Source organism: Phalacrocorax carbo, chromosome Z, assembly GCF_963921805.1.
Source record: "Phalacrocorax carbo chromosome Z, bPhaCar2.1, whole genome shotgun sequence".
Classification (NCBI taxonomy): Eukaryota; Metazoa; Chordata; class Aves; order Suliformes; family Phalacrocoracidae; genus Phalacrocorax; species Phalacrocorax carbo.
The window spans coordinates 69,395,012-69,506,474 of NC_087548.1; the positions used below are offsets into that span (position 1 = coordinate 69,395,012).

Below are 111,463 nucleotides of genomic sequence, written 5' to 3' on the forward strand. Positions count from 1 at the left end.
CAAGAGGGGCCGAGTATGATAGATTTCACATCCCGTGTGCTGGCAGCCTAGCACTGCTATCAGGCACTTACTGGGGGCCGGCGGGAAGTGCCCCATGCCTGGGGAGGCATAAGGAGCGAGATCTAGGGATCAAGGGTGCCCTTCCCATAGAGGCGAGGGAGCTGCATGCAGCCAGGAGGGACAGTCCACTTGACTCATCTCCTAGCTTCAAGAATTTTGGCCTCAGAGTCCAAGCAGCACGAACGGACTGCCCTTTGGGTGTTTAAAGGATGGTTGTCTCTCATGACCGCCCTCGCCACCAGACAGCTCTGCCTGCTACAGCAGCATTTTTCCAATTCTTAGTCTATAATTAGGGAAATTAATAGAGAGTCTTGGCTGCTTTAATTATAACATATATATTTGCCTTAATATATATTAATATAATAATATATACTATTACGGTTTAATAATAATAAAGTAGTACTGCTTTATGCCAAGTGTCATTCTTGCACACACGACTATGTTCTTGAAACGAGGAGTCAGCTGCTGACTCCAGGCCTGCAAGCAGTGAGCAAGATCCCGGGTCTGCATCTGCAAACCCGTGCATGCAAAGCAGCAGGTGTCGAGGGAGCGGCTACACACCACACCGGGCCTGACGTGCAGCCCGGCGCGCCGGTGCCACCGCAGGGATTCCTCTGAAATCTGCACGAGCGAAGGGCAGCGGGTGGGCTGCAGCTGTGCGGGTAAACAGCTGGTAAACCTGGAACCACCGTTGCCCTCCTCCCGGACCCCGCTCGCTCCCGCGGCGACGGTCCGCCTCCGCCAGGGGGCGCGGTCCCCGCCCCGCCGCCATATCAGTGCGCATGCGCGGCACCTCCTCCCCGCCCATCCCGGTTCCGTGAAGGAGGGCCCGGGTCAGGCGGAAGGGGTGGTGCCGCGCGGCGCGCGCGGGCCGGAAGCGGAGGAGCGCGAGGCCGGAAGCGGAGGAGCGCGAGGCCGGAAGCGGTGGTGGAGGTGGCGGAGCGGTTTTCGTGAGCGGGGACGGCGGCGCCAAGATGTCGATCGAAATCGAGTCCTCCGAGTGCGTGTGGCGGCGGGTGGGAGGGCGGAGGGCGGGGCCGAGGCGGGAGCCGTTGTGGGGCGGTGTGGCCGTGGGGGAGGGGCTGTCCCTGAGGCGATCGGGGGTGTAAGGGCGGTCGCAGGGGGGGACCGGGGGCGGCGGCAGTGGTGATGGCAGTGCAGTGCCAGCGGCAGTGGCTGTGGTGGTGGTGGCCGTGTCCCCTCCGCCACGGCCTGGCAGGCGGGCGGGTGCGGCTACTGCAGCCCGCGGGGAAGGTTCGCCCGTGGGGCCGGTGTGGTGAGCGCGCCCTGTTCCCCTGCAGCGTGATCCGGCTGATTATGCAGTACCTGAAGGAGAACAGCCTCCACCGAGCCCTCGCCACCCTCCAGGAGGAAACTACTGTGTCCCTCAACACTGTGGACAGCATTGAGAGCTTCGTGGCCGACATCAACAGCGGGCATTGGGACACGGTGCTGCAAGCCATACAGTCGCTGAAGCTGCCCGACAAGACCCTCATTGACCTCTACGAGCAGGTCAGCGACTGTGGGCTGTGTATGGACTTTTATAGTCCATGTGGAAGCTCCTCTCTGGAGTTTTGTGCTTACCCTTTGCTGATGCAGGTGTTTGTCTCTTGATGCAGGTCGTGCTGGAGTTGATTGAGCTCCGGGAACTAGGTGCTGCCAGGTCTCTCCTGAGACAAACGGATCCCATGATCATGCTAAAACAAACTCAGCCAGAGCGGTACATCCACCTCGAAAACCTTTTGGCCAGATCTTACTTTGATCCTCGTGAGGTACGTTACGTTCTTCCTAGAGACATCTTGGTGCTGTCTTGTGTGTCCCCTAGCATTGGTCCAAGTTGCTAATGGCTCATGGCATCCTGGCTTGCCCATTTGGGGAGTGGGAGTGTGCAGCCTCACAATTTGATGATTTTACACGTTTTGTGAAGTGTTTAGGAAGTGATGTGTAACACTTGATCATGAGGCAGCAGAGCAGTGGTTTTGAAATATACTGTAGGGGGGAGTTTGGAGGTTTATACCTGTATCCTGCTGCAGGATGACATCTGAGCCTTGCTTTCCTGTCTTATGTATGCCAAAGAGAATGTACATTTTGTAAATAAAATTGTTGTTGTATAGTAACAATAACAATGAGGTATTATTTCTGACTGGTTATGCCAGTCTGACGTTTTTTTGTGAAAGCATGTTCCAAATGTGTAACGTGTTGATGTTAAAGAGAAGGGCTGTTTTGAAGGTCTAACAGAATATTAGTCTGGAAGGGGCCTCACTTCAGAGCAGTGAATATTTTTACAGAAAGAGTTTGGAAGAATTGTGCCATAAAAATAACTTTTCTCTAGGCATACCCAGATGGAAGCAGCAAGGAGAAGCGGAGAGCTGCTATTGCACAAGCTTTAGCTGGAGAAGTTAGCGTGGTACCTCCATCTCGTCTTATGGCACTGTTGGGGCAGGTAAGCCTTGAAAAATACTTTAGTAGTGATGTTGGTTTCTGTAGATCTTTGCCACATAAAACTAACTATGATATAGCTGATTCTCCAACTTTGTAAAGCTAAAGCTTAAATACTGCACATTTACATGTGGCGTAGTTAAAAATATTTTCTCCATGTGGCAAGGATTTAGTGTTTGTAGGAAAAGTCAGCGCTCCAGTGGTAGATGTCTTGCTGTAGAATAAATAATCAGTGCATAGAGAAGATTATTTTCAAAGTACATAGTAACACACACTGTTTCTATTGTTGTACTTATAGTTCTTTTCTGATTCTCAGGCTGTATTAGTTGATACTTTGTGCAGACAGTATTTAATGTATTTTGCTGTTTTATGGCTGAGGTCTTACTTTGTAAGCATAACAGGTGTTGAAGGCAGGTCTCTGCTGAAGGGGTTGTATAAGGTTCTGTCTTATGAAGTTCACTTGTGCCTTCCAAGAAAGCTTATGTGTCATTTTTAATTCTAATGTATGCAGCTGTAGGCAAACAGACAACAGGTCTTGACTGAAATCAACACAATATTGAACTCACACTGTGTACTCCACACTGTGTACTGCATACTGACGGTAGAATGAGAAGGGTGGGCCCGAGTACTTCTGAGTTGCAAAAATTGTTTGGGGATAATGTTCTATTCTTTTTGTGGCCATGAGATAGGAAGCATAACCTGGTAGTTGTTGCCTGAAGTAATTATTTGCAGTGTATTGGTCTCAAACTGTACCAGTGTACAATTTGTAAAGGTAAAAGAAACTTGTGCTGTGTTGTACTAATTAGAAGCAAGTTTTGATGGGGAGGATGTATGTTAACTGATACCTAACTGTATGGCTTTCACCTCCTCAAAAGGCACTGAAATGGCAACAGCATCAGGGCCTGCTTCCCCCTGGTATGACAATTGACTTGTTCAGAGGCAAAGCAGCTGTGAAGGATGTAGAAGAAGAGAAGTTCCCCACACAGCTGAGCAGACATATTAAGGTGATGTTGTGTTTGCTTCTGTGTGCGTTACTGCTGCTTATTCCTTCCCGTGCTTTGTGTTGGGAGATCAGAGTAAACCTTCTGAATTCTTCTGTTCTCTCTTTTGCAAGTCACACACACCCACACACCCGCACACACCTACCCATGTTTTTTTAACTTCTCCATGCTTTATTTCATCAGGAAACTTTTCATGAGAGTCTGAAATGATGTCTCTTAAGAAGAATGGGTTCTTATGGTATTTGTGGATTTGATAAACATATAGTTTCTTTCACAGTTCAGAATAATTCAGTTTTCAGAAGCGGTTTGCTTAGCCCGCTTCTTTATTTGTGCAAGGAAATATTAATGTCTTAAACTTCTGTACATGCCTATTAGCTTCTGTGAACCACCTAAGTTGTGATCATGAGCTGCTTCATACCAGGTCAACTAGTATGATTGGTATCTCCTTTTTAAGCATTTTATTATATAGATTTCAAAAGAGAAAGAAAGCTGTGCTGTAATGACATTGTTGTCCTGCAGCACTCATGACATGGAGTAGGCAGTTTCCTCCTGTGAAGGCTTTTCTACTTCACGCAGCAGTTCTGTACAGTGAGAAGTGTTAGTTCACTGTAGTAGCTCTTCCAGTTTTCACAATGAACAGGAGATAATGTTTTTCAGGAGTCATGAATTGGAACTTGTGAAATCAATTTGTTATGTTCAGTAGCAGCTTGGTAAAAATGCTTTATTTGAAGTTGTTTTGATTGCCAGTACTGGTCTTGGATTTTTGTATTGAGTGGTGAAAACTTTTTTCTATACTCGGTTGTCATGGTCACTTGTATTTAAAATTTAAAAATTTTATATAAAAAAATACCAAACATAATCTGTGAAAATTTCACTGGAGAAACGTCACTCCAAGTGAAGCAACTTGCACTACTTCAGAAATTCCTGAAGTCTGCTAGCAATACATGTTGGGTACTAGAAGGGTGTTTGTTAATGTACACAATTCACTGCAAAACCAAAAATATTAAGACAACCAACCCAACTGCTGCTGTAAATGTGGAGTGTTTGATGTAAGTTTCACTAATATTACCAGATCAAAAGGAGGTTTTTTTCTTTGTTTTTGAAGTGCTGGTATTTAGGTGTTGAGAGGTTTTTTTGTACCTTAAGATTAAATCTGTGAATGCATGCCTCTAGAAAATACTGTATTTTTGCCACCAAAATCAGACTACAGTTTTGTTTTAATGAGTTGCTTCTTTTAAATTGCTTATTAGACTTAATTTATATTCTCCTATAAAACAGTTTGGGCAGAAGTCGCATGTGGAGTGTGCTCGTTTTTCCCCGGATGGACAGTATCTTGTTACTGGCTCTGTTGATGGTTTCATTGAAGTATGGAACTTCACCACTGGAAAGATTAGGAAGGTAAATTGTGCCGTATTTCCCATGGATGGTTGACTGGCCAGAGCACCTGGTTGTATTCTTTGAGATTATACTTTTATGTTAATTTTAATTTCTGAGGGGCTGTGAATCTGAAAGGGTTGTCTGCCTGGGAAATTAAAATATTGGTCTGGGATCTTTACATGGGTTTAATTGTCTGGTTTGTCATAAACTTACCTCTGCGATAACATGTTTTACCTTTCTGGATCATTGTGGTTGCCTTTAAAACGGTGGCAATAGCACTTCCCTGTTGTTATAAGGCTGTGAGGTCTGCTTGATGACAGGTCATAAAATATAACTGAAATTAAAACTGCTAGCACTCTGCACTTTGGTGAATTCAGTGAAATCTATTCCAAGGCATTCTTCTGCTTTCATTTAGGATCTGAAATACCAGGCACAAGATAATTTTATGATGATGGATGATGCAGTGCTGTGCATGTGCTTCAGCAGAGATACGGAAATGCTGGCAACTGGAGCACAAGATGGAAAGATCAAGGTACGAATCTTTCTGTACGGAATGTTGGTAGAGGTGGTGACCAGAAAGATTAATTTGCAATTGCAGTAATGTTGCAGTTATTAAGTTCAGCATGACTCAGAAACAAATATCTGTTGGCTCTGATGTTTAAGCTGCTGTGATCTCATAACAAAGTAACTACTATTTCATTTGCTGTTTCTTCTCCAGGTGTGGAAAATCCAGAGTGGTCAGTGTCTGAGAAGATTTGAACGAGCACACAGTAAAGGTGTTACATGCCTCAGTTTCTCTAAAGACAGCAGCCAAATTCTTAGTGCTTCTTTTGATCAGACAATCAGGTACATAAACTGAGAATGTGTAAGCTACAGTACAGGAGAAGCAAAGAGAGTTTTCACATTGAGCAGTTAAGCTTTTGAATACAGATTCCTTTGACCTGGGATTTGATCCTTTTGCATTGAGTTTTAGCACTAATACGAGAGCATGACTGCTGAGGGTTGGAGAGGAACAGTTTGAAAGTTTGACTTTTCACTCTGCTTAACTTGCATTATTTCAGGGCTAGGGGCCAAGTACTTCTGCTCTATTATCATTTATGTTGACCTTGTGTGTTTTCTTTCTGGCAGACTTGTAGCTTAGGAAACAGTTTAGTCAACCTTCAAAAATAACGTTTTTTAATAATGAGCTTGGGTAAAAAAGAGCTGAGGATAACAGGATGATGACATTTTTTGAAATAGCCTAATCGTACTCACTAGCTTTAATAGCCAACATGGCAGTAGTTGGTCCCATCCAGTTTATTTTCCTTGTAAAGCAGAATCATGAGCTCTTCTTTTTCTACTATCTAAAGAAATCCTCTGAGAGCAGCTTTAAGTATTTTTATGTATCTTCTCTGCTTCCTCCTGGTAGTTGCCAGATAGAGCAAAATTTCCAGGAGTGCTTGGGAATCTCAGTGAGCAATAGTCATGGCTCTCCTGGGCTTGAATAAGGGTCTGTGTGTCCCTGTGAGTTGTGTGTGGGTGAGAGAAGATAAGGTGCATCCCTACACATCCAGGGACAATAACTTTGTTTCGTCTTGCTGCTCCTTAAGTCATGCATTGCCAGCCCTTATTGTAAAAACGTTCTTGTCCCAGCTCACACTCTGAATCCATCTCTAATCCCAGCCCCCAGATCCACCCCTCTATTTCTCTTGGACCCAGGGAACTCCTGTTAGAGTGGGAACAAGATGAAGAAGGCCCCAAAGAAAATGCTTTCTGGGCATTTGTTCTTCCCAGCAGCCAGACATGGAATACTGGAGATCCAACCCTGGAAGACAGCCAGGCTGATGGACCCCGAGAGCTTCAAGAGCAATTTGTATTGGAAATGGCAGCGCAGCCTTGCCTCTGCTTTAGGGTGCTGGTTTTAGATCTGAGCATCTCTTCAGATGCACGTGGTGTATATGGTGTAAGCTCGGCCTTATCAGCCTGGAAGAAGAAGGCTGAGAAGGAACCGAGTTGCCTCATGTAGAGGTAGCCATAGTTAAGGTGATGCCAGACTCTTCTCAAGTGCACGGTTCCTACAAGGGACAACCTCCAGGAAGTGAAATTCTGATTGTATAAAGGGAAAAAACTTCTTTTTCCCTTGAGAAAGAAGCAGTGCTTGGACAGTGCTGAGAGAGTTGGGTCAGGTGAGGGAGGGATCTCAACCCTTGGAGACTTTGAAAGCTGAATTGAATAAGACCACGACTGACTTACTTGGAAGCTGCTGTTGTTTTGAGGAGAGCAGTGGAGTAGAGGTCTTCTGAGGTCTCTTCCAGCCTAAGTTATTCTGTGACATGTACCAATGATTTGGAATCTCTGTTAGAGAAAGATCATGTGGCTGGATGGCTTATATGTATATGCTGGCAAGAGGAAAGAGAAAACTTTCAGAGATGGAAAAGAGCCATAGGGACAAGATCATTTTTCTCTTCACTCAAAAAGATAATTCCCATTTCTCCAGGTTCTCTCTGCAGTTCCGCTTTTGGGCATTGGAATTTTTGCTGTTTGTCATGCAAACCACCCTTTACTGTGTAGCACTGTCACTGTGTTGCGATATGAGCTGTGGGCTTTTTTAACCAATCTGTATAGTTCAATTTCCCAATGTCTGCGGCATTCCTTTTGGGCAGTGAAACTTATCATGATGTTGAAGGCCCACAAGCTCAGATCCTGGGAACCCAGGAATGGGAGTTGAGTCTTTCTGCAAGCTTTGGAGTTGCTATGGTACACAATCCAGTTAGCGTAGTTAGCAAGTTGATAGTGTGTCAGCTCAGTTACAGTGGTTGGATGCGAGGTCTGTCTGCAGAATATCCAAGGAAGTACATCCCTCTTAATGTGGTTGGGCTAAACTGAACTAACTTGGTGCTATCTGACATTTTCTGTGTGCTGAGACTTACATGCATACAGTTACTGCAGCTTACCTGGTGTGCAGATAATCTGTTACGGAGCAACGATAAAGCAGTGGGTTGTTGTGGGACAGGTATGAAGGTGTTTAGGCTTGCATCTGTGCTCTAAAAAAGCTTGAGTGTCTGTGCAACCTGTGTAAAGCAGACTAAATTATAAAACAGTTTAATTTAGAAAGTACCTCTAGAGGTTTCTAGTCCAATATGCTTCTCAAAGGACAGCCAACCTTTCACTTAGGACAGCTTTCTCAGGGCCTTGTCCATTTCAGTTCTTAGTAACAACATGGGTGGAGACCACACTGCTTCTCTTGGCATCTGTCCTAGGGCTATACAGTCCTCTCAGAGATTTGGACATAAGTATAAAGACCTTTTGTTTTCCTTTGTAACTTGTGCCTTTTGCCTCTTGTCCTTTAGCTGTGTACCTCTCTGAAGGATCTGACTTCATTAGGTAGTGACTTGTTAGGTAGTGATGTTAACCAAGTAGTTTGGTGAGGACTTAAATATCTTCTTTTTTTTTCTTTTTTTTTCTTAAGGATCATTGCAGAGTGCATAAAAGCAAGAACGAAAGTTAGTTGTAACTTCTAATACTAGCAAATAGTCACAAAAATACTCAAACTCTGTTCTGATCTAAGTTACCAGATGAGCAGCAACCTCATCAAACCCTTGTTCCTGCAGCATGTAATGTCTGGAAAGTGTTGCCTAACATTTGCATGGTGCAGTAACTCTGATCCTGCACCTATCTGGTGTCTTGTTACTGAGTGGAATTTGCTCACTGCTGGGTACATTTGGTTTGCAGCAAAGCTCGTTTGTTGCTGTGCAGACACTTTGCTGCAGTTGAAAGCAGCTTAGATCAGTTTTGTCTAGTTCAGTTATTTTTCTCCTTTGGAGTTATTCTTACTTACTTAATTTGATTAACTTCTTTGTCTACAAGGAAGACAACAGTTAGATGCTACTGAACTTTCACTTCTCTGGGGTGAACACACCCAGTCTTCTCAGCCTCTCGTCACACATCATGTGGTCCAGCCCTCTGGCCATCTTAGTGGCCTCTTAGTGGGGGCCCGAAGCTGGACACAGTCCTCCACTCCAGAGGTGGCTACACCTCTGCCACCTAGTGGGGAGCCTTGATCTGTAGACTGTGTGTCTCCTGATGCAGCTGCTGTGCAGCTGGGTTTCCTCACTGCCACAGCATACTGCTTACTTTGGCTTTGTTCTCCCGAAGGCCTGCCAGGCTCCTTGCTGCAGACCTCCTCTGCAGCCGGTCAGCCCCCAGTTGATCCTGATGCTTCTGAAAGTTCTGCAAAGATCTGTGCTGAAAGTCATGAGGTTTCTCTCAGGCCATCTGTCTGGTTTGTCAAGGTTTCCAACTTCCTCACCTGTCTTTTTCAAAATGGAGTTGCAGGACATGGGACTTAAATTGTGAATCAGATTGATCCAGTGCTTGATGATGGTATACGTTTTATGTTTAACTGAGTGGGATTATGTTATATGTTTAATAGTTTTAGGCTCTTGCCTGTACCATAAAACCCAATGGTACCAGTGGTGCTGCTTTAGATGAAAATGAAGAAATGTGTGGATCTGGAGGCAACTGCACAGTGAACAGGCGTTAAAGAACATCTTAATGAGAGATGTTAGGCCATTTAAATCCTCATATTTATGAAATACAGCATAAGCATTTTAATTGAAATTATGTAAGGTTGGATGTTGAATCAAGGACAGCAACCTTCCAATGGAATAAAGAATTCAATTTTAAGGCTTCACGCTTCTGCTTGAAAAACATATTTCTGTAGCCAGTAGGTACTACAATTTAAAGCTGATACAGATTAGCAAAATAATTTCCTCTTAGATGACTGAGCAAACTCTTTGCAGAGTTGCACAATAAGGGACAGCCTTCAAAAGAGAAAAATTCTGGCTGTGTGTAAAGAAAGAATTCTTAACTCAACTGGATAAGGCCTTGGTTAAGACCCTGACCAAGCTGCTGTCATGTAAAGTTGAGTCTGTTGGTCTGGATACTTCCAAACTCAATTCTGTAATTTTTGTGTCGTCAGCTTCATGGTTTGCCCTTTCATAGTCCTGTCTTCTAATATGTACATTGTATGTTACACACAGGTCCTTGAGGATGAAGTTTGACAGTATTTCCCTAAGCTTTTCACAGGAACACATAATGCTTTTGATGAAAAGGGCTTGTGAAAAAGACCTATGGCTTGCAGATTTTTAGCATTTTTTTATGGTCGCCTAATAAAGGTATCTAGATTCAGTGAAGCCAGAGAGTGGTTCAGACTACCTCAGTTACTCACTCAGTTGTAATCTCTGGTGTGTGGCAGGATTCACGGTTTAAAATCTGGGAAAACTTTAAAGGAATTCCGTGGTCATTCTTCCTTTGTCAATGAAGCTACTTTTACCCAGGACGGCCACTATATCATCAGTGCGTCCTCTGATGGCACAGTGAAGGTAAGACAGCATTTACCCTTTGTAAATAACACGTTCAGACTCTTTGCATGTTGTAGCTGGAACTACTCAATGTTTATGTAGTACTTAAGAGGAGTAAGGCATTATTGTGTACAGGGCATTACTGATTAATAATAAATAAATAAATATAGAAGCAGCTACATTAAGTCAGGCATCAATGCCATGCACAGGGGGTGGGTAAACAGATACGGTTTATGGATGTAGCCTAGGATAGCATGACAGATTTTGCTCATATTAAATGGGGCATTACTGCAAACTTGAACTCATTACTAGACTGCCCAAATCATGGGAATAGTATGAGAAGGTGGTATCTTTAATTTTGATTATAGTAGTATGTAAACAGCAAAAATATTCTACACATGTTGAGTTATATTTTATTTTAAATATTAAACAAGCAGTTCCACTTCTTCTTTCTGAACAGCTAGAACAGTCTGGTGTTGAGCCTGAAGCAGCTCTAAGCTGGGACATCTCTCCCACCAGTATCAGTGAGGCTTTGCTTTTTCAGCAGTTTTTTGTGTCTGTCTTGTGTAAGGAAAACCGCATGTGCAGAGGCTGCACATATGTTCACAGATACCAGCTAAAACCAGAAAGCAAGTCTGGACTCACCCCTCAGGGAATATGCTTAATGAAAGTGAGCCAGGCTGAATTTGGATAATGGAAATTCACTTTCAGTTCAGTTGCAGTGAAATTGTTCATGGTGTCCCCAAAACAGAAGTGATATCTTTTTTTTTTTTTTTTAAATCTGCTTTAAACTACAGTTTTTAGAATTCATATTTCCCTTCAGGAGCCTTAAAAATATGAATCCTGTATCCTGAATCAGCTCCTTGTTTAATTTTTTTAAAGCTAATTGTTTTTACATTTATTTCTCATACTAGGTTTGGAACGTGAAGACAACAGAGTGCTCAAACACCTTCAAATCTCTTGGCAGCACTGCTGGGACAGACATTACTGTGAACAGTGTCATTCTGCTGCCTAAAAACCCAGAACACTTCGTTGTTTGCAACAGATCGAATACAGTCGTCATTATGAATATGCAAGGACAGGTATGTGATCCTTTCAAGTCTCTCTTGCTCTCCTTCTGTCTCTCTGTCATTTTAAGAATGCCAGAAGCCTAGCTGATTGCCTAGCCTTGGGTTAAACCTGATTTCTCCAGCTTGCTCTTGTGACAAACTATTCTGTACTGTGGTTGTAGAAGAGCTTGACTTGCTGAAAGTGATTGCAGCTATGGAGAGACCTGTGGTCTGAACAGATGTAGTGGTGCGTGAATATTTTTGCCCTGAACACAATAATGATGTGCTTCAGTTTAATCCTGTGAAATACTTTTGGGGGGATGTCTTTACAGATTGTAAGAAGTTTTAGCTCTGGTAAGAGAGAAGGTGGTGACTTTGTCTGCTGTGCACTTTCACCTCGCGGTGAATGGATCTACTGTGTTGGTGAAGATTTTGTGCTCTATTGCTTTAGCACAGTGACCGGCAAGCTGGAGAGAACCCTGACTGTAAGTTTGCGGACAGTAAGCTTTGAGCTTTTGCACAGTTCTAAACACAAGGATAATCTAAGTGTTCATTATTTATGAAGTCCATAAGAAAAAGTCTGTAAGGAGAAGTCTCATGCCAAGGAACCTTTCACCTCTAGCAGCCATGATTTGTAACAAACACATTCCAGAACACTTGGCTGTACAATGTCTTTAGGTTTTTTTAGAACCATTTTAATTTTAGAAGTATGAGAGTGTTTACCCACTGAGCCAGGAGTGAATTGGTTCAAACTTACCTGAAGCAGAGCATGCCTTGACCTGGGCTCCAGGTGATGGGAGAATCTGACCAAGCTGTCAGATTTAAAGCTGTCAGGCTTAAATTTGCCTTCGAATAAACTAAAGAGGAATACCAGCTTGAATGTCTAAATTCAATGGGGAACACTCAGATGTCGTGAATTTCGGTGGATGTAAACCTTCGCTGAACCTTCCCTCACCCAGCAAAAAGTAACTGCTATGTCACAAAAACTGTTTGCAGCTGGAACTTAATATCGGGGGGGTATTCCTCCGCTTTTGCTGTATGCACAAAGCGTGTTAAGCCTCAGTCCAGCTTTCCTCTAGTTCTTGTTTGAAGAGACTATTTGGCTTGAATCTGCTGAAGGAAGAATCTCCTGATCCATCTTTCTGCTTACTCTCTAGGTTCATGAAAAAGATGTGATTGGCATTGCTCACCACCCCCACCAGAACCTGATTGCCACTTACAGCGAAGATGGCCTCCTCAAGCTCTGGAAGCCGTAGCTTGATTTTACAATGAGCTATGAAGTGTGCCTGTTAGCTGCAGGATATTGATGTTTGTGCTTTAACAAGGTCCAAATCCCGAGAGTGTGATATTGGCTCAATTTTCAGTTCAGGTTTCCAGTAAAAATGGCATTTCTACTTCTTGGTCTGAAGTTAGGTAGATTGATGCTTAAATATAGCATCAGCTAATTTTAAATACTTTTATTTTTACCAGAATAGCTGAACCAACTTCAGTGAGAGGGTTTTTTCCCATCTCCTGAAATCTGTATCTTCCTACAGTGTTTTATTATGAAAGCTGAATGAACTAGAAACCGTACACGCTTAGAAGTGGTTGCTGGCTTCCTAGAATACAGTAAGATTCTTTTTTTTTTTTTTTTTAATAAGTGAATTATGTGGAATGGGAAAGCTGTCTCTTTTCCACTGCTGACACAAAGGCACAGTTTTCCTGGAATGCAGATGAAATTACTCTCCTCAGCTTGAAGGCAGAGGCTTTTTTAGTCCAGTGAGTTTTGCTGTGTTCAATTTTCACTTTAATTTTTCCAGTTACACTTATTAAGTAGTGTCACACAGCTTCCTTGGAATGAAACTATTCTTCCCCATCTCCCAGCACTTCCGGCTATGAGCCTGCCTAACAAGGCAGTGAGATGTAGTTGGGTTTTTTTTGTACATTGGTTAGTTGGTCGATTTGTTGTTTTTTTAATGGGCTCTTTGGGGGGGTGGAGGGGTGTTTTTTTCTTTGTTGGGTTTTCTTTGGTTGGTTTTGGGTTTTTTACACATGAGTTCCAGGCTGAAAGGAATTATTACCTGGGCCTTCTTCCTATAAGTGCATATTGTCTTCAGACCACCATTAACTGAAGCAGGCCTCAGGGGATCAATATTTTGAAACATGCAAAAAGCTGATTTACACAGGCCAAGTTCCTAATGCTGTGATGCTGCACATGCTGCATTTGTTTGGGTTTTTTTCCAGTTTACTCTGTTCAGCTTCCTCTTCTCCCAAAAGGGCATGGCATACTTAAGCTTCAAGTGATCATTTGTAAGATTTCTTTTTAATTTCATATACCTGTGGACCTAGTTAAGGTGATCCTTAGGTCCCACACTATGATAAAAAAGAAGCTTTCAGGCTCTTCAGTTTGGAGCAGATGATGATTCCATCTGAGATCCTGACTAATGCACACTTTTGTGAATGTACACCAGAATCTGGCCATAGTATTTTCTAGGATGCAGCAAAAAAATGATATTTTGTTTGTAACGATTAGACAAATGCGTGTAGGTTTGAATCTGCCGCACTGTTTCCTGTCCTCATCCCTTGTAGAATACTTTCGTGCCACAGTAATCTGTTTGAACAGTAGTAACTTCTCTTTGACTTAATAAATTAGTTCCAATTTAAACAACCTCACAATTTTATTTCAGCTGGAGGGCTTGCTCCTAATGCAGGTATTGGTTGTCAGCTGGTGGCTGACCTACAGCTCTGACCTGTGCACTTGATTGGTGGTGTTCATATTGGTCTAAGGAACTGCAGAAAAATTTCAGCTTAACCTCTCACATAGCATTGCTTGTTTACTACAACTGTAATGTTTAGTTCTGTGTTTAGCTGTAGTGTCTTGGTTCCCAAGTTGTTTTTTACTTCTTCAATATGGCAATAAAGTTATTTCTTAGATAGCAGGAAGTGATAATTTTTCCTGCCTGAAAAGACAGTGGCGTGTCAGAAACGTATGAGAAGAATACATCTGACAAGCTCCGTTGGCAGTTAGTACTTTTGATACAGGAGAATATCTTGACAAAATACTTTCAATATTATTTAACTTGTGATTCATTTTGCTTTCAGATTACACACAGCTGCTAATTCTCAATGTAAACGATATCTTACATTGTTCTTTAAGTAGTTGTAGCAAATAAACCTGTCAGAATCCTGAATGTTTAAAGATCGAAATACATACAAAAGTAAGAAAATCTGGCATTTCTTATGCTTTTCAAGGGTTTCAGAGTTTATTGCATCAAATATTCCAGACAAAATAAAAATGTACTCATACTTAAGAAAGGGCAAGGGTAAAACTTACCTCCTACCTTCAGCTGTAATTTGTAAAATAGCTGGCAGTTGGCGTAAAAGTACAATGATAATCTTGAAAATGTTAATTTTTTAAATGAAAATGGTAACTTTTTTTTAATGTATATGTTAATTTTTAAAATGTAATGTAGGGAGGCATTTTCTCCCTGGAGGATCAGCCAGGTGTTAGGCTACTTACTTGTATGTAAAACTTGAACAAGGCAACATCTAGTGCTCTGAACTAATATTAAAGAAAGCATTGTTCACCCATGGCCCTTGCTTTATTCTTGAATTATTTTGCTTAGAGCTGGCGAGTTCTGTCACACATAAAGGAGTGCAAAATGCTTTGCAGGGGAGTGCTGTGTAATGAAAGTCTCACAGTCCAGTTCATCCTCCCATTTCTGAACTGGAGGTCAATGGATTTCAGCCTTGCTTGGGTGGAATCAGCTGCCTGTCTGTATGTGCTTGCAGAATGCATGTGGAAGAGCTACTGCCATCTCAGCAAAAAGTAAGCAAGCTTAGGTTCTCCAGGATACAGTCTCAGCTCTCTTGGCCTTTCCTCATAGGAGAGATGCTCCAGTCCCCCCGTCATCTTGGTGGCCCTTTGCAGGACTCTCTCCAGTATGTCCATGTCTCTCTTGTGCTGGAGTGCTGAAAACCTGGCACGGTATTCTAGGTGTGACCCCTCACCAGTGCTGAGTGTGGGGGGGAATCACCTCTGTCAGCCTTCTTTCCAAAAATGGCACATTGCTGGCTCATGTTCAACTTGGTGTCCACCAGGACCCCAGGTTCCTTCTTTCTCCAGCTGCTTTCCACCTGGGTGTCCCCCAGCATGTGCTACTACCTAGAGCTGCTCCTCCCCGGGTGCAGGACTTTGCACTTCCCCTTGTTGAACTTCATGATATCCCTGTCATCCCATTTCTCCAGCCTGTCGAGATCCCACTGGTTGGCGGCACAACTCTCTTTATCAGCTACTTATCCCAGTTTTGTGTCATCTACAAAATGACTATATAGACAGCTGAGGCTATGTGCTGTCCCACTATCCAGGCCGTTACTGGTGAGGTTTAACGGGGCTGGAGGCAGTATTGATCCCTGAGGTACACTGCTAGTCACTGGCCTCCAACTAGACCTTGTTCCGCTGATCACCGCAATCTGAGTCTGCCCATTAATCCAGTTTCCAATGCACCTCACTGCTTTTCCATCCCAAAAATCAACAGCTCTGTGGGGATCTCAAGGGTAACAGTGCCAAGGGCCTTACTGAAGTCCAAGCAGCCAATATACACTGCTCTCCCCTCATCTATGAGGCCAGTCAGTTCATCATAAAAGCTGGTCAAGCATGTGTTGTGGTTCAGTCCCAGTCGGCAACTAAACACCACACAGCCGCTCACTCACTCCCCCACTTCTCTGGGACAGGGGAGAGAAACAGAAGAACAAAAGCAAAAAAAAAAACTTGTGGGTTGAGATAAGAACAGTTTAATCAGTAAAATAAAATGATAATAATGACGATTATTATAGTAATTACAACAATAACAATAATATAATAAAAAGGAAAAACAGGAAAAAAAACAGAAACACAAACGATAAAACCACTCACCACCTGCCAACTGACGGTGCCCATCCCCGAGCTGCAATTGCTGCCCCCCTCCCCCAGCCAGCCCCTCCCAGGTAACGTACCGGGCATGACAGTACACGATATGGAATATCCCCTTTGGCCAGTCTGAATCCGCTCTCTTGGCTGTGCCCCCTCCCCTCTCGCCTTCTTGCGCGCCCGGCAGAGCATGGGAAGCTAGAAGAGTCCTCGGCTAGTACAAGCACTGCCCAGCAACAACCAAAACATCTGTGTGTTATCTCAACATTGTTTTCATACCAAGTCCAAAGCACAGCACTGTGCCAGCTGCAGTGAAGAAAGTTAACTCTATCCCTGCTAAAACCATGACAGCATGACTTCCCCTCGGTGAAGCCACGCTGACTGCTACTGATGATTTTCTTGGTTTTGATGTGCCTGTAAATGGTTTCCAGGTTTAGCTACTCCATCACTTTCCCAGGTATTGAGGTGAGGCTGACAGGCCTTTAGTTCCCTGGATCCTCCTTCTTGGAAACAAGTGACTTTTGCTTTCCACCAGTTTTTGGGCACTTCCCCCAGTTGCCACGATTGAGCAAAGATTATTGAGTGTGGCCTTGCAATGACATCTGCCAGGTCTCACAGAACTTGTGGGTGCAGCCCATCAGGGCCCATGGACTTATGTATGCCCCGTTTGCTTAAGTCTTCCCTGACCTCTTCCACCAGGGGTACATCTTCCTTGCTCCAGACTTTCCCCTTGGTCTCCAGAACTTGGGATTCCTGAAGGTCAGTGTTGCCATTAAGACTGAGGGAAAGAAGGCATTAGGTACCTCAACCTTTTCCATGTCCTGTGTAACCAGATGCTCCATTTCATTTGACAATGGCCCCACATTTTCCTTAGCCCTTACAGAAGTTCTTGTTGTCTTTCTTTGACAATCAGATTCAACTCCAGTTGAGCTTTAGCTTTTACAACTTCATCCCCAGATGGTCAGACAATGTCTCTGTGTTCTTCCCAATTTACCTGTCCTTGGTTACACTGGATGCTTGCTTTTTGAGTTTGGCCAGGAGTTCCTTGTGCATCTACACAGACCTCCTGGCACTTCTGACTTCCTGTTCACTGGGATGTACTGCTCTTGAGCCTGGAGGTGGTGAGCCTTGAATATTAACTAGCTTTCTTGGGCCCCTCTTCACACCAGGGCCTTATCCCATGGTTTGTTTCCAAGCAGAACTTTGAAAAGACAGAATTGGCTCTCCTGAAGTTCAGGGTTGAGATCCTGCCTTTTACCCTCCCCTTCCTGTCAGGATCCTGAGCTCCACTATCTCATGGTCACTGCAGCCACAGCTGCCTTTGACCTGCATGGTCCCAACAAGCCCCTTGTTGGTGAGTACGAGGTCCAGCAGATCACCTCTCCTTGTTGGCTCCTCTATCGCTTGGGTCAGGAGGTTCTCACTGATGCTCTCCAGGAACCTGCTGGATTGGTTGTGTCCTGCTGTGTTGTCCTGCCAGCAGACACCAGGGTGGCTGAAGTCCCCCATTCTTTGGGCACTGCAATAGTGCTCATCTTACCTCCTAAGGATACATGGCATTTCTTTGTCTGTGGTTTTGGAAAAGGATGGCTTAAATCAAACCTTCCTTCCCTTCCTGTGCCTTACTAATGCTTTGAGCACCAATCAATCGCAAATGGAAGCAGTAACACATCTTCCCAGGCGAACTTGCTAATGAAAAGGTCATAGGACAAGCTGTTCACTTGTCTGACCTTGCATCACACTGCAAATTCAAAGCAGATTTGGAATCATTGAGTTTACACCTCTGGGCTGAGCAAGCTTCTTGCACTGCTGCTGGGCAGCAGGTAGACAAAGCACAGGGAGGAGAGGACAGTTAGGGCCCTGAAGCCTTACAGGCAGAAGCAAAAATGAGAGCAGGCTCTTAAATAAGCCTGCAGTGGGCGTTTTCAATTTCACAGCAAACCGGTGGCATTCTGGGGGAAAAACAAGTCCCACATGCCCTGCGCACAGTAGAAACAATCACTGTAATAGACTAGACTATAAGCCTGATAATATGAATTCGGTGGTGTTGAAACTGAAACACTGGAAGTAATTGCAAACATCCACTCAGGTTATGATAGATTGGATTACTGTGCTGGTAGTTACAGAAGCAGCTATTTTGTGCTACTGCATCCTCAATTTCTACAGCTGTCCATTCAGTTCATTCCCCAAAATGGGAAACTGTATCCCACATAGGGGAACAAGAAGTCAGGAAAAATAGTCTTATTTTTCAGTGGCACAGAACACGTTTTGCTGCTTGCTGTAGCTGTACGATACCCAGAATATTATGGGAGAACTAAGAAGCTTGGAAGAGCCACACATTGGACTCAATATTCCACCTGATGGTTTAAGGGCTGGGTCCTCCTTGCTAGCTCTTGCCTTCGCTTGCTAGTGCTTTTTGCTGAAGGGTTACTCTACTGCTGCCAGCTGTTCTTCAGGATGTAGTTTTTACATCAGTCACTAGCTCATTTCAAAGCCAAATGCTAAACTGGTGGTGTCTCTGCTTCCCTTTCTGCACTAGTAGCAGCATCTTTCCACGGGCTGCTCTGCCGAGGCTTGTCAGCCACCCTCCTGGAAGGTAGAGCTGGCCCATCCTCTAGACTAGCTGTGGTGTCATCAAGCTTGAGGCAGAATTGGCAACCGTGGTCTTGAGAGGAAATCAAGAACAGGAACATTACCTCAACTGTGCTGATGCAATTATGGGTGTGGTGAAAGGAGAACTGAAGTGTCCCTGGGGGGGAAAAAAAGGCTACGGAATGGTTTTTCATGTAATACAGTCATCTGGAGCAAACAATGTCCTGCCCTCATCCTCAAGGCACTGCACCAACTTGTTTGCCCTAGCTGTTTTGACCCAGTGGTTAAGGGAAAAAAAAACAACAACGGTGCTTACTGAACTGAAAATAAGTTGTGTATTTTAGTGCTGTTTAGTCTCAAGACAGTTGTGCAGGAGTCCTGGCCCTAGCTAGCAACAGGGTTATCCTCTGTTCCTCCCGACTCAGCCAAACTGTCCCACTGATAGAGCAAAGGCTCCTGCTGCTCACATTTGTACAGCTCACTGACAAACTCATTCAGGTAGAATTTGGAAAGACATTTTGCCTCCAGAATTTTATTCCTGCTGTGACAAAGAAAGAAAAAAAATGTAGGTGAAGCACGCAGGGAACCACTACTCTGTAAGTACCTAAAAGGTAACTACATTTGAAGGGCAAAACCCATGGTACTAGCTGTCTTTATACAATGAAACCCATAACACAAGAACTAGAGACATTTTCTAAGACTAACATCTTCCAGATACTCAATTTACAACACACATACTGTCATGTTGCAGCTATTTGTGGGAAGAAAAACCAAGTTCTCTTCGTGACACTTTGGCTTCACAGCAGTATGAAAAGCATAAGCTCTGTCCCAAGCCAGATGGTAGAACAAGACTAAACTAGAGGTTAAATCTGGACCTGTCTTCTCAGCATATTTTCTGAAAGAAGATTTTGGCTAAGATTGTCTGTGAATAGCTGTCTAAAAAGAAGGGGGTGGTGTCTTTAAACCAACATCTGGTCTAAGAAAAGAGGCAATGAACAATTTTGCAATTATATTGGAAATGCTTCATCTACAATAATTAGAACATTCATACAGAATTTTCAAGATTCAGCTTGAAATAATGCACACAATACATTTCAGAACATCCTAGATGCATCAGTCGGCTGTATTCACTGAGGGTATGTTTCTCTCCTCTGCAGGTTCACATAAGCCCACTAACAGGGCTGATACTGCTTTCCACGACAGACTACTGAGGGGTATCTGATTTCAGCGATCAAGGTGGAAGTCAAGCTTCACATGCCAGCAGGCTGACAGATTCCAAACTATGTGTGTGCTGATAAAGCCTGGAGCTTTTTACTCATGCGCAGCAGCAGAGGAAGCTCCTGCAGCAGCCAAGCAACCACTGGCTGCATGTGCAGTGTGGTGCAGGACAGCAGCCAAACAGTAGTCTGATGAACCAAAGCAAGCTTCACATCTAGCTCCAGGGTCAGGACCACAGCTGGCAGAGGAAGGGACTATTTGACCTTAAGTGCAGCAGCTTCAGAGAGCTTGTGCATGGCATGACTTTAAGGGGCCTGTGAAGATCGACCACATCCTTGTCAGCTCCACAAATCACACGGTTGCACGGGAGCCAGTTCCCATTTAACAAACACCAGTACAAGCCCAAAACATTAACATGTTATCCTAACTGGTACAAAATGTAACTATATCTTACCATGAATTATAAGTACTTCTGCATACTTCAGTAACAAGAGTATAGGATCTAGAATACCTATAAAGAACACCACAGCGTCTTAGTCTAAGCCTGGGCAATTGCACACGTACAGGAGTTACAAGGCTTGGAGGAAAAGACAAGCAAGTAAGGGAGTTTTTTGACCAAGAGGCAGGGGTGAAGTGCAATCAACTTCATTTGAGCTTGCATCCTGGAGCTTTATACAAATTGCAAAGTCAGTTTAATTACTTAGTTTATTTCTTTATGCTTTTAGAAACAACTATGGCTGGATTGAACAACAAATAGCAGGAAGTGAGGGTGAACTGCTTGTAGTCCTTCACTCATCCACTAATGCATACAAAACAAGCATCACAAGTTATTCACTGGCCCGTTTATGATGTCTGACATTGAACACCACCTCTAGGGTGATGCTCATCATCTTCATAGACTTCTCCATTATAGTGGTGTTTTCTTTTCTGAGACGGATCAAAGTCTACTAAATCCACTTGTTCCATTTCCTCAGTTTCTTCTATTTCCTGCCTTGTAGGAAGCAGTTTTTCAAGTAAAGACAGCTTATCTAAGGAGAGGAAGCCACTCTCTGGGAAGTTCACCTGAAATCATCAAGAACTGCGGTTACTCAAGTCTACCTGAATTGGCCATTTCCATCCCACTACAGGCTACATATCTGCCAAAGTCAGCTTTATCATCACAGATGACCTAAACCCAGTGCTTTAGGAAACAAAAAATTATCCAACATTTCTTCTGCCTCAGCCTACCCTCTGGAATAACCCTAGAAGCAAAGTACAGAATATATCAACCTTAGAGATATGGTCGAATCTCCTGTAAACCCAGAGCAGACAGAGCACGCTGCTACAGCTCCCACCCCACATTAGCTTCTCTCCAGAGAAGACATCAGCATTTTCCAGCCTACTCCTTTGCTCCAGCACAGGAAAACTTAATAATCCATCCTTCCAAATGATGATAGAAACTAAAGAAGGTGCCAAGCAAATAGAAATTCACAAGGTATCTGAAGAAATTCTTCTGGTACTTAACATACTTTGAGTGTTCTTAACTATATCTTACCATGAGCTGTAAGTACTTTTGCTTACTTCAGTAACAGAGTATAAGATCTAGAATTCCTATGAAGAACATCACAGCATCTTAGTCTACGCCTGGGCAATTGCACCCTATAGTTATAGTTCAGAAATTCTTCTGGTACTTAACATACTTTCAGCACAGAGTGTTCCAGAAGCTCTCTTTGTTCTGAACTGTAATTCTGTTTGATGGATTACATGTTCTCACCATTGTCAAAAACAAATACCAGACCAGGACATCTCATAACTGGTATCTCTTCTAGAGTGAAGTAATGCTTAGAGGTAAAATTTTCAATGGATATTTGGTGCTGAACTATGCTATGGAAGTAAGTTGATCCACTTACCCTGAATTCTATTATCAGACGTCCTTTTTCATATGGTCTGCGATAAATTGGCATACCTTCATTCAACACACACTTAATAGCCCCATGCTTCACAACCTGGCCTAAAAAACAGAACAACAAAAAACACAAAAACCACCAAAAAACCAACCAAACAAAACCAAACCCCAATCAAAAAAAGGAAGGCATCTGTGAAGGCAACAGAAGCAGCTTGAACTCCCTTCAATATTAAAGGAACCTTCTACATTGTGGTTAGACAGCTACACCAATATAAAGTAGTCTAACAGCGACTTACTGCCTGGTAACTTCTGAGCAGGAGAGCAGGCTGATGTCTACATTACATTCTTGTAACCTTGTTATGCTTCCCACAGGAAGCATACTTATAAATTTATTAAGTGCTCCATCAGTTCCAAAACTGAAAAAGTGGTTTTCAAAGACCCACAGCCTTCAGTTCTCATGAGGTATCCTCAGGGTACAAGTATGTCCATGAGCTATGGTCAGTTACTATATCATGCAAAGAGAAAGTTACTGCTGACTGCTATCCAAAAATCCATTTTTGTTTAAAGATTTGTACTGCAAAGACTAGGAGAAGAAGCTTGATGCCAGCACACATCCCTTGTACATCAAGATGGGATGCTTCTGTTCGTTTAAACTGCCAGCTTACATTCACTGTATACTTTGAATTTGAGCAGGAAGTAAACCAACACTTACCAGGATGGGAGGTAATAATAATAGTTCTATTATCCAGCGTTGTAATAGGCTTTTGAAAGCCACATAGCGCTTCAACCAGTTGAATGTCCATAGGCATAAGAAGGTCTTCATCTCGTCTACAGTAGAACCAATCAAAAACAGTTACAGAAAGGGAGAGGCAGTAAAAGGATCATACCCAACTTCAAGACTTAACTTGGCAAGGACAATAGAGCTGTGATTTTAATAGAAGCCCGGACAATTAAATGAAGAATACTGAATATTGATGCAGCACTCCAAGCCAGCAATTACAGGAATGATACCCATGCTGAAAGCCATTACTGATCAAGCCTAGCTATCCAAAATGTAGAAGCACTTACTGAAAAATACATACATACAGCAAGGCTCAACTGCATTCAGTATCACTTCACTGCTCCTTCCTAATTCTACGAAGAATTATCTCTCAGCCTCCTAAACACTGCAACTGGGGCAATTAATCCCTTCCTTTAGGTAGATTAATACTTCCTTAAGTGCATCAGCTAGCTCTACGTTATCTGTTACACTTGCTTTCTGAAGATCTGGTACTAGGGAAGTTTGAACAGGTGATGGCCACTCTGGCTTATGACGAAAGTACCTTCTAGAAAGCACCAACGAGTATCTGGAAGAGATAATGTAATTGTTTTAATTGCCTATTCACTAGCACTGCCATACTCAAGTCAGAAGTCTGCATACACTGCAGGTTCAGGGGCTATGACATCCTCCAGCCTATTTGAAGAACTGAGTTATACTTCACTCATCCTGTTTTGAAGGTCTCTGAAAGGAGCCTTGCCCAAAGAGTTATTTTTAGACTCTGATGGGAGAAGGGGAACATTGCACTTCTCCCAGAAGCAGCATGACCTCAGCATAACCTCACAAGACCAGTAATATCAAGGGTTATCTAAGGACACCAGAACTGAATGCAGTGACGAGAAAGATGGACAAAAATAATCCAGCAGCGTTGTGACTTCAACGCTGGTTAGTTCAGGTAACCATACAAACAGCTTGGCCCAGACTGTCCCTTTGGCATACCCGATTCAGTATCTGTTTTCACTGGAAGATAAGAAAAATCAGCTGAGTAAGCTTATCCAAAGCAATCAGAACTGATTCTTAACCTGTAAGCTCAGTGTTCTCTGGCACAGAGTTCTGGCACCACCTTCCAGAGCTCAGCACCACACAGGACAGTCGGCAGACCAGCTGCAAGTTTCCCAATAATCTCTGACTCACCGTTCCTATTTACAAGTACAATGTCAGTGGCTGGTGTTAAGACAAATGTTTTCTCTAAATCCATTGACTCTGTTGTTACTTCTCCGAACAGAAGCAGCAAGACACCAAGTGCAACACATTTCTGCTAGATGACTGGCATTGCTTCTAATCAGACCAAAATGTACTTGGATCAAGTGGACAGACTCATTTCACAAACATTAACTTGAAACAATGAGGCTTCAACACCAATCAGTACTGTCCAGTACACGAAATACTCGAGATGTGGTCAGTGCTGCTTGAGCCACTTTTGTTTTTGCAAGAGAGAACAGACAGGACTGACTACCCTGCCCAGCACACTCAGGCAGGAAACAAAGTATGGGAAACCACCTCTGGTCAGAAGGGTGAGTGTTATAGTCAGCAAGTTTGTCATAAATAGGATGCCTGAGGAAAAGTGAACACATTAAGTTTTCTGCACCTTGAAGCCAACTGGGCAGTGAACAGCTGCCCACACTAAATGGTAATTTTCTGAGGTAAGTGATGAAATGTTACCCTAGAAAGAGCAAGTAATCGTCACAAATATTCACATCTATGAAACAACATCTCAATATTTTACAAATTCTTAAAATTCAAGATTTGTAAACTCTTAATGACTGTAACTGGTTTTCTTTACCTTCCAACCCCTCCCAATGCCAACACTCATGTAAGAATACCTCATGCTACCAGAACACAAGTGGACACAACTAGTTTCAACAGGATTCCTGCACACCTGTGCGACTCTGGCCACTCAAACAAATTCACAGGTGAGTTCCAGGCATATGATCATATCTTCTGGTACTTCCAGTGGATAAAAGGCAAGTGGTAACCAAGGAAGCATGTGGACAAGCAACTCGGGGGTTAACATGAAGGAATTCCACAGTTTTTACCTTGTAAATACAGAATGGTCTTTCTGATCCAAGACAATAATAATGTCCCCTGGCTCTAATCCTGGCTCTTGGTCCCCTTCACCATGGAATGTTATTTTCTGACCATCCTTCATTCCTATTGTAGAAAACAAGCAAACATTTGTCATCTTTTTAAGTGAAAAGCAGCAGTAAGAAATGTTTTTATAGGCTGATAACTCTATCAAGGCACAAGCTGGTACCAGGAGATCTCTGGATCTTTAAATTAGAACATCACAACCTTCCCTTGAAGCATTCATGTTTTTTTTAATCCACTCACACTTCCAACAGATTTTAGCAGTGTCAACCTGAAATACGTCTCAAGATCAGTATGCTTAATTGTAGTGCAAAACAGCCACCTGCCAAGATAAAGTCCTTAAGCGAAACATTATCAAAACAGACTTCATTACATGCACAATCACTAAAAAGAAAACAAACACTGTGTACGAATTACATTTTGAGAGCAAATGACCAATCAGCTTTTTCAGTTTTATAAATATATACGGCAGAGCTACTTATGATCTCAGTGCCTGCTGAGTGAAGAATGCTCCCTAGGGCTGTAACTGTCATGTAAGAAACCCATTTCATCCCCCTTAAAAGTCTCTTCAACACAAGTCCTAGCTGCCTCATACAAGCTCACAGTGTTTTTTTGTATAAAGGGATAAAAAAGCGCCCTCTTCTCAGCAATTTCCCTGTTTAGAATGTCAGTAATATATCCCTACTAGTGCTCATATTTAATGTAACTGTAGGATTTTCCCCATAAAAACCAAATGGAGGCATTGCATAAGGTGCACTCATACATAAAACAGTTGCAGGTGATAATAAGGCGCAAGTATGTAGAAGCCATGTGCTTGTCACCTTGCTCCATCTTACAAGCTGCACTATGCCAGAGATTTCTCCCACCAGCTTCTGCGCAGTCTCATCAACAGAGGTGTATGTCACTCAACTCTGTCACTTTCTCCCGTCACTGTGAGGGTTCATGTATCAAGTTGCATTTTGCCAGGCAAAGCATACCTGCACCTAGCAGCACTGTCAGGGTTGCACAGTGAATAGAGCTCTAAGCATGAGAGGCTTAGTGCTGTTTCTGCACCCTGTTACTATAGCAGACCTGGTTCCCCTTCACACTGTAACACAGTAGAAGTGATCGGAGTCTGCAGGGTTTCCCTACAGGCAGGGAAAACTCATTAAGCAAGCCAAGCCAACAAGTGGTGAGTTTTACTTTAAACCACCCAGCCACCTGATGAAGACTCACTCCTATGAGGTTGCTCAAAAATAGTTCACTACTTACAATACTGCAGGTTTCAGAATTCATTCTTAGCTATGTGCACAGGTGTTAGATGCAAACATAGAGGTGATCAACCTTCCCTAGAAACAATGGCCAATTTTACTGCAAATGTATTCAGCAGCGTTGATCACCATATCAACAGCATGCATTTGCTAAAGCTTCTGTTTTAGTGCTGCAAAGTCAGTCAGAACATCAGAGTTTATTACTTCATCTTAGTAAGACACCTCACCTTTGTCAATGTGAACTTCTAGTATCTTCTTCTCTCTAACAATTTTTCTGCCAGTGCAGCTCTTACACCGGTCCTTGGGGCTGATACGCTCCCCATGCCCCTGACACTCCATACACACAGACTGGATTTGTTGCACCATTCCTGGCCCAATCTGGTGAATTCTGATCTGCATGCCTGTTCCTCTGCAATTAGGACAGCATTCTACTGCACCTTTCTTACCACCACGACCTGAGGAGAATGAAAATTCGGGACAGATGGTTATCCACTGCCATAAAAAAAACCCTGAAAACTTTAGAAGCAACTTGTGCCTGGTTTCAGTTTCACTGTTACCTTCACATTTGTCACAGATAACATTCTTCTGCAGTGCAAGTTTCCTCGTTGCACCATTGTACATATCTTCTAAACTTACTGATAACTGATGGACCACATTTTTGCCTGTAAAAGAAAACAGGTATCTACTCAAGTTTCAAACCTTCGTCTCCAAGTAACAGTAAACTTCCTATTTCATTGTGCTCAAGTGCCCATAAACCAAGCCTATGAGCTTTACACCCTGTTCTAGCTTTATCTTGTTTTGCTGCTATTAGTCAATTACCCATTCCTATCTGATATCAAATTAGGTAACAATTCTCATGGCTTTATCTGTAATGCTTCTCTCTTAGAATAAGCCAAAAGCTACTCTGTGAAAGCACTAACAGTAACAGAAACAAAGTATGTAGAACCTTAGACAAATGTCTAAGTTTTATAATGCAGGACTTCAGTTTTAACAAAGTGACTGAACATGTCTCCTCCAAAGAAGTGGGAGATACTGTCTTGAGTCAGCAGAGTACTTTCTTCCTCCCACCAGGGGACTTCCTGGAAGCTGAATTGAGTAATTTAATTTTTAGACTCACAAATTAGTTACAACTTTAGCTACAACAGGCTTAATTTTGTGAAGGACAGCAAGTTCTGGTTTACTAAGAATACTTCAATAAAACACTAACATTTTGATACAAACCCTTTTTCCTTTTTCTCCCTTTGTCATCAGCTCTACACTAAGAAGTGGTGGCTTCTTCGGCACTACTCTGATCCGGTTTAATTAACACCACAGTCTTTCCCAGCGTGATTAATCTGGACTTTAACTTCTGAGCAGCATTTTACTGCAGCTTCAACTGAATTCCAAAGAACAGCACAAGAAAACAGAAAGGGTTCACAGACTGAATTGGATTTGGCTATCTTACTTAGATATAGTTACATAGAACTAAAGAGCAAACTCACATTTAGACATCACATTTACAGTAGCTCAGTTAAAAAAATAATTTTAAGCTATATTAATGATTCTGTTTCCTCTTCAGTGTATTAGCATCCAGGCTTACGCTCAGCTAAAGGCTTTCCAAACACAGAATCTGGTTAGCTATTAACGTGAGACAAGGCACAAGAGACCAAACTACCACTGGATGAAACTAATGCCCTCCCCTGCTCGTTGAGAGTATTGAGGGCGAGGATCAATGTTTTCTCTGGTTTTAAGATCGAGCTATGACTTAATTTTAACACTATCTAAAGTCTTAAGCTGGCAGCATTCTCCTCGGCGACTTTGATCTTGCCTACCACGGGACCACGCCATAAAGTCTGGGGAAGTGTGGGAAGATAGCAGGTTACCTCGCCTTTCTCTCTGCATCCTCCCGCCGCCACCGAAGAACATATCGAATATGTCCATGGGCGACCCGAAGCCACCGCCAGAGCCGCCCTCTTTGATGGCCTGCTCGCCTCCTTTGTCATACAGGTCCCTCTTCTTCGGGTCTGACAGCACTTCGTAAGCTTGGGAAATCTGCTTGAACTGCGGGAGACACACACGTGCGCGCCGCGCCTCAGACACCCCTGAAACCCTTTGGGGCGCTGAAACCCCAAAAGGCGGCCGGGGCGGGGGGGGCTCCCAACCCCCGGGATCACCCTCCCGACCCCCCCCCCCCCCCCCATCAGCCGCTCCCCACGCCCTCCGGGCAGCGCCCCCAGCCCAGCAGCCCCCTCCCGCCACCGACCTTCTCCCCCTCATTGGGGTTCTTGTCAGGGTGGTACTTGAGCGCAAGCTTTCGGTAGGCCTTCTTCAGCTCCTCGGCGGAGGCGTTGGGCTTCACGCCCAGCACATCGTAGTAAGTAGTCTCCTTCACCATGGCGGAGGGCGGCCCCTGGGCGGAGGGCGGCCCCTGAGCGCCGGGCGGTCCCGCACCCCGCGGCGGATCCTCGCCCAGACCAGATCCCGACTTTTCTGGAAAGTTCCGAGCCGGTCCCGCATCCGGGCGCTTTTGAGCCGGCGACGCCCCGCCCCGGAAGTCCCGCCCCGCCGGCCGCCAGGCCGTGGAGGAGGTCGCGCAACCAATAAGAGTGGGAGGCGGAAGGCGGCTGGCCAATCACTGCCGTCCCACCACAGCACAGCTCGCCCGCCGCCGCTGCTCCCGGCGTGCACCGCACTGCGCATGCTCTGGCGGGCAGCCTGAGGGTAGCTGCCGCCATCGTCTACCTCTGGCGTTACGCGTGTGCACTGAGCAGGCCCCACCCCCGGCATCTCCGGTGCTCGGAGGTACCGAGCTGTAGGCGGGTACGCAGCGGCACCCTCGTCCGCCGCCTTTCCGGCCCCGTGGGGCTGGGTTACCGCCGGGCCTCAGGCTGCTTGCGCCGGGCCGCGCGCCGCGCCTGCCCCTGGTCACGCGGTCGCCGCGCCGCAGCAACTGATTGGCTGAGGCTGCTGGCGCGCGCGGTGAGGGCCGGGGACCCCAAGTTGCCATGGGGACGGGGCCCGGGGTTGCTATGGGGATGGGGCCCAGAGACCCCCGGCACCCCCAGGGCCGGTAGCCACCGCCGTGAGCGATCCGGCGGGGCCGGGGCGCTGCCGGCCGCCCGGGGGGCTAGTGGAGGTAGCCGGTGCCGGGCCCCCGCCCGGGCACGGCGGAGTGTGCGGTGAGCGGTGGCGGGGGCCTGTCGTGACCGAGGGGTTGCGGCTGGGCGGGCCTGACCGCAGGCCACACGTTTGTGAGTGAGCGGCAGCGCCGGTGTCGTGCTGGGGTCGGAGGGCTGTTTCCACCGGGATAAGCTGGCGGCAGAGCCGGGAGGAGTGCCTAGGGTGGGGGGCGCGGGGTCTTGGCTGTCCGGGGTCAGTTCGGTGTAAGCGTGAGCGTCCGGTCTTGTAGCATGGTCCATCTGCAGACTGCTGCTGGAGGAAGCTGTCCCTCTCTCTCGCCCTTTCTGTCTTCTGCCGCCTTCTTTGTTTTGGTGGGTAAGTTAATTTCTCAGATCGACTTTGATTCAGTGGGAAACAAATCACTTCCTGTGTGAGTAGGGTTTTCTGTCAGACGGAACTGTTGATCCAATTGATTATTCCTGTATACGATCCACGGATGTGAGAATGTGCGGTGATGTAGAAAGAAGGAAAATAGGATTGCCCTCCCAACAGCAATTTGCTCCTAGATTATGCTAACACTTTGCCTTGAGTTTCAGAAACGTAGACCCAGTCAGCAGAAACGAATCAGATAATGAATGGGAACCTCCAGGACCCTGTCCCCAGGAAGGTGACCCCTCGGGAAGCCGCGTGTTAATAATGTACCGTTTGTTCTGCTCTGTAGCACAGTGATGCGTGTGTGCTGGCTTGTGGGGAAAGAGAAATGCAGTCAGCGAATGAAACTGCCACACTTGGAAGCAGTTGTAATTGGGCGTGGCCCAGAGACTGGGATAACTGATAAGAAGTGTTCACGGCAGCAAGGTAAGGCTTAGCTCAAATCCCACTTTCTACAAGCAGCAGCAACCAAGCTTGTGAAGAGTGTGACATACAAGTATGGCACTTGTGTTTATCAATAAACATCATTCTTCTGTTTGGATAAATTACAGTGAAGCTAATGGACTGATGTTTTGCCCTAATTTGTAAACCTGCTTTGAGCAAGGTCTAAATGGGATATTACAGGTTTGCCTTGAAATCTAAGCAGGCTTTCCATAGGCTTGCTTCTGCAGTCACTGGCTTATGGTCTCTTTTCTCTGCATGGTCCATAGTGTTGCCTCATTCTTGAAGTAATAAAAGTTTTTTTGTAAGTGCTTATGGAGATCTCTGGCTCCTGAAAAATCAGAGGAGACACCTAATAACATGAAGTTCACCTTCGTAATCTAAGGCATTGAACCTTTACATGACTCCCCAAGCCCGCAGTCATGTTTCATTGCCTGTGCTCTTGTTCTGTGCGTGGGACTTCATCTCCCTAGTCTTCCACCAACTGATTTTTAGTATGACCTGCTATTTTATAGGTGCACCGGGAGAACATATTAAAAAATCTGTGACCTATAAAATACTGCCCTTCACATCTTCCCTGCCTTGTCTTTCTTCAGTCTGGACAAGTCCCACTCCATGCCTTGTTGTCTTAGAGGGCTGGTGAGAATAGCAAGAACGTGTAGAAGACTCCCACAGATTTCACCTTTATTCTGCAGTAACTTTGCTGATTCATGGTGTGAAATGCTCAGGTGTGACTCAGTGTATGGGTTGGTTCCATTTTACCTGTGGTCCTGGGAACAGGGGATGAGGCAGAAGTATTCTGTGCGTACATTCACAGAGATAGCAGATATTAAAATACAGGAATGTTTTATGCATGGGGTAGTTCAGTGGAGTTCTGGCCATTCTATTTACACTGTTTTGTGACACTTTGTTCTTTCTTTCCAGTTCAATTAAAAGCAGACTGTAACAAGGGGTATGTCACAGTTAAGCAGGTATGTTTTTAAATAGGTGTACAATACTTCTGATACTTACTGGGTCAGCTGTTGTACTTAAACTCCACAAATGCTGCAAGTGATTGTTCTGATCACCGGGTCTGAATGGCCTGAAGCTGTTTTATGACCGAGGAGAGCACAGCAAGTGGTCCTCAGAAGGGATGTCTTTTTTTGTGTGTGTGTGTGTGTGTGTACCTCAATGGGAAGACTGCACTATTCCTCCCAGATATGCTCTAGTCTTAGCCAGACATGCAGCATCAGGGGATGCTGCTGTGAATCTTCAACCTGTTCTTCCAGGTGCTACTTTTGGGAGGTTTTGGAGTTCCTTCCCTAAACTTGCCGCTCTGCCTCCAGCACCTTAAACTTCTAAAGCTGAGGCACCCCTTCATTTAAGGTCAAATTTGTTCTTGTGTTAATGGGACTGCGCAGTCCTGGGAGGCTTTTGTTTTGATAACTGATAGACCGAAGGTGTGGTCGCCTCTGGGAAGGGATGGGATGTGAGGCAGCCCTGACGGCATTCTCATGTTACTACTAACTGGATGGATGTAGGCCTATTCTCTCATACTTATGAGGACCGGTATACCTGAGGTAATATGAAGGGAATATTCTCTAGCTTCACGTGCTGGGGCGTGCATGTGCACCCGCAGCATCAGCATGTGTGGGCAGCACATCAGTGTGTTCTGCCTACTGAGGACTATTTTCTTCTGTCAAAACGCCTCCAGAGCTCAGTAAGCACAGGGACTCCACCAGTATCAGGTGAGTCCAGCAAAGATCTCTCGGACAGTTTTCCAAAGTCAGCCTTAGCTACAGTTTGAATACCGTGTTACTGGAATCTCAGGGCTGGGAATACTTGCTGGTGGTGGGTGCTGGCATGTTCTCACTGCCTGCTCTAGATTTGCTTCCCAGGTGATTTATGTGCAGCACAGGGTTCTGGTGATCAGTTGTTTGATAGCGTATTGGCCCAGGGGATGTGAATTGTACTTGACTTGAGTGAAACTGCGGAACTGTAGGCTAAAGAGATCCTGGCTGCAATCAGGCAGGTGTTTCAACACAGTGAATACCAAGTGATGAGAGGCACAGTACCATCTTGTGAAGCAGGCAGGTATCACCGTGACAAAGCTAAAGAAACATTCTGTGACAGAGTTTATCATTCACAGGGAAGAGCTGGCTTCCTGAAGCTGGTTTCATGCATAAACATTAACCAAAAGCATTTTGGTGAAGTTGGAGACTCCTAATTTCCCTTGGGTCACCCTCATTATCAGGCAAAATCTGTCTGTCAAGCAGTCACTTATGTTGCCCATGCCACTTTGTCTTATCAGTTATGCCTGAGATGGAGGAAAATGTGTTACTTTGCAATTATTAGCTACACTTCAGGTAACTTCTCTGTCTTTAAAACACTGTTTTGAGGGGAAAATTATTTTAGAGTTGCATAGAGCTGTAAACTTGTGCAGTGAGAGAGGCAGGTAAAAATTTGACCTTGCTATCCTCATTTTCTGCTAGAATAGAATAGATAACAGAGTTGGTTTTCTGAAAGTGTAAGATGCAAAATGAAAATAAAAACATTAAAATACAGATAGGCTGGTATATATGTTGCACAAGGTGAGGTGGGCAGAGAGGTTTAGCCTCTCTTGAAGGAGCAGGTAAGTGTTGTCACTGTGGTTGAACATAGTCTTCTGTGGGCTGGATAAGAGTTACCATATTTGGCTTGGGAAATGAAAAAGAAAAACCAGGAGCAAAGCGATGGTCTCTGTGTAGTGAATTCTTCCGGGGGCCCAGAGAGGCTTTTTTCCTGATTCCCCCCCTCGGAGGGAGTGTGTCGCAGGTGTTGGCAGCGGGCTGTGCTTGGTGAGCCAGCTGTTGTGAGCCTGAACTCCGTTCTCTCTTGGAATGAGCCAGAAGAGCATGCTTGTGTATTATGAATGCAAATGTGTTCATGGAACGGCATTCAGTAGAAACACAAAACAAGATGTAGTAAAGAGGAGAAGAAAGACAAAGTAAAATAATTTGAAAACAGGAAACTGTGGGGATGATTAGGCTGAGATAATCTGTTGAAGTTGCTCTTCAGAAATAATCATTACTAACGCTGTTACTGTTTTAATGGCTGTTTAATAGGTTGCTGATTTTTTTATTTGAGCAAAGAGTGGCATCGGCTTTGCTGTAACTCTGTAGCCAGCTGCTGCAGTGCTGTTGGGTTGCTGCGACACTATGCCCCAAGGGTTGTGTGCTGACAGCTATGATTGCAAGGCTGGGCCATGGAGTGGTGGCTCCAGCGCTGGACTTCCCTGGTCCTCTAGAGTGGGTCACTGTGGGGAGGTGATGCAGTAAATACAAAATGCATTTTCTTTCTAGGATAGTGATATTCCAGGGCAATGGAGTGGTAGTTGGTGATTCCAGTTACAACATCACTTGTTTTCCCCCCTGCCTCCCCTTTCTCCCTACCAAAGATAGGAGTCAACCCAACTAGTGTTGATCTTGTGAATATTGGCAAGGATGAAGAGGTGAAAATGAAGCCAGGTCAAGTTCTGCATATTGTGAATAAACTTTACCCCTACACGGTGCAATTTTCCGAAGAGTCAGGGAAAACTGTTACAAAAGCAGAAGAGAAGATACAAACGGACGAGACACCAAGTGAGGATTCCTGTGAGAATGATGACGTAGAGCTTGTGCCCAGAAAAACAATGAAGATGGAGGTGGTGGATACACAAGGCAGTTCTGCAAATCAGAGGCTAAGCAAGACCAGCGTATCTCCACATGAAGGAACTTTGAGCAAAAAGGCAAGTGTACTGGTATTAGTCCATGTGCCTTTTCTCCTTGGGTTGTCCACTCCATCAGGGCTTTGGTCTTTCACTTTTGTGGGTCCTGCTGATGGGGAAGTGTCTCAGGTGAACAGAGTATTCAGAGCATGTGAGCTGATGTGCGCTGAGGCAGCAACTCCTGACATCACCCAGGTCCTGACAAAGTTACCTGGTACCCCTTCTAATTTGGGCTGGGGGGTGGGTGGGTGTGAAGGGGCTTCCTTTTGTAGCAAGCGAGGATTTAATCTCTTGTTCCTGCCACAGTTTCTGCTAGAAGGGCAGTCCACATGAGCTCAGTTTAGCTGGAGTCACACAAGGATACTGTGCTGGCTCTTGAGATGAAATCTGCTGTGTTGCAAATGGAGTGGTGGTTATCTAAAAGCTTATGCACAGAGAGTGGAACAACTTGACCCTCTTTTTTTTAATTGGCTTTTTTTCCACCCTCCTGCTTTTGTAATTTGTTGTGGTAGCACCATGTTTACATTAATGAATGTTACCAACCAAAATCTTCCGAAAGGGAGTTTTAGCCCCGCTGGCATGGGTGAAATAAAAGACTGCTTAGTGCATCAGGAACTATAACAGTGCAGTTTCTGGAGGAGAAGGCACAGAAATTAAACCCCCTCAGGACAAAATTTCAGTCCCTGGTTGTGGTGGGTTGACCACTTATTTTGTTTGTGAACTCAGGCTAGTTACGTTAGGGCCAGATTTGTGGCGGTATGAGCAGAGAGACAAGGTGATTCACACTGTTTCTCTGTCAGCATTTATGTTTGAACATCTTTCTCTATTAGAATATGATGACAATCATCGATAATGCCTGTAAAGTGATCTGAACAGATAGAACACTATGTTTTGAAAAAATTGCATTTGAGGCAACTTCTGTAGGGATTCAGTAACCAAGTTAAGAGATATCTGCTAGTGTTGGCTTGATCTTCCTGTGCCTTTCTTGTTTTCTATACAAGCCACTCCTTGCACAATATAAAAATATAAATACATCTTAAGAGCAGGGCCACATACTGCAACCACTTCTTTGTCCTGTGCAGAGCAGCATGTGACAGGACAGTTAATGGACGTCCTTTGGCCCTTGTGATCCATGAAGCAGAGGGTCTTCTAGTAAAGTAATCCACCATCAATAGTAATCAATGACTGTGCCATAACATGTGCGTGCAAAATTATTAAATTCAAACACAGCTAGAGCTCCATGTTGTTAAATTTCCAACATTTGAAAAACTTAACTTTGAATCTTAACAGTGTTTTGTTAAAAGTTTTCAAAAGTAGCGTTGTGGGGGCAGTTGGAGCAGCTGCGTTGGCATTTATAGAAAGAAAATAATTCAGCTGTCATTCAGCCGTTATTTTACCCTTGTATACTAATGAAAGGACTTAACTGAATGCTTTAAAACACATAATTGGACTCTTTATTCTCTTATACGTTACTTTTTTCCTTCTGTGCTTTAGGAGCATTTGGGACACTGGAGTCAGGGTCTAAAGAGCTCCATGCAAGATCCAGAAATGCAGGTGAGAGCTGTACACTTGTCCTTTACAGCAGTTCCTGTCTAACAAAGTTAAATGAGCTTTCTTTCTTCCTTTTGCAGTTTAATGATGTAATTAAGCAGGACTTCCTATGGAGTACTGTGTAAGGGCTGAATTGTACTTGCACCTCTCTCTGTAGCAGCATTAATTTGGTAGTCTCTACTATACTGATTTTGCAGAATGTTGTTATCTTTATTGAGTCCTCTACACTGCCAAATTTGGCCAACAGATTTCAAAGAGGTTGTTGGGAGAGCAGACAAGCAGTGCAGTTGCTTTGTTTCCTCAGGGAAACCAGCTAAAATGGGGGTGTGGTTTGAGGGTGAGCAAGTAGCAGAGGCTTCTGTTTCCTGGCAGTCAGCACTGCCTTGTTTCCAGGCATGGTGCAGTTTCCTGGTTTCCAGCAAACTCCTGACTGCAGTACTTCTGTGCCAGCTGGCAGGATGTGACCCTGGGGCTTCTCCTCCACCCTGTTTCCTTGTGCCGACAGGAACTTCCTGGGTGGTTTCTTCTAATCTGCAGATGCTCCTCCCTCCTTCTCCTTCCCTATGGCTGCGCAATGGTTTTCCTCGAGCTCTTTTTTTTGTTGTCTGCTGCCTGTTTTTGGGGAGGTCAGACTAAAGATGGAGAAATCTGACCAATGTTTTTTGTGGCTGCAGGGTGTACACACTTCCTTGTTACTGTATTCTGAGGAAGCCCTGAGAGAATCTTCCCTATCCATATATAGCACCTATTTGCATTTTATTTTTAAGTTATGGCAGATATATAGACATCTCCTTCTCAAAAGCAAGCTTTTTATCTCAACTCCAAAACACGGAGAATGCTTTCCATCAGTATTCCACTGTCTGGCAGAGTAAGGCCTGAAGCTTGGGTCCATTTAGCTTAGGTTTTGGCTGGCTGCCTGCTGCACAGCCATCTTCACATCAGAGAGGTGTTTTTCCCTTTGTACTTCTTAGCAGGAATATGTCTTCAGGAGGATGGATATCACAGACACCTGTGATACTTGCTTCTGGAAATCACTGAATAATTTCAGTTGGAAAAGACCTTCGGAGGTCACCCAGTCTGACCACTTGCCCTCGATGTGATTGCCCCAGCCTTTGTCTGTTTGATTTAAGATGATCTCCAAGGGCAAAGATCCCACAACCTCCCTGCTCCTGTTCAGGTGATGATCGCCCTCAGTCTGAAAATAATTAAATAATTTCTGTGATAACTAACCAAAAGGTCCCTCTTTTTTTTTTTTTTAAGTTCAAGTCTAAAGTGTTGAACTGTGTAGAGTTGGAGGAGAACTGGATGCTCATTCTCCTGGAAATGCCAGCAGTTTCAAACAAGGCTTTCTTTGAGGAGTGATAAAGCTATTGACGTACTTTCTTACTTTTTAAACATGAAGCTTAATCTTCACCCCTTAAGCGGAATTTCATTTAGCACTTACCAGACAGTGCTTTCTTGACCCAAAAGATAAGCTGGTTTTAAAACTGTTCATTGAATGTTAGAACAGAAATAACTCTTTGTGACTTAGTGTTAGCTTTACTGGTTGTGGTTCTGAACTAAATACACAAAGGATAGAATTCCTATCTTTGCTTTTTAATCAATTATTAAATAAATGTCAATATTTCTTTCTTCTGAAAACATTTGATCATGATCCCATTCCCACTGGCTGCACATGCAGACACTAATGTGTTTATTTAAAAATATGACAGCATCTACCAGTCTTGCTGCTGAAATAATCAGCACTATGATTTGTACACTGATAAAATTTTCATCTTCCTGTAGAGCAAGACTGATCAGCTCTGTGTATAAGCACAGGAGAATAATTAGCACAGATGACAAAGACATCATCCACCTCTCAGCAGTAGACCCGCTAAGAGATAGAAGAGACACAGTGCACAGTTTCTGCTCCAGAACATGGCAGATCTTTATTGCCAGGAGCAGGCTGTCCCTGGGTTCTCCACATGCTTTGCTACTGTTTCCCTTCATCAGCTGTGTCAAATTGTTGCGGAAGGCAAAACAAAATGAAAGCGCGGGAAGAAGGGCGTGATAGGCAGGAACCTGGCCTCTTTTTTGCGAGTGATCTTACCAGGTAGCATATTTGGTAGCACAAACTGAAATAGCTTAGACTGGAACGTTTTTGTCTGTGTAATGCTGCTGGCAGTCTGCAGTGCTGAGCACATCGTACGTAGCACCTCTGAGGCTTGTGGTTCACTCCAGAAATCTGTGAACGATGAGGCAGTCCAGTGTGTTCCTACCTGCTCTAAAGTGAGCGCAGTGCCGTGATTTTGTGTCAGTGACCGCAGAGCCTGAACGGAGCCTGGTGGGAGCAGAATATCCTGGACCTCACTGGTGTCTGAGTCCAGGTGATTTCAAGAGTTCATATCCACGTGTAGCCGTGGTTAGCTTACTGCTGTATAAGAATTGAAAGCTTTTCCCTTAAAGTATGTAAGAGGGATGCTGGAACATCTCTCTGTAGCTGCCTGGCACGTGGTATGGAAGAGGGCGCATATCCTGGGCCAGCCTAGTTCTAGCAGAAGTCCTCCTTGAAGTGCAACGCTCTGCTGCTTGACATTTCTCCCCATCTAATAATCTTACCTGGCTTTTTTCTGGCAGTACGTGTTCCACTAGCAACGCGTATGTGTTCTTAGGGACTTCTGCAACCACAATGGGATGTGCAGATAGGTAGTGTCTCAAAAATCCAATATAGTGCTTATAGGAATAAGATATTTAACTCCCAATCAGTAAGTAATCTAGTTATTTGTTTTGCAAGGTTTACAAAGATGACAAGACTGTAGTCATCAAGGATAAATATCCCAAAGCTCGTTACCACTGGCTTATCTTACCATGGGACCCCATTTCAAGCCTGAAGTCAGTCACCAGGGACCATCTTGAACTTCTGGAACATATGCATGGCGTTGGGCAAAAAATGATTGAACAGTGCCCTTCCAGAGAGAGCCTGAAGTTCAGACTGGGTTATCATGCTATCCCCAGTATGAGGTAAGACCTGGATGAGTCATCAGGTGGAGACCCCATTCTGGTTATACAGATTTGGGGCTAAATCTGTAACGTGATCTGGCATTGCTGAAGAACAGCTTGTCCTCCTGAGCACTACAGTTTGGTGTCCAAGTCGTCTGGGTGTGGCTGCGCATGTGCTGCTGTGTACATGCCAATGGGCTACGCAGGTGTCGTGGGTCAGTGGGGAGCGCCCATTGGGTTCCCCTAGCAGAGGTCTGTAGCTGGAGCTACGGCATGCCTGTGCTGCAGTCCCAGCAACAGGCGGCGCTGCCAGCCGCCAGGTGCTAGGGCATCCCCACCTTGCGCACTGAGCTGTGATCAGGGGGTGAGTCTTAAGCCTATCAAATCTGTCCTGATACTGAGGAAGGATTTGAATCCTGTGTATAAATAAGTCCAGATGTTACACTGTCCAAATGCCCATGGGTACTACAGTCAGTGTTCCTAAGTTGTTCTGCAGTTCTTGGACACAGCTTTGGGCACTGATCAAGTCCCATTCAGGTACTTTACAAAGCTTAAATCTTTTGGTTTATTAAAACCACTGTCTCTGCCTTTTTTGGAAGCTAGCAGGGATAGAGACTGTAGTTAGGGGCCAGTAGCATATACAGACTAGTGACCTTGACTGCTTAAGTGAAACCCTCCTTGGCGTGACATGGTGCTTCCAGAACAGACGGGGCCTCTTCTGCCACAGGACTGTGGATCAGATGTGGTAAGACTGATCCATAAGGCTGGCAGTCCGGCTCTGCTGAATTACGTTTACAACTGGTACTACTGCAAAAGAACTTCAAGCATTAACATTATTATTCTCTCTTACCTACATATTTGTTTCAGCCAGCTACATTTGCATGTAATCAGCCAGGATTTTGACTCTCCAGCCCTGAAAACAAAAAAGCACTGGAACTCTTTTACTACAGACTACTTCTTAAACTCTGAAGGTAATTATTAGAAAAGGTATTCATAATACACAAACCTGCTTGTGTGTTCTGGCTTTGGGCTTTTTTCCCCCAAACATGTGTAAACCATAAATTCTATTGTGGTAAGTGAAAGGTTTTATGTAATTTAAGATATTAGGGAATAGTGCTAAGTAAAGGCAACCGCATTTTGTGGCTGGTTTAAATCAGAATGCAGTGATCACATGCTGTCCATGAGAAGCAGTGCGCAGAGATTCTGCATCGTCATGTGTTTCGCAACACTGCATGGTCCCAACACCTCCTGTCTCTTATTTCAGATGTGATAGAGATGGTAAGAAGCAAGGGAAAAGTGACGGTGAAAGATCGTGTCTCTGAACTTCTCAAACTGCCCCTCAAATGCCATTGTTGCAAACAACAGCTGTCCACTATCCCACAGTTAAAGGAACATCTCAGGAAACATTGGCCAAAATGACTTTTCAAAAAAATCATCTTACAAACTGGCTCAGATTTCAGGCTACAGCAAAGACCTCGACATGTATGGTTTTTGTTAACTGGAACGACAAAGGTAACATTGGAAAAAGTAGCCTGGAAACAGCAGCATGCTAACTTTGTAATAACTGAAGAAAAAATCCCCCCAACAAAAAATAAAGTGAATTCTGAAATTGAAGGTGTGTTTGCAGCTTTGTTGTGGTTCTGCCACACTAATCTGTACGTGAACAGAAGTTGGGAAGAAGTGTTGTGTTTGGACGAAAGGATTTATTTTAATTCAGAAGCTGAGGTGTTGAGCCCAGTTCTGGGTTTCTACTGAGAGGAAAGAAACAAACAATGATTTAGAAGTCTTTCTCTTGATGTGTTCTGCCTATCACTGAAGTTTCCCTTAAGTGAGAATGTTGCAGAGGCTGGTGTGGCTGACAGCAAAACTGTTCAAGGAATGTACTGAAAGCGTACGGGAAGGAGCATCAGCTACAGTGTCCCCACTTTGCTGTGCTGCGGCATGGCTTGAAGGTTCCAGTGCTGCTGAACTTGCCCTCGTCGATGGAGCAGGCATTACTCGTCACCATACAGCCAGGGTAGTCACTGCTCAGGCTCTGACAGGGGCAGCCTGTCTCTTTCATGTACCAGGATGTATTTAATCATTTTTATATAAAAATGTGTAACCTATGCAATGAGTGGCTTCACTGCTCCCCAGAGTAATAAACTGTTGAGGTTTGTGGTTACTTGGCTGTACATGTTGAGGCTGGTACAGAAATTGCATGCTTTAATGCTGCCCTGTTTCTCTACATCGGGACTTGGGTAAGCCTCTGTTATTTGATTGTCACCAAGATGCGAGCTCCCAGATAGGCAGCAGAGCAGTATTAATGAAGATCTGTTTCTGGGTCCAGAACTGGTTTGTAGGGTTAAATTTAATGCTAAACCCAGCCTTGACTTGTTGAGTAAGATGCCCTCAGGGTGAAATGGCTTTCAGTGAAAGGGCACACAGACCTTTCATTAAGAGGAGAGGGTGTCCTCTTCCATGCCCCCATGCAGCAGCTTGTTATTGCACACGCTCTGATGGGGCAAATAGTGACCTGTTGCTGCTGGAAAAGACCAAAGATGTTCCTGTAGTGGAATGGGGGACAGTAAGGGTGAGGAGTTGGCTGTGGCCTAATTTCAAGCACTAGTCACACTGCAGTGTTTGCTGACATTAGTAATATGCCTTAATTTAGAAAGCAAAGCTTATAAAAAAAAAAAAAAGAGGATCAATGACAAAAGCACAGCCAGGCTGGGATTCGCACTTGACACAATCTAGGGCTTCACTTGGCCCCAGAGGTGAAGTTATGCTAATGCCTAGCAAAAGGGACTGTTTTGGACAAAGAGCAGTTGCAAATGCTGGAGAATCATGGTCTTCCTCACACAGCAGATGCAGGCCAGAATGGAAGGCCATGCTGCCCCACAGCTAAATGTGCTGTTTATGCCCCACAGTCCGTCACATCTGGGTGGGTGTCACATTTTTCGGTCCCTCTCAGAGCAGCTCAAAGTGAAGCACAAACACCTGCAATCCAACTATATAGAAATGTCATGCAGCTGTCCATGTCACAGCTGTCACACGTGTGTGCAGAGCCCTGGTTTCTGAGGGGCAAGCCTAGGTATGATGTCATAAGTCAGCTGCATCAGCAGAACCACTGCCACCAGGGCTCCAGGCACGCCTCTGCTGCTTGTGCTGATGGAGCAGCGCAATGCTACCGAGAAGCATGCCCAGCACTCGCTGAATGAAGTCACAGCTGTGCAGGAAAGGGCTGCAAGAATGGCAGCAGCGGATGCAAGCCATTTGAGCCCTACAAGGGACAGCCATGTATCTGCAACCACAGGTGGCCTCAAGGCCATGAAGAAAACTAAAGCAGTAGTTGTGGACATTGGCACAGGTTACATCAAGTGTGGTTTTGCTGGGGACCCACGTCCTTCCTGTGTTGTTTCATCTACAGTTGGCAAGCCCGTGTGGCAGGCTGGGAGCAATCAAAAAGACACCTTTGTTGGAAGAGAGCTGTGGAACAGCACCGTACCCTTAACACTCATCAACCCGGTAAGACGTGGCATAGTGGTGGACTGGAACTGTGTCCAAGATGCTTTGGAGTGTATTTTCCAGACAGAGCTGAAGATTCAGCCAGATGACCATGCTGTTCTGGTGTCAGTGCCTCCCCTGTGTTCCATCACTGACAAGGAGCAATACGCTGAGATGATGTTTGAAGGGTTTCACATGCCTGCTGTCCACATTGCCTACCAGTCCCATTTATCCATGTACTCCTATGGAAAAACCTCCGCTCTTGTGGTGGAAAGTGGCCATGGCACTTCGCACGTGGTTCCCATCTATGAAGGCTATGTTTTACGTAGCATCACTGGGAGAGTAGATTATGCTGGCTTGGACATCACATGTTATCTCATGAAGTTACTAAATGAGTCTGGAAAGGTGTTCACAGAACACCAGCTAAACATTGTACAAGATCTCAAAGAGAAGTGTTGTTACACTTCTCTGGACCTTACACGGGACTTGCATTTGCCTGTTCAGAAACAACAAATGCATTATGAGCTGCCAGATGGACACCTCATCACTGTAGGCAAGGAGAGATTCCTTTGTGCCGAAGCGCTCTTCAGACCAGCCTTGCTTGGCTCAGAGCAGCCAGGGCTTTTGCAGCTGACACTAGACTGTCTCAAGAAGTGTGATGCTGGCATCAGCAAAAAAATGGTGGGGAATATCCTGCTGTGTGGGGGCAGCACTATGATGGAGGGCTTTGCGGACCGTTTCCAGATGGAACTAGCCAGGATGTGCCCCAGTGACAACCTCATCACAGCTACATCCCCTCACAGAAACTTTTCTGTCTGGATTGGTGGGTCTATTCTGGCCTCACTCCACTCTTTCCAGGAGCTCTGGGTTTACAGGAGCGAGTATGAAGAATGTGGTCCCTCCTGCCTTTTTAAGAAGGGCTTCTGAGGAAGATACTGGGTGCCTCAGAAAGACAAGTGTTGACAAAGAGTACCTGAAGCAATTCAAGAGCACCTCCTTTCCACCCCTTGCTGTAATTAAGATATTTCTGCTGAAGCTGTATTATTTTTGTGATATCCTGCACTTGAAATAGAAAATAAAAAAACCAATGTAATGAAGCTAGACAGCAGACAGGTGACAAACTTCTACTGTACTGAGAGAATCAGGCTTGCATACAGCTATGTTTGCTCAAGAAGCTAAGGTTCAGTAACTGCAGAAGTAGGAAGCAGGAGGCAGGACATCCTCCCCAGAGGCTTGCAGACACCAGGTACTGCTTCCAGCTCTACTGCTCCTTAGTCAAAGGTGTAGGGGAAGACAATGGAGTTCAGTGATAAGTTACCATATGAATGTTTAGAAGACTGGTCTTCCAGTAGGTGGCAGATTTAAGGTGATTTTTGCTGTGATGGGAGAACAGGAAAACATGTCTAAAACCAGAGGGTCTTCAGCTTTGACCATCAGCATGACAGAAAAGCAGAAGAACCCATATACATATATTAAAGGAAGTGCTGTGTTTAGGCACAAGCATAAATCCTCAGTAAGCTGGCAACAGTTTTTACCTTGGGTTCTTTAAAGACGGAATCTCTAGACAACAGATTAGGCTGCGCAAGACCTCAGCAGTTACTGGCATCAGACTTAGGAATGTTGGGAATTAGTGGTGTCAGTGTCGCATTTTAGTTGCAGTGCCAGAGCCCTCCACACCCTGGAGAAGACCACAGACTCCATCATCACCCCTTTCTCCATATCTGAAAGATGGCTTCTGTATTTCGTCTTGGACTATGTTCTGCTACCATTTTGAAGATCCAGCTCCAGTAAAACACTCTTATCCTGTGCAGCCTTTCATGTGTTTTGCCATGTCAAGGCTTTACACTTGGAGAATCTCTTTCCAGTGCAGTCACAGGACTTGAAAACATCCCCACACCACCCAGAACAGGCCACGTAACTCAGAACAGCTGGAAATAAGACCACTCCAATGCTTCATGTGACACTGACAAAGGATTGTTTTGCCATTCTGCTCCAACAATCCCAAGCCAGCACAGCACATACAATGCAAGCCCATGTGGCCACCCCAGTACAATGACTCACATATGGGAGCTCTCTCATCACAAATATAATGACCCGCAGCACTAGGCATGCTAATGCCGTGTGGTAAGAACACAGCCCATTGCTGAGTCACTGGATACCTCCAACAGACAGGAAGTGCCTTGTTTGTGCTGGCATTTTTCCACAGCACCTAAGTGAAATAGCTTGCATTGAACACAGCAGCTGCCAGGCCAAAATTAACTGAGGGAGAGGGAGGCTGCTACCACTGAAAGGGCTTCCAGTCTTGCCTGCAAAGCTTGTCTGCTTCCTCTGCTCCCAGGACTGCTGCTGTTACTTCTGGGGTCAGACCGCAGAAGTGTTCTGGGGTAAAACCTGATTCTCAGGTATGAGGTCACATCAGTTTCCACCTGAAACAGTTCAGTAGTGCAGTAGTACATAGCATAATCAGGGTACAGCTGCTGCTCCGTCAGTGCCATACAGCAGCATTAGCTGATCTTCTTTAAACTCAGATAATTGGGGAAGTATTACGCAGCAGTGTGGGATACCATCACCCCCCACCCTGCTCTCCCCACATTTTCCAGGACAGTAATAGCTGTTGGTACTGCAGGGTTCACTCTGAGGTAACAAAGTGATTCTGATGAAAATATGGTACTGCCAACATCCAGCTTCAACAGAGAAAACATAACTCACTTGTTTAGCAACTACAGCAATTTGCTATTGGTACAGACTTACTGGTGAGATCTCTAAAACAGGCTGAACAGCTTAAAATGTGACCTGTCATCAAAGAAGGTAGCATCTACAGGAGGGAGTGATGGCAAAGCAAATAGCCTGTCCAGCACTGGTGGGGTTGCTTCGTCCGGAAGGGAGAGAACAGTGGTGGGAGATGTTGGAGACAACCAGCAGAATCCAGACCTGTGCACCCTGTTACTCCAAGCTCACAAACCCTCTCTGCAGTGGGATGGGAGTGTCTGTCCCCCATTAGCGTGTTGCCATACAGGTCACAGTCACCGCTGCATCAGATGGAGGGACCCTTCACCTGGCACAGCCCTAAGAACAGTGCATCAGAAACACCAGGAAACAATGGTTTCTGTAGAGATATAATGAAATGATATGAAAAGTTAACAGTTCAGGGTCCACTGGGATTCTTTGCCTTTTAGTTATTGGAGAAGATGCAGTTTCCACTGTAGATTTTTATTGAGTTTTGGTGGAATAAGTAATTCTGGATCTGAAAGACAAACAGGACAAGTGTCAGAACAGAGGGTAACAGCAATATGGTTTCTTCAGGAGCTGTCAACTACTTAGTTTACTTTTCTTTGCATCAAAGGACACTGAGAATTCTCTGACACATGGCATTTCCTTTCAGTGACTGATCACCAGCCTGCATGGAAGAGCACCCCTAGCAGAACTTCTGACAGAAATAAATCTCTGGGGCAAATCCAGCCCCCTCTCCATTAAGTGTTATCATTCAGAATGAGGCAGCAACAACCAATGGCAGAAAACAGAACTCCATTCATACACCAATAACTGGGACAACGGCCAGCTGACTTTTTCAAGTGTGCCTCTTATTCAAGAAGCACAAGGTTTTCTCTGGAGCCAGCCCTGGCAAGTGGCAATAGGCAGGTCACATCTACAGGTTCATTAGAGGATTTCTCCAGGCAATTCCAGGACTAGTAGGTGAAGAGACTGTAGGACTAGTGGGGAAGGGGGAATACAGAGGGGAGATGGGACCAGTCCTTGCTAGGTCTCTCAGCCATGAGTTTGTATTAGCTGCAAGGACTTCAAGATGGCAAAGCACCACGACAGACTGTAGCCTGGCCTGGTAGCCAAAGCCAGATAGATTCAGTGGGTAAGTTACAAGCAGATTTATTTAACACAATTCCTAAGAAATCAGACTTCCAATTCCCTCACAACAGACAGATACTACACACACAAGGATCCAGGAGCACAATTCAGACAGTAGTTCTAGCACAAGACTTCAGAGCAAATAAAACCTTATTAAGAAGGCTGCTCACTTGCCACCATAACGAAAAGCAAGAAACTCCTACAGGTGAATAACTGAGTAACTGTTGGCAGTTATTCAGCCTACTTAGTAGTAGTAGTAGTACTTAGTAGTTGACAGTCAAGTTATTCAAAGCCCACTGACCCCACTAACATTTCACACCCACACCTAACTCAGAGACTCAACCAACCTTGTACAACAGGAGTCATCATCCTCTTCTGCTGATAGGCAGCCATAATGCTGTTTGCAGTTGAATTGGGTCCCAGGACCTGTATGAAGAAGCAATACCCATGTTCCAACCTGCACAAAGCAAGGCTAAGAGCAGGAATACCTCCAAAGAAAACTCTGCTGTTAGTCTCCAAAAGCAGAAGCAGCTGCCTGCAGATCTCACACTACAAAGTGACCAGGAACACATGATCAAAGCCCAGTAAAGTCTCAGAAAAGTTAACACAGAGGCAGAGAGAGAGAACTGCCTTTGGACAGCTTCTCAGGACACAGAACCCTCACCCCAGCACCTACTTCTTTGCAGCCCTGTAAGTGTCATGACTTGGCATGGCTACTTTCATTACAGTGCCAGCAATATTTAAAGTTCATTTGAGAGTCTCAGCTCCCTGTCACATAGAATGGTTTTAAGCTCTCTTTAGAGTTTTGCTAATCAGTAGTTAGGGAGAAGATACTGAGGAATATCTAGTGTTCACCATGAATGCTCAGAAGCCACTTATTAGAAATAAAGACTCCTTATTCTGCATTAAGCTGAAGCTTAGAAGCCTGACATTACCTTCTTTCTGCAACATACTCCTTATGATATACCGGTTCAGACTAAATTGACCAGTCTGGTAGCATTTCACTTCATATCACCAGGCCGGACAACCACTACTCCGGTACATAAAAGCTATGCTAAACACTTCAACCATCAGGCCTAAAGAAGAAAACAGCGTTCCTATGTTCTATAAATTGCTTAAGATAGAGCTTATGAAAAGAAGTGACTAGGACAAGGTAACACAAGCCTTATGAGACGTCAACATGTCCACCGTGGCATTCAGTGCAAGGGATGCAGCAGGCTATACCTTTTGTACACATCTAGAGTGTACTGGCGTGGCAGGCACTGCACAGAATATCTATTTGATCTCTACAGAATAAAAAAGCAGATCTGGAAAGCCAGGAAATGATTCTGGACTCTCTGGTGCAGAATGCAAAATACTCCTAAATACTTGGTATCATATAGCAGGCATGATGGATATTGCGGATGAGCACAGACCAGGTTGACAGAGCTCTGCTGCAGGTCTGGAGTCCAAATTTCTGGGATCGAGGTCTCCATCAACTGCAAAACCTCTTCCAGGACTTGCTGCAGTGCCCCAGCTTGCTCATCATAACCAAACAGCACAAGCTGTTTCAGAAGGATGTGCATGTCTCCTGCAGAAGGAACAGAAGCACGAACAACAGTAATTAACACAGGTATGCTAAATAAACAGATGTATTTCTCTGGTATCAGGGCACAGGAAGGGGAACAGCAAATTAGAACTGGTTCTGTCCCTACCCAGCCCCTACAGTGCCCAAGTGCAAATGTGAGGCAAATGTGTCATGGCACTGGCAAGGCCTCACTTCTCTGCTCCCAAACTTCAAATGTGAGAGCTAACACTACTACGTGTTCTTCCAGGCACAAAGACAGACAGTGAGGCCCAACACAGATGGTCTTATGGACCTGGCAGCCTCTCTCCCTGCATAGTCATTAAGAACAAGAGGGGGCACACTGCCTCAGCTGTCCTCACAAGCTGTGGAGTGGATTAATATCATCAAGCGTCCTACCCTTCACAGTCTCAACAGCACGAACATTTTCTCCCAGGACTTCCAGAAGGGCAATATCTTCAAAAGGACTCCCCTCCTTCAAGCTGTATCTCTTGCGCTCAGCCTTGCGCCGGTTCTTTGAGGATCGGCTGAAAGGGAGGATGCTTAATTATAGTGTGCACAACAGGATTACCTGTAACAGGGTAAGCCTGAAGGAACATCAGCAGTGTGCATGAAACTTGTTACTTGAGTCCTTACTCTCTCCAGTGAGAGGGAACTGCATGTAAGCTTATGTATCTTTGTGTAAATGTTTTAAACATGACTCGATCAATATCTTTTGTGGTCTGAACGACAAGTCAGTAGCTGTGCTGTTTCTCTACTACAAAAAGGACTGCTCTGTGTTCCAGCAAGGTTAAAGCATTGCTCTAACCACAAAGTAGGGTAAATTGCTTGGCAGCACTCACTACATAGAAGCTGACCTCCACTTAAAACAATTTGGTGCCAGAGTCTGTGCTTGCCTGTGCACATTTTCATTCCAGTTATCTCCACAATTTGTGCGCTAATACAACTCACTTTCTACCTATTATCACAGGAAAGCAACCTCCAATCACAGGCCAGCACTAGCTGTTTATGCAGTTTGTAATTTGTCCCCAAATGATCAGCACACTGACACAGGTATGCTGAATACTAAGGTTGCATTCTCTTCCTCTTATCATCTGGGCCACAGAAAGTGCCACACTTTTCCCACAACTGTATTTTTCCACATTTCAGCTAGGGAATTCAGAGGCGGACCCACAGACTACACTGGCCTCTAATACACCCCACCCCACAGCAGCTCACATCCTTAAGAGCACTCAAAAGCAACACAGATGCCCACTGTGGGAAGACATCGGTATGAGATTTAGTAGCAACCCCCACCCATCAAGTGCAAAACCTAGGACAAAGAGCACAAGCCAGGCGAACAAGCTGTTAATGTTTGAGGAGCTCTGTCCACATACTGTGTCAAGCCTCCTACAGCCAACTATTCTGGCAACATGCTTGACACCCACAGAGCCAGCTCCTGCCTGAGTCTGTGTTCACAGCTCCTCTGCTGGGCAGTCAGTTCCTGTTGCATTAGTGGCTTCTGGCATTTTCTGCTCTCTCCCTCCCAATAAGAGCTAAAATAACCACAGAATGCCTGTAATTAATGCAGCTTCAAGGCACGCACAGCCGCGAGGAGGAGCATGCCAAGCATGAGGAAGCTGCCCTCCCAAATGCTGATGCCAGGGCAGCCACTACCTAATCTGGAGGCAGATACCTACGCTGATATTCTTGAATTGCTGTGTGAATATTTGCTGTTCATGTCGCTGGCTGTCACAACACTACTGGTTTCAGAGAAAAGATCCAATTCTGGGCAATTTGGCATTTCATAATCTGTAAAACATGTTAACAACCGTCACAGTATGGAAAAAGGTCACAGTTATTCCAAGCTTTCTCTGGGTAATCACTGTAGCTTGCTGGAGAAGCAGCTGGGGCAGATTCATTCTACCTGCTGGTGTTTCGGAGCCTTACGGCTCTAAATCCCACTCAGCCAGCAGAGGAGAAGAAACAGCAATTGTGAGAAGAACACTGCTCCTCTGCCCTGGTGGGGATTGCGATATTAATCAGCACAATCAGAGGGACGACAATCCCAATGCAGCAAATCTGGACCACGACAAAGCATTCTGCTTTCAGAAAACTTCGCTGAGCCTGTGTGAGCTGGCAGGTGAATATGCCTAGTAGGTACTCAGCACAAAGGACATGCTAAAGCACTGTCTGACCCAGCCAAGCTGGCACTGTGGAGACAATGCTGTGTCATTCTCAAGAGCTTTCAGGTGCATTTGGATCCCATGAAAGCTGTGACACAGGCAGCACCTGAAAATAAAGCTGTCTTTACAGAACGAGCAAGGTCAATCAATCACAGTCCAAGTGAGGTGCAAGGATGTGGTGAGAAGAATGCTGTTCTACTGTTGTAGATACCACTAGAGCTAGAATAGAGCACAGCTCCACCAGGGCAAATGGAAACCACGGAAAAAAACATTATCACAGTTACTTATACAGAAGAAAGTTATATGCATTTCAATACCAACCCTGCAGGCTCTCACAAGCCTTCTCCTTCAGCTCTCGGACCACTTGCAGGCGACTCTTATGGCGAAGAAACGCTGTCCTCTGAGAATCTAAGAAGATCAGCTGACTCTTCTGAGCTGCTCAATATTAAAATCAGAACATGAACATTTGTGCAGAGAACCAGAAAAGCATTTTTTGCACAAGAAGTCTGAAGGAGCACAGTCCTTCAAGAAGCTCAGAAGGCAGGTGCAAAGCACACAAAAGGACTCCAGTGGAAGGAAATTCAAAGCTTGTAATACAGGAGCCCATCAAACAAGATGCACCTGGATGCAGAGCGAATTAACTTGCCAGACAAGCATTTTCTAGAACAAGAATCTGTTTCTAATACAGGAAAAGCAGAAAGCTCTGTGGCCAAATCTCTTCACATTCATTAGGTTCGAATTAAAGAAAAAAAAAAATCCCTCAACTACTGCTTATAGCATGAAAAGGAAAAACAACCAACAGTAACCAACCATCCTTCCTGAATGGAAGGGAGAATACAGCTATCAAATAATATTTTTCAAAAACTGCTCATAAAAGCTTACAGGACAGTCAGCCATTTTCTTAGTCCATAGGTCTGCTGCCGCATGGGCTCTGGAACCAGGACTGTCCTGCTTGTTTATGGACACAGTTTCTGACTGTGAGGTCTGGAGAAGCAATAAAAGAGCTTGACTAAGCTAAAAAGAGCCTGTGACACTGCAGGGCTTCAAGCTGCATTGAGTAGAGCAAAATGCAGCTAACTGGGCCGCATTAGTTTGGCAGAAACAAAGCACCCTTCCATTCAGCTTCCAGTACTGGGGTGCTGTTGACTTCCCACAGACCCAGTAAAGACTGTCTTCAGCCCCTCTAGCACAGAGAATCCTCAGATAATTGCACAGATTCACCTTCCAGAATAGCAGGTTTGAAGTTGGTCTCCAAGATATCCAGTCTACCATACTTGTGAATCTGGATCAGGGAAAGGAAACAAGGTATTATTTAAGGATCTAACACAGATCCCATCCCTCTGTTCTTGCACTCTAAAGAAATATTTCCACTCTGGTTCTTGTGCTCTGAAATGTCTTACCAGTCTTAAAGCCTCTTCCCAGACAGCCCCTTCTAAGAGCAGGAGAACAGCCTCTTCACAGTCCTAGAAGGAAAGAGCAACCATGTACTGCTACTGATGCTAGTAATTCACATTCAGGTCGCACCTATTCAGATGCACAGTTCTATGCAGCAGTATCACAGTCAGGAGAGGAAAACACTACTGTGCCAGGTACTTTGAAGGGTTGACATAAACCCCCTCCCCCAACTATGGTTATGTCTCCCATGCTGAGGGGAAATCCCTCTGGAACTCTGTCTTCCTTACTCCAGCCCTCATGCTTCAGCTCTCCAAGATGAAAGCTCTTCAAACCAAAGCAGAGGCAGCTTCATGAGTGGAAGAACTCAGAGACAAAGCTTTCATCCCCACTCTGCTCACTGCATCACCTGGGCTTCCTCTGCCCACCCCAGGAGAGCCCATGGCAAGGACTGTTTTGCTATCAACATGCATAGAGTCACACGTGGCCCAGGAGAAGAGAGAAAACACAGATGGCATATCTTTCTGACAGAGGACAGTACGGGGACACAGACAGAAGGGTAATTACATTACCTGAGCGTACTGCTCCAGGAGTATGGCTGCCTCTGCATGCTTTCTCTGTTCAACTAGTTTTCCTACAAGAGAAGGTGGAGTTCAGCTTTTCAGAAGCAACTGAATTTTGTCCCACAAAACGACAAAGTAGAAGAAAATCCCCATCACTGAGGCACTTTCTACCTGCCACACTCTTACTCAATCCACCCAGTAAAAAGAAGGGCTAATGCCAAGAGTTCACTAACTCGCAACATCATCAGCCAGTTGCTTGTGAAATTGCTGGTGCCTGTCCTTCAAGGCCAGCTGCAGAAAGTTCCCCCCACCCCCCGTCTAAGACAGAAATAGTGAACAGTCTTTTAAGGGGAGGGGGCTAAGATGTAAAACGGAAACCTCTCTTGAAAGCTTCAGTGTATTGCAGTGTTGCTGCCTGCAGGGAGCACTTTGCTGCCTGCTCTCTGTGGTATGGACAGCAGTCATCAAACTTTTAGGGGACTAGAAGCCCTGAATCCCACAAGTCAGAATCAGCTTTGGCAGCAAAAAAGAAAAAAATTTTTAAAATCACCCAAGCAAAGCAATCTCATCCATGACAGCCTGTGTCTGGCTCATCTTGCTAAAGTACAGCTGTGATTTAAGAGGGGCACCAGAAAAAGTGTTAAAATCAAGACATGAATGATTCAAACCATATTAGATGACAGAAAAAGAAAATACTGGAATATCCAACTCTGGAAGGATATTCCCAGGAGCCACATTCCCTCTGCATAAATGGGCCCTTCATAAACTCTGCCTCTTGAGTAAGGGATAAGTCAGTATGATGCTCCATTTCTCTTGCTAAAATATATGCCAGGTCCACAATACATCTGATGTATGCAGTCTACGATGACCTAGTAAGCACAAATTCTGAGACCAGCTACCTTTTTCTTCTGCAGTATGATGGCACATAGCTTTACATATACCGTTTGGTCCTAGCTGCTAGCAGACTTTAAGGAGAAAACATGAAGATGCAGTTCTGAATTATCCAACAGCCTCTAACGTCTGTGATTAGGCACAGCACTTATGTCAATGAGTCTAGAGGGCTCAGTCATGTCAGACACTTCAAGGAATCTCCATTCCCTGAGGTTAACCAGGGAGGCAATTTGTAATAGCAGTTCAGCAACCAGCTGCAAGGGAAAAAGTGCAACAAGCAGTCAGCATGGGGCAGCCAAGGCCACAGCTAGCTTGGCAACTCCTGAGTGCCTACCAGCTCAGCTCCAACACCTTTTGCTTCCTTTGAGAAATAAAGGTGATGTGCAATCATCCAAACCCTTGGAAACATGGGATCTTCGTTCTGCCTTTAAGAAAAACAATGCTGAAGACTGAGGTTTTCACTAAATTTTAGGAAAAATCAAAATGAACCAAAAATAACAGCAGCCAGTTTTCCTCTGCACACTTCCATCTCCTCAAGGCCTACCTGCCATGCTCCGTGCCAGGCTGGACAGCTTGTCCTTTGTGTAACCAAGCTGTGATGCCATACACAGGGCTTGCTGCCAGCTGCCACTGTTCTGAAAAGCATCAAGCGCTTTTGCCAAGATGCCAGCACGAGCAAATATCAATGCAGCCTGTTCATATAGCTGCTTCTGAATCAAGTACTCCCCATATGCATCGCTGATATCCTGCAAGAAAGGGACAAAAGAGAAATAAGAAATCGGCTGTAGAGTCAGTAGCAGACATCCATTAGTAAAAATTAAATGCCCATCAGCAAAAGCCTATTTTCCCCTCCCACAAAGAACCTCCAGGCACAATGTTCCTACTCCATTTTGAACTTTATATCAAGCCAAGGGCTGATGATTAGCACCTGGAGACAGCTCACAGAGCTAAAGCAAGAGACATGGGGAGGTACCTAACTCTCCAAGCCAAAGGCTGGGTAACTACATGCTGCAGGAAATCACCCCCTTCTTCCCCACTCACATAAATGGTTTTGTTACAATGTCTCACTGAACCGGGTTACTCCAGGAGTCAAACACTGGCACAAGGGAGGACGCAAGCCTGCAACTCCACAGGCACAGACTGCTGTGTATCAGTACCCTGAGCTTCACTATGCTATTCAAAGCTCACAATCTCCATCAAGAAAGGGTGGGTAGATTTGACTGGAAGAATACTGAAGAAATAAAGACAGACTCCCAATGAGACGGAGCCATGAACAGACCACCCTTGTGAGGAAAGGGTCCTTTCTGCTTCCACCGTGTTCCAAACAGACTGTATTTCACCTCTTTCTTACTCATCTAATTCTTTTACAAAGGCTTGTGTGTTGTGTATTTACAATACATAAATTATATTAAATGCATTCATTTACATTTCACCTCAGCCTTGGGCAAGCTAAAGTTCTTCGGTAATACTGAACAGAACATGGGACACTATGCTAGGAAACAGCACAGCTACAAGTGCCCCAAGTTCTCTAGCACTGTTCAGAACAGTTTAAGGATAACGAAGCGTCCCCACACAACCTGCAAGTGCCAGAGAGAAAGCTGGTATCACAAAGGACAAGACAGGAAGACAAGTCTTTGTGTGGTAACAGGAGTCGTCCAGCATACCACAAGATAGTGCAGCAGAAACCAGACTCCCAGGTGCTCTCCTGGTCATGGGATCAAAGACATAACAGCCACTCCTTTGATGACCAGACCTTGCAGGGTCAGTGCTGAGTCATTCCAGCTAATATCTCAGAGGAGGGCCTCAGTCAACAGGAATAGCAATGACCTGCAGAACTTGAATGCAAGCAGCTTCTGTCTCATTCCTGCTGTCACTCAAGGTCTGACAATGTGCAAACACGTGTGTGAGAGAATAAAAAGCCTGCATGCTGCAGTGTCATGTGCTTACACACCTTATACTCCTGAGTGCTGGAGGGGTACAGCTTCAAGGCTTCACAATACTGGTTCTGATCCTTCACCAAGTTCAGAAATTCAGAGAAGTGTTCAGGACCTGCAGAAATAATTTATTATTCGTAGCAATAAAAGAGAAAGCACATGCCTCTTATGGCTCCCAGCTAGTCTGGGTTCATTGCATTAAGAAGGAACTAGAGGTGCTTGGGTGGAAGAGCACAAAAGCACCTATTCTGCTACTGTAAAATCAAGGTGTTCACTTCCTTGAGGTTTGCTCCACTTTTGCCAACTGTTAACTGGGGACAAGTCACCTACAACAGGAACAAAACAAGACTTATCCTTCATGATCACAGAGCAGTAAACATTCTCACTCCTTTCTCCCTGTGCCAAGCTACACTACAAAAAACATGTAGCAAAAATAAGTTAACCATGCACTACAAGGAGGGACAATGACTTCATACAATCCATCTCTTTCTTCAGCTATTTCCCCCCAAAGGCTCTCCAAAGGGAAATGTTCCACTGCAGAATTTCTCCTTAGACACTCTGCATGTGCAGGACACGTACCACATTTGCTGAGGTGCCCAAGAGCTTTTGTGTATCTCTTCAAGTGTTTGTCTATTGTATATCGCTGATAATTGGTTTCCATTTTCCGGAGAGTATTTAAGAAGGGCAAGTATTCTTTTGGGTCCTGCGAAGAATAAAAAAAACTGCAGTTGAGCTAATCTGGTAAGATCCTTATCTTGCCTCCATCTTAACCATCAGATAGTCCCATATTGTATGAAATACACAAAAAAGGCTTTTTTTAAAATTTAAATATAAGCCGTCTTAAAGAATCAGTTCTGTATATGTACTCTTGCCAGGAATGACTAACTTAAATTACCAGGCTCCCACATGGACTTGGACTTCAGCAGTATCTAAAGGCTGGTGAAATTTAAAATTCAAGGCTATATATCGTATCAAATATTGTTTTTTTATCAGCTATTATCATGTATAAATTTGGAGCTGAAAAGCTGATCAATTTCCCCCACACCAAAGACCATATAGGGTGTTTTAACTGATGGGCAGCAGGCTCTACTATACCAGAAAGAAACTCCGAAAAATCCTGATGGGCATTTCCATTCAGAGATTTCAAATTAAACCTGCTGGAAGTTACATACTACTGTCATTGCCACCACCAAATAAGCAAGAATCAAAAGAGTACAGAACTGGGAATGTAAGGCATGCAGTCACAACACTTCAGACCACAGTCCCTCCCTTCCCCAGAGTTACTTAGCTGTGATGCTCTAGAGAACCCTATTTCACCCTGAGCACACGCAAATTTCCAAAGCTGTGCTCAAGAAGTACTAAGGGATTCAGAGACATGCCACCTTCCCAGCATCATCCCAAGCAGACAAAACCTCCAAGGAACTGAATCCTGCCTGGGTAGAGTGCTATGACTCACAAAACAGATGGGCTGATCTGCAGACCATGAAGAACTTTTGGGAAAGCACAAAAATAGCTCCTTGGCAGGAACTACAAGCCAGGACCTTTTGAGACTTTTCTGCCACCATGATGACTAAATCAAAGTCATATGTCCCCAAGGAATAATCATACAGTTCATTGACATCCACAAGGAAAAGCAAGTACTTCAGTGCTTCTTCTGCACTCACTGCTTTGGCATCTGGAGTAATGCTTTCTGTAACAAGATAAAGAAGCATATGATCAGTTACACCAATTCCCACAGCAGTGGAACCCCACTCTGAGGGAGGGATGCATTATCAAACATCCTTGACACTAGATAGGGACTATCAAACTAATGGCTTGTTCTGACTTTCAGGAGGGGTTACTTTGCCTTTCCTGGGCAACTTCAACGACCAGCCCAGGCATAGTGACTTCTAAGTGTGCAACAGTGACAAGTCAGAAGTATCAGCACAGAATAAAAGCAAAGTTTTCCAGCTTGAGATAGCAGGACCCAAATGGGAACCTCCTATTCCATGCTGGGAGAACCAGAGTTCTGACTGCAAAGAGAAAACAGCTCCAACTCTGGGCTATCTGCTGACATACGTAGATAAAAGGAAAAGCTGAGGGCATGTACTGCAGCATATCCTAGCTGATATGCTGCTGTTCCATTAACACACAGTGAGTTTCAAGTACATTTGTTTTCTGGTTGACTCCATGAACAGCCACCTTAAAATCATTTTCAGGGTAAACCATGCTAACAATGAAAGCTCTGGCAAGCCACCCACTTTTCAAATCTTTTGATTTCCTGATACAGTACCTCGAAGATCATGAACCTTCTGGAGAGCAATTTCCAGTTCTGGAGGGCTTTTCTTTACATGTGCTGTCAGAATCGATAGGCAATATCTGAAGAAAACAGAAGCAGTAAATGAAAAAAGCAAGAAGGCAGAAACACTGGTTATTCCTATTTTAGCACAGTGTGCAAGTTCTAGTTTACATTTTAGTTAAAAAAACCCAAAACTATTCAGGTATTTCAATCTTTTTAACAGAAGATAGGAAAAATGGGAAGAAAACAGAATATAACAAATGTTTTTCTACTCAGTATGTCTCCCCAAACATGTCACAAGACTGGAGGTATGTTTTGAGTAGAATGAGCTTCCTTACCATGCCAGCCAGCATAATGGGGAGAGAACACCTCTCTCTGAAAGCCTAGACAGCGGGACACTGTTTTCCAAATGAAATTTGGCATGAATATGGTCTTTTTCATATAAGGAAAACCTTCTAGGAGCCTATTCCCACTTTCATACATTTTACACGTTCTATTTCAGAGTAGCTTTCCCAGGAAAGGGGATGCTTTGTTTTCCAAAACCGTTTACTGAAATTTTCTAAATGTTCTGAATTTCTAAATTTTCAGGGTTCAGCCTGTTGTTCCTCTATCTACTGTTTCATACATAAGCTGCCAATGGTTTAACACTGCTTTATTAACCATTGTTATTGTCTTATTTTTGCGCTCTTTACCCTTGTCTGGTGCTGATCCATCCAAGGAGGATGGTTACCAAAAAGGTAATAATTCAGAAATATGCAGTTGCAGATTCACAAAAGTAATTCAGTCTCAAATGGAACTGCTGAGATCCTTTTGAAAGGCAAGCTGCTCCAAAAAGCCACCATCTCCCTGATATGACAATCTTGCTCACGTCTCTCTGTCCCCTGTGCCACACAGACTGTCCTCAGTTGAGTGTATTTTCTTAAACCCTTATAAGCATCCTGCATCTATTACTTCAATTCTTGTTGTAAAAAGTTTTTTGCCATCTGTGGAATTATTAGATGTTGTGGTTTTCAGGACAGCATCCTCAGCAGATAGAAGGTATGGCTATATAAGTTTTGTGGAACACAGGCTCACCTCAGAGGATCTGAAGCAAGATAACTGATGTTAAGGACAGCTTTGCTTTCTGCAAATGACTTACTAGAAATGTCTCTAATGGTTCCTTCACCTACAATAAGAAAACGCTCACTTTTGTGGGTCAATATGTTCCATGGCAACTCTCATCACATCGCATATGAGGTTTACTTTTTTCTGATCAGGATGCTGGCGTGGTTGAGCATTACTGCTACCATTCAGAGATGGGTACATACTCCTTGTGAAATCTTCTTCTCTAAATGAGAACAGATAACATGAATACCAGCATGGTGCATCACATAGCCCAGCACAAAGACAGTAACATTAAAAAACACAAATGCATAGAGAAAATAGCCACTCAACAAAATAGCTCGTATCTCATTCAGTACTGACACACAACCTGCCACACTACCAGAAAGCTCTTCAACATCTCTCATCCATCCCAATTGATTCTCAGCGAAGAGAGGCATTGAAAAAAACTGGTCAGAACAACTACTTCAGTTGCACAAAATAATCAGAAGGCAGGATTTTCAAGATACAGCTGTCTTCTACTAAATCCACTATGGAGATGCTGAGCATAGAGCACTTCTGAAAATTAAGCCATTTGCTTTTATTTCTAGACAAAGATTTAAGGTCAGGTCAACACTGAAAATAAAACGGAACAGCTAAGTGATATGTCCAGCTCCTAAATAATTATTTACTTCAGCAAGCTTGAGAAGTCCTGAAGCTAACAATGCCCTCAAGCCTCTTGTCACTCAACCTTTGAGAAAGAAATCAGGGGGCCTGATTTGGGAATCTAAGCAAGTATCTTGACCTGAGGCTTCGGGTAGGCAGTGCTGTCTTGCTCTTCTTTATGAAGGAACACACCTTTCTCTGTTCACATTTACCCCTGTACAGCAAGCCTGGCTTTGACAGACAAGTCAAAGCAGTCAGATGATGTACTGATCACTTGCTGGAAAAATCTAATGGATGCCTGCAAGATGAAATTCCCGACAAGGCACGTTGACTAGCCCTGAAACTATTAAGCTTACTCGAGTCTTTATGACCCAACATGCCAGATTTCTGACTAACTCCTTGCACCCACATTGAAGAGCTGCCAATATTTTGACAAAATAATGTACCACCGCTGATTACATGCATGCTTCTATTTGCAGAATTATACTCACTTCAGTTCTGTGAAAAACAAGTTGATATAGTTCACAGAATCTATTTGCCTGATAAAGGTTTCTGCGTTTTCCACAAATGCCTGAAACAAACAAGAGTATTACTACTGTTATTCTGAACAAGTACATTAAGTACAAGATCAAATTCAAAGACCTTCTCTGAACGTACAGATTAAGAAAATGGTAAGTCTAATCTGCCTGCACGAGGATGTAGCAGTGCAGAGCAGCCATGTCTGCTGAAAGCAGAACTGACAGCACCACCGCCTCTTCGGAGCCCACTGTTCAATGTCAATGGATTCCAGAGTAGACAAATACGGAAAACAACACAACAGAACTAGGTATACTTGCCTTGGGATTATAGTCATAGAGAAGATTGAGATTGATTCGCAGCTTCCTCATACACTGAAATGCCTCCCTGAACATAAGCCTGGAGGAATAAGTCAAGTGGGATAGTTTACATAGTGGATAGGTGCAGTATCCACAAATAAAGGGAACTGACCAGAGGTAAGGCACACCCCCTGGGAAGGGAATAGCCTAGGCAATAAAATATGTAAATTGCCTTCCAGAAAAAATGTGCAAGGTCAATCACGTTCATTGCCAGCTTCTGCAGTGGAACAGACCAGCACACCAAACTGAGGAAGCAATACAGGCCTTGCATTATTTTTCTCCTCTCTTAAAACAGAGAACTACGTTTTAATCTAATGTGCCAACTTCTGTTTCAGAAAACTTCAATGTAAATCAATTAAGGAAATAAAACATGAAAAACAGCATGCTTCATCATGAAGTGATTGAGATGTCTGGAGAATGGAGCAGATGAAGATTTCTCCCACCCATACAGTCTCAGTACACATATAAGCCCTTCAGTGGTGAAATGAGAGGCACCTGGGACTGTTGAAAGCTGGACTTCTAGCTGGTAGACCCAGGAACAGTTTCACTCCCACTAACAAAGTAAGTTTGTTAGAATTTAGCTTCCCTCCCTTCTCCAGCACAACAAAACCAGCCCAGCCATCCTCTAACAGCTCAGACTAGGGGAGAGAAGACCAGAATATGCCAATGCCATTTACCTGTCTAGCCACTTCCGAACCTGGGCAAGAACCAGAGCTCGGTGGTGAACAGTCTCCAGATTTCCTCTTGGCATCTATAATAAGATCCACACATTTATTTATTTGTAGTTACTTGGCCTACACTGAAGGCAAAATGAGGACTAGCTGATTTTCTAGGCCTGTCTGCTACTTGCAGGTACTTGGGCCTGTTTGTTCATTTCAAAGGACATGCAACTTCTAAGACTGTGGAAAAGTATCTGAAAATTCTCTCAGCTTGGAAACATCAGTCCTCAGCAGGCTGGACTCCACTCAACCATACAAGACCCAAAGCAACCTCATCAAGCTTTCAGGTTAGCTGTGCTTAGAGGAAGATATTGGGCTACACATCTCCAGAGGTGCCCTTCAAATAACATCCTTCTCCATTCTCTGAACCTTTTCTGGTTCTGAAGAGTGAGCTCAGCACTTCAGACAAACTTAGTGCCAAGGCTAATGGAGTGCTGCTAGCAAATACAGCAAGTACTGACAGGTGAGTCTGAGGTTCACCAAGAGGCCACAATAAGTAGCACTACGCTACCTCAGCCATTAGCAATTTGGATAGCCCTTCCCCGTTCTGTACATACCCAGCTGCCTGTGCTGAACCTAATTCCCATAGGTACGCTCAAAATCCCTCTGCATCCAGCCAGGTGGCTGGAGATTTGTGGGGCACTGTGCCGCAGCAGTACAAGGCAGCAGCTTTGTACCACTGCACAGATTGTGTGCAGGTTGGCCAGCTGCCCACTGAGATGACCCCCCTACACCCTGATAGCAGACCTCAGCAGACATGGGCAGAGCACTGACCTGCAGCACAACCTTTGTGTCCTGGGGCACAACGGTGATGATACGTGAACCTCGCTCCACCTTGCGCAGGGTCTCACTATTGGGTGCAGCGGCACTGCTCAGGCCAGCCTGAAGGGCTGAAGACAGCATATTTATCAGCACATGTGGAACACTGCAGCACAGTGCCCCGGTCAGGCTTTCCTGTGTGGCTCTGCAAGGTCATACTGGACCAAATGAGTCAGTAATACACCAGTAACCTTCAACGGTTCCAGGTAGGAAGAGGACCTCTAAGTGCTAAGCACTGCTGTACACAAAGTAGAGATATGTCCTCTATATAAGAGGACATATATAAAAAGCTCAACAGGCCAGGTAAGAGTTGCCCTGAATAATGTAAAGGACCAACAAGTTGTCATCATGCCTTTTCCAGGGTCCTCATACCTCTTGTAGCCAAATACCACCAGAAACTCTACTGGGACCCCTTCTCTTCCACACACCCTCAAATAGCACAAAGCCCTTTCTTCTTTTGGACATGGAGGGGAGGGAGAGAATGCAGGGCTAAGCTGATGAAAACAGTGAAGGGACAACAACTACAGGACAAATCCTGCTCCCTGGGAAGGGCATGTGATATACGAAGTCAGGTCCCTGTGCTCCTTGCTGTCTAATAGATTTTTGAAAGCAGCTCTCTTCCTTTGTCTCTTAAGCAGTTGCTCTGAGTGACCCAAATACAACAGGTTTGGATGTGAAAAATGGGGACACCTTGTGGTTTCAAGACAATGGCCATAAGCTGCCAGTAGCAGGCAGCCAGAGCTGGCATTTACCTTTCACTGATATGTTCTTCAAGCAGAAGCACTGGCAGGTGTGGGAGTTTGTTGTCACCAACAAAAACTCATTGTATGTTGCAAATGAGGTGATGTTGGAAGCAACCTGTAGAAAAATAAAGTTTATCGCTGTATAGAGTGAAACAGGAATGCTCTGTTTGGCAGAGGAAAAGGGGATGCAATGAGAGGCAAAAACTTAGGTACCTCAATATCATTAACAAAAAACCGGCATCGATCTGTGAGGCCCAAGATCATCTCCTGTAAATAAAAAGGATCACGAGTATAAGCTGCCAGTGTCACAACCTCCAGTGTTTCACAACATTGACAAGCACTGGATTGAAGTACCTTACAAATAGGTACCAAGTACCTCACATGAATTACTTAGAGAAGCTGGACAGGAAGTCATGCAACCTCTATACTAGGAGAGCTTACTTAAGTGCCTTTAAACAATTCTGGCTGGAAACCCAGCTTGGTCTACCCTGTAATGAAAACTGCACAGTAACAAAACAGAAGCAGAAACCATGCCAGATAATTTATTTTTTCATTCAGCAGCATTTGGTCCAAAACAGCAGTGGCAAAGCACTAGTACAGAGCACAGCAAAGCAACTCCATGCAGCATTCACCTGGATGCACACTGAATGAATGAAACCCTGAAACTACCAGCCAAATACCTAGTTGTTCCTTAAGCTGTTATAGCTATCAAGAAACCATCACCAATAGTAGTAGGAGGTCTGCAGTAACTCAATACAGCCATAGTTGCTAATAGGGTAATTTCAGATACAACAGAGCAAAATGCTGTTTTCAAAAAGAGCAGGACAGTGACTCCTGGAAATTTTAAATCTTAAATTTCTCACTCTTCAATTACATTATTAGTTATATTGATAGGATGGGGAGATTGGGTGTTAATTGCAAGCCATCAGAAATGCTCAAGACAAGGAAGACATGCTCTCAGCTCTGCATAAGGCCTTATGAAGAACGCTGCTAAGAAGTATCATTGGACCCTGTGCAGAGGATCATGGTACACATTTGACACAGAACAACTGAGTAGGGAGTTTAACCTGCTCACAGTCTTACTTACTTCACCACTGATCCTCGTGATGGAAGTCTGCACACAAGGGTAGGGGAACTGAAGAGCAGTGCCACTGCTAGTCTTCCAGGGCTCAAGGACCGGAGTAGAAGCCTCTGAAGAGGAAAGATCAAACTGTTTTCCAGCCAAAGATTCAGACATTACAACCTCATGACATGTACCTCAAGAAAACTAGAGCTGGGAATAAGCTACACTATCTGACAGAGAGGAGGAATACTGACACAAAAGTCCAGACACAGCAGACAAGAAGGTGGTAACTTCTAGGGACACAGCAGCACCTTTATTCCACTGTGGAAAAGGAGGGAAGTGCTAAGGACGTGGCACTCATTCAGCACTTCTGAAATCACTAAACCAGCATCTTTTCAAATCATAATCCCTGAACTATCATTCCCGAAAACATTAACTACTTTCTGACACAAATCACTGATTTCGGCCCATTTCTGGGAGCAGAGGGAGCATGAAAGGCAGGACAAGCTACCAGCAAGAGTCACTCATATCCCTGAAAGTCAAATCATTTTGTTATGCCTTTTGAGAAATCTGTAATAACTATACCTCAGACCAGGTACTTCAGTAAGGCTCAGCTTACCCCAGAGGTATTTCAGGATCTGTCTATGAGCCAGCTGCAAAGCTACAGTTTTGGTCACTGGGCTGCAGCACAGGCTGATCACTTCTCCATCGACAGGCACAGACAACCTGGAGAAAGACACAGAACATGAGTCATCAGAATTACATTTAACACCTAGATCCTGCATTTCTTGTGGCCAGATGGAAGGATGCACATGTCCAGCAAGGACAGATACCTTGTTCACGTAAGGATCTTCTGCAGTCTTTCCGCACTTATGGGAGTTGACATTGGCAAGGCAAAGCACCACCAACTCCAGCCAACAGGCATTTGCCTAACTGTGCTAGTCACTGTCTGCATACTTATAGCATTCTGCAGAGCCCACACTTCCTTTGTCCTAATATACAGTTCATATGCAAATCAGCCTGTCTTTGCTGTGTGAAGGCTGCAGAAAGCAACTCTGAGGATCCCTTTTGGAAGCGGATTTCTGTACCCCAGGAGGCCTCCTTTTGTGATCTGGTTCAGCTGACCCCAAAAAGCCCTGCATGTGAGGAGGAGGAAGACAGGAGTTAACAAGAGCTACCAGTCCCCTTCTGGACCTTGATAATGGTGGGCAAAAGGTAGAATCGAGGGAATCAGTCCCCATGATGGCCTGGAATTCAGGCAAAGGACAGAGCTATCCTGTACTGACACAGGCATGCTAGCATAGACCCTCTCACCAGGCTGGCTGTAGGCATTAGGACTACAGCAAGTGCTGACCAGTAGGCAGCTTCGTGAGCTTTTGCTTCTCCTGCAGGAAGAGTGCCCAATTCCCCAACCCACAGCCTCCAGTATGCATGTTTATTGAGATTTAATTCCTTCTAGGTGCTGTCCAGTGGTGCTCTCAGACTTTACCCACAACTGGACAGATCTCCAGTACCGTAAATTCAGGCGCTCTTCTTCAGCTCCACCCACATGAGGCACTGCAGTCAGATGGTGAAGGACAGACTGAGCAGCATGCTGACCCTGACCAACCACCAGGAAGCTGTCATCTGGCAGCCAGGTGAGAAATCGGAGCCCCAGAGGATTCATCACTTGGTTGTTGTCGCTGCTCACATCAACTCTGTCACAAAATAAGAGAGAATGGAAAGCAAATAGAATCTGATTTCAATAGGCCACCTCAATCGAGAGGTGCAGGTCTTCCTAGGCACAGCCTGGCTGTTCAGGTACACATGCAAATAGGTACACACAGCATTGCTAGCTGGGCTCCAGTGCCCAAAGCATGTATCCTGCCATAGACTGGGCTGGAGATGAAGGCTGAGACCCAGGGAGCCTCATTTGTTTTCCCTAGGCAGTTCCCATGCCAGCTGTGTACAGGAACAAATGTAGAACAGGGTGGTATTTTTAACCTTGTCATTGTCCCTGCCATGCAAGCTGCTCTGCTACTCATTGTGCCATGATCACGGGCCTGGGCACTGCACAACCATTCCTTTGGCTCCGGGAACAGGAGCACAAAGTGTAGCACCACAATGCCAAGAGCACCAGGCACAGGAAAGGCCATCTAAGTACCATCACTGACAGTCACTGCTCCCACTAGATCAAGACCTCAGTCAAGGGCACTTCTCAGGATAAACTGCCCACTGCATTGCCCAGTGCTCAGCACTGGCTGCAGCCACAGTGGCAGCACAATGAAACCATGTTATCTGACACCTTATTCAAAATCTTGAAACTAGTGGTCAGAGCTGTGACCTCCAAAACATCCAGCCCTCTTCACCCCACTACAGCTGTACTAGTTCTATATTACCTGTAGGTTTTATCCAGGTATGGTATTTCCACAGCTGCTTTAAAACCATTTCCACCCAAAGCTCCAAACCTGACAGTGGGGTCGTTCACTGTGCTCTGTCCTAGCAAACACAGAAAAAAGCAAAGTTTAGAGATCCTGCCAACAGAGATCCTTTCATCTTCACTCTTATCAAAAAGTAGATGTTGCAGGAAACTATTATGAAAGTCAGAAAATACCATCCATACATGTACAGCCAACACCTAATCCTCATTAACACTTTCCCTGAGGAACAGTTATCTTGTAATGTCACAGTACAAAACTCAGATGCAGCAGCAACAGTCTCTGGCTTCACAGCACACTAAATATTACAATGTATACAGGATGGCTTTGGGAAGTGCTGGGTGCCTCAGATAGACCCGATGTAGCTATTCCCAGATATTTCCAGTGGCAATCAGCAACATGCCATCAGAAGAGATTATACAAGAGATTATACAAGATACCCCTTGCTGCACTCTACTCAAGCTAAAGCTAGGCAGGGGGATATCACCAGCATAAGCACATAGCCAAGTGCTGAACGCTGCCTTCTCACAAAGCCAATGCATCACCAAAATGCTCCTGTGCCACCCAAACTACTGCAGATGAGAGAACTCAGCTTGAACACACAGTTGAACTACATATACCTTATTCCTGACTACTAAAGGCTTGAGTGACCATCACCCTACTAGCACCCCAAGTGTACTGCTCTCAGGGACATAGGATTTACTTTAACAAGACAGTGCAACATGCTCTCACCATATCTGTACACAGAGATCTTGTTATCAGCATCCAAGATAGCCATGTCTCCACTATGTTTGGGATCTGTGTGAAACGCAACCTGATTAACTGGCTGTGGGAGCTGGATCTCATAGGTACACATGGGTGGAGGCACCACAGCATGCTGGAATGCTGTGACAAGCACCTTATCTGTGGAAGAAAAGAGAAAAAAAAACCAAGCTGTAACCCAGTCCAAATGCTAGGGAGGATCTCATTATGTTGTTTATTGAAAGTAGGAACAATGTTACAGGAAAATACAGTTGCTGTGCCCTTAGCAGTTAACTCCATTAAACCACCCCTGAAGCTTCCATCCATTATACGGTCCCCCTCACTTACAGTTGTGTAGAAACAGCAGCTAACAGAAGAACTACCATAATCCCATCCCACCTGCATCCAAAAGGCTACGCCACCTCTTCTGACCCTAGAGCTGCTAAGCAGTCTGACTGCTTACCTCCATCTATGACAGCCACATTTGCCACATGTTGACTATTCTCCCCCATCCCATGGTCTGTGGTCCAATGCCAGACATAGGAGAGGTAATGACAACCCTGGCAGAGTATGTGCAGTCTATATGGGTTCTCTCGGTCCCACAGCAGCGACACCAACCGATTTTGCTCCAAGCTACCAAAATGTAGACTTTGCTTGAGGTACCAGTGATAGTTCCCTGTGGTCCACAGCTGAACTACAGAAAAAGAAATGGTTACTACAGACTACTGAGACCCATCTCAAACCCTCCCGACCACCACTGCTCTTCTAGGGGTGGGTTAAGTGTGATGAAAATAATAGTTCTAGCCTTCAGCCCGTGGGCTATGTCATACAACACCCCTCACAAGAAAACTCAACAACAGACTTCATGCAAAAGAGTCAATACTAGACTTCTGAGATCCTCTTGTGAGGAGGCACCCATGTCTTAAAAAGGGTTCACACCTTTAGCACTCCATTAATCCTATTTCCAGTTACAGCAGCCTGGAAGATGCTTTGAGCTCAGGCTGAACTACCAGTTCTTCCTGAACTGCAAACAGTCTCAAAGCTGTAGGTAAGCCTTCCCAGTGTCTCCCAGCTTGCAGACAAATACCCACAGCTAACCACTTTTTCAGACAAGCGGAAGAGCCAGAGCCTCACACAGTGCTCTCACCATAACTGTTTGGGTTGGAGTTTTCCACCTTCAGGTCTTCCAGCCATATAGCCAGGATTGTAGAATCTGCATTCCAAAGCAGTTCGTTAACCTGCAGAAACAAACAGCTCTTGCTGATATTGTTGCCTCTGCATAGGGTGGGTATGTTCCTGATTGGTATGCAACACCATAAGCTGCTCCTTATTTTCAACAAATGTAAGGTGTGTGGGTTAATACACTAACATAGCCCTCCTGTAATGCAAAGCTGCCGACAGCTGGAGCAAAGCATCCTGGGGCAGCACCTGTCACGGTGGCTCCACACAGCTGAAGAGGTGACACAACCACAAACATGACAGCAGTGTTCTTTCTACTCTCCTTGGCACTGAGGAAGCATCTGCCAAAAGACCACTCAGCATCCAAAGGCAGGAGCTGAAGTAACACCCTAGCAGTAGCGGCTCACCTCTCATATATGGGATAACATGAGTATTTCACCTCACTGTTGCAATGGCTGACATTCTGAACAGTGCTTTTGAAGCATTTGCCTGGTAGAAAGTATACAGGGGCCAGAAGCACCCCAAGGCTACAATCCCCCTATGCTTGTACTACGGGCCTCCAGAGGGCATTGCCTCTTCGCCACAGGCTTCTCGATTCTCTTTTCAGGTCCCTTTTTCCGTTAGGGCCAGCACTAAGTCTTAAGTTTAAAACTTCCTCCCAGAATCTGGAAAAGATCTAGTCCTCCCCTCCACTACACTCTAATCAAAGAAGCCCAGACACAGCACTTACTTTGACCTGCCCCTTCTGGAATGGGAGGGTGAACTCCCCATGAAGAAGTCCATTCTTCTCCAAGAAAACCACATCATATCTGTTGGGTTTTTCTTGTGTGGATGCAATCAGGTTTCCAGAGGGCCTTAAAAAAAGAGACAAATGAAAAGTGTTTGCTCACATAATCACTAGCTGTCATTTTAAACACCAATCATCTTACATATTCTCCAGACACATGAAGAAAAGGGCAGCAGAGGCTGTGTTTTTCTCAGCAGTGTTCAGACAAAGTCATAAATCCAGCACAGACATTTTTAGGGCTCACAACATCCTCAGGTGAGCAAGTAAATGTCAGCACTAGGAAAGGGACCTGTAATATTCCTGTTTATACAACTGAGTCCAAAAACACTTGACTCCTGCACCTGGGGAGGAACAACCCCACGAACCAGGACAGGCTGGGGGTTGACCTGCTGGAAAGCAGCTCCACTGAGAAGGACCTGGGCATGCTGGTGGACAGCAATGTGACCCTGAGCCAGCGATGTGCCCTTGTGGCCAAGAAGGCCAACAGTATCCTGGGCTGCATTAAAAGGAGTGTGTCCAGCAGATCGAGGGAGGTTATCCTCCCCCTCTGCTCTGCCCTGGTGAGGCCACATCTGGAGTACTGTGTCCAGTTCTGGGCTCCCCAGTCCATGAAAGGCAGGGAACTGCTGGAGAGAGTCCAGCAGAGAGCTACAAAGATGATCAGGGGACTGGAGCATCTCTCATGAGGAAAGGCTGAGACACCTGGCTTTTCTCAGCCTGGAGAAGACAAGGCTGTGGGGGGAATCTTACCAATGCTTATAAATAATCTGGAGGGAGGGTGTCAGGATGATAGGGCCAGACTCTTTTCAGTGGTGCCCAATGATGGGGCAAGGGGCAATGGGCACAAACTGGAACACAGGAAGTTCCACATGGATATGAGGAAAGACTTTGAGGGTGACAGAGCAGTGGAACAAGCTGCCCAGAGAGGTTGTGGAGTCTGCTTTCCTAGAAATATTCAAAAGCTTCCTGGGTGCAGTCCTGTGCCCCCTGCTCTAGGTGTGCCTGCTCAAGCAGGGGGGTTGGATGAGGTGATCTCCAGAGGTCCCTTCCAATGACTACCATTCTGTGATTGAGACTGTGCAAAGAATCTACCCCTTCTTCCCACATGTGATTCAAGTATTAGGCTTTTCATGGTTTGAAGGGCTATTCTTCCTCATGTTGGATCAGAAGGAAGCTTTCTTCAAGTTTTGGGAAAAATAAACAAACAGAGGAGAAATGAAATTGATGCTGATCAAAGACTGTAACCAGGGAATAAAAAGCAACACTGCCAGGATGCAGACTGCTTTGCTACTCACTTCCAGGACAGTGCTTGTTCTAATCCTGCAATAGGCTCACTTGTTGACTGCAGCACAAGTTCTCTGTTCCATACTCGGACCTTCCGAGCACCTACAGGTTGAGAGAACAATGAGACAAATGTATAAGAAAGCACGGGGAAGAGCCTTTTCTAATTTTATGAGGGTAGGACATGAATAACATGAAGCATGTGAGGGTAGCACACGAATAACAAGGAGATTTCTCTTGTACACCTTAAAGGGTAAAAACTTAATTTTGCCTCAGGCAGTTCTCCCATATTAACTGGGTGACTCTAAAGGGACTGAGCACAAATTTCAGTCTGATGTAACTCAGCCATAGCCATTTCCCTCTCCAATTTTCACCACAGAACATTAAAATCTTCCTATAAATGCAAGATCCTCCGCAATCTGAAGTCCTGAACGTAAAAACCCAAACTAGGGGAAGAGCAGTGCATATTGGTGCAGTTCAGTATGTTCACCAATACACTTAAACTGTTCAGTAATGTTTGTTATGGAAGACATCAATTACAGTCGTACAAGGTATGTGTGTGCTCAGCACCTCTTTGGCTTTAGGGCAAAACCTAGGGAAAAGTATTACCAGTATTTAAAAAAAAGTGCGCAAGGCAAAACTGCTACTATGAGCGACAGTGGGTATGCCAACTCAAACAGATTAATCCATTTGGCACTGGGAGCCCTCCAGAGATTGATCAGAGCTTAAGCAGTAATTTAACACTGGTGAAAGAAGCAGTTCAGAGTGTAGCTGCTCAGTAGTAACCTCTCCTGAGGTTACTGCCTTCTCACTGGATTGAAAACCAAACCGCAAAGGAAGTGTTTAAAAGATCATGTCTATAAAATGCCTCTGATAATATGAAAACACTGAAAAGAGCAACTAACTAGCTCAACTCACCCTTGCTTAAAGCGGCCAAGAGACCATGAACACCAGCCAGTTCTTGCTTTGCCTAGTTTCTTAAGAAGTCTCTTACACATGTTTGTATTTCAAAGAAGTTTGGTCCCTCACCTGTTTCTGGACAGACAGCACTCACTGCAACAAACTGCCCATCTCCTCTCCATGTCACCCGAGGCCTGCTGTCATCCCAGGCTGAAGTAGGTGACACTTCCTGAAGTCACACAAAAGAAAGTTGCATCAAAGGTTGGGAAGGCAATTGCTGCCTTTGTCTAAACTGCACTGCTAACCCAGATCTTCCAAGAGCCTTGGCATGAAATCGATCCATTAAAAAAAACTTAAGGCTGCAAAACTAAAAATTCATTATAACATAAGAATGTTATTTTAGGTAATACTAGAATTAAAACTGTCTAAATTCAATCTTCTCCTCCTGCAAGTGTATATGACTGTCTATTCACATGATCACAAGCCATCCTTCCCTTCCACCAGGGTCTCTGCATAAGCTGGACACAAGGGTGAATCAGGGTTTGTTCATGACTGATGCCTGGAGTCACAACCCCTTGGAAGGAGAAAGATGAGAAAGGCAAGCCATCCAGGCAGTCTGTATGACAGAGAGAAGCTGGGATAAGAAGTAGTGTTCTTTGAGGCAAACAGGTTCTTCGCAGAACAACACAGGAAAAAAAAAATTCAGCAGGATACAGATAGAGGCAGCTGTTCAAAGGTTTAACTCTGTCAAGCTAGGTATATTTTCCCAGATATAGCCAAGCCTCACCTTGTCCCTCGTAACAGTAATGCTGGAACAGTCCACATTTCATCTCTCTGCACTCTAGCCTGCCAGGTTTCAGCAGGAGAGTTTTAATTTTGAAACTTAAACACAAGAAGAACAATCCAGCAGTGAAGTGGTTTTAGCTACCTGACTTTTTACCAAATAAGAAGTAGAGAAAACATAGAAGTGTCACACAAAGGAAAAAAGAGCTGAAGGGTGCAGGCACACAGAGTTGCCCCACATGACTGGTGGTGCTCAGTAGCCCAAACCCTTCTACTCTTGCCTTCTGGGAGCTCAAATCACTGTTATTTCTGCTCCCTTAGCCAAACTGCATGCTATTTCTCTTGGTCATAGGAAAACCTTAGTATATAGCACACAATCAGCAAAATTTGTCATGCTGATTTAAGGGTGCTTTTACCTCTACAAGCACTAGCACGTGCAAATCTTGCTTTGAGCTCTGTATAAACAATCCTAAGTACTCCCAGCTGCTGTCTTGAATTAGAACGATAAAAATGCTGGATTTCAGGTAACAACAGAAACAAACAGAAGCAGCCTATGAAGACAACTAGCAGAAAGGCAGTGGCAAACTGACACCGCAGGAATATCAGAAAATATCTTTATACATGTTTTTGCAGAGACAGCACGGGCTTAACATAAGAGAACCAGTATAATACCGTCTGTTTGCGATGTGCTGCCTGTTTTCCCTCTGATCCATGGAACTGTGTCTCCTTTTTACCCCAGCCAAGAGCAACAAACTTTCCTGAAGAAGAAATAAGAAATAATCACTGTAGTGGAAGATCTACAGCACTACTCTGTACAGTGTGGTAAACACAACCAGAGCTCCAAGCCACCCACACCTTCCATCCAAGTTTAGTTCTAAAAACCTGCAGGAAATTTATATAGCCCAGAAAGTCCTCTAGTACAGGAAACTTCCTTGGATTTATGTTGACAGTTAAAATATATGCGTTCCCCTTCAGCTGCCTGGCAACATTACTGGGCCCCAGGAGACATTTTAGACTGAAAGTGCTCAGCTCCATTTCTTTACTTCCTACGTGCTTACAACACACCAATGACATCAGTTTGAACAACTTCATTTCAGCGCACCTCTTACCTTCCCCAAACTCATCCTGGTGGATTTGCTTCTCGGTAATTGGTTCAAAATCCCTTGTCATCATGATGAGTGTTTGCTGACCTGCAGGGTAGGCATTAAATACAGTATTGGTAATGGTATCTCCTACAAATAAAAACTCAATGTTCTCCCATGTTGTCCTATCGTTCTGTCATGGACTTGAATAGACAAATATTTCTGATGGTAATACGATACTAAAGAGAACACATCCTTCACAGCAGAAAATCTCAAACTGCAACAGAACGTTTTCAAATCTCTCTCTTCAAATACATGCTTCCTGGCCTAACCTTAGAAAGTTCTTTCAAAAAACGGACCTTCCACTCTTAAAACATTTTCTCCTGAGATATGAAGGGCAAGAAGGTGACTGGGAGCAGTCAGCATGGAATTGTGAAGGCGAAATTATGCCTGACCATCCTGACAGCCTTCTACAATAAGATGACTAACTCATGGATATGGGGAGACCAGTGGGTGTCATTTACCTTGATTTTAATAAGGCTTTTGACACTGTCTCCCATAATATCATCATAGACAAACTCACGAAGGATGGGATAAATAAAAGGACAGTGAAGTGGACTGAAAACCAGCTGAACTGCCAAGCTCAAAAGCGTGCTATCAGTGGCGAAAGGTCCAGCTTGAGGTCAGACACCAGTGGCACGCCCCTGGATGCTAGGGCCAATGTTTAACATCTTCATTAATGACCGGGACGATGGGACCCTCAGCAAGTTTGCAGATTACAAAACCAGGAAGAGTAGCAGGTACATCAGAAGGTTATGCTGCTGTCCACAGGGACCTTGTCATGTATGTGAGATGGGCTGTCAAGAACCTCATAAAGCTCAAAAAGGGAAAAAGCCATGTCCTGCACCTGGAAAATAACAATCTCAGGCACTAGGACAGACAGGGAGCCAAGTGGCTGGAGAGCAGCTTGGCAAAAAAATGACCTCTGTTTCCTGGGGGACACCAAGTCAAACAGGAGCCAGCAGTATCTCCCTGTTGCATAGGTGGCCAACAGCATCCTAGGCTGCATTAGGAATGTGGCCAGCAGGTTGCGTAGGTGATCCTTCTTCTTTATTCAGTGCTGGTTAGACACACATGGAATGTTGGCTCCAGTTTTGGGCTACTCAGGACAAGACAGACAAGGACATACTAGAATGAGTCCAGCAAAAGGTCACATAGATGATTTAAGGGCTTGGAGAATCTGTCACCTGAGGGGAGGCTGAGAGGAGTCAGACTGCTCTGGAGAGGAGGCTCAGGGAGAATCTCATTAGTGTGTATCTTATGTGGGAGGTGGGATACAGTAAGTACCCTGGTGCCGAGTGACAGCAGAAGACGTAATCGACATTAACTAAAATACAGCAATTTTCATTAAAATATAAGAAAATAATTTTTTACTGTGAAGGTGGTTACAGACATGAACAGGGTGCCCACAGACATCATGGGGTCTCCATCCTTGCAGATATCCAAAGCCTGACCAGGCATGGTTCCCAGCAACTTGTGCTAGGTAACCTGCTTTGCGCGAGGGGTTTGGAATAGGTGATCTCCAGAGCTCCCTTTCAACCTCAAGCATTCTGTGATTCTGTTTTGCTTGAGGCTAACTTTGTTTTCTAGGTGAAACACATCTGTAGCTGAGTTCAGCCTGTGACACATAGATTTCCTACCAAAGGGCAAGAAGCAGCTTTTGTTACTAAGAAATCAAATGGGGATACAAAGCCGGAGTCTTTATGTTCTAGAGGCAAGATCAAACATACTTCCTTGGAAGATCTGAAAGGCTAATTATGTTCTATAAAACTGAGCTCTTTGGGCCTGAACAGCTTGTGTTTGGATCACCAAAGCACCTCATGGATCATGAAATGAAATTTCTTACAAAAGATCTGGTGGTTTTTTTCCTCTCTTTCAGCATTAGTCCCAATTTTGTAACTTTGTATTTTGCTTCTATCCTAAACTTAACCGTGTTTTACATTTTGGCCATAGTGACTTTCACTCCTACAGGCAGATAGCTTACAGGCTGTTGCTGATACCTGTTGCAAGCAAAACAAGCTCTTGGTCAGGACTCCAGCTCATGGTACTCAGACCGCTGTCTACACTTCCAACACATTCCACCTGCAAGACCAAAATAAGATCACAGAAGTCCAGGAACACCAGTGCAGCACCATCCCGGCACAAAAGCAATCAGTCACCAAAGCAGAGAAATCTTGTTACTTCAAAAACCCACAAGTCTTAATTTACTCTTCATGTTGAATGAAACATAGAAAGTATTTCTAACCAAAGATGGTTCCAGAATATTTATATATGAGACCCCAGATAATCTAGAGATTAGCATTTTCTACCACACACAGTTTTAACAAGAGCTTTATTCTGCAACTCTCAGCCTTATGTCAGCATATGCAGTGTTAATACTAATATTGCCTGATCAGGTCTGTGGTTACACTGGTGAACATACTGAAGTCACAAAACACAGACATAATGGTTCTTAGCTAGAGAATTCTAACATGCAGTTAACGGACACTATATCCATTAAAACTCTGATTAGCTTGTGCATGCTGAACTTGACAATCATATACAGCTGCACTAACTTCAAAAAAAACGGGCCAGTTTTACTGGGCCATCATGAGTACATAAGCAATAGCAGCGGGCACAGAACTGCTGTCATGCACTGTTATCCTGATTTGGAAAAGGCGTGGAACAGAACAACTGTGCTAACAGCAAGATGATGCTATTCAAGGAATTAAGCTCAGGTGTCACAATCTTTTCAGGTAAACAAAGTGGGACTGGGCACTGGTGGGCAAAGTAACTATCATCCATGTTCAAAAGGTTTCAGAACAAGCAGAGTAACCTTCAAGACTTCCTTCCTGGTGCCCAGACCACACCAGAAGAATAGAACTTTAAAATTAGGAACGTAAGCAAAAAGCCTTGAAATAAAGGATCTGAAGTTAAACCTCAACTCTGACCCGTATATCAGTGCAAGAAAAATCTCACACATCTTTTGTTAATCTCTATTCATTCCCTTATAACAAGTTTTAAACTGCAATATGGGACACATTTTTCAGATACAGTTGATTGTATATTTAAAAGGTATCTGCAAATCAAACCTAAACAAGAACCAAAACAGGTGAGCTGCAAATAACCACAAGCTGACAGCTCAACCAGACAGACCACTGTCACCTCGTGCCTACCTACACCTGCACTGTTGGGCTGTTTGTGGGAGCTGATGCAGATTTCAGGGGGTGCTCCTGTGGTGTTTAAATGTCTTGCTGAAGATTGTACAAATCTGACACTGAGGAAGGAAGAGAAAGCAAGTATCTCAGTTCCCGCCATATTTATCCAGCTAAGATATTACGGTTTCCCTTTAGTGCTTTCTAGGGCTTTTTTATGCCAAATGTTCTTCAAATAAAACATACAGCACTTCCTCCTCTCTTCAGTTAAGTCACGTCAGCATGAAGTTCTGTATTGACTGATAATAAGGTAGCTACACTGTGAGTTATGAATAGATTACTTTATTCAGTACCTAGTCTCAGCAATATATTTTTCTTTAAGACTCTCTAGTGGATCCTGTGCTGCTGGGTGTGCACCAACAGCCCTCTGAGTAAACATACAGGACTAAGCCTGTGGACAGGTTAGCCACCATTTCAGTTTCATTTCTTTTACGGATTGTATATTCTGTCCTTAATCCTACTCTCAAGGCTCCCACAAAAATCAGCTCTGCACAGAAAAGGGAGACCAACCACAGCTCAGTATATAATAAACATACAAATGCCCCCTGAAGAAATTAAGTGTGTCATCTTTTTCTCTGAAATCCCTCCGTATCTTTGTGTTTTTCCTGCCATGTTACCTGCTTCGTGCTGAGATTGCACAGTAGGATGTCTCCAGCTGCTGTAGCAACACAGACAGACTCCTGCTCTGGAAGATCTTCAATACCCACAATGCAGCCACTTCCATCCTCGGGCATGAAACCCTCTGCAGTCAAGGAAACTTCTCTCGTCACCTTGACATAGAGAAGAGGCCAATGACTTCTAAATACACGACTCACTGGCATTTTTGCAGAAACAACAGAATAACATCCACAGGTATATTCCACCCTACTGCAATTACACAAAGCATTACACAGCAGAAGTGAGTATGTGAATGGCACCAGGAAACAGACAGTGTGCAAGTACCCATTTTCACTTGTCCATAGGAAACTGTGAAGGTCCTTTTATGTTAAAAGTGCTAGACAATTTTCATATGTGTCCACATAGTGTTAACATTAAGAGGTGAATGGGTAGCTGCTTAAAGTGTCCCGATATTTTAAGGAGTCATTCAGACTTTACAGACACAGCATAAAAATAATTCAAATTTAAACTATTTGGACGTCCATGCAGGTACAGCAAAACAAGAAAGTTTTAGCTAAAATAGCTCTCTCCAGCTTAACTGCATGAATGTTCTTCACATCCAGTCATCAAAGCAAAAAACCCACAGCAATAAAGACCAGAAATAACTCCCCTCCCAAAAAAAGAAAAGAAAGCTGACATATTTAGCAACTTCAGAAATTTTAATACTAAGAATATTTTAGTTCATAGCCTTCACAAACAGATCACAACGGAGAGTTTCAGAAAACGCTCTTCTTTAAAAATAAGATCCCAGGAATGCCCAAAAGCTCTTCTGTCGGCTAACTTTAGAACGGAACGTAGTGAAGGAATGAGATGCCTCAGAGTTGCACAGCATGCTTTCAAAGACCCAGCTCTAACAGCAACTCATGGCTCAATGACATTTTTTCTCTTTAGCGATATGTTTGGGTTCTTTTCCCCTAAAGCCTAGTTTCAAAAGCTCCCTTGTGAATTCTTCACTATCCTTATGTCTGTTTGCTTTTGTTCTGTGTCTCTGGTGCACCTGTTTTCCCGATCACACTTGACTAAACCAGTGGAACGAATCGTGCCTAATATAACCAACCTCTTGAGGGCAGATTTGGTATTTTAAGAGCACAACGCATCACTTCACCCTCTAAGACCAGAGCGTAGCCTCATAACCGACTTTAGGCACCACGAGGGAGCACTGAGCAGCGGCAGGGAGCAGCAGGAGGCTCTCAAACCTCACGAACGCTGCCACAAAGAGGGAGCCACATGGTGGGGGTAAAGCCCTGAGGCGAGGTCCCGGCGGGCACCGACCCGCTCCCGCCGGCGGGGGCCCAAACGCTTTATTCCAGCTTTGCCATGGGCGGACCAATGCCGCCCCTGACAGCGCGCCTGCAGCGACACACTAGAGCCGGCAGGCACCTGCGCCCTCCCCCGAGGCCGCAGCCCCGGCTCGGGCCCGGCAACGGCTCCCGCTGCGCCAGGCGGCGCCTCTCACCGAGTCTCCGGTGGAGCCCAGCTCCAGAAGGCCGTGCTGGGAGCCCACGAGGACCGTGCCAGGCTCGGCGCTGAGGCAGAAGCACTGCGGGGTGCCCAAGGCGGCGGTGGAGCGGTGCCAGCCGGCCCGCAGCAGCCGCAGGTTCCTCATGGCGGATGGACGCTGGGCAGCACCTCGCCACTCACAGCGCCGCCATCTTCTCCGCGGCGGGCGGGCGGAGGCGACACCGCATGCGCGGGCCGCGGGCGCCGGCGCAGTGCAGGAAGCGCGCATGCGCGGGCGGGTGGAGGCGCAGGCGCAGTGCAGGAAGCGCGCATGCGCAGCCCCTGGTGCGGGCAACTCCTCCTGACGGGAGCGGGGGCGCGGCCGCCGCCATCTCACGCACCGCGGCTTCCCATCAAACCCTTCCCAAGGGCTCCTGGAGGCACCAGAGCCTTCCTGGTGCGGGCTTGGGGTGGGGCTGCCACCGGAAAACACTGCCCGGCGATGTCGCTAGCGCTAGGTCGAGCTGGCAGTGTCGCTCCTGTTGGGTGCAGATCGCTTACTGCTACCTGCTGATCCCCTCCCCAGGCATCTCTGCTGGCCTGCTGTGGCACAGGCGGCTGTGCGGGACGAAGGGTTGGCACTTTGTCAGGCTGAGATCCTTGCGGAGCAGGTGGGTCTGCGAAGGCTGCGTGGCTCGTCCTGCTCTGCCTTTGCTGGTGCTCCTACAGCCACCTTCCCCTGTCTGACTCATGCAGCGTGTGCTGGGTTTGGAAGCTGCGTGGGGTTCCAATTTAGACACGTCTGTTTGCATACGCCTGTGCTAGTGCTACTGTAGAAGGTAACACTGGGAGTGTTACTAGTTGTTTTGCAGCCATGCTGGTACTAACCAGTTGAGGAACTCCAGATGAGACTGTTAAGGTGATTCCAAGGCAGCCTACACCTAGACAGCCTAATGCTGCCCTGACACCACCCTTTTTGTCACACTCAGTCCTCTCCAGCTGTAGATGCAGCGGGCAGAAGGCAGCTCAGGTTTCAGAAGGGAGAAGGACTTCATGCAATCGCAGGTGTAGCCTTCACACTTTCCCCTTTTTCCTAGTGAAGCTCAAGTCTATCAGCCCTGATTGAGTCGAATGGCCAACCACTGTGCAAGCCAATTTTGGGTCAAAATCAATTTTGGCTATGGAAACGTGAAGAGAGTGCCTGCTGTCATCAGCTTCACGTGCACTACAGTTTGGGGGCTTAGGCCAGTGGAAGGATGGGCCAGTGGACACCTGGACAGTTTTGCTTCTTGTTACTCAGGTACTAGACTTGGCTGAAGTTGGTAAAGTTGGCTAAACTCAGAGAGGGTTTTCTTGAGACCAGGGGAAATGAGTCACATCATCAAGGCTTGGCTATCGCTGCATGCAGAGAATGTCAAAGCCATACAGGCTCCTTACCCTGAGGATGGGTCTAAGAAGTGCCTTGCTAGGCCAGCCCAGCACCCGCCAAGCCCAGCAGGCCAGAGAGCCTGTGAGCCTGTCTGTGCTCTGTGCCCAGTCCCGCTGTGCTCTTGCAGGACCTGCGCTGCTGGGTTAGGGCAGTCTCTGACACCCGTGTTCCCTGCAGTACCTCTTTCGGAGGCTTTTTCAAGCATCAGCCTTAGACCCTTTGGTCCAGCTTGATCCTTTCACCCTCTAATCTCTTGTTGCACCAACTACCAGTGTTTCTACCATCTGAAATTTGCTCGCCAGATAACTGATTTGCCCCAGCTGACTGCATGGTTGTGGCTTTTGCACTGTGGGGTCTGGTGAGCAGCAGGTCTGCATCCACTGCCCCGGTGGTTTTGCAGGCTTTGGGCGCATCCCTCCTAGCAGATGGGACCCTCTGGTCCCCTCCAGCCCGTGAGCCCCTCTGGGCTTGCTTTCAATGTGCTGCACCACCCTGGTAAATCATTTTCTTCCTCAAACCCGGCTAAAATGGCCTGTTATTATTTTCTCCATGGCTGCAGCTGGCGTCCTCTGCTTCGCAGCCGTCTTGCTTTGCTCCCCCGTCCCTGCCGCCCCCGCCACGCCACCCCACCACAGGAGGAATCGCGGAGCGGCGGCCGGCCCAGCCCGGCCGGGGCTGCGGGCCCCCCGCGCCGTCCCACCGTGCGACCCTCCCGCCGCCCCGGCCGGGCGGTGCAAGTGGTGCCAGGGTGCGGTCCCCGCTCCGCGCCAGGCAGCGCAGCCCTGTGCCAGGCTCCAGCCGCCGCCGCTTGTGCCCTAGCGCCGTGCAGCTGGGCTGGGTGGCGCTTCCGCGGCGCCGGGTCGGGCCGGCCCTGTGCTGCTCACACCACCAGCTCCAGAAAGGTCTGTGCAGTGTTCACGCTGATCTTTTTTCATTGATGAGTCAGCGTCAGAGCTGTTTTCAGCTATATATCTCTTTCATACAGTTTCTAGGCAGTGATTGGACCGAGGAAAACTTGAGGCAGAAGCTCCTCTTCTCCTGCTGTTGGATTTGTTTTGGAGGTCGCAGTTACCTGCTGGGTGGTGCCTGCAGCAGTAGCTCTGTGCCAGCAGACGGTGACTTCTCTCTGCTTCTTTTCAGGAGGTAAGATTTTATCTTCTAGTGTCCTTTGCGATGCAGATACGACATGACTCCTTATAACTTGGTGCTGGCACCCAAAATGCTTACTTGATCCTCTGTTCATCGTGTGGACCCATGGACTGTCATGCTGGCAAGAGGTGGAAGTGTGCTGGAGTCTTCAGACAGTACAGGAGGTCCTTATCCTGGTACTGTCATGAAAGCCCAGGGTCTATTGACCTGGGAGATTTGCGACTCCTTCTTCCTCCTGGTGATGGTTCCTTTGTGCCAGGCAAAATTAGCTTGGAAATGAAGCTTTTGGATGTTTCAGAAGCTTAGCTGAGGCAGCACCTTCATGAAGTGTGCTTGTTCCTGGCATTTGTGAATGTGTTCAGCAGCAGAATCCATGGTGTTGCGAGTGAACTAAAAGAAGTTCAGTACCTTTCCAAAAGGAGTGAATATTATCTACAGTTGTCTAAAAAGCTAATGTGGGAACAGGAGGGGGCAGCAATAGATGTGATGGGGCTTAGCTAGCTCTAGGATGGGTAAGCCTTTGTTCAGTCATGAGGATAAGTCATTCCTAAGAGCATGAGCTTGGGCAGCATCTCTGTGCTCCCCTGGATTAATCTCTGTTCACCTGTTGTCACACAGCTGGCTGTCATGTTCAATACTTTTGTGTCTGCAGTTGGATTCCCACTAACTTAACACTACAACAATGTATTTGCTTACATATTTGCTTCAGATATGTTAGTGTCTGAACTGAAGTCTCAGGTAGTCTTTTAATTTGTTGATCTTTAAACCATGATTTTCCTTAAAAAAAGTAAGAAATTATAGGTATTTTTCTGGAGCTTTGTTAGCTTTCTTTATACAAGGGTCATGGGTATCTGCAGCTCTGAGCACATAATCATACCTGCCATATGGTTAAGGACTTGAAAAAGTGCCCAGAAATGTGGCAGAGTTACCATCCTTGTATATGATCAAAGTTCATCTGAATATGGACCCGAGTACCTGCCAATGGCTTTGAAGTCGGCGTCTTCTCTGAGAGGGTAATTGGACTGGAGATCTCCACAGATACCCTCCAGCTTTATTTTTCTATTGTTTTCTTGCACATTGTGTTCCTCTTGGGAAGCAGCAGGTTACTTTGGCCACTGAGCAACCAAGTCTCTTTTGGAAAGACAACAGAATTATTTTCTCTGGTGTATAATCCATCATGTGAGGCCTGGTAGATGGAGATTGAACACATGGTATGCAGGCTTTCTAGCAGCAATCCTCAGCTGACACAAATGATTTATAAGGACACTACATATGGCTGGATTTTTCTTCAGGCACCATCATGTAAAATACTAGCTGAACATTCAGTGGAAATGCCAGGATACACTTACCTGAAATCCCTTGACCTGAGTATGTGGCCGCCCAGAGCTTGTTGTCTTGCCCTGTTTTCTGCAACTGTTACTTACCATTGTTGTTTGTGGCTTCAGATGCCCTAGTTATTGCTATTGATTTGGTATGCCCACAGACTCTGCTTATTTTTCCACTCAAGAGATTGTGGTACTGCTTCTTGGCTGCTAGTCTGGGCTAATTTAGTAATGGAATAGGGACAAAACAGATATATAGAGGTTATATGAGATGAAGAAGGCAGGGACCAATGACTAGAAGTGGAATTTGGAGACTTTGGCTGGGCAGTTTGAAAGCTAGGAAGTGGGTTTTTTTATCATATACTAGACCTGAGCTTATTCCTTTTTCATTTGCCACAGGTTCTATAACAACGATGATATAGTCAGGATCTGCTGTTCCTTATTTACATAGAAAATTTCCTGTTTCAGTACGCTTCTGAGTTTATTTCCTGAAAGATGAAAAAAGGACTAGAAAGCAGAGCTTGTCCCGTTGCAGCTCCAGGCTATTTAGTGGAGTCAAATCCAGACAATAGCAGCAGCAATGGAACCTCAGCGAAGGACATGCTTTCCTCTTCTGGAGAACTGGAAAATGTACAGCTGAAACTAAGCAGAGGAACAATCAGAAAAGGTCTCTGTGGCTATTTAAATAAGCTGGGCATCAAGGGGCCAATCAAGACCTGGAAGTCTCGCTGGTTCTTTTATGATGAAAACAAATGTCGTTTACTGTACTACAGAACTGCACAGGACATCAACCCTTTGGGGTCTATCGATCTCTCCAGTGCCAGCTTTGATGGCAGGGTGGAAAATGGGGAAGGGGTTTTTGAGGTCAGAACCCCAAGCAGAGTTTTTACTTTAAAGGTAAGTGTCAGCATCTTCTCGTGGGGGCTATTATGAAACATTCCCAGTCAGGACAGACACATGTCTGCTAAGATACCCCATAGCTTGCGTTTCACTTTAGTGCTCCCAGCCTGGACTGTTAACATTTGGGCCTAAATTGCCTGCTTTGTTTTGACAAGGCTGGGACTCCATTACCTGTGAGGTGGCCATTGTTTAACTGAATAGGAGTAAAATCCAAACTGGATGCTGAACTTGAATAGGAGTCCTGCAGTCCACATGTAATTTACTGAAGAGGAATGAGCTCCCCTGTCTGAAATGGATGCTCCAGCAGGAACCTTTGCTAGATTTTTACCTGTGTGAAAATTTCTATTAAGAAGCTCTGTGGGTGATTCCTGGGTAAAATAATGGTGACATTTCTGAATAGCCTTGGAGCATAGTAAAGCAAAAAAAAATTTTAAATGAGTTTAGCAGTCCACTGAGGTTCTGTTACTAAGGCCATGCTGAAGATTTACTCTGTCCTCCCAAATCAGTGTTAGGACTAGAGGGTATAGCATAGGCTTGACACAGCTGGCCTTTATTTCTGCTGACCTGGGCAGTGAAGTGGTGGTCAGCCCTTCAGGATGTGTCTCATGCTGATGAGATTACTCCTCTCCCCTTCCTGTTTTGTGTTAGGCAATCAGCAAACAGGCAATGATGTACTGGCTGCAGCAGCTACAAATGAGACGTTGGGAATTTTGCAATGCTCAGAGCAGATTTCCTGTGGGCAGCTCCCAGCTTGTGAATGAACCGCTGGCTGGCAGAACAAGTAGGTGTCGCATATATCAGCCTTTCTTTTGTTTTTAGCTCCTCGTCTGTAAGTGGGCAGAGGTTTTTGCCAGGTTTTTAAATGCAGGTGCCAACTATCACTGCTTGGTTGATGTTTGGAACTTCCGGCCTTATTCTGGATGTATGTGAATGGGCTGTCTCCTAGTCCACAGCATGGCTGGAGATGCTCAGGTATCTTACGATCATGAATTCCCTCTTGATTCTCCTCATGCACGTGAAGTGTGCACATTTGGTATGTCCCCTTCCTCTTGCCAGGCCAAGAACAGCAAGCAAGTTTTTTTTCAGTGGTGGTGGGAGGAAGATATGTCTTTCTAGCAGTGGGAGTACACAGGGTGGTGGGTGAGGGGAGGGCACAAGCAGGGTGTCCACCTGTTCAGTTATGACTAGATGCACATTTTGTTTGAAATGTGTAACGCCTTCCCTATAAGTGCCTGCTCTAAAAGGTTCTGGGTACCTTGGCATTTTGCTACAGCAGGCAATAATTTGGTAGCAAACTGTATTTGTGGAGTGTTATATTCACATTAGAACTATCAAACACTGTTTGGGATGGGGAAAAAGAACAGCAACAGCTGTTCCTTAGGTGGTTGAAGTTTGATTTTTTAGGGTTGTTAGCCTTTCTCATATGCAACTGGTTGAAGTCACATGATTGTCATTGAACAGATGACTCTGTACATGGACCTTCTGTAATTTGACCTAAAGCTAAGGAAATGTGCTCTGCTGTCCTTGTTCCACCTGGCCAGCTGAACATGGAATGTATACCTGTGGTAAAATGTTGCGGCTCTCAAGTTACATGAAGGAGCCAAAGTCCAGTGGGAATCTATCTTGCTTGCTTGCTTCTGTGTCCTGGTTTGATTTTTTTCATAGATGTTGTTGACAGTGAAGACTTTCTGCCTCCAGTGAAAACACCAACAGAAGCAGTGGGTTTAAAGGCAGCATCTTTGCCTGCACCCCAAACATCTACTGCTTTGCAGAACATCTCCTTTAAGCACCCTTGGACAGAGATACAGTAAGTACACGAGGAGAGCTGTAAAGCAGTTGACATGCTGGCCTGCTGCTCTGTGCCTTCCTTGCGTGTCATGTATTGTGTGAAATGGGACTCTTGCCTAGGTGGAAGAACCATGAAAAAGCCTTTTGAAGGATATTCCAGGTCAAATTAAACTTTCTGCCAGGTCTTTCGCATCCCCCTGTTCCAATGCATTTCACATCATCTAGGTCTCTTAGCAAAGATCCTAGTGGCAGATGTAGGGCTTGATTAAGCTTTCTTCAGTGTAGGTGGTGGATTGCATGCATCTGCACATCTTGGAAGGGCACATGGGCAGGTTGAGATGTACTCTGTAGGCTGGTGATAGAAGCCCACTAGCACTTTCCAGTGGTTTCAAAGGACCTTGAATATAGTGTACTCTCTAAATCAGGAATTCCAAGCAAAAGGTGCTTGAGCCTGTAATATGGCCCAACACTGCACACCTTGCTACTCCTTGCTGAGTTTCAAGTATATGAATGTTCCCACTGCCTACAGTGACATTGCTTTCTGCAGTTGCAATGTGTAGCTCCATCAGGGCATCAGGGCTACAAGTTAAAAGCCCTGTGCAGTTACACTTGTGCAAAGACAACCCCCATCAATATATCTCCTTAAGGGTGTCCTAGTCACTTATTTACATATAACCAAAAATGTGTAAGTGGCCACAGGTGTGATAGGTAGCCTGGCACCTGCCAGATGTTTTTGGTGGGGAGGTTGGTTGTAGTTTTTTACCACCACTACTGTGGCCACAATCTGATGCTGCTAGGAAGATAGGTCCCTCATAGGACCAAAGAGGATCAGAGTCAGCTGTACTATCTTGCAGGGTATGCATTCTCTCCTCCTCAATTTGATTAGAAATAATATGAGTATATTTCCTCCCCACTCCCTGGCCTTGCTTTTGCTAGCTTGGATAAAAGTTGCCTCTTTTCAGCTTCAGATTGTATTGCTCCTCTGGTTCTGTGAACATTTCTTCAGGCTGTTATCAGTATCAGGCTGGGTCTTCCTGAGTGTGGCTTGTCTCACTTCAGATAAATTGTTTGATCTCTGCCTCAGAGGAAGAGAAAAGTAGGAAAGTTGCATAGGATGGGTGCCAACTGTAGACTGCTGGGAATGAAGGTCTGCTCATCTGATGTGCCAATATGTTCCTTGAAGTCAGAAAAGTCTGGTCTTGTGCTGTGGAGCCTTAGAGTAACAAGGCAAAAGGAGAACAATATCTAAATTCCAACTTCATTTATGGTTAGCATCAGCTGACACTGAGTGTTTTGTAGGTCTCAAAACAAAAGGCTCGTTTTGTTTTAGCTGATGGACAACACAGGAGGAGAAGGGAAAAAACATGTACAGAGATGGGCAACTGTCTCACTTTCCTGTATAGGTTTTACAGAAAACACTTGTGTGTTTGTGGTTCTGCATGACACTGTAAAGTAACCTTTTAGTGCTTCTGGCAATATCTGATAGCAGCAGCTGAGCAAACTGGTTCTGGGTCTGATTGCAGTTTTGTTCCTGAATCTCTTTACTGCATCAAAGTCTATTGAGTTTGTTGTGGCAAGGTTATTAAATGTAGTTCAGAGCACGGGACCTGCGGCTGCTTCAGATGTGATCATTATGGCAGTTTTGGCTGTGCTGTAGATAGCTGAGCTTTTCTTGGCACCTGAGGATTTCCACAGTGAGCTAAGGAGAGGGAGGAAGGAAGGAAGGAGGAGGAGAAGAGGGAGAGAGAGGAAGGGGAGAGATGTGGTTGATCTGCTGTTACTTTTGTTCCCCTGTCCAGCCTGATGTATTTATGTGCAGGGTTCAAGCATCTGGGGAAAGATCTCCAGCTGATTTACATTTCTGTGCTGGTACTGATTTTGTGGCACCTTCCTGATTTACACCTCCTACGATCTTGCTCCCCTCTGTGAACAGTTCATTTTCTTGGCACATGAGGGAGATAGGTTTTGGGAGGAGGGGTGGGATATGAGGAGAGGTAAGGCATTGAATAGTTCAAATATGCACTGACTGCAGTGATCACGACTTCTGTTCATTAGGCTGTCTTGATCTCTTCTTGTTTCAGAAACACTGTCTACAATATCTGTGGCTCCAAGCAGCTCTGGGGGAACAATGGAAATGTCTTTAGCTTCAGTGAATTACAGGAGCATCCTGACAACCCAGATGAGGAACAAGAGGCAGAAGTGGAGGCAGGGTGTGCAGGTGCTTGTCTGAGTATGATGCCTTCTAGCAAGGAGCCAGAGTTAGCCGGAATGGGAGGGAGTGTGTGGCAAGCTGTCATGGGACATGAAAACTCTGTCACATTGTCTCAGATCCCTTCCTCTGGTGTTGGCACATGACTGACTTTTTTGGCCCTGCTTCAGGCTGCCTCTGTCTCCTACCTCTGGAACCTTCTGCAGAGGCAAAAATACCATCCATGGTGCCAGCCCATACTGGTATTTCTTTCAGGTAGAAGTTAAATTGCTGCATGGTCACAGGCTAAGCTCAGCAGCTCCACTGCGTGCTTGGAAAGTTACCTGTCCATGATGGTAACTTGCATTTGCTGTGTGCAAGATAGATGTGTGGGGTGCAAGGTGGGTTAACAGGTACCACAAAATGTCATGGCATTGTTTATTCTGGGGGTACCTGTGGCTGGTCCCTCCTGTCTGTGCTTCAACCCTGTGAATCCCAGCAGCTCAATTTTCCTTGTCCTGTGTGTCAGTCTTCTCTGCTGAGCTGTTGTGAGTCCCCCCATGTAGCAAGACTCAGAAGTTCATAGTAGCAACACAATTCTGTGTAAATTAACCCTATTTCCCCTCAGTTAAGGATGGGCTTCTGGAAGGTGGAAGAGTGGAACCCAGGCTGACTTGGGTTAGGAAAGCCAGGTGGATGAACAGTGGCTTCCCAGGCTTGCCTGAAGAACTATCCAAGGAAAGGAACCCAAATGATAAAGTGAGTGTCCTACAGCAACAGATCCTGACACTCACAGAGGAAGTCAAGTCACAGAAGGTAAGCGTGGTGAAGAGTCTGCTGCTTCTGAGGGAAGGGCCCTGTGTCTGGTCACAGGGGCTCCCTTATATCTTGGTGTTAGGCTGAGAAGTGCTCAGCAGGCGCTTGCTGGGGACCAGCTGAAGCTCCTGATGTTACCCCTTTGTGCCTGATTTTGCCCAGTGCAAGGGAGAATGTGCTGTACATCAGCCATTGCTGGAAATGCAGCTAGCAGATGGGCTGGAAGAGGGCAAATTCAAGTGTGCTCTGCAGGTGTATTGCTGGTGCATCTCTGTTGCCTAGTGAATGTATGAAGGACAGCCCTGAATATGTACCGTGACACTGGCAGGAACTGCCAGGCTGTCGTACTGTTAACACCAGGTCATTCTTTTTGAACAGTGATGCACCATTAACAGGTGATTTGACTGTAGAAGTCAGCACATGGATCACTGCAAGGGCTGTCTTTCCTGAACAGTACTGTTCTTCACAAGCATGGAGCAATGCTGGATTCTCCACTAATGATGCGGGTAGCTATTCCAGCATAAAAGGCAGGAGAGCCAGCTCCCATGGTGGGCAATCAGTTGTATCCTTGATTTGTTTCCTTAGGTGGCTGAGATGGCAGAGCCTGGATCAGCAGCATGTTGCTGTGGCATGCTTTTGTGCCTTCATGTGGGATGGAGTGAGGGAGGACTCTGCAGAGGAAAGGTTAAAATGGATGCAGCGATTTCCTTCTGGTAGCACAGATAGATGCAGACTGCATTATTTCCCTCCCTCCTGTTTTACTACACTGCTGACCAGATCTCCAGCTTCTCTGGTCTCTGCTAGGCCTTCTAAGAAGGACGACTGTAGAAAGTCAGAATTCAGACAGTGTGAGTAGCAGCTTGTCTGTTAGCAATCTACCTAAAGTCAAGTCATCCGTGGCTTGCTGCAGAGACCTTACAGGCCTAGCCCTGAAAGGAGAGCTTCATTGCTGGGGAAGCCCTGTGATTTCAAGATTGCTGCATTCAGTTTTGCTTCTGAAAGGAGTCAGTTTTAAGATCCTGAGGATCTTTCATTGTTCACTCACTACTGCTTGGGTCTGTGTTGACTGAGCTGCCGTTGCCCTGGGCAGCATTGTAATGTAATGGCTTCGTGTTGCCTTTCCAGGAGCTGGTTAAACTTCTCCACAAAGCTCTGGAGGCAGCCCAGCAGGAGAAGCGAGTGTCTAGCATGTATCTCACTGCAGCAGAAGATAAGGACAGGCTGGAGTTGGTGCGCCACAAAGTGAGACAAATTGCAGATCTTAAAAGTCAACTGGAAGCTCTTCAGCAAGAAAAGAAGGAACTGGAGCAGACGCTGACTCTGAGGGACAGCCACATCCAGGAACTCAAGGAGCATGTGCAGCTTCTGATGGAGAAGAACCATGCCAAACAGCAAGTCATCATGGCCTTGACGGAGCAGATGGCCCGAGAGCTCTCTGACCCCCTGCAAGAAGCCAACACTATCACTGCAGAGACACTGTTTAAGCAGCAGGAGGAGATTGAGCACCTGAAGGTGTGTGAGATGGCACAGGCCATATGGGGACTCCCATTTCTGTGCCCTCTGATTCAGCAGGAGGGTGTTCCTTGTGGGAAGCACTGACTATACTATTTCTGGTTGCTCCCTCCCCCGGCCAGCTCCTCCCAGTTAACATACTGGGCATTATGTTACATGATATGGAATATCCCTTTGGTCAGTTTGAATCCGCTCTCTTAGCTGTGCCCCCTCCCTCCCGGCTTCTTGTGCACCCAGCAGAGCATGGGAAGCTGGAAGAGTCCTTGACTATACAAGCGCTGCCCAGCAACAGCCCAAAACATCTGTGTGTTATCTCAACATTTTTTTTCCATGCTAAGTTCAAAGCACAGCACTATACCAGCCAGAGTGAAGAAAATTAACTCTCCCAGATAAAACCATGACAACTTCATGTCCCCATTCAGTGCCTGCCTTTTTCAGTCCTCTTTTGTGTCACAGCTGCAGTCTCACGTGCTGCCTTCACTAGCTTTCTTCCTGTGTTTCCCTCTTGCAAACAGTTTCCCAATACATCCTGGTTCTTTCAAATCCAGCCTGCTGTATGTCACAATATGCACAGTTACAATGACTAGTTAGCATGGGTTGGAGAATTGTCCAAAGAACCACCTACTGCGTTGTGGGAGACTGTTTTTGCTGCCAGCTGAGGCTGAGATTTGTGTCAATTTTTAAAAAAACAGAACAAAACACATATATTCTTCATCTTACTTAGGTGCTTCTCTAGCTTTATATCACTGGATGTCTCTGTGTTTACTAAGCATGTACATGCAGTGCATTTAGCATTTTCAGGTGCCTAACTCTCCCGTTTAATGTTGTGCCTTGACTTCCTTTGTAGGCAACCTTTGTCCTGGGGAGTCCTGTCATCTCCCCAGAACACAAAATTATTGAAATATTCTCTTGTCCTTAGCACAATCCACACCTGAGGTCCCTGAACTGGGAGGGGATTCCAAGCCCCTCAAGAACTCTCCTTGTGTGACTGTTTTGCTTCGTGGCAGGATGATATTGATGCATACAAAACTCAGAACCAATTTCTCAACTCGGAGATCCACCAGGTTACTCGACTCTGGACAAGTGTTGCTGAGAATGAAAAAGCCCTTCTGATGAAGGTAAGGCAAAACTAGTTTTTTTCCTTGGCAAGAGCTGTTACTAATTTCTTTCCCAAGTCAGTACTGGTCCAAAACACCAGGAATAAGCTTTCTTCCCAATGTGGTTTTTTTTTAGTGTGACCTTTTTTTCTGGTTTGTGTTGTTCCTAAATTAGACATGATCATTTTCATTCCTTAATAAAAGTAAAATACCTGCAAAGCTCAGTTCTAAGGATGCTGAAACTTAACCCAAATTTTTGCATTTTAGCTGTGCTTTTGGTTACAAATGAAAAAGCAACACTATGTGTAAAGAATCAGAAATCTTCCCTGAGAGCTGGTAGATTGACTGAGCCCTGGCTTCATCTAGTCTTTTTTTCTCTACCAGGCTTGGCACTACCAGGTGGCAGCACTCTCAGGTCCTGCTGCTAGATTAGAGTTCTTATATTTTCTTAAGCTCTGTTTTAATTTCTAGCCTTGTAAGTATGCATAACCTGGTTACTCTCAGACTTGTCCAATCCTACCTTCTGGTCCCGAACCACTTCCCCAGGCTGGTGGTGTGTGCTGGCATTTGTTCTGTGGGTTTTCCCTGGGTTTTACTTCCCTCGGTCTTAAAGTATATACCCGCAGTCTTGGGTTCTGGAACAGGGCAAAGAGCTGTTTGCTTTCTAGACCTTTGAAATGCTGCCTACCTCCTAACTTACTGCTTTCTTCTAATCGTGAAACTGCAGTAACCTTCAGAAAGGAAGTAATCAGATCAACATGCTCAATGTGAGGCAAAATGCTCATTAAAGTTTTAGTACAAAAGTATCCCATGCTCCCTTCTGTCCCCTGCATATGCCGCCTAATTTTCTCTGTGGTTTCTGTTTTGGTTTTGTTTTCAACTACTGCTTCCCACTGAGCACAAGTCTTCATTGAGCTTCCTGTAAGACATCGGGTGAGTTTTGTCACCTGTGTGGCTTCTGTTCCCCCCTCTTTGGAGTGGGGATAACAGTCCTCGTTCCTTTTCTCTGCTCTGTGTGCCCAGGAGTATGGTGGTGGCAGGGACTGGCCTGCTGTTGGAACTCAGTTGGGCTTGTGTGCTTGAGGAATGTTTTGTGTACCAGTACCATGGGACTGGGGTTGCTGAGGGGCAGGTGGCCACCTTGTTTGTGGTGCTACTGTGTATCCTAAAAATAACGTGATCACAGCTACATCCCAGGAGTGGGATGTTTTGTTCAGGATACAACAAAATATGGGGTAGAGAACTGAGGAGCAGTGAAAAAGCCTGCAGAGAACTCAGCTGCAGTGGTATCTCTTTGATTGTGTCCTGAGCTGAGCTGGCTGGGATATGGCCATCCACTGATGCAGTGCAGTACAGTACCTAAAGTGGGTGATGCTGTAGTAGGTCTCCCTCTCAATAAGCAACTTCTTTTGCATGCTGGCTACTGCAGCTTGTGCTTGTTCATAGACCACAGTGATTCATTCATGGCTGCAATTCCACTGACTGTAGAAAACTGCTGGATGTGTTTTCTGGGGCTTTGCTGTTCAGAAGTCTTCACCTGATGTGCAGACCAGGCCAGCAGAGAGCAGTGGCAACACATGAAGAACCATCAATGAGCCAACTCATTCCCTCTTGTTCCCCATCAGTGTGCGTGCCTGCAAGCACGAAACTGCCAGATGGAGAGCAAATACCTGACAGTCTTGCGGAAGCTGCAGGAGGCTGTACCTGGCCTGCCCAGCTCTCATGCTGATTTGGTGAGGAACCTCATCCAGGAAGCCCTCCAGTGGGATGTGAAAGAAGAAGCAGAAGGTTTTAACCTGAACCCTGTAAGGTAAGAGGCAAAAGCATGGGGATATTCACACCCTTGCAGGAGTCTGGCTGTGGAGGGGAATGTGCAGGCAAGAAAGAATGGGGGACATTTCTATAGCAGAGACTTGGAGCTGTGACTTAAGATTAGAGGTTGAGGAGGCTGGTTTAGCTTGGTGGTGTGGTGACCCTAAATATCGGATACTAGCATATCACTGTAGGAAGGGGAAATTAAAGATGGTGCAGCTAAACTTTTCTTGGCAGTGGCAGATAGTATGGCAGGTGGCAGTGTTTTCCTGAAAGCAGGTTTGTTCACCCAGTGTGCAAAACACTAAAATACACTCAGAGCAGGGGTATTTTATTAATTTCATATTTGCAAAGATGGGTGCTAGGTGGTAACTCTTGCTAGCACAAAGCAGCAAGAAACAACGAGGTATTAATACAGTTAAATGTGTCGGTCATAGCTAATATTCACTTTTATTCACAATTCTGTTTATTCACAAGTTAGTACCTAGCTAATCATTGGTTAGTTTCTTTCTCATTTCATCTTAAACGTACAGCTCCCTTTCAATTTGCCACGCATGCTCAGCAAGTAAGGGGCTTATTTGAGCAGGGGGCTTTCTGACTTATGGGCATGATTTTTAGTTCACCTGAAGGACATTTAGTTTTAGTTCTTACCAACGTGCATAAACATCCCAATTAGCTGTCTTCCTTTTTACTTTAATACGCAGCTTTTGGCATCTTCTGAGGCAGGATGTTTCCTTTTATCAGTCTTTCAGTTCTTCAAGGATAGAGTTGTAAAACAAATGCCTCCCTATCTCCCTGTTCCCTCCTCTGACCACCAGATTCTGTTTTGCAGAGCTCACGTGATCCATTGTTATTACTTAGTGGAACATTTCATTTTCTGCGGGATATAATTTTCCCCCCCCATTGAGACTATGAGACCTTTTTCATGAGTCTTGTAAGTCTCCTTTTCATAAGCAGTATATAATTTTTGTAACTTGTCTTACTATCGTACTCTTAACACATCCTAATAATACAGAAGGAATCAGAATCATAATTACAGCATTGTTACAAGCTTTGCAACCATCCAGTAAGGGAGAATTCAAGTTTATGTAACATTTTGTTTAACCATCCCACTTTTATTGAAGCCCTTATGTCCTAGCTTGACTTTGCCACTTGTTTTATTTAGTCTAATTAATCATCTAGTTTTTCAGTAATATTTGCGGTGTGAAAACAACAATCCTTAGAATTTAAATTTATGTATGTACAAACCCCATGACCTGTAGTAACATCCAAATGCAATTACTTTACCTCCTGTTATTGAATTATTAGCTATTCAGTTTTCAAAGGTTCGATTTAAATCTAGAACTAAGATTCCCCCATCTGAGGGGTTTGCAGTGGATATTGGTAGTGGAAGACATGTAGTCAAACTGCTGCTGCTGTGGATTCTCCAAAATGACTGCATAAATTGTAAGATTAAATTTCCTTTACAGACAATAAATGCTGAATATTACTATACTATCTACGGTTTCTTCTTGTCATAGTTAACTTAACAATGCTTTCTAAGGGTGTTCTGTAATTATCCTCATGGGAAAAATAGGCACTTAATCTCTACATAGGCAAGACCTGTTTCCTAGGCACAGTTCATTGAGAGTCTCTGGTCAATCGAAGTCTAACTTCTCCAGTTCGGGTGGAAGTCCATTTGTCTTGTTCAGGCCTTTGGACCCTTTTCACCTTTGTATAATGAAACCAGGAATCAATTCCTTCTAACTTAACCGCAGTACTGGTCTCCAATAGCACAGTATAGGGACCTTTCCATTCTTCTTTCAGTGACGCGTCTTTCCAGACTTTTACGTAGACAGTGTCTCCTGGCTGGAATGGGTGGGCTGGTGCGTCCAAGGGAAGAGAAGCCATTTAGGCACCTGTGTAGTGAAGACAAAGTCTGCAAGAGAGAAAATATTATTTGATTGCAGCCTGTCCTCGTACATGTATTTGGTCTCCCTTAACATTTAAAAGGTTTGTGGGGTATGCTTTCCCATATACTATCTCAAAGGGGCTTACCTACTCCTTAACCCTAGGGGGTTATTTGAATTTGCAAAAGAGCTAAAGGTAGGGCTTCTCTCCATTTAGGGTGTGCTTCCTGGCAAAGCTTAGAAACTTGCCTCTTGAAGGTCTGATTCATCCTTTCTACCTCCCCACTAGACTGAGGCCTCCAGGGGGTGTGTAGTTACCACTTAATCTGTAAAAACTTGGAAATTCCCTGCATTACTGCACAGGATTTAAGGTGGAGGTTAGGGAAAGTGTGACATCATCTTGTTCCAGTAATATGACTTGATGTCTCACTAACCTATTCAGGGGAATTCAGTGGTGTCGCTTATTTTCAAGGAGAGACGATGCAGCATGAGGTACTAACACAGTAATTGGTTGACCCAGTGTCAGTTTTTGAGACTTCTCAATTAAGGCTACAGTTGCTGCTACTGCCCTCAAGCAGGTGGGCCAGCCTTTACCAACCTCATCCAATTGTTTCAAACAGTATCCCACTGGTCTTTTCCAGCTCCCCAGTTTTTGTGTCAGCACTCCCAACACCACTTGCTGTCTTTCATGTTCATATAACTGAAAGTGTTTTCCTAGATTTGGGAGCGCTAAGGCAGGGGCTTCCATTAATTGCTCTTAACTTTATCAAAACTTTTATGACATTGTGTTGTCCATTCCAGAATCCCTCTGCTCCTTTTGTGGCAGCATATAATGGCGTGGCAATTAGTCTGAGATTAGGGATCCATAGCCTACACTACCCAGCCATACTTAAAAATCCCCTTAATTGTTTCTTTGAGGTTGGTAAAGCAATTCTGCAAATGGCCTTCTTTCTTTCAGCACTTAAAATTCTCTCTGTAACTTCACATCTCATATATTGGACCCTTTCCTTCCCTATCTGGTCCTTCCTTTTAGAAACTCAGTAACCTGCTGAACCCAGAAAATTAAGCAAGCTGGTTGTTGCTTCCAAACACTCTTCATAGGTATCTGAACCAGTCAGTAAATCGTCTACATACTGTAACAGCGTTATGGCATTATACCCGTTGTGCCATGGCTCTAATTCCTTCGCCAATGCATTACCAAACAATGTGGGGTTATTTTTGAACCCTTGGGGAAGGACAGTCCAATAGAGCTGCATCTTCTGTCCTGTAGCTGGGTTTTCCCATTCAAAGGCAAAGATGGTCTGACTGTTCTCCCAGAGGTAAGAAAAGAAAGCATCTTTCAAGTCCAACACTGTAAAATAAGTGTTACTGTCAGGAATTGAGGCAAGGAGGGTGTATGGATTTGGGACCACAGGGTGTACATCTGTAGTTCTTATGTTGATTTATGGTAAATTTTTTACTAACCTGTATTCCTGAGAGTGAAGCTTCTTTATGGGCAAAACAGCAGTATTGTATTCTGACTGACATTCCCTTAACTGTCCATGTTCTAAAAAGGAATTTATCACTGGTTCTAATCCATTCTGGGCTTCCAGTTTAATAGGGTGTTGTTCCTCTCTTAACGGCTGGCGTCCTAATTTTAGTTCAGTCTACACTACAGTTTCATTCCCGGCATTCCTGATGACTAATCCACAGGTATTACAGCATCTAATACTTCACCTGGAATATTTCCTTCTTCTGCAGGATCCTTCTCAATTAGCAGGCGTACCTGGGCTCTCCACGTGTTCTCTGGGGGAATATGTAACTAGGCAGAATCTTCAGAGAAGGTTAATTGCACATTTAATTTACAGAGTAAATCCTGTGTAAGTAATAGTAAAGAACATTCTGACATATAGTGGAATTCATGTGTTAATTTGGTATTCCCAGTTGTGAGCTCCGTAGGCTGTAAAAACAGCCTCAAAGTTCTATTCCCTGTAGCACCAACAACGCTTACCTTAGGCTTGCTTAAAGGTCCCTTACCACTAGTTATCAGCCCATATATTTCTGATCTTGGGACACTGGCTTGTACAAGATCGTTCTGCATTTGTTTCCTTGTGCTGTAACTCCTTTTGGTTTTGCTGGCTTTCCTTTATTCACCACCTGAACAGATGGTCCCTAAATTACAGCCCAAATTTTCCTCAAGGTATTTGCTGGGTTGTCTGTATTACCTTCTGTATTTGTCACTGCTGGTATAATCAAGGGTTTTAGTGAGGCAGGCACTCCTCTCAAAACCTATGTTTTGATACTTGTTGTTACTGCTACCCTATCTGGACTGGATCCTGTATCCCACGCATAAGCCACTGCTGTTACCAAAATGTTCCCACGCACAGCGGAGTCAGATGACCAGCAATACAGCAGTGAAAGCAAAAAAGCAGCCACTGGCAAGGACTAGATTCTAACACATAGTAAGGCAAGCAAGCCCTGTGGCAAGCGCAGAAGCCTGCCCATTAGTAGCTAAACAGCAACGACAGCTATAGATTTGATCTAGCACATTCCAATCAAACCTGTCGGGTACCACTCTGCTTGAGTAGTAATTACTTCTTGTGTGATTGCCTTTGCATCTTGTAAAGTCCCGACTTCTTTTACCAGTTCTCTTATTTTACTCTGTAATGCAACAAATTCACTGTCAAGAGCTCTAAGGCTGGTAACTAATAACCATCCCAATCTCCCTGCTAACTTGAGAGAAGAATCTGATGCTGCTTTCTGTGGCAACCTGCGTGTAGCCGTTTTAGTTGTCTGCGGTGGGGGGTAACCACCGCCCTGTCATCTATTTCAAGCCATGCTTCTGGTGGAGCTGGTGTAGTCAGAAGAGTAGCCATGGGGGTCCAGTGCTCAGTACTGGGCCATCCCAGAATATGGGGAGTCAACACTGTGGCCTCCCCAGTCCCCGACTTTTTTTCCAGCCATGGCCTAAGTGTTTCTGGATCCTGCTGACTGCGCCACATGTCTGAGCCAGCACAGGCAGGACACAGGAACAATCACAAAACCATGGTTGAAATGCAAAGAGTAAATTTGTTTTCGTTACCTCACTAACCAAGGGATCCCCGAAGTGGCAACCGGGAAGAGGCACACAAGCGGGGATGCAGGCACTGTGGAGCTCCGTCCTTCCTAGGTGGTCACTGAAGCTGCCGTTTTTGCCCATATTTCAAGGATTCACATGCATAATTTACCCCTGTGCTTTGATCGTTCCCACAGCAGGGCAGGAATCTTAGGCATGTTCAGTAGGCTGCCTCTAAATCTATCTCATGCCTGTGTTATCTAAATACAGATGTTTTACTTGTCCAGCACAAAACAACAATTAGAATGACATATGTGTTTTTCAGCACCCCAGCTGTAAGTCACTTGAGCGTGTTTTCAAAACTCCCTACTTACAGACTCCGATCCTAACTGTTTCATAGGGGCTACCAATAGCTGAGTATCTTTCTCACATCCTCTGACCTGTTTCTTTCCATCTTACAGTCAGCACAGCACAAACTTTCTTTTTCCTTTTTTCCCTTTTCTTTGTTAAAGAATATATTCCATTCTGATGTTTTGAATCCACCAGACCACACTTTTTTCCCTTATCCTAGTTGTCTCTTAATGTAAAGAACAAATCAACATGCAGTATCTTGTCCCATTTCTCATTTCTTTGACAAAAAAACATTAGCTCTAATATAGTGTTATATTTCAAAGACCCATTTTCAGGCCATCTTTCACCATCCTCTATTTGATATTGTAGCCACCATTGATTGTAATACTGTTTAAATTTGGTCTTAGTCATGGGGTCCCCTCCAAATTTACTCCAATTCTTTATGATGCATCCTATGGGAGAACAAAAAGGACCCTTCCTGGAAGCAGTGGAACCCAATTTGGTACCAAAAAAGACCCCAGCATTTCATACACAACAAATTCCAAATACAAAATGAGGGATTTTCTCCCTATGTCACAAATACAATGTGTAGAAACAAAACTGCACTGTTGCTGCAAATATTTCCTGATGCATCTTGTGCAGAGCTAATACAAAAACCAACTCCAACTGCTTCCTTGAAAGATCTCAGTCTTGCCCCCTTTTCCCCTTAAATTACCTCCTTCAAATAGCATTACGCCATGTGCCACTCAGCGCTTGAATGCAGGAGATGAGCTGATGGGAGTCCCCGATCAGTAGGTCGGTGAGTGCTGGAGTACAGTCAGTCCCCTTCTCCCCGTTGGGTACAGCAAGATGGTCCAGGTGAGGCTGTCAGCGCGGTCCCCTCTGGGTCACCAAAACTGTTTTCCGAAAGTGGGTTCATTCACCCAGTGTGCAAATCACGTAAAATACACACAGAGCGAGGTATTTTATTCATTTCATATTTGCAAAGATGGGTGCTAGGTGGTAACTCCACAAAGCTAGCACACAGCAGTAAGGAACTACAAGCTATTTATACAGTTAAATGTGTCAATCACAGCTAATAGTCCTGCCCCCAGCTAATCATTGGTTAGTTTCTTTCTCATTTCATCTTAAACGTACAGCTCCCTTTCAATTTGCCACGCATGCTCAGCAAGTAAGGGGCTTATTTGAGCAGGGGGCTTTCTGACTTATGGGCATGATTTTTAGTTCACCTGAAGGACATTTAGTTTTAGTTCTTACCAACGTGCATAAACATCCCAATTAGCTGTCTTCCTTTTTACTTTAATACGCAGCTTTTGGCATCTTCTGAGGCAGGATGTTTCCTTTTATCAGTCTTTCAGTTCTTCAAGGATAGAGTTGTAAAACAAATGCCTCCCTATCTCCCTGTTCCCTCCTCTGACCACCAGATTCTGTTTTGCAGAGCTCACATGATCCATTGTTATTACTTAGTGGAACATTTCATTTTCTGTGAGATATTGACAACAGCTATGGTGTGCATGGAAGGTAAACACTTGACATGAGGATTACTCCTTCTGTAGGAGAGGAGGCCACCTGGGAGGTGTGGTATCTCCATCCTTTGGAGTTTTTGAGTCCCAGCCATAGAAAACCACCGTTGCCCTGTTCTAGTGCTGGGGACAATCTTGCAATGAAGGGGGGCTGGACTGGAGTCCTCCAGAGAGCCTTGCCACCAGTGCTGCTGGCACCCTTGCATTTGTGTGTATGTTCTCCTGCCCAGTTAGTGCCCCAGTTCTGTAGCAGTTTCTATTTCATCAGGTTGGTCAGACTCACAGAATTCTCGAGATAGCTTTGGAGATAAGACCCCAAGGCCAGGCTTTGTCTCTCTGTCAACGATATAATGATTTCTTACAAGTATCCCAGCCTGTGGACAGATGATGTGCAAACCCTCAACAAGCTGTACTATCAGTGCTTCTGGTGTTTTCTGATCAGTAGGAGATTTGCATTGTGTACAGGGGCACGTCAGAAGGGACTGTGGATCTCTGTTCTTTGGTCTGATGCCTCAAAGTCTTTGCAGTCCCTTCCTACAGAACTGTCTCTGTGCTAGGACGTGGTAGGGAGAAGGTACACGGGTTGAGCTAGATACTCCCTTAGGGTCAGGGGAGCAGGTGAGAGAGGTCTGATGAGGTTGTGCTGTAGCTTAGAGTTAAACTTGAGTTCCTGTGTGTATGCCATTGCTGCATACTCTCATTTGTCTTCAAGGGTCTGAGACAGTGGGCACGACAGATTGTCGTGTGCAGCTTCCAGAGGAGTGAAGGACAAGTACCTGTGCTCCAGCATGGGTGACAGGAACCTGGCAGCAGGCTGTAGCTGGCATGGTCGCAAACAGTGAGTGGCCCTTAATGCAGGTACCAGCACTGTCCTTTGAGCTAATCTCTGCCTTGTGTCCCCCCAGTGAGTATGATGAGTATGGGTTTATGACTGTACCTGACTATGAAGTTGAGGACTGGAAACTTCTGGCCAAAATCCAAGCCCTGGAGATAAAGTCCAACAACCTGCGGAGCCAGGAAGTAGTGGAAAAGCCCCTCCGTGACAGGTGGAACAGTGGTGGAGAGCTGACCCCCTCTGCAGAGCTGAAAAGCCTGATCCGAAGTGGCATTCCAGTGGAGCATCGGCAACGGGTCTGGAGGTGGATTGTCAGCCGGCATGGCAATCATATACCTGACCACTACCAGCGGCTGTTACAGCAGAGCAAAAGCACAGAGCACCCTGCCTGCCGGCAGATTGAACTCGACTTGCCCCGCACTCTGACCAACAACAAACATTTTTCCTCTCCCACCTCCCAGCTCATCCCCAGGCTCCGGAGGGTGTTGCTGGCATTCTCCTGGCACAATCCTGCCATTGGATACTGCCAGGGACTGAACAGGTGAGGAGCCAGGTATACTGCTTCTTCATGGGATAGCACTGAGAAGGTGTAGACACGTGCTCTAGGCTGTGATTCAAGCAACCTGAGGCTCCTGCCTCTCTAGAATTGTGTCGTAGCTCTCAGTATTTTCCTGCAGAATTCTGCATCTGGTGTCTTTTTTCACCCAGTGTGGTGGTTGGGATCAAGCAAGGAACAGGATGCACTTTTTTGGCATCTCCATAGTTACAGAATAGGAAGGAGCAGCTATAGGAGTGAGGCAGTCCCAGAATAACAGCAGGAGACTGGGGCTGGATTTCTAAGTCTTTGTGTGCTCAGCAGAACACCACCCTGGTGATTCCTCTTTTTGCTGAGTAGAGTTGGAGGAAATGTTGGGAAGTGTTAGAGATGAGGGAGTTGTAGCAAGTGACATGACAGGCTGAGGAAACTGGGGTTGTTCTGTCTGGAAAGACAAGGTTCAGGAATCTAAAAGCTTTCACTTCCCAAAGAAGGCTATAGGAAAGATAAAACTAGACTTCTAAGAAGTGTGCTGCCAAGTAAAAGAGGCACCAGGTACTAGCTGAAAGAAAGGAATTTCTGGTTGGACCTTTTCACATGAGGAAAGTCTGTGTAACCTATTCCTGCTGTTCTTTGGACAGTCTTCAGAAAGACATTTTCCACTCTAGAGAGCCCTTGATATTAAAGCTTGTCTTTCCGGTCTGGCTGAAAAGGTGTAAGACAGAGCTGAAGGAGGTAAGGGCTGTAGGAGAATGTGTGGGAAGGTGAGCTATGTCACATAATATGGAGTATCTCTGAGGGAGCTCTTTCCTGTACTGAAATAGCCAAAAGCAGCACACTGCTAACTTCAGCAGATCTACAGAACATCCCATTAGTTGGGGAGTCTGGCTTTGACACACCAGTTCTGTATTTGATGCTTCCTGTTTGCTGACAGAGGCACATGGGAAAGAAAATCGCAGCCCCATGGTTCCTTCAGAAAACTGCAGAACAGATCACTTGCCCCTCTGACCAGCTGTCCTGCCAAGTTTGATGGTTTGGATGGTCATGGAGCTAGAGACATGCCAAGAGGAATCTTGGATTCTGAAGTTCCTGTGCTGGCCTGTGTCTTCTCCTGTAGTGCTGCATTGCCTCACCATGCCTTGTCTATCACAGATTGGCAGCTGTTGCCCTCCTGGTCCTGGAAGATGAGGAAAGTGCTTTCTGGTGCCTAGTCCATATTGTGGAAAACCTAATGCCGGCAGACTACTACAGTGACACGCTGATAACCTCACAGGTGAGCTGGGCATCATCCCATCTGCTTGGACTCTGATACAGCGACTTAGAGTAAAGGTTTAAAAGCAAGCAGTCAACCTGCACTGTGATTTCTGACAGGACAGTGATACCACCTTGTAGTCCCTTCCATTGCAGAGGTCTTGTATACTTGAGAGGACAAAGCTGTTACACACACAGGAGCAGCAAAATTGATCCCCAACACTAGGAAATGGGGCACCACTCCTGAGTAGTCACTTGAAGGTCAGATTAGTCAGAAGGAAGGTTCCTATTAATTGCACGGTTACTTATTTTAGGGAGGGCCTAGTAGAGGTGAAGCAGTAAACTCTGACGTGTAAAACTAAGTATGAATAAGACACAATTCTGCAGCCCTTCAGATGTTTCTCTGGAAACTGCAACCTATCTTTGGAGTGCCATGTGCAGATGGAAGAAGATACTGAGGTTTTTATATTTACTGTACTTGCCTCAGTTCATGATAAAATACAGTGTTAGTTCTGGCTTTGGGGTTGCCTGCAGATCAGAAAGCCCTCTGATGTAAAATGTTGTTCTGTGTGTAACTTACCGTCCTGGTTCAAAGTCACTGGATTTCAAGGTTTTGAAGACATATTATCTATGTCCCCCAGGCAGATGCAGAGGCAGATAAATCCCATATAGTTGAATGGAACTGTAATTGTGTGCCCATACACCCACACCCAGCAGTGCCCAGTCTGTTGAGCCTGGCTGTGACCTCAGTGTCTTCATTGTGTGTGGTCCCTTCAGAGAGAAGAGGGTTGTATCTGTGGGTCCACAGTAGATGAGGCTACAGGCATCGGTAACTGAGAGTGTCTGATTGTGCCACTGAATTGGTTGACTAATGTTTACTGGGACAGTGGTGGACTGGTGGAGAAGCCAAGCCACAGACTGTAGAAGCAGCCAAATCACTGTGCAGATAGCAAAATGTCTACCCGAAGTAGGTAGTGTTAGCTGTGAGATTTATTAGGCAGTGCTCAATACTTGAAAAATAGTGATTGGCAGGGAAAACATGGCAGACTGAAGACATAGAGGCTCCCTGCATTTGGTGAGAAAAGACTGTCAGCTGAGGGAGCCTTTTTCAGAAAGGCTTCCTGACCTCATGGTTGGTCTCGGAAAGTCTAGCCAAGACCCACATAAAGAGGAAGGTCTAGGGTGATGCTTTGAGGGTTGGCTGGATAAAGTGAAAGCTCTGAGTTGGCCAGAAAACTTAAGGTTTAGCTCTTGCAGATTTTAAAGACAAAGCATATCACCTCATCTGGTTTGTACCACTCTGCCACAGCTGACACAGCTGGGGCAGTAGTGTGATATGGCAAAGGGGAAGACCTAACCATGGTCTTGCTCCTCAGTACTTCCTCTCATGAAGCCACGCCTTCCCTGAGATGAAGCCTTTATAAACCTGGGTCAAAGATCTCACCAACTGCATTTCTGTGTCCTGACTCTTGCAACCAGAAGCAGAGCACAGAAAGTACTCAGACCACAAAGAGAAGCCAAATGAGAAGGTCAGGTCCTGCTTGTGAAGTCAGAGAGATTCTAGGTGTTTATTTTGTTGGGCCATGCGCGGTCATTCAGACCTGGGCAGGTTTTAATCCCTGTCATTCAGTTGGATGCTCATGACATCACAGAAAATCCCAGTAAGACTGACGCAGGAAGATGTGGCAGCGTTTTCCCTCTTGACTTTGAGGTTGGGAAGGAATATGATCCTCTGAGTGAGAAGAATGTATGTATCTCTGCTTGTATCTTGACCCTGTTTCTGCTCCACACCTTGCACTGGGTACAGCATACAAGTACTCTGCTCAGTAATTTTGAAGGTTTGGGAGAGAAAGGAACCTCCGCTTTTCCTAGGGTGTGGTTAGATAGAAAGCAGCACCAGTGATTGCTGTGGCATGCATGAGCCACTGTCCAGTTGCACCACTACTCTTCTCCAACACCAGGACTGCTCTTAGCTAGGACTTCATAGTTTTCTTTTTTGTCAACTTTAGGTAGATCAGAGAGTCTTCAAAGACTTCCTGTCAGAGAAGCTGCCTCGACTCATGGCTCATTTTGAGCAGTACCGGATTGATGTCTCACTCATCACCTTCAATTGGTTTCTGGTGGCCTTTGTGGACAGCCTGGTCAGCGACATCCTTCTGCGAGTGTGGGATGCCTTCTTGTACGAGGGAACTAAGGTGCAACTCTCAGTCTAGGCCTTCCTTCCATCTGTACCACATCCATGACATGACGGCAGGGCGATGGACATACACATGTGTCAAAGAGATGTGGGGTTGAGCCTGTTGTCCTATCCCGCCTGTTTGATGCCTCCCAGCCTCTGTGCTGTCTGTGTACTTGCTGCTGATAGGCAGAGCTAGTCCCTGATGCTGTGCACAGTGTCCCTGGCACTTTTTAGCACGTAGTCCTGCATGAAATAGCTTTCTGACAGGCCATGGTGTCTTCTGGTCTGTGACCCGGAGACAGCTGAAAGTATGACAGATACAGAGAGCAGAAGAAGGGTTAGTGTCTGAAAACGTGAGTCTTGCATTGCCCTTGTGCGTAGGGAGAACCAGAGAACCTTTGTGAAATCCCTTTGGGGTCATTTTGGAGGACCTGGTATGCTCTGGGGCTGTAAATTAGCTTATGGAGGACCACTCTCATGGGATTAGCTCTGAGCTTCTTTAGGTAGGCCTGCCCTAACACAGCCTATTGAGAGCAGGAGAAGCTCAATGTCCAGCCTGTACTGCAGCGTTGTGTGCCCCACCCCATGTTTTATGCCAGGAGGGCCTGGTCTCTCAACTGCCTAGGACTGTGTCAACTCAAATATCTTTCAACCCTCCAGGTGATTTTCCGCTATGCTCTTGCGATTTTTAAATACAACGAGGAGGAAATTCTAAGAATTCATGACAGTGTGGAGATCTACCAGTATCTACGCTTTTTCACAAGAATGATCACGGATGGCAGGTAGGACTGTGGGTTGTAGAAAACCTTCCATCCTGGGTTTGTACTTGCTTGCCTGTTAGGTCAGCCTAAAAAGAATTGTGACCAGTCTGTTAGGAGAGATGCATGCACTTTGTCAGTTCCATGGGACATGGATCAGTTTGTACCTTTTTGACTTTCCCTTTATGTTGTTATTTCAAGTCTTTCTGGCTTGGGCAAAGGAATGCTACAGCAGAGCAGGCCACAAAGTCTGGGCCAGCCTCCTTCTGGCAGCAGCTGGAACTTGTACTGCCACTTGCTGGGTTTCTCTCAGCTGTAGTTGGGGTATTTGGGAACACAGCACCACTCACAACCCTTAATAGCAACATGTGTCTAAGAGGAAGATTTCTGTGATCAGAAGAGCTCAACATCAGGAATGTTCCTCCCACAGAGGCCATCAGAATTGGGTTCTGATCCACTGTCTCCTGACTGGTGGCAGCACACTGGTACCTTAAAAGGGGGTGTGGTGTAAGACTGTTTAAAGCCTTGCTTGGGTTGGTGTTTGTGTGAGAAGTAATTGGCTATGGTTCCTTTAAGACTCTGCTGCTTGGTGACTTCTGAGCTCAGCAAGTTGAAATCCGAGGCCCTATTCTTCGCCTACCCAGGGATATGCTTGGCCTATCTGGTAGCATCTGTTACCAGCCAGTAAATCAGTTTACCAGACTTGTCTTTTCCTTCATAGGAAGCTGATGAACATTGCCTTCAATGACTTAAACCCCTTCCCCATGAAACTACTGAGGAACCGGCGGTCAATGCACAGGGAAGAGCTGGAGGCAGAGCTGTGTGAGCTGGAACAGATCAAGGCAGCCTATGTAAAAGAGAGAGCAGAACAGGGGCCTCAGGACCTGAAGGATGTTGTTAGTGAAGAGGAAGAAGAGATTTAACAAAAACAGATTTCGTCATCACTTCCACCTTGCAGAAGATCTTCAGTAGCAGCTGCCTGTAAGAGATGGAGCAGAGGGGAAAAGGTGGACACAGCAGGAGTCTTCTGATTGCCTCACACTTGGCCGGCATGAGCATGTGGTCATCTCTCTCTGCCTCACAGTTTTGCTCCTCCTGTGCTGGTTTCTACATTGATATCTCTGTCTCTGACTCCCATTCATAACAGGAGGGAGGAGGTCTTTTGTGTAGAAGTTTCCAGTAGCGAAGGTGTTTGACCCATAGAATATGGCACTCTGGGGGTGAACCTGAAAACCATGTGGACTAGGTCAGAAAAGATGGCTTGGTGTTCTTTAGAACAACCCATTAATTTCCCCTGAACCAAAGAGCTGGCCTCCATGGGTCTAGCACACAGAGATACCTCGCCTGCTTCTGGGAATGGGGTCTGAAAGCCTTCTCCCCTGCCTCCCTGCCTCGCCCATTCCCTGGGCTGGATGCTCTGTTGTGCAGCTCAGTCCTCCACAGACTCTGGATGAGTCAAGTGCTTCAGATAAATGCAGCTTCTTTTCCCTAACATGGTGCCAGATCCTGGTGCCCCACTTGCCTGCTGAGTGGTGCTTTATTCCAGGCGTGCCCGCAGCGCTGGCACTGACAGCCTGCAGCAGACCCCGCTGTAAGCAGGACTCTGCTCTATGCTTTTAGACTGCCCTTGAACCCAAGCCTATTCAGCAGGTGATGCATCCTTTAAACCTCATGTGGTATAAAGTCATCAGTGTTTGCAGAAGGGGGAAGAAGCATTCATAACCTGTCCTGTTCTTAGCCAGGTGGGCTGTAGCCAAGATCACAGACTCCAGTGGAAACAGCACCAGCCTCTATTGCCCTCAGACATGTGGTCTGCCACAGCTCTGCCTTCAGCATAACTGGGCAAATTGACCAGTTTCAAATAATCATAAAATTGTGAGTTGGGAGAGAGCTGTGTAGGTCAACCACACATTATGGAAGTAATCAAAGTGGAAAAGAGGTTTTGGGAGGAGTGGATAGATAGGCAAGAGTGAGGTGGACCCCCTGCATGTCACTGGCAGATGCACACATTGAAAGTGTGGGACAAGAAGAAAATGATGCTGGAGTCTTACCACAATGTGTCAAAAAAAATGCACTGGTTTTAAAAAGATGCCACCTAGCTAGAGAAGCTCAAAAGGCAGAGGGTTTTTCTTTACAGATGATATTGCCAATCAAATTTACTCATTATCTATTTCTCTAATACTCATTATGTGCATGGACTGTTATGGACTTTTGAAAGGCATTATCTTTTAAATCAAGACCATGGAAATTAGAAGTATACATACTACTGTATTTTTCCTAAAGTCTTTTGCAACAGCTTAAAAATCTTTTTCTTCATCCTGCCCATATGGATTTTAAAAAAGGCATTTGGAACATTCATTATGACACCAAGCCATAGTCTGACATATGTCTACAGTATATAAATAAACATTGGTCTATGTGGTATATAATGACCTGTTAAAAAATAAACTTTTCTGAAGAAGTCATAAGGACCAGGCTGTTGTCCCCAGTGGGAAATTCTGAAAATAATTTTTAACTGAAATCTCAAGGGAAGGACATCTTGGGGTTGTTAGAAGTTTCTCTTCTGTTGTGTCTTCACCAGCTCTTGGTTTTGTTCCACATGCATATTCACTGCAGGCTGTTTCCTCTGGTCATACCACCAGCCAGCTACTTGTGATCATTCCTTACTGAATTGTGGCACTTGCATGAGTATCTGCAAGGCCCGTGCAGACCTGCACCTTGGAGCCAAGCTAGCATGTCCTCCTGGTCCAAACTCCACTCCCCTTCTGCTCCACAAACCTCAGAGCTACTGCAAAGCACTGAACTCATGTCACAAGATGTTGGCTAGGTTGAGAGGTTAACTTTGCTCTATGCACGTCTATTGGGCCTCTGGAAGACCAGTGAGGTATGTGAGTATCTGTCAGTGCTGGGGTGTTTTGCATGAAGTGCACCAGGATAATTGGTGCTGCCATGGCCAGCTGTTGTGGTTGGAAAACAGTTTGAACTGGTTGCACAGTGCAGTAGCTCCCTCTGCATGTGCTGGTGCCTGTGGATAAGACAGGTGTCTTTGCACCCTAGAGCCTTGTTGAGCTTTCCTGTGTGCATAGCACTACTTCCTAAATTAAGCCTTCTATCCCTGCATTAATCTAAACCTTGGGATACCACCTCCAACCCTAAAAAGGATGGTTTCAATTTCCACCCCACTGCCCCCCTGCCAAGTGTGCAATTAATCTGTAGATCACCTTGTTGCAGTACTTTGGGGCCATCAGGAGTTTATATGATTTTGAGAGGACAAATTGGTCATACAGAAAGCCACTGCTGGCTCAGTAAGTCCCTGAGCTGCAAAGAGGTAGAAGCCAGGAGCTTCCCATCTTCACCCGTTTTTGGCCCTGGGTGGTACTGGGCTGGAAGGGTCTTTGGGCCGAACTGCCATTACCTCTACATGCTGCAGCTAAACCCTTGCGTGTAGAAGCACTGGTGCACAGCAAACACACTTGATCTACTCCTGTACCCTGTCATGCTGCCCTGGAAAGAGGCATTCCTGGGAAAGTTGCTTCTGTGTTGGGTTAACATTTATCCCGAGCTCGGGATAAATATCCCGGGTGAAGGAGAGAGCTACGGGACAAGGCATTGCCCATTAGCGAGAAGCAACAACACCCTGTAGCTGAGCTATCCTGCAGTGCTCCAGCGCAGGCTGGGCACCTTCCTGCAGCAGTCACAGACATGAGACCTGGCGCTGGCTCTCTTCCCATTTAAGAGTTTGCTTTGGTGGCCTGAGCCAAAGCTGGGACTTCTCCAGCCGATTCTCAGTGCTAAGAGCTCTTCCACAGAACATGAGCTCTCTCTGGCCCAGGGACATGCCAGGTGCAAGATGACAAACCACTTTCTCACTCGAGGGCCATAGTGGTGGAGCTGGTGTAATTTAATGACCACTGAGGTAATTTAACCTTGCTCCTGGAGTTCAGTGAGAGGCTGCGGGCCGCACTGAGATGCTAAATTGAGAGAATACCCCTGTGTGCTTTGTGCTCAGCCTCTGGAGCTCTCCAGAGAGGAAAATGGCACACCAGGTTAGTCAGTGGAAGAGGAGATATCACTAACAGTGGCAAGCACATTTGGGGTGAAGGGTCCCCTCTGCCACTGCAGCCAGATGCTTGCTTTAGGCATGTGGTCTGCTACCATTGAGACAAAATCCCCATTTCTTCTTGTTGTTAACTGATGGCTTCTTGCCAAGCATGAAGCCTGGCTTTGAGATTCCAGCTGGTGGATCAGTATCTGCTCTGGTTTTAAGCTTAATTTTCATAATACAGAACCTCGATGGCATGTTCTGGTGTTAAGCTGATAGGAAGCTTTGAGACTTGAGGCAACATCTGAGGTAAGTTAAATAAAATTTCAATAAAATTTTTTCCAATAAAATTGGGAAAAAATAGTACTCGGCTCAATGTCACAGCCCCCTGCTGAAAATAATACTTTATTTTTTCTTTTGTAAAGTGATTCTGTTTCCTCCCTGCATTTTGCAGGGAGGAAAAGTTCCAAAAGGAAAATAAAACTGATACTTTCTGCATCATCTTCCCATAATTTAACATTTTTCAATGTGATAAAAGCTCTTGCACATTGAGGGGGAATGCAGATGCCACAGACTCTGAAAAGACTTCCAGTTTTGACACTGCCATCACAACAGTTTTTTAAATGAGTCCCCGAAGCTGGTGAGTGTTGTGTGGGCCCAGCTCCCATCCTACCTCTCTGTGCCACCCACCCCCACACATGTGGCACAGTCAGTGATCTTGAACTCGGCAGTGCTGGAAATAATTACAGCGGGAGAGGTGGGAACTAGGGAAGTTATTCTTAAATATGATGCTAATTTGGTATAACTAATTAGCGGCTTCCTCCACACAGCTCCATCCAAACCCACCACGGGCATGTCAGGCCCATTGTCCTGAGCAGACTGGGATGAAGCATGGTACAGTGCCTGCTGCAGCACCTCCTCTTCAGTGCTGTGCACCAGTACAACATAGCCTTGAACTAAATCTGCTTGATCCCGTGTCTGCAAACTGGTCATGCTCTTCCTAGGGTTGCAAGGTGTATCACCAAGCAGAAAGCTGGTTTCCTTCTCTCTCATCTCATACACTTCTGTAACCGCTTCCTGCAAGGCAGGACCCTGCTCCCTGGGAGCTGCTCCCAGCTAGGTGAGAGGCACTTTATCCGAAGATGCACAGACGGCACAAATGCAGCCACATGGATGGCTCCTGCAACACAGAGCAGCCACAACAGGTGCTGGCTCTGCTCTTACCAGCAGCTTGCTGCAGATTGCAGTGCTGCATGTGGCTTCTGGCTAGCAGCAGGACAATGGTGGTGGCATTTGGCTGTGCTGCCACCTGGCTCCCCTCCATAACAAACTCTGCTGTCCGTGGTGTAGCTTTCCACTTTTCATTAATTTGCGTGGTCTGGGAGGAGAGGTCTCTATGTGACACTAGCCTACATCTGGCCCGATTTCTGGCACTTAAGCATGTGGGATAGCAGAGAGTTACAGGGCACACTGCTCCAACTTCTGCCATTGGATCCCAACAGAAAGCATTAACAACAGTGTTTTCTTCGGGGCTGCTGGAGGCCCTTTACACAGCATGACTAGTGTTGCGTGGGGTGCTCTTTGCCACAAGCGATCTCCGTGGACACAGGCTGTCAGCAGCAGTTGCTCAGCCAGGCCCTTGCTGTTGGATGACCAGTTGAGAAGTCCCAGGAAAGATGACAGAGAGTAGATTTCACCCCAGTCACTGAGATACTCCAGTACAGACACCAGTCCCAAACTCCCAGTCTTGGACTGCAGAGGGGAATGGGCAGCAAAACCATTCAGTTTGCCAGCACCTAAAACAGCTCTGAGGAATGGCACTTGCATAGCTACGTGCCTGCAGTGGACAGTGCTGCAGGCAGTAGAAATGTTTCACACCAATAATCTCAAAGATACCTTTGTCCCCCGTCAGTCCTGCATGCAATCTTCTACAGCTCAATCAGGGCCGAAGCATAGCACGTGTGAAAGGAAGCACTGGAAATAATAAATATATCAGTGACAAAAGAAGGGCCAGGGAGAACCTCCCTCCTTTGTTGGATGCAGAAGGTAACCTTGCCACGAAAGATGAGGAGACGGCTGAGGTACTTAGTGCTTTCTTTGCCTCAGTCTTTAATAGTCAGACTGGTCATCCTCGGGGTTGTCAGGCCCCTGTGCTGGGAGACGGAGATAGTATGCAGAATGAAGTCCCAGTTGTTGAAGACGTGGCAGTCACTGACCTGCTCCTTCACCTGGATGTTCACAAGTCCATTGGGCCGGATGGGATCCACCCAAGGATACTGAGGGAGCTGGCAGAGGAGCTCACCGAGACACTCTCCATCATTTATCAGCAGTCCTGGTCAACCAGGGAGGTCCCAGATGACTGGAAGCTAGCGAATGTGACGCCCCTCTACAAGAAGGGTTGGAAGGCCTGTCAGCCTGACCTCGGTGCCGGGAAAGGTCATGGAGCAGATCATCTTGAATGCCATTACGCAGCACATGCGGGACACCCAGGGGATCGGGCTCAGCCAGCATGGGTTGATGAAAGGGAGGTCCTGCCTCACTAACCTGGTCTCCTTCTATGATAAGGTGACCTGCTTAGTGGATGAGGGGAAGGCTGTGGACATTGTCTACTTGGACTTTAGTAAGGCCTTTGACACTGCCTCCCACAGCATTCTCCTGGAGAAGCTGGCTGCTCATGGCTTGGACACGTGCGCTCTGCACTGGGTTAAAAACATGCTGGGTGGCTGAGCCCGGAGAGTGGTGGTGAACGGAGTCTAATCCAGCTGGCGGCCGGTCACGAATGGTGATCCCCAGGGCTCAGTGTTGGGGCTGGTCCTGTTCAATATCTTCACTGATGATCCGGATGAGGGGATTGAGTGCACCCTCAGTAAGTTTGCAGATGACACCATGTTGGGTGGAAGTGTCAATATGCTGGAGGGCAGGAAGGCCCTACAGAGGGACCTGGACAGGGTGGATTGTTGGGCCAAGGCCAATGGTATGAGGTTCAACAAGGCCAAGTGCTGGGTCCTGCACTTGGGTCACAGCAACCCCAGGCAACGCTACAGGCTTGGGGAGGAGTGGCTGGAGAGCTGCCTGGAGGAAAAGGCCCTGGGGGTGCTGGCTGACGGCCGGCTGAATGCAAGCCAGCAGTGTGCTCAGGTGGCCAAGAAGGCCAATGGCATCCTGGCTTGTATCAGGAATAGTGTGGCCAGCAGGAGCAGGGCAGTGATTGTGTCTCTGTACTGGGCACTGGGGAGGCTGCACCTCGAGTATGGTGTTCAGTTTTGGGCCCCTCACTACAAGAAGGACATTGAGGTGCTGGAGCGTGTCCAGAGAAGGGCAATAAAGCTGGTGAAGGGTCTAGAGAGCCGGTCTTATGAGGAGTGGCTGAGGGAACTGGGGTTTTTTAGCCTGGAGAAGAGGAGGCTTGAGGGGAGACCTTATTGCTCTCTACAACTACCTGAAAGGAGGTTGTAGCGAGGTGGGGGTCAGACTCTTCTCCCTAGTAACAAGTGATAGGACGAGAGGAAACGGCCTCAAGCTGTGCCAGGGGAAGTTAGGTTGAACATTAGAAAAAACTTCTTCACTGAAAGGGTTGTCAGGCACTGGAACAGGCTGCCCAGGGAGGTGGTTAAGTGTCCACCCCTGGAGATATTTAAAAGAAGGTAGATGGGGTGCTTGAGGATATGGTTTAGTGGTGGACTTGGCAGTGATAGGTTAGCAGTTGAACTCAATGATCTTAAGGGTCTTTTCCAACCTTAACAATTCTATCTGTGCATCAGCACCTGACCTGTCTCATATTTCTCCATAGTGAAGATGTGATCATGTGCTGCAAGGGTTCTGAGGAGTTCCAGAAGTCATCTCAATTCCTGTAGGCAGGGCAGGTCCAGGACAGCTACTGCACAAGCAGCCACAATGTGTATCTACTGCTAGATTGCTTCCTGCACTCCCTCTGTGGACAGTGCTTTTCAACAGCTGTGTCTCTGATCAACTGCCTCGGTCTCCTGGGTTGTCCCAGCCTGGCACCTGGCAGCAAGGCATGGAGATGACTCCTGGGGCCTGCTGGTTGCTTCTGAAATTCTGCTCAACCCCCTTGAAGGATTCAGTGGGACTGCTCTCGTCAAGGGCTTGCTTTTCCTTCCCCCAAAAGACCAGCTGCCCTGAGGGACTGTCAGACTCCTGTCTGACCGCCACAGAATCAAAGCAGACACACCTGAACTGC

The 111,463-nt window shown here is 45.5% G+C and overlaps 6 protein-coding genes across 20 annotated transcripts; 4 read left to right on the plus strand and 2 right to left on the minus strand.

The window, feature by feature from the left end:
• The first annotated feature begins 917 nt into the window (after nt 1–917).
• On the plus strand, nt 918–14,840 carry SMU1 (SMU1 DNA replication regulator and spliceosomal factor). The gene is made up of 12 exons (XM_064439159.1): nt 918–1,060; nt 1,362–1,572; nt 1,680–1,832; nt 2,393–2,503; nt 3,375–3,503; nt 4,779–4,898; nt 5,293–5,409; nt 5,596–5,723; nt 10,114–10,240; nt 11,134–11,301; nt 11,601–11,753; nt 12,426–14,840. The coding sequence occupies exons 1-12, from the start codon at nt 1,035–1,037 to the stop codon at nt 12,522–12,524; spliced, it is 1,542 nt and encodes a 513-aa protein (XP_064295229.1). The 5' UTR covers nt 918–1,034; the 3' UTR covers nt 12,525–14,840.
• A 5,813-nt stretch (nt 14,841–20,653) lies between these two features.
• Nucleotides 20,654–28,516, minus strand: DNAJA1 (DnaJ heat shock protein family (Hsp40) member A1). Of its 2 annotated transcripts, XM_064439161.1 has the most exons (8): nt 28,249–28,516; nt 27,869–28,046; nt 26,564–26,668; nt 26,234–26,461; nt 24,705–24,819; nt 22,564–22,679; nt 21,856–21,956; nt 20,654–21,028 (listed from the first exon to the last, which is right to left on the minus strand). In XM_064439161.1, exons 1-8 carry the CDS (start codon nt 28,378–28,380, stop codon nt 20,810–20,812), a joined length of 1,194 nt encoding a protein of 397 aa, XP_064295231.1. In that variant the 5' UTR covers nt 28,381–28,516; the 3' UTR covers nt 20,654–20,809. The 2 variants fall into 2 exon arrangements, with proteins under 2 accessions (XP_064295231.1, XP_064295232.1); XM_064439162.1 differs by lacking the exons at nt 27,869–28,046; nt 28,249–28,516 and adding an exon at nt 27,228–27,249.
• Nucleotides 28,517–28,674: 158 nt separating this feature from the next.
• Nucleotides 28,675–39,846, plus strand: APTX (aprataxin). Of its 8 annotated transcripts, none has more exons than XM_064439170.1 (9): nt 28,675–28,805; nt 29,395–29,480; nt 29,827–29,963; nt 30,903–30,949; nt 33,394–33,723; nt 35,197–35,256; nt 38,027–38,253; nt 39,100–39,203; nt 39,497–39,846. In XM_064439170.1, the coding sequence occupies exons 3-9, from the start codon at nt 29,834–29,836 to the stop codon at nt 39,649–39,651; spliced, it is 1,053 nt and encodes a 350-aa protein (XP_064295240.1). In that variant the 5' UTR covers nt 28,675–28,805; nt 29,395–29,480; nt 29,827–29,833; the 3' UTR covers nt 39,652–39,846. The 8 variants fall into 8 exon arrangements, with proteins under 8 accessions (XP_064295240.1, XP_064295233.1, XP_064295237.1 ...); XM_064439171.1 differs by lacking the exon at nt 28,675–28,805 and adding an exon at nt 28,971–29,164 and having other exon boundaries at nt 29,395–29,476; XM_064439163.1 differs by lacking the exon at nt 29,395–29,480 and having other exon boundaries at nt 28,687–28,805.
• Nucleotides 39,847–40,649: 803 nt separating this feature from the next.
• LOC104044135 (actin-like protein 7A) lies at nt 40,650–42,857 on the plus strand. The gene has a single exon (XM_009503905.2). The coding sequence runs from the start codon at nt 41,383–41,385 to the stop codon at nt 42,643–42,645; it is 1,263 nt and encodes a 420-aa protein (XP_009502200.2). The 5' UTR covers nt 40,650–41,382; the 3' UTR covers nt 42,646–42,857.
• A 1,540-nt stretch (nt 42,858–44,397) lies between these two features.
• On the minus strand, nt 44,398–77,093 carry ELP1 (elongator acetyltransferase complex subunit 1). Of its 2 annotated transcripts, none has more exons than XM_064439152.1 (36): nt 76,869–77,093; nt 75,373–75,525; nt 73,562–73,643; nt 71,529–71,609; nt 71,092–71,177; nt 69,766–69,865; nt 68,751–68,841; nt 67,399–67,522; nt 66,637–66,727; nt 65,953–66,183; nt 65,481–65,651; nt 64,710–64,809; nt 63,846–64,028; nt 62,951–63,057; nt 62,356–62,459; nt 61,482–61,535; nt 61,278–61,383; nt 60,481–60,596; nt 59,665–59,738; nt 58,949–59,027; nt 58,604–58,683; nt 57,553–57,693; nt 56,361–56,446; nt 55,753–55,778; nt 54,668–54,791; nt 54,106–54,203; nt 52,699–52,900; nt 51,273–51,334; nt 50,709–50,771; nt 50,530–50,590; nt 49,630–49,743; nt 48,823–48,934; nt 47,543–47,670; nt 46,995–47,149; nt 45,927–46,005; nt 44,398–44,962 (listed from the first exon to the last, which is right to left on the minus strand). In XM_064439152.1, the coding sequence occupies exons 1-36, from the start codon at nt 77,016–77,018 to the stop codon at nt 44,895–44,897; spliced, it is 3,882 nt and encodes a 1,293-aa protein (XP_064295222.1). In that variant the 5' UTR covers nt 77,019–77,093; the 3' UTR covers nt 44,398–44,894. The 2 variants fall into 2 exon arrangements, with proteins under 2 accessions (XP_064295222.1, XP_064295221.1); XM_064439151.1 differs by having other exon boundaries at nt 55,630–55,778; nt 76,869–77,092.
• A 121-nt stretch (nt 77,094–77,214) lies between these two features.
• On the plus strand, nt 77,215–105,649 carry TBC1D2 (TBC1 domain family member 2). 6 transcript variants are annotated; one of them, XM_064439153.1, is made up of 15 exons: nt 77,215–77,527; nt 79,267–79,424; nt 81,152–81,649; nt 82,301–82,433; nt 83,318–83,459; nt 85,522–85,658; nt 86,257–86,444; nt 87,570–87,956; nt 88,964–89,074; nt 90,679–90,863; nt 98,568–99,038; nt 100,185–100,305; nt 102,293–102,478; nt 103,123–103,244; nt 103,942–105,649. In XM_064439153.1, the coding sequence occupies exons 3-15, from the start codon at nt 81,248–81,250 to the stop codon at nt 104,141–104,143; spliced, it is 2,787 nt and encodes a 928-aa protein (XP_064295223.1). In that variant the 5' UTR covers nt 77,215–77,527; nt 79,267–79,424; nt 81,152–81,247; the 3' UTR covers nt 104,144–105,649. The 6 variants fall into 6 exon arrangements, with proteins under 6 accessions (XP_064295223.1, XP_064295224.1, XP_064295225.1 ...); XM_064439154.1 differs by having other exon boundaries at nt 77,215–77,523; XM_064439155.1 differs by lacking the exon at nt 103,942–105,649 and having other exon boundaries at nt 103,123–103,248.
• The last annotated feature ends 5,814 nt before the right edge of the window (nt 105,650–111,463 follow it).

Bases quoted from the DNA above. Each gene is read 5' to 3' on its own strand.
- TBC1D2 (XM_064439153.1), top strand. From the start codon at position 81,248: ATGAAAAAAGGACTAGAAAGCAGAGCTTGTCCCGTTGCAGCTCCAGGC. The intron at 81,650-82,300 runs GTAAGTGTCAGC...GTTTTGTGTTAG, and splicing joins GCAGAGTTTTTACTTTAAAG to GCAATCAGCAAACAGGCAAT. The intron at 87,957-88,963 runs GTGTGTGAGATG...GCTTCGTGGCAG, and splicing joins AGGAGATTGAGCACCTGAAG to GATGATATTGATGCATACAA.
- APTX (XM_064439170.1), top strand. From the start codon at position 29,834: ATGCGTGTGTGCTGGCTTGTGGGGAAAGAGAAATGCAGTCAGCGAATG. The intron at 35,257-38,026 runs GTGAGAGCTGTA...TTGTTTTGCAAG, and splicing joins TGCAAGATCCAGAAATGCAG to GTTTACAAAGATGACAAGAC. The intron at 39,204-39,496 runs GTAATTATTAGA...CTCTTATTTCAG, and splicing joins CTACTTCTTAAACTCTGAAG to ATGTGATAGAGATGGTAAGA.
- DNAJA1 (XM_064439161.1), bottom strand. From the start codon at position 28,380: ATGGTGAAGGAGACTACTTACTACGATGTGCTGGGCGTGAAGCCCAAC. The intron at 28,047-28,248 runs GTCGGTGGCGGG...TGTCTCCCGCAG, and splicing joins ACCCCAATGAGGGGGAGAAG to TTCAAGCAGATTTCCCAAGC. The intron at 24,820-26,233 runs GTGAGGTGTCTT...TTTCTACAATAG, and splicing joins AGAAGTTCACATTGACAAAG to GAATGAAGGATGGTCAGAAA.
- SMU1 (XM_064439159.1), top strand. From the start codon at position 1,035: ATGTCGATCGAAATCGAGTCCTCCGA. The intron at 5,410-5,595 runs GTACGAATCTTT...TTTCTTCTCCAG, and splicing joins CACAAGATGGAAAGATCAAG to GTGTGGAAAATCCAGAGTGG. The intron at 11,302-11,600 runs GTATGTGATCCT...ATGTCTTTACAG, and splicing joins TTATGAATATGCAAGGACAG to ATTGTAAGAAGTTTTAGCTC.
- ELP1 (XM_064439151.1), bottom strand. From the start codon at position 77,018: ATGAGGAACCTGCGGCTGCTGCGGGCCGGCTGGCACCGCTCCACCGCC. The intron at 65,652-65,952 runs GTAAGCAGTCAG...TTTCTTCCACAG, and splicing joins TGTGGCTGTCATAGATGGAG to ATAAGGTGCTTGTCACAGCA. The intron at 63,058-63,845 runs GTACTGGAGATC...GTCTTTCTCCAG, and splicing joins GAAGAGCGCCTGAATTTACG to GTTGTCTGTGCCTGTCGATG.
- LOC104044135 (XM_009503905.2), top strand. From the start codon at position 41,383: ATGGAGCAGCGCAATGCTACCGAGAAGCATGCCCAGCACTCGCTGAAT.